This window comes from Mobula hypostoma, chromosome 22 (assembly GCF_963921235.1).
Source record: "Mobula hypostoma chromosome 22, sMobHyp1.1, whole genome shotgun sequence".
In the NCBI taxonomy this organism is placed as follows: Eukaryota; Metazoa; Chordata; class Chondrichthyes; order Myliobatiformes; family Myliobatidae; genus Mobula; species Mobula hypostoma.
In genome coordinates, this window is record NC_086118.1 from 36,625,448 (window position 1) to 36,769,626 (window position 144,179).

The window sequence follows — 144,179 nt, forward strand, 5'->3', positions numbered from 1 at the left end:
AGGAAGAGTGCTGGGGCGGTTAGCCAAATGGAGAATTTAAAGGGCAATTAAAGGTAACTGTAAAGGACAGAAAAAAAAAAGTAACCAGCAAGACAACAATTCTGCAAAATCGTAAACACAGCTGTCCCAGCACTAGGAGACTATGATCGATTGGCCTACTCGTGCTGTGATGTTTGCTGCTCTTCCCTTTGATATGATCAAGGAACTTGAGGTTGTCATGGCAGTTGGTGCCTAGAGTGAAGCAATCTATTTAATCAGGCAACAGATGGTAGATTGATAGACTGCAGCATCCAAGTTCTGCGGACAGCCTGACAGCTCTGCTATTAACTCTTACAGAAACAATGCCTTATTTAATAAACTGTCTTCCATTGCTGATATACCCAACAGTAGTTATCATTCAGATTGTGCTCAATCCAGTGTGACAATCTCGGGGAATTCTGTCACAAAGTTCGTCTTCCACTTCATTCTGCTTCTGTTGTACTCATCCCGAAATATGGATCGAGCGGTGACTTTCAGAACTCAGTAACTCTAAGGAGCAACACCTCTTGATGTCAAGTATTCGGAACAGCTTGCTCAATGCAGGTAGAGAGACTCACCACAGAAAATGGCTGGACTTCCAAGTTTGATGTTGTGATACACGTCCAGTAGAAAGCTTTGCATTTCAGCTTTCCTTGCAGTCATGCCCTCAAGCCTGTTTGGTCTGTTTCTGAGCATATCTTAACTAAATTTACCAGCCCTCAGTCCTGAGACCCACATCCATATCTTCTGGGGATGGTGATAGACCAGTGAGTGACGGGATATTTCTTTTATTCTTATGTGAAAATAATTGCTTTTGATTTAAATCCCAGTTATCTGGATCTAATTTTAAGAGTGTGTTCCCTCATGCAGAGGAAACAGTTTATCCACATTGAATCCTCTGTCACCTTAAGTACCTCTTGATTAGAGAGGTAAGGAAAGGCCACTTTCCCTTCAATAATTATTTATCCAAGTGGCAGTATGGGCTATTTTAATGATAAACACTTAGAGATGCAAGAATTAAACGAAATCTGTAAATTAATTTCAGATAGGAAAATTTATTGTATTTTCCTTGAAAAATTAAGGAAACTCTTTTTATTTAGTAACAAAGAAAGCTGGGTTAAACAAGAAAGATTTAGCACAAGGAAATCTTTTGCTGGAGTTAGATAGATAGATACTTTATTGATCCCAAAGAAAATGACTGTGTCACCGTAGCATTACAAGTGCACAGATAATACAAATATTAGAAGAGGAGTAGAAAGAATAAAAAATAAGTTACCAGAATTGTAGCTGAGTAAAATATACAGTATATTGTATAATAAACATTCCAGAAATGGTTACATTTCAGACTTCCTTTCTACTTAGCTGGTATTAAGAATGACATTGGCAGGATAGTGCTGATAACATCCAGATTCCAAAATGAGGAAAGCTTATTTAACAATGATGATATTTAAATCATCCTGTAACAAACAAGGGATTTAAGAGACAAAACAGAGCAATGCAAGATGACATTAAGTTCCCAGGAAGAGAATTGGTAATTGAAATCTCAGACGAAACAAACAGTTAGTGACATAGCACTGGCTTATGAGGCAAGAGCTGCAGATTTATTAGTGTCAACGTGCCCCACATAGGGGGAGGAATGCCTCTAAGTATCTGGCTGCTTGCATAGCAACAACAATAATACGTAGGAAGTGAATTGCATCCATATTGTTCTGGTGTTAAGTGGGTGAATAGTGAAGAAGAAATGTGTTTAACAAACTAGATCTATCATCTACAATTATGTTAATACACAAAAATTGAGAGGCACCAGGAAGCAGCAAAGCAGAACATTTAAAATTAAGCAAATAATGAATGGAAAAGAATATTGGATTCAAAAGGACACGATTTATGGAGTTTGGAGTATGGAAAGATCACTATGTCCAATGGACCATACATAGTATGCACCATTGTGGATTTATCCTTATTAATTTATTGTCATGGGAGAAGTAGATAAAGAAGCATAAACTGTGAAATTGCAACCTGAACACAGAAGGGAATGAACCTCCACAGCATCAATATACTTTCAACTTTGCTTACGTGAGATCATTTTGCATTCTAGACACTTTTGTCTGTGCATGAGCAGACTGACATCATTTCAAAATTTGCAGTCTTATCTTGCCAGGTGGATTCAAAACATTTCACATCATGAATTGTTTTTGGAAAGCAAAAATGTGGCACTATACCATGCTATCAATTTCCATAGTCAATTATTTGAGTAGAAATATTAAACTTACACTTTCCACTACCAAATGCTGCCTGGCTTGCAGAGTATTTAGTCATACAGCAAAGTCACAGGTTACTTGGCTCATCTATTGTAGTCCATATCAGGTTGTTATTCTGTCTAGTCCCATTGACCCACACCTGGATCAGAAGCCTCCAAACGCTTCCCATCCAGGCGCTTACCCAAAATTCTCTTCAATGTTTCAACCAAACTCACAACCACCACTTCTGCTGGCAGCTTGTTCCACAATTTCTCCTCCATCTTACTGAAGTTTCCCCTCAGGTTCCTCTCAACTATTTCACCTTTTACTAATGACCTCTCATTCTAATCTCATCCAACCTCAGTGGAAAAAACCTGCTTGCATTTACTCTCTCTTTTACCGTCATAATTCTGGATACCTCTATCAAACCTCCCCTCATTCTCTTATGCTCCAGGGAATAATATCCTAACTTATTCAATCTTTCCTTATAACTCAAGTCCTCAAATCTCAACAATGTCCCTGAAAAATTTCAGTCTTTCAATCTTTCCTGTATCTAGGTAACCAGAACTACACACAATACTTCAAATTAGGTGTCACCAATATTATAGAAAAACATAGAAACTTCCCCTTTCTTGCCTTAAATCTATGCCTTCTTGTCTCTGACATTTCCATTATAAGGGGAAAAGGCACTTTGATTACCTATCCTGTCTATGAAACATAGAAACCCTACAGCACAATACAGGCCCTTCGGCCCACAAAGCAGTGCCGAACATGTCCTTACCTTAGAATTACCTAGGGTTATCCATAGCCCTCTATTTTTCTGAGTTCCATGTATCTGTCCAAAACACAAAATACTCAGCAGATGCTGGGGTCAAAGCAATGCTCACAACACGCTGGAGGAACTCAGCAGGTCAGGCAGCATTCGTGGAAATGATCAGTCAATGTTTCAGGCCGGAATCCTTCGTCAGGACTGAAGAGGGAAGGGGCAGAGGCCCTATAAAGAAGGTGGGGGAGGGTGGGAAGGAGAAGGCTGGTAGGTTCCAGGTGAAAAAATTGTAAGGGGAAAGATAAAGGGGTGGGGGAGGGAAAGCAGGGAGGGGATAGGCAGGAAAGATGAAGAAGGAATAGGGGAAAACACAATGGGTCATAGAAGGAGGCGGAACAATGAGGGAGGTGGTAGGCAGCTGGGGGAGGGGTGTTGCTATGGGCACTTGCATGGGCCCTAGCTATGCCTGCCTCTTCGTTGGTTATGTGGAACAGTCTGTGCTCCAAACCTATACTGGTACTGCTCCCCAACTTTTCCTTCGCAAAAAAAGGTCTATCTCAGACAGTTCTCTCCACTTCATCAGGGCGAAGGGTCTCGGCCCAAAATGTCGACTGTACCTCTTCCTAGAGATGCTGCCTGACCTGCTGCGTTCACCAGCAACTTTTATGTGTTTTGCTTGAAATTCCACCATCTGTAGATTTCCTCATGTTTGAGTTTTTAACTTCATTTGTGAGTGTGTTGGGGTCATCAACTGCATCTGGTGCTCCCGGTGTGGCCTCCTCTGCATCAGTGAAACCTGACGCAGATTGGGGAACTGCTTCGTCGAGCACCTCTGCTCTGTCCGCCACAACAGACAGGATCTCCCAGTAACCACCTACTTCAACTCTGCTTCACATTCCCATTCAGATATGTCTATACATGGCCTCCTCTACTGCCATGATGAGGCTAAACTCAGGTTGGAGGAGCAACACCTCATATACCATCTAGGTAGTCTCCAGCCCCTTGGTATGAACATTGAATTCTCTAACTTCTGGTAATTCCCTCCCCCTCCCTTCCCCTATCCCAGTTTCACTCTGCCCCCTCCCCCAGCTGTCTACTACAATCCACACAACTATCCACGATATCTTATACAACTTCAACATAGCATCCCAACTCCTGTACTCAGTACTTTGATTTATGAAGGTCAATAGGCCAAAAGTTCTCTTTATGACCTTACCTACTTGTGACGCCATCTTCAAGGAATGATGGATGTACAATCCCAGAGGGATCTACTGTACTTCTAAGTGCCCTACCATTTCATTGTGTAAGTCCTACCTTGGTTTGTCCTCCTAAATTACAACACCTCATATTTGTCTGTATTCCACCTGACATGTTTCAGGCCATTTTTCCAGCTGGACCAGATCCCACTGCAAGATTTGATGTTTCCAGTCAAGGTGGCACCCGTGAAATATGATTCCTTGGGTGACCTCTCCAGATAGACAATCTCTTCAATTATTTCACTTTTTCTACACCTTCTGCTTGTTCACTTGATTGTGTTTCGGAAACTGTTGGAGCAGTTTGGAGTTCGATCGAATGATTTACCACACTGCTGTCCCCGAAGAGGACTGAGAGTTGCCTCACAGAGAAGGCCAACAATTGACTCCATTTCAAAGCATCAAGGAAAATTGAAGCATCAAGATGAATGTGAAGGAGGTCAGCGGTTGCTATCCATGGAGGTCATGGGTCAACGGGTTGGTAGGTGGGTCAGCTGAGTTTGGAAGGCTGCAGATTGGCGGTGTGACAACGCAGTGGTTGTTCTTTAAGGAAGGACTGAGTTCGATTCTGACTGGAGGATGTTTTTGAAATTCTAAGATTTATGTGATTATTGAACTGTAGTTTATACTGTTCTCCTTCAGATTTCTGTGTTTTCTTTCCTGTTGCCAATTGGCGGGTTGGGGTTCTGGGTGGACGATATGTTAGTTTTTTGTGCGAGGGAAGGTTTGGGGATTTTGGGTCTGATGCTCTTGTTGGTTTTTCTGTGTGGGCGATCTGTTAGTTTTTGTGTGTGAGAGAGGGGGTTGGGAGTTTGATGCTGTCACTGCTCTTGTCTACAAGGGAGGGGTTTGGTGGGTTTGATGTTATTGTCGCTGCTTTTTTGTGAGGGGAATTTGGGAGTTTGATGTTATTGTTGCTGTTTTTTTGTAAAGGAGGGGCTTGAGGATTTGGGGTTTGTGGCTCCAACCACCATTTTCCATGTGGGCGATCTGTTAGCTTTTGTGCCTGGGAGGGGGTAGAGGTTTAGGGTCTGTGAGTTTTGTTTCTTTTTCCTTTTTGTGTGGGGATGGGGTTGATGTCTTTTCATTAAACGTATCCCGTGTTTATTTCTGAATTTCATGGCGATCTGGAGAAGACGAATATCAGAGTTGTATTGTACATGCATGCTTTGACAATAAAATGAAGCTTTGAAACTTTGATAGCCTTTCTCATTGTCCACTACACCCCCAATCCAGGTGTTATCCACAAATTTGCTGATCTATTTTCCAGATTATTAATCCTAATCATTAATATAGATGACAGACAACAACAGATCCTTACAGCATGAATCCCTACAGCTCGCCACTTGAAATCAGGCCTCCAGTCAGAGAGGCAACCAATCAATACTGCTCTTTGGCTTCTCCCACAAAACCAATGTCTAATCCATTTTACTGCTTCATCCTCAATACCAAGCGACTGATCCTTCTGGATTAACCTCCTTGCTAACATCCATGTAGACAGCATCCACTGTCTTGCCTTCATCAGCTTTCCTGGTATCCATTTCAATACTTTGGTGATTTTTGATACTTTGGAGATACTTTGAAAGATTGGTTAGACATGACCTATCATCCACAAAGCCATGCTGACTATCCCAAATCAGGCCCTGTCTATCCAGATAATTACATGTCCTGTCCCTTAGAACACCTTCCAATAATTTACCCACTACTGATATCAGGCCCACAGGCCTATAATTGCTTGTCTTAAAGTCAGAATCAGAATCAGAATCATGGCATATGTCATGAAATTTGTTTCTTAAACAAAAGACCATCATTGTCTATTTATGCATGTTGCTTTGAATTTCCAGCATCTGTAGAACTTCTTGCATTTACATTAGCTACCCTCCAGTTCTCCGGTATCTCACTCTTGGCAAAGGACATTTTAAATACCCCTGCCAGGATTGCTAACACTTCCTGTCTTTATTTCTCAGACCATTGCCGATGAGAATGAGGGAGGGGTTTCATTGGTTATGGAAGAAATGCCATAGCTGGGATCTAAAATAATGACTCATTGTTTAGCTGGAGGAAAATTCTTTTCATACAACACTAGCTGCTCTCTTGAGGGAAGAATGGAGGAATCAAAAGTGTTCAAGGTAAGGCAGATCTGGTGACAACATCAGAAAAGTGAAGCCTCTAAACTTCCAACGGAACTTCATGAGATGATGACGCACTTTAAAATGATCATTCCTCATCTGGATAAATTGCTCTTGTTGGATCTCAACACCTCGCATTGTAAGTGAATTCCGGACTTCTTGACAGAAAGGCTACAGTCAATCCATGTTGGTGAAAATTATCTCTAGGTCTATCACACTGCGCACTGACACTAGTGAGCGCTGCGTGCTCAGCCCACTGTTGTTCACGCTGCTGACGTGTGACTGCACCGCTATATCCAGTTCAATCCGAGTCACCGAGCTTGAGGATGAGATGGTGAGATGTGTACAGAGAAGTAGAGTGGGTGGTAGAACGGTGCAAGCACACCGACTTGAGTTTCAATGCGGAGGCTGCTCCTCACTGCACTTACATGGCTCCTCTGTGGAGAGAGGAGCACTATGTTTCTGGGAGTGCGCATAATGGATGATCTCACCTAGTCCCTCAACACCAGGACTAGAAAGCACAGCAGCATCTCCACTTCCTGAGGAAACTGATGTGCGTGAGGCTCCGTCCAACCCCACCCCCTCATTTGAATCATTTTTTTACAGAAGCACTATTGAGTGTCCTGAGCAGCTGCATCACCATCTGGTACAGGAATTGCAAGGCATCTGACTACCAGTCCCCACAAAGGATTGCAAGGACTGCTGAAAAGATCATCAAGGTCTTTCTTCCACCTATTAAAAGTCAAAGATACAAAGGTTCATTTTATTGTTAGTGTATGCATGTACGATACAATTCTGATATTTGTCTACTCCAGATAGCCACGAAGTACAGAAAGACCATGGGTGTTGATGAAAAAAAAGACATCAGCTCTGCCCCCCCCACACGACGCACGAGAAAGAAAAGAAACCAAACTCACAGATCCCAAAACTCTCCCTCCCCCACAGCAAAAAAATCAGCCACACAATCACCGATCCCCTACACATAACAATCCTAGATTCCCGTCACCCTCACTTGCAGAAAGGAACAGCAACAGTACGCTAAACCCCCAACTCCCCCACTCTTACACACAAAAATTTACAGATCACCCTCCCGCCACAAGAAAGAAAACCTTGAAAAACTGAAGGAAACCAATATAAAGTACAATGCAACAATCAGATCAATCTCAGAATACAGGAAATATCTTTTCATCTGTGTACGAGGAGAGCAGCCAAACGAACTCAGCCCTTCCATAAAGTGTGACCACCGACCCCTGCTCCGGGGCCAAACGCACTGATCTGGCTGCTGACCATTTCTGTTGGGAGTCATCTCTGACCCCCTCCACGTTCACCTCGGTGATTCAATCTTGCTCGCAGCTTTGAGATGGAATCGCTCATGACCCTGCGCCTCATCTCTGGTCTTTTCCATGAGTCAGCTTGTGTTCCCGGACCTTTTCGTCCCGCCTGTCTCTGATCCGCATGGAGCAGCTCTCCGGACACAGCACAGAGCTGGATCCTTCGATCAAGATTCAAACTGTATGTCACAGGCTCTAGCAATTTCTGTAACAGAAAGAAGATGTAAAGAACAAGCAAACGGCATAGAAAAAGTGAAATAATTGGATAGATTTGCTAACTGGCGGATGTCACCCCAGAATCATTCTTTGTTGGTGCCATCTTGACCAGAAGATATTTGTCAGAAGTGCTGTGTATGCAGGGCCCTTTGCATTGTCAAAATGATCCATCCCATCCATTCAACAATCTCTTTGACCCCTCCCCCCACCATCAGGCAGGAGGAAGAAGTAGCATTAGGACAAGAACTGTTAGGATGGGAATCAGCTTCTTCCCTCTGGCTGTAAGGCTATTGAATTCCCTGTCACTACTGAGTTCTCACCACATATGAAGTGGCAGTAATGTTATACTGTTTACATTTTAACTTGAAAATTTGTTGCTTTATTTGAGATAATATTGCTTTATGTGTTATGTGTGTGAGTTATATTTTCAGTGTTGTACGTTTTGCTCCAGAGGAATGTTGTTTCATTTGGCAGTGTACATGTGCAGGGTTGAATGACAATAAACTGAACTTGAACTTTAGTATTGGCATGGGGTTTTTACTTCTATTTTATCAGATTTAAATAGGATTGTTCATCAAAATGACGTTATTGACTCTCTGATACCAAAACATTTCTAATGTTTATACTTTTAAATAAATAGCAGGATTACATTCCATCAATGTGGTTCCATTGAAGTTGATGAATTTCAGGAAAAAAAATCACATTTACAACACATGCATGCTTTAGTTCAAGTGATAAGCAAGCAATCTGAAAGCTGTTAAGGCAATTAATGTTAATTTCCAATTCAAACATCTTTATTCTTGAATGAATTAATATATTCTTCCATTTACAATAAACTTCTGGTTGAATATGTGTTTATTGTTCATCATCAGGTTAAAGGATACATTCCGATTTCAAGCTAGTCTTTAATGTATTATGCCAGGATGCTGCTTTTATATGTAATAGTTGGGTATCTGCATAGTTTGTTACCCTATTATTTAAGAGATGCAGTCATACAAATGGTGAGCTTACGATCCTGGAAATTACACAATTAATCTTTCTGAATAAGTCTTGTGCTTTTTTTTCAATATTTCATAGAAGGGCTAGAAGATAACCTTCAGACAAGACATGTGGATTCTGCTGTAGTGCTTTTCAATTAAAGAGATCTTCAAAACGCAAAGCAAGTATTTTTTTAAACACTTGAAGATAATGTCTGAACTCTTCAGCATTGAGTTGAGTGATCACAAATTGCTCAGGGAAAATAGATTCAGTCTTCCAATATAAAAGGATTGCCACTGAAAAGTTCATGCGAATGAAGAAAGTAAGCATGCTGCAAAAAAGCAGAATCATTTCTGTCGAAAGATATTGAGCCCGAGGCACTAAGAATGAACTGGTGAGCACCTTTGCTGGCCAGATGAATTGATCTAAATGTCGCTTTTGAAGAAGCTAACGGTTTCATAATTGTATGGCAAACACCATGTAAAACTCTGCTCAGGCAGTCCCTTGGCTTTGGAAATGAATCAGATCAGCAGGCTCTAATATGACAGACCTGTGCAGACTCTACCATAACTGGAGCAGGATATTCCAAATGGAAGAGCGGTATGAGTAGTTTTGAATTTGATTTGTCCCTTCTGTCGTTGATGATGGGCTTTAGTCACTCCTGATGAGTGGATTTGAGGTTCTTAATACCATCCCACATACTGCTAATTCATATTGAGCTGTACCTGTTCTGGAATCCCCATGACTTCTCACTGAGAAACTCCTACTGCGGGCGAGGCACTCTTTAATGGAGGATTTGAGAACGCCACGGTAGCGTGGTGGTGGTTAGCGTGATGCTATTACAGCTCGGGGTATCAGAATTCGGAGTTCAATTCCGGCATCCTCTGTAAAGGGTTTGTACATCCTCCCCGTGAATGCCTGGGTTTGCTCCCAAAGTTCAATGGCATACCAGTTAGTAGGTTTTAATTGGTCTTTGTGAATTGCCTGTTGATATGGCTAGGGTTAAGTAGTTGGGTTGCTGGACAGAGCGACTTGTTGGATCAGAAGGGCCTGTTCTGTGCTATATCGCTAAATAGATATAAATAAATAAATTCTTCCCTGAGTAAATTTCCACATATAAATTTCCTAAATAAATTTTTCTATATTCATTTGGTAACTACTTATCATGACAGACTCAGAACGTCGTGCGTGTTTTAGGAGCCTGGAGTCTGTCCCAAGAGATGACTGAGAGTAATTAGGGCCTGGAAGAGAGCACTGACCTTGTTTCTCTTATCTTGCAAATCCTCTTGGCAGGATTTGAGGGAAATTCCTGCAGTTCACAAGAAACACTGGTGCCAGGTAGTCTATGTGATTTGTGCCAGTTTTGAGGACTTGATCTTCAAACATTCTTTCTCAGATGACCAAGCATTTTGAAGGTGTTGTGAATTTCATTGCCAGTATTTCGCTCTGTTAAATGCTTTCTAAACATATGTTTAATTAGTGATAGTATAGATGAAGTAATTCATGTTTTCCAGGGTATGGTAGTGGATCTTTATCTTTGGGAGGGTGGAATTGTATCTCAGTTTGTGGATATTAAATGTCTCATTAAAAACAGTGAATGAGTTGATGATAACTTATATTTCACCATTTGATCATTAGCATATCTAAGTGTTATCTGGTGAAATTACTTCTGTAGTACAGGGGATGTGGATTAGACAGGTTCCCATTTATCCTGCAGAATATTTCTACATTGCAATGACTTTTTTTGACAATCTGTAGCATTGCACGGCGAAAGACTGAGAAAGATGTTGAAGGAATGAAGCAGCCTTGCTTGACACCAGTTTGCACTCAGTTTGGGTTTATTGTGGTCCTGATGGTTAAGATTGCATGAAATCATGACACAGATGCAAATCAAGACAGCCAAATGTTGGAAAGATTCTCCAAGGTCCTCTTGACTGATTGCAACAAATGTTTTAGTGAGGTTATAGAACTGCAAGTTTGGTAACTGATGTTACCTAGAGCTGTCATGAGTGAAGGTCAGTCTACTGTGTCTCTAAGATGGAGATATCCACACTGTGCTTCAGGGAACAGTTCCTTAGGTCCCAAGTTGAAAACATCTAAGGCTGACAATGGCAATGACTTTACCTCCTTTCTTGAGGATGAATATGATACTGTAATCAGTTCTCCGTGTGCGCTTTTATTCTAGTCTTGGGAGATAAGGTCATGAATTGAGTTGGAGACTTCTGTAGGAATACAGTCTGCTTTCAAGGTCTTGTTAGTTTTTATTAATTATTTACATACAGCTTTTTTGTCTTCTTGTTGATGAAGGGAGACAGTGAAGATGTACTACATATAGTCTGGAAAGGTGTCAAAGATACTCACTTCAAGTACGGAGACACAGTTTCTTCAGCAAGTGCTAACTGCCTCCCTGTTCATGATAAGTTCAGCTCTGTTCCTAGTGTATCTTTGTGCATTTGGGCCATTGACGGTCTTGACAGAGCTGAAGAATCTGCAAATATCATTAACGTCAATGACTTGCAGGACCTTCTGCACTCTTTCCAGTCACTACCTATCATTAGGTTTTCTGTTGAACTTCTAATGGATTTCAGCCTTTATGTGTTGGTGAAGCTGTGTCTTTTTCCTTGAGTCTTGGTGAACTGTCAAAGATTAAATATTAACTTTATTTGTCATGTGTACGTGAAAACATTGAAACCTACAGTGAAATGCCAATGCAGTCTGAGGATGCGCTGTGGGCAGCCTGCAGGTGCCACAGTACCTCCAGTACCAACATAACATGCTTGCAATCTACTAATCCATATCTTTGGAGTGGTGGAGGAAACCAGAGCACCCAGAGGAAACCTACATGGTCGGGGGAGAATGTATAGACTCCTTACAGATGGAGTTAGGGAATGAGCCTAGAATGCTGGCTCTGTAAAGCATTATGCTAACTGCTATAATACTGTGCCACCGGGAGACAAATAGAGGAGGATAGTTTTGACGCATTGACCGCTGAGTAATGGGCCTAGCAAGCTCCTGCTACACCATGGTCCTCTTCCACCGCACCACTATGCACAAGTTCAAAAAAAAAACACCTTGATTTGTGATTAATATACTGCTGGACCTCCTGGTTAATTAAACTACATGAACATAATTCGCATAAAGGACTAAACCAGCAAAACATATTGCCACCTAATTGTCAGATTCTTTTAAGATGAGTAATTGTCTACATCTTCAAGTTTGGAGCTCTCAGGGATATTTTGATTGTGGTCACACAGATTCATGGAATGTCTGCTACAGCTTGCACACAAATCTACTTTGCGTGAGAATAAAGAGATATTTGCAGTGAAACAGACAAGTGAGCATCCAAAAAAGAATTACATTTGTCCTTTGATTTCAAAGCAGATCTACTATTAGATCCAAAACATTCTCTGTTTACTTTTGCCAAGAAATGAACACTTAAGACACAGATGCCTGTTTTTGGTCCATTAACGAAAGGCGTTGTTAACCCTTTGATAGAGTCATAGAGAAGTAAAGCACAGAAATAAGCTCTTTGGCCCATCTAGTCCATGCCGAAACCATTTAAACTGCCTACTCCCACCAACCTGCACCAGGAGCATAGCCCTCCATTCCCCTACTATCCACGTACTTATCCAACTTTCCCTTAAACATGGAAATCGAGCTCACATGCACCACATGTGCTGGCCGCTCATTCCACACTCTCATGACCTTCTGAGTGAAGAAGTTCCCCTCCTATTCTCCTTAAACTTCTCATCGTTCCTCCTTAATCCATGACCTCTTGTTACAGTCCCACCCAACCTCAACGAATGCAATTGATTACAAAATTGCAGCTATTGGGAAATGTTGGAATAGGCTGGGATTGTTCTATGTAGCAGAAAAGGCTAAAGAGAGACTTAATGTCTCTAAAACTTTGAGGGTTCCCATCAGTATGTAACACCCTGGGAAAGGTTTCACTGCTAATGTAATGGTCTTTCTGTAGAAGCAGTGTTTGGGTTGTGGTTAGAGATAATAGGTGCTTTGGAATGTGAGCCATCCAATGATGGGAGTGTGTTTCCGTGCTGTGTGCCTGATGCCGAGGTGATCTGGGTCCTTTGTTCAGTGAGAAATGGAGGGAGAAGACACCAGAAAGGAGAGGTCGTAGACACCAGAAAGGAGTGGAGCCAGGAGTCGACGAAGACCAGGGAAATCGATGGAGGATCAGCGAAAGGGAAACCGTGAGCTCCAACTTGTGCACCTTAGACTGTTTCATTAAAATGGGCCCCTTTATTTTTGTTTTTCTTTACTAACCCTTCAGTCAAATTAAGAATTATAAAGCTAAATCGTTTAATTGCATATAGTGTACTCACTGTTATTTCGTGGTACTGATTTGTAACAGGGTAACAGCATCCACACAAACAGGAGGTTTCGCACCTCAATTTCACACGTTTGGTGGGGCCAGAGATTGTCTTCCCTAGAAGCCGACAGACCTGAAGGTTACAAGTAAAAATAGGAAAGGCCTACTTTCCTAAGCAGAGAGAGCAAGAATTTGGGAATGTAGATTAAAAGCAACTGGTAGAAAGATGGAAAGGAAAATGAGGGAAATGCTATTTTACCTCTGAAATAGAGTTTAATGTCTCAGCATGTTTAAACAATAAGGGAGGTGCACAAGGCATGAAGGACCATGGATCACAAGCTTAGAGTGGAATTTGGTTGTGTAGCTCTTTGACAGCCAGAACAGAATCAATGGATTTTCTCTGTTCTGTGTTTTATTTGATTTTATGATTGGCTCAATTTCACCGATCCAGATTTTCATGCTTTATGTTCATCAGAATCACACATTGATTTTCAGAACCCAGAAGGCTCTCTAAAGATGTAAGTATATCACCTGGACAGACCAGAATGTGTGCTACTCACTGAATTGTTCTGGAGGCTTTCAACAGTAAAGCCTCCAACAGCACCTTTTCAACCTTAAAGCCTTTCAACAGCACTTGAATATCCCTGACATTGAGCTACAATTTAAATTGATTAAGAAATGCAGTACTTAAACCTGTTTTAAATGCTGTTAATGTTAAAAGCTCCCAAAGCACTTCAAAAACATTTGTATCAAATACAAGTAACCAAAATATATAGTAACTTACATCAGAGTTGCTGGTGAACGCAGCAGGCCAGGCAGCATGTCTAGGAAGAGGTATAGTCGTTCAGCAGCAACTTTGATGTACGTTGCTTGAATTTCCAACCTCTGCAGATTTCCTCATGTTTGCGTATATAGTAACTTATCCTATTTTCTTCTTCTTCCCTCTCAGCCAGTGGACAGGCTCCTAGCAAGCCAGAGGGGATATCACTTTGCTGAGGAATCTCGTTGGATCCAGGTCTTCCAATGGTCTTGATGTAGAGTCCAATAGTGGGTAGAAGCTGGAATTCATTTGGGAAATCTCCTTCATGCAGAAGTCCTGAGCTTGTTGGCACCTACAAGGGTGTGAGTGCAGATATTATCATGAGTAACTGCAGACAAAACCCAGCAAAAAGCAATCTTTAATCAACTTACCAAACTATTCAATCATGCATGTTGCGGGAGGGGAAGGGGATGAACAGATGATGCAACTTCCATTAAATTCCCATGCCATCAATATAAACTCATTTAGACCTTGAATATAGTTTGCAATGCAAAATAATCTGTGCCAGTTCCTGCACTACACTACTTCCATCCACCAGATCTTCTCGTTTTCCTCCAATATCAAGTCATAGAGTCATGGAGAAATAGAGCACACACACAGGCCTTCAACTCAATGGGTTCATGCCAGCCATGGTGCCTTCACAGCTAGTCCCAATTTCCTGCATTTGGCCCACGTTCCTCTAGGCTGTGTCCCTTCAAGTGCTTCTTAAATAATACTGTCGTATTGTTCCTTGACTCAACTACTTCCCCGGCAACTCAGTTCACATTATCACCATCCTGTGTGAAAAGGTTGCCTCATAGGTTTCTTTTAACTCTTTCCCCTCCCAACCGAAATCTATGCCCCTACTTTGGACTTTCCTACCCCAGGAAAAGTTTGTTAGCTTCTCATAAAGTTAAACATTTCTGTGAAGTCTCCTTTCGTTCTCCAGTGTTCCAAGGAATCAGGACCTAGCCCGGCCATCTTCTCCCTATACCTCAGGCCCTCTAGTCTTGGCAACATCCTTGTTAATCTGTTATGCATGCTTTCCAGTTTAACGGCATCATTCCTACAGCAGGGTTGGAGCCTCACCAATGAATTATACAACTGCAACATCATGTCACAGCTCCTATAGTCAGTGATGAAGGGCAGCATGCTTAATGCACTTTTCAGCACCCTGTCTACCTGTGATGCTGCTTTCACAGGTACTCTTAGCTACCTCTGCTCTATTACATTCCCCAGTTCCCTGCCTTTCATAGTATACTACTATGTTGCTTTGACTTTCTAAAGTGCATCACACTCATCTGTATTGATATCTATTTACCACTTCATGGCGTACTTCCCTAACTGATCTCTTGTGGTCTACAACAACCTTCATTATCAACTACACCTCCTTATTTCATGCAGTCCATGGGCTTACTGCCCAATGCTTATGCATTCACATCCAAATCATTTATACTGTATAAGTAACAAATAATAACCTTCCCAACACTGAACACTGCAGTCTACTGCTAGTCACCAGCCTCCATTCCGAGGACAACCTTCATCCACCACTCTTTGCTTCCTACCTCTGAGCTAATTTTGAATCCACATAACTAGCTCTCCCTGGATTCCATGAGATCTAAGTTCCTAGGCCAGACTAATTAAAGGTCTTGTTAAAATCCAAATAAACTGCATTTCTATCTATCTACCTTTGGGTTATTTCTTCAAAAACCCCTGCTGATTTCTAAAGGGACCCACACGCTCCCCCACCATTCTTTTACTTTTTCTATAGCTGTAGAACTTCTAGAGATTTTGCTTAACCTTACCATTCCAGGTCCTTCATATACCCTCGTTTTGTCCTCCTGATTTCTCTCCTAAAACTAGTCTTAACATTTTAATAGTCAACAAATGATTCACTTGCACTCCTAAGCCCAATGTATGCTTCCTTCTTTTTCTTGACCAGGACCTTAATATCCCTAATCCCTCAACTTCTCAGGTTTACTCTTCACCTTAACAGGCACATGCTGCCCCTGGACTCTTGCTATCACACTCTTAAAAGCCTCCCACTTGCTGTTCATTCCTTTCCCTTCAAACAGGCTCACACAATTGACCTCGGCTGATTTTGGTTAATTCCCCCTGCTCCAGATTAGGACCCTATCCTGTGGACCTGACCTATTCTTTTCCATCACCATCTTAAAGCTAATAGAATTATAGTCACTAGAGCCAATGTGCTCCCTGACTGCCAGCTCCATTAATTGCCCTACCTTGTTCTCTAAGAGGAAGTCCGGTAGTGCACCATCCCAAATAGGGTCCTCCATATATTGATCCAAGAAACTTTTTATAAATTCCACCCCACTCAACAACACTATAGAATCAGTGGTCCCCAACCACTGGGCCACGAGGACGCGGTATGATTTGGCGATATGAAATGATATGAGTCAGCTGCACCTTTCCTCATTCCCTGTCACGCACTGTTGAATTTGAACACCTAGATAGAGCAGTCAATACCAGGGAAATTAAAATCACCCACTAATACAACCCTGTTATTCTTAAAACTGTGAGCAATTTCTGTGCACATTTGCTTCTCAAGTTGCCATGAACTAATACAGCCCCACTAGAGTGAACACCCTCCTTCTTATTTTAATGTGCTACTTGTATGACTGCATTGGAAAAACTCTCAAGAACGTCTTCTCTAAATACTGCTGTTATGTCCTCCCTTATCAAAAAAGCAACACCCCTCCTCTCTCATGTGTACCTCTTTCATGCCTGTAGCACCTGTATCCTGGAATACTGAGCAGCCAGACCTACCCTACCCAGCCTTTATAGCAACATCCCAGTCCTCAGATCCAATCCGGATTTTGCCCGCTTTACTTGTTAAACTTTGTGTATTGAAATCCTTTCCTTGGCAATCCTGATTGCTCTTGTTGGGTTTTGCTACATCCCATGGCTTGCTCCTGCTCTAAGTCCCACACCCCTGCCAATCTCAGACATCCCACCCTGCAAAAACTCATTTCAGGGAGGTAGCACCATCAATTTGCGGGAGACTTCCAGGAGAGGTGGGTAGTTTGCAATAGAGTAGCTCCTTAGCAGCCAGCCAGCTAGTTTAAATAACGTTAGCTATGCTAATGAACGAATGGCACCTGTTAAACTCACCTCAATGTGTCTTCTACATTTTAACCCACCATGGGCAATAGAAAAGTCACTGTTGCAAACAGCGCAGTGAGCAAGACTGTCATTATTTTTGACCCCTATTAGGCAGGGGTACACTTTAGGGTAGTCTGGGGTGACGTACGTTTTATATTTTCTTTTTTTGGAACACTCTCCCATGGCGCTCGCTCGCGCTCACTCTCTCTCTCTCTCTCGTGGTCGCTCTCGTGCTCTTGCTTGCTTTCTCTCTCTCTCTCGCTTGCTTGCGCTCTCTCTTTCTCTCTCGCTTGTGCGCTCTCTCTCGCTTGCTTGTTCTTGCTCTCTCTCATGGTCGCTCTAGCGCTTTCTCTTTTGCTTTCTCTCTCGCTCTCTCGCTCGCACACTCCCGCACTCTCTCTTTCCCTCTTGCTTTCTCTCGCTCACTCTCTCTCAAAAAAATCAATTTCCGTGATATTGTATATAATTTGCGGGCATCAGGGAGCTGCTATTAATATGCGGGAGACTCCCGGAACTTCTGGGAGAGGTGGGATGTCTGCAATCTAGGTAAAACCCTCCCATATAGCATTAGCACATTTTTCTGCAATGATACTGGTTCCGAAAGACACCAGTAACTAAATATTATATGTGAGCTTGATAAAGAATCTACTTTTTGAATTTGGAAGAACCTTTGCTGATCTCATTGAGATACAAAGGCTTTACCAACAGACAAAAGAAAATGGAAGCATGCTTTAGTTTTAGGACTTGGTCATGGAAAATAGTTCTTTATCCAGAGGAGTCCCCTACGCTCGTTGTTGTGGATGTTCTGTTATAGAGTAAGTTCAAAGCTCAAATCAATAGATTTCAGATCTACAAGGGAATTGAAAGCCAGGCATCGGAATTGACTGGAGATGGAAGATTAGTCATGGTCTGATTGAATGGCAGAACAAATTTTTTGAGCCATATCATTTACTCAGGTTCATATTTCTTACTTTATTTTCTTGTAAAAAACTTCAAACATTTATAACTTTAATTTTATAACATCTGCCAATGGTGTTTAATTGATCAAAAATATAAATAAAAATAGAGAAGAATTTCAGGATGTATATTGTATACATTTCTCTGACATTAAATGTACCTTTGAAACCTTTGAACTCAATTAGTTGCTTTTTACAGAACCCAAAGCAGGTTGGATCATGTTTGCTAAAGAGACTTACCCAGTTTCTGGAAAGAGTTAACCTGGATAAGGTACATTAGTGGATTTATGCTCAACTGTTACTTATGGCGCTCTGATATTATGTTGATGAGGCTCATTTTTAAAATATTTTTTATGAATGCCATATTTAAATTTTATAAGTTACGGAATGCTGGTGATCAAAGAATTAATTGCTATAAACCACTATTAACACAGACATTACTTCCACTTCGTTTTATGATCATTTAAAAACATCTTCAGAACTTAATTATTTCCAAGTCAGTTTACATCTTTGCATGTAGTAAGTTTTTATCACAAGAACGGGAGATCTGCTTGCAAAAAAAAATCATTTTTGAGGCAATTATCATTTTTTCAATGTTCTTCTGTGCTCAGTAACTGAAGTAAAGATCATTTTCAAGTCCCACATGTTTTCCAAACATTTATTACACAACTTTTCTTGTTGGCAAGTATTCACTCCAACCCATTTGGTAAAACATTGTTCTTCCGAGAAAAAACAACAATGGAAGGTTTGAGAACTCTTATAGTTAGTACATTGGACTTGCACTTTAAACAACTTTTGTCAAAGTTAACAGATGCATTCCCGATTAATTGTCAGCTAGCTCTAAAATTGATCAAAAAAGCTGCCAAATAAAATATGGGTAACGTAAAAAAAGTGACATCTACAAATTATCCTGACATTTATCAAATTTAAATTAACAGCACAGATGACAGCATGCATTAATTATAACTGAGGAATAAAGTAGAAGCCAAAAATTGAGATGATGTTAAGAGTTCAGGGAACATCTTGCTATCATTTCTTGGAATTTGATAGCAACACTTCATACTATAGTGAAAATAATGAACCAGTTTATCAAAGGGATTCTATTTATGAAAAATTATCTTTGTTCCTATGTAACTTCAACTGTATTTTGATCAATTTAGCATTAAATTTTCCTTGATAACAAATAGCACTTGGCCATGTTGCTAAACTGTTGTTCGGTTCTGGCATAATTGTACAAAACAGTTGGGTGTGTTTGTGTGAGAAGAGATACACTAATAAGCAGCAAGTTGATGTCAAGTCTAAATGGGATGAACTATAAAAAAAAGATTAAAGGACCTTTCAGAAGCCAGTTCAAGGGAGCTATAAAAGATGAAGTTAACCAAATAAACTAAACGCAATGCAAGGTAAGACACAAAGGAAGAAGCAAGAGATGGCAATGGAAAAGAGTGATGAGTAAATTGAAAATGAATAACAGGAAAACTTTCTTCATTCAAATATCATTTTATAAAAGCAATGACATCGTGCCTTTGAAAATAGTTCAAAGGCACAATACTGGTGCTATTTGCTTGACAATCCTTTACTTTTGTGCATCAAAAGCTTTCTTTTCTGAATTTAGCTGGGAGTTACCTGTGATGAGGGACACCTTTCAAGATGACAGCAGAGCTGTTTACTTCCAGGCCAAAAAAATAATTGATTTAAAAGATTTTTATTTTAAGGTTTCATATTTTTCATATATTATAGAATCAGAAATCAGAAAACTTTCTCAGATGTAAATGTAAAACTGGATGTTTGTAGTGTTTGTGCTGACGTAGTTTAATTTAGATTTGGAATGATTGTTTACCTTGAAGTGAAAATCGATTTCTTCATCCTTTAACCATTCTTGAAATGGATGTGCATGAGACTAAATACCCATTATTCTGAAATTTATGGACAAAATATTAATGTAATAAACCACAATATGGCATTATTTCTGAACAAGTAAATTGGACAAATAACTTTTACCTTGCACCATGAATTTCCTGTACAATGCTAATTTCCAGATAAGCCAAAGTAGGTAAAAGTATGCCCAACATATTGGAGGGTCTATAAATACCTTAGATGTAATCAGTCATATTGTTGAAGGAGGAGTCAATCTTTATTTCTCTAACAAGTTACTTCAGTACAGATGGAGAGCCATTCACTTCACTAATGCAGTGCTAAACAGCTGGATTATTTTACATTCTGGAAGCCAGTTTTAATGTATTGGGAATTGTAAGTAATCATGGTGCTGGAACTAGTACAAGTACCGTAACCTCTGTTGTACAGTAAAAAAAATGGTTGGCCAATTCTGGTGTCCAACAATTTTCATTTAATGAAAAAAAATCACTTAATTTGTCATGAGATTTAAACCCAATGTGCTTTCAATTTCTTTTCAAGATGGTGACCAGCCACACCAAAGCACTGTGGGTAATGAAGTGGAGTGAGAGTGGGGAATTGTGCCTTTCTACGTAAGGAGGCCTTCCATTGGGATTCCATTCCAGTCAATACGATCTTTGCTGATATGCAATTTTTTTAATGAAAATAAGTGTTGATATTCTAATGACAAATGAACTGACAAGGGAAATTTAAAAAAAACAGTGATTTGGGTTGACTTTTTCTTTGCTCCAGTTTTCCTCCAGACTTAAAGGACAGACTCTCTATTGGGACAGTACTGAATGAAAATATTTTTGTTCACCTACATAAGTGATCTTGTGTGATCAAGATAATTTACCACACTGAATTTAATATAAAAATCCAGTTGTGTCATCTCCTCATGTATATTGATACAAATAGACAATTTCTAATGGAGGAATGCTTGGTCAATTGTTGCATCCTGCTAACTTTGTTCAGGAGTCAGTTAGGGCAATTCAGTGTAAGCTGGGATATTTCTGCATTCGATGGATACACTGGTTGCTGCAGTAACCAGGTAAGACCATGAGAATAATTAAGAACTCATAACGTAATCTAGGAAACAATATATTTTTAACAATGCAACGTCAGCTCACAGGTTCCAACATTTCACCCATTAAATCCATGCCAGCTCACGATGCAATCCATCGCACCACTACTTTTCCCTGGAATCTACATTCCTTATCCTGATCAACTCTCACAGATTCAACCACCCTCTTAAGTAGGGGCTTTTTACAATTGCCAATTAACCAGTCCGGCTGCACATTTTTGAAACGTGAAGGGGAACAAGATCACCAGGAGGAAGCTCTCATAGTTACAGTGAGAACAGATAAATGGGCAGCTCCAGAGAACCAAATTCAGGCCTGATCTCTGGTGCTGCTGCATGGAGTTTGGATACTACGTCTCCGATCACTTGGGTTTTCCCCAGGTAGCCTGGTTTTCGCTTGCAACCTAAAAGCAGGCAGGTTGGTAGATTAATTCGCTACCATAAATTGACTCTAACATGTAGAGAAGTGGCAGAATTGAGGTAGAGGCAAAATTAAATAAAAGGGTTTATGCTAATGGATTTTTGATGCTTAATGTAAATTTAATTTATTAATGGTCTTGCCACCATGCTGTTTATGAGTCAAATTCGCACTGAGTGATTCTGCATTAGGTATATCAATGAAGATACTTTGTCCCTGAATGCTTTGGTGCAGCTTGTAATCATAATTGTTTTTTTTCCTAAGTTTTCTTGTAGTCCTTTATTATTTGACCTTTTTGTATTTGCTCTATGTGTATCTCTTTTATAGTGATTTCATTTTTCATACAGTGTGTTTCATCAACATTAGCTTGCTCTTGTCCTTTTTTAAGGAGATGTATTTTTCCAAAGCACTACTGAGCATGTTTCATAAGTTCCCCCCATTGTTTGCTCTCTCCCCTTTCAGTTTAACATTTCCATTTCCAAGTGTTATTTTATTAATGCTCTGTTACGTTGATATTAACGTTTGTACTTTCAATGGTTCAATTTAATATCAGAGAGTGTATGCAGTATACAACCTGAAATTCTTACTCTTCACAGACATCCACGAAACAAAAAGAGACAAAGGACAGAAAACATTAGAACCCTGAAGCCCCCCTGCCACACACAGGTAGCAGCAAAAATATCAACCTCCCACCACTCACCATCAAAACAATAGCAAAGCCCCAGAGACCATGATCTGGAGTCCATCAAAAAATTTACTGTCCATCCCAACACTTCAACATCTCAGATGGGCTCTTTCCCTCACTAGCAAGGGAGAGACAGATATCACTCCTGCAGCAGCAAGAGGGGAGACCAATACTTTGCTGTTACAATGTTATAATTTGCTGCATCGCTTGTCTGAATCCCCCGACTCAAGAACTGACAGACTCTCGCTCACCATTGAGAGAGAGAGAGAGAGAGAGAAATCACTCAAGTGCAGGAGCCTTCTTTTGATAGGAGCGCATGCCGCCTGCCTGCTTTCAATCTCCTGCGATGCTTCAGTCAGCAACATCGGTGAAGAATCATGTCGCTCATGAAGAAACGTAGTTTGAACTGCAGTTGTAGATCACAGACTCTAACAGGACCCCAGCCACCTTGAAAAGAAAAAAGAGGTATGCGAAGAAGAGAATAAACTGTTTCACAGACGAACTTGAAGTAGTCTCTCGGGTCTGCAAAAATCTCTGGCACCATCTTTAGCTTCTTCCACTCCAGCCTTATGCCTTTCACGATTGTTTCAAACATTATGCTACAGATACTATTACCTAGGTGCTCTTCCTTCTTCTCCAAGCAGCCTGACATGGTTACCATCCCTAATCTAGGACTGATTCCACTTCTCTTGCATTTCTTTCATACTGGTTGTTCTAATAACAATTTTCTCCACCTCATGACTATTTTTGATTTTTTGCAATTTTATTTCCAAAGGTCTGATTCCGTTCTTCATTCCTTTCTTCCTTCCACTACATGACAAACATTTATCCCCCTAAGTGCCCTTTATTCCTCACGTTGGTTCTCGGGGATTCTATTTCAATCTTTAAGTTATATTGTATCTTCTTTTGTTATTCTATTATTTTAGTCACCTGAACCCATTTCTTCCTTTCCAATTTCTTTTGTGCTGTATCTTGCAGCACTTAACAATTATTCTTTTCTTCTTTGGTAGCCATGTTTCTGATTACTGCTTTACATCTAGCTACTTGCCTCTAATAAAACTCTTTTATTTTACATTTTGTGCGCATTACTGTAGAACATTTTAAATGTTTACATTATTAGTTCCCCTTATTTTGATTTAATATTTACTCTGCTCTTATCTACAAAAGCTCTCCCGGATTCTGCTTCTTCCTTTCTTAGTCTGATATTTATCTCTTAACCTATTTTTCATCTGCAAATTTCAAAAATTTTTGAAGGATTATATTTTCTATTTAACAAGCCTTATCCTGAACCCATACATATTTCTAAAACTGAATTTGTTACTGCAGTTAAATTATAATTTGTCTCATTGAAATGCAATCAAAACATAATAACATATAGCTGGAAAAATCATTCTGGGAAGGATTAGAATGTATTTCATTTAAAATTTGTAAAAGTGGAATTTGGCTTCTTTAACAATCTTTCACTTCCACCCCAAAATCGGTCTCATTGTTTTTAACAATTTTGACTCGTAACAGTGACATTAAATCAAATATTTGATCAATAGCTGGTCATTTTGATGATGAATTAAAATTTGTGAAAGATACTATTGATCTTTTGCAAAAGGCCAAAACATTGACGTGCTGCATTTTCCTTATAAATACCACAGGACGACAAGCCACACAGTAAGATAAACAAACACATTTTCTCATATTACCAGAGGGGATCTTGTTCTTTTTTGGTCTGGTAAAGGGAAAGGAAGGCTGATCAATTTAGATTGAAGTGACAGAGGCTGATGACAGATCTATGCAGCAAATTGTCTTCCAAATACTAGTTGAAGCCCAATGCATTACCGAATGTCTTGTTTTTTTCCATCTGTGGGTGAAATTTATGCAATAGTAAATAAAACTTTATATATTTAGGTCAAGATAAGGTAGTAAAATATTGTTTTTTTACATTTATTATTCACACTAAATTTATAGGTATCAAAAGTTGCAGACGTATACTGTATTTGAACACAGGGATCAGTTGAGATAAAGTTGTAACTTCATATGAGGTTGTTCAGATTGAGCTTATCATGTCCTGTCTCAGGAACCACTGCACTGGGCAAGTCCACATCTGACGCAGAGTGTGTTTAAATGCCTTCTGCACAGAGTATAAAACAGGTGCGTTCCAGTCAGAAAGGAGGATGGCAGGTGAAGGGAGCCTTGGGTGTTGAGTGAAGTGATGAATTCAGTTAAGAAGGAAAAGGGTTAGGAACTTAAAATCAAACAGAGCTCTTGAGGATTATAAAGAAGCTAGAAAAGCACCCAAGAAGGGAATTAGTAGAGCCAGGAAGGACCATGACAGTCCCTTGCAACCAGGATTTAAGAGAATCCTCAGCCATTTTATACATACCAAGTACAAGAGATAATGACAGTGGGTAGGAGCATTCAAGGAAAAAGATAGGAACGTGTATTTGGAGGCGGAGGATATTGGTGTGACTGAGTACTTTGCATCAGTATTTACTTTAAATTGGAGAAGTCCCCAGGTTACTGACAGAGGCAAGAGATGTGATTGTTGAGGTCTTGACCAATATTTTTGTGTATTCTCTAGCCGCAGACAAGGTCCTGGAGTAGCTAATATTGTCCATTATTCAAAAAAGGAAATGCGCATAATCCTGGAAACTACAGACTAGTGAGACTCATGTCAGTGATAAAGAAGTTACAACATAAGAACATAAGAAATAGGAGCAGGAGTAGGCCATCCGGCCCATCAAACCTGCCCCGCCATTCAATAAGATCATGGCTGATCTGTCTGTAAACTCAGCTTCATGTACCCGCCTTTTCCCCACAAACACTCACAACACGCTGGAGGAACTCAGCAGGTCAGGCAGCATCCGTGGAAAAAAATCGGTCGACGTTTCGAGCCGGAACCCTTCGTCAGGAAACCCCATAAACCCTTACTGGAGAGGGTTCTTAAGCATCATTTGAATCCTTAAGAATCTGAAAGATTGAGCAAGCAAATCTCAAGGTTGTATACCTTATGCATTCTTTGGTAATAAATGTACTTGAATTGAGTTCTTGAGGATAAGATTTATGAACATTCAGACTTGGTGTGCGGCTGATTGTGTCTTAACAACTTGATCCCATTTTTCGAGGAGGTGACAAAAGTGAGTGATGAAGATAGAACTATGGTTGTTGTCAAATGCCTTACTAAAATCCACATGGATAACATCCCTTATGGGAGGTTTATTGGAAAGATTAAGATGCAAAGGATCCACAGTGAAATCCTTGAAATACTTGGATTGCCCATAGAATACAGAGGATAGTGGTTGGTGGGACTTCTTTTGGCTGGAGGTCTGTGACTAGTGGTGTTCCACAGGGATCTGTACTGGAACCTCTGCTGTTTGTGATATATATACTGTGAGTGACCTGGATGATAATGGAGATGGGTACATTAGTAAATTTACAGATGGTATGATGGTTGTTGGGGTTGTGGATAGGTAGAATACTACCAAAGGATACAACAGGGTATAGATAAGTTGGGATAGCTTTAGGTATAGATGGAGAAGTAGCGGGCCGGCTGGTGGCACAACGACATCAGCGCCAGACCCGGGAGCGGAGGTTCCTGGGTTTGAAACTAGTCGGGTCCAATCCCGAGTACGCTTTCCATCCGTGCCAGGTTGAGTGTTGAGATCGCAACTCGACCTCGTAAAATAAAAGGCAAAATATTGCAAAAATGTCTGTGTGAGGAGTGGCGAGCCACACTGTCCCTCTCTCTCTCAGCACCTTGTAAAAGCCATGAAAAAGTCATCAACACAGATGCACGCACAGACGTGCAGACGCACACGCACAGATGCGCACGTACGCACACTCGCAGACTCACACGCATGCAGGCACACGTCAAAAAAAAAATGGAGAAGTAGCAGATGGATTTTAACCTGGACAAATGTGAAATGCTGCACTTTGGGAGGTGAATTGCAAAGGAGCAGGATACTCTTAATGGCAAAACACTTAACAGTGATGATGTGCAGATGAATTTAGAGGTCTGTCTCTATAGTTCCCTGGATACGGCTGCACGGGTTAATGTGGTGGTTAGGAAGGCATGTAGCATGCTTGCCTTTATTAATTGAGGCACTAAGTTCAAGATTTGGGAAGTTATGTTGCAACTTTATAGGCTGCATCTGGAGTTGTGTTCATTTCTGCATGCCCCATTACGGGAAGGACATTGTGGCTTTGGAGAGGGTGCAGAAGAAGTTTACCAGGAAGCTGCAAGGATTAGAGGCACGTGTTATAAGGACAGGTTGAAGAAACTTGAGTTTTTTTTTCTTCTGGAATGATGGAGGTTTATAAAATCTTGGGAGGCATAAATTGAATAGACAGCCAGTATTGTTTTCCTGGGATGGAACTGTCTAATGCCAGAGTTCATGCATTTTAAAATGGGAGGGAGTAACTTCAAAGGAGATGTGCAGGGCAAGTTTTTTACGCAGAGTGGTGGGTGCCTGGAATGCTTTGGCTGACATGGCAGTAGAGACAAATTCAACAGAGGCATTCATGGATAGGCACATGAAAGTTCAAGAAATGGGATGATAAGGATTTTGTGTAGGCAGAAAGGGTCAGTTTAGTTAGGCGTTTGATTTAATTAGCTTAGCACAATATCATGGGCCAATAGACCTGTTTCTGTGCTTCAGTCCTGATGAAGGGTCTCAGCCCGAAATGTCAACTGTGCTTCTTCCTATGGATGCTGTCTGGCCTGCTGCATTCCACCAGCATTTTGTGTGTGTTGTCTGTGCTATACTGTTTGTTCTGTGTTCCGTGATCAAAGGTAGCTCTCAGCTTTTATACACAATAGGTCCCTGGGTCCTTATCCACCCTATAAAGTAACATTCAACATTACTTTCCTTCTACGGTTGAGCTCCCTGAATGCCATGAAAGTGGTTTTAATTTCAATCTTCTTTAATTATTGCCATAACTGATGTTGGGCTTTTTACAACCAAGTTTAAGATATGATAGTGCATGTTTGTAATGACTTGGGCTCACATTTCACAATTTTGCCAATTAGCCCTTTCAGCTGTCACCCTTCATGTTGTTCATAAAGCTGTTAAAATGCCCCCCTAATATCAAGGCTAAATCATGAACTTGGGAGATGCACATGGAAACCCTTCATGAAAAGCATCCTGAAAACAAAATGGTACAGAAATTTAATGAGGGGAAAAGTTATAGCAGGGAGGAATGGTTAATTGCAGTTTAAATCAGAAATTTGCCAAACAGAATCATTCAAATGCAAACAAATGTTAAGTACTCAACACAATTTCAGCATTTTTTTTGAGAGTTAAATCTTTATTGATTCTACTGGAATGATACTGTTTCTAACAGCCAGAAGAAGTTACATTATTTTCTTAGCAGCTGATCAGGCCCATTTGAATAGTCTCTTGTTGGCAACAGGAATTAACATCGATGATGTAGGTAAAATTGCAAATTCAAGATTGAAAAGATTGTAAATTTACAACTAAGCTTTAGGCTTTTATTACTTTTTGAAACTATTTTATTCCTTTTTTATATCAGAATCTTACTTTATTTTCTCCTCAGCACATTGTCCTTCGTGGAATTTCCTTGACTGATATTTTGTTGCTGTGTTTCTTAGATTAGAATAGTAACTACAACTCAGAAGTGTTTCATTAACTGCAGGTTACATGGAAGGTGCTATAGAAATGCAAGCCTCTCTTTTTTTGCTTGGAGATAATAAATTTCAACTTTATACTGGTGACAAGACATGCTGACAGGTATTTAATGAACCTGACTATAATTCGTGACCACTGCGTGAGTTATGACTTTTCTCAAGTGAAACACTGTCAGTGATGTGAGTTTCTTTGTTCAATTGGCGAATCCTATTTGATTTCGCGTGCGTTCCAGAATTTACTTCACAGATGGAACTGCTAAGTGATAATTCATTGGAGTGAATTATTGTTTTTAATTACTCAGCAGTGAATTACCACATCTATGGGTGGTGAAATTGTCATTCTCAGCCGCAGAATGCGTTTGGAAACAGCTTAATGTAAATCCTGATAAGTTAGATGTTGTAATAAAATAGCTTGTTTTCAGGCATGCATAAATGATAAGAAAACATGAAAAAAAACAAAAGTCACAAAAGAATTTTTCCTTAAAGACATGCCATGGATTTGCTTTACTGCTTTTCTTAGTGTTTATACCATTACTATGCCGATGATGTCCTCATTGCCATTTTTCATTTGCATTTCCCATTGGCAGATTGTAAACCATTTCTGCAGGGAGATAGCTGTTCATTGCTGCAGTGGTTACATCTGTTCCAGCCCCTTACCAGTTATTTCCAAGCTTCTACTGGCCCTGTTTATTTGTCCTTGTACTCTATTCCTGCAGCATGTAATACAGCCCAGCAGAATTTGTAAGTTAGCCCAATCGCAGAGTCTCACTATTCATACCTGGCAAATATGCTCAGTCAGGCTTGATTAATATACAGAAAGAGACAGGGTGGAAAGGCAGAAAGAAAAGACCAAGACAGACAGAGAGAAAAGACCAAGAGAGACACAGTGAGGAAAGACTGAGAGAGAGAGAGACAGTGAGGAGAGAGATACACACACAGAGACACAGAGAGACAGACAGAGAGAGAGAGATAGAGAGAGAGAAAAGACTGTGTGTGTGTGTGTGTGTGTGTGTGTGTGTGTGAGAGAGAGAGAGAGAGAGAAGACAGAAAGAGAGAGAGAGAAGACTGAGAAAGAGAGAGAGAGGAGACTGAGAGAGACAGAGAGGAAAGGCAGAGAGAGACAGAGCAGAAAGACTGGGAGAGACGGAGAGGAAAGACTGAGAGAGTCAGAGAGGAAGGCAGACAGAGACGCAAAGGAAAGACTGAGAGAGACGGAGAGGGAGTGACAGAGGAAAAACAGAAAGACAGGGAGAGAGATGCAAGGAACAAGACACAGACTGAGACAGAAACAAGACTGTGTATTTTTGTCTACATGCATACATTTCATTGTGTTAAAATGCCTGACCTTTACAGGAATGTTTTGGCTTAATCCCTGGAAACGCAACCTTAAAGCTCTGTTCAGTTTTGTTTTGCGGTGATATTATTGGGTTCTGGGATGAAGAGAGTGTAATCAGAATAAATAAAAATATATATAATTTACACAGAAATAGCCCTTCAGCCCAAGTGTTCTATGCTCACATCTACGGCTTCTGCTGGCAGCTCGTTATCTTTTTCACAATCCTCTGAGTCAGGAAGCTTCTCAGTTTCCCATGAATGTTTCACATTTCACTCTATGAGCTCCAGTTCTAGTTTCATCTGACCTGAGGGGAAAATGCCTGCATGCATTCACCCCCTCATAATTTTGTATACCTTTATATGATCTCCCCTCATTCTTCTGTGCTCTAGCGATTAAAGTACTAGTCTATTCAACCTTTCCCTATTACTCGGGTCATCAAGTCTCAGCAACATCCTTGTAATTTTTTCTTCATTATTTCATGCTTATTGATATCTTTCCAGTAGGTAGGTACTGCACACAATGCTCCAAATTCGGCCTCCTTAATGTCTTGTAAAACTTCAACATAACCCGTCGTAGCTATCCCTCGAGGTTGAGGATGATGGTCTTTGTTCTGAAGTGGCCCACAGAGCGAAGACGCCTGTGCGTGTATTTGTTTAACGTGTACTTGATGTTGCACTCCAAGAAGCAGACGATACTTCACAAATCAACCAACTGATTCTAATGGCATGGAAACCACGACCATTGGAGCTGATGGATTTGCTGCAGCCTTCATCCGCCTTCACAGCCGTTGAATTTGAAGTAACTTCGTCCGCCTGTTCCACTGTTGAGGTCTTGGTTGGATTGTTCTTTGTCCGGGACCTCACCCTCGACCTTACTGCCATGGGTGACCCTACCAGGAGAATAGCTCCAGACGGCATTGCTCTCAGGATCACAGGACCACACAAGCCTCTCCACCGCGACAAGGTGACAATCCACAGAGAAGTTCAACATAACATCACAATTCCTGTACTCAAAGCCCTGACTTGTGAAGGCTTATGTGCGAAGACCTCTCTTTATGCCCTTATCTACCTGTGATCCCACTTTCAGGGAATTATGGATCTGTATTCCTACATACCTTTGTTCTAGCACACAGTGCCCTACCATTCACTGTGTAAGCTTCTCTCTTGTTTGTCCTCCCAAAGTGCAACACCTCACACTTGTGTGCATTAAATTCCAAATGCCATTTTTTTCAATCCATTTTCCTAGCTGGTTAAGGTCATGCTGCAAGCTTTGATAGCCATCCTTGCCCCAAGTCTTGGTGTCATCACCAAACTTGCTAATCCAGTTTATCACGTTATCATCTAAGCCTCTTCAGAATCAGAATCAGGTTTATTATCACTGGCAAGTGACATGAAATTTGTTAACTTAGCAGCAGCAGTTCAATGCAATACATAATGTAGCAGAGAGAGAAATAAACAAGTAAATCAATCACATATATTGAATAGATTTTAAAAACACGTGCAAAAACAGAAATACTGTATGTTAAAAAAAGGAAGGTAGTGTTCAAAGATTCAATGTCCATTTAGGAATCGGATGGCGGAGGGGAAGAAGCTGTCCCTGAATCACTGAGTGTGTGCCTTCAGGCTTCTGTACCTCCTACCTGATGGTAACAGTGAGAAAAGGGCATGCTGTGGGTGCTGGAGGTCCTTAATAATGGACACTGCCTTTCTGAGACACCGTTCCCTGAAGGTGTCCTGGGTATTTTGTAGGCTAATGCCCTAGATGGATTTGACTAGATTCACAACCTTCTGCAGCTTCTTTTGGTCCTGTGCAGTAGCCCCTCCATACCAGACAGTGATGCAGCCTCTCAGAATGCTTTCCATGGTACAACTATAGAAGTTTTTGAAAGTATTTGTTGACATGCCAAATCTCTTCAAACTCCTAATAAAGTATAGCTGCTGTCTTGCCTTCTTTATGACTACATCGATATGTTGGGACCAGGTTAGATCATCAGAGATCTTGACACCCAGGAACTTGAAGCTGCTCACACTCTTCACTTCTGATCACAACCTATCTCATCTAATTCTTCACAGTTTATCCTTCCATACCTATAACACTCGTGTGTTTATCTGGAATGCAATTGCATGTACCTGTACCCTTTCCATTGAAGATTCAGTGCAAAACTGTTGATGGGATTTTATGCAGAGAAGCATCACAATTCCATGTGCTACTAAATTTTAGTTTGGATTTCCCCATCCTCTCTGGATTGAAATATCTTTGCTGCACCTGAGTTATAGGGAAAGTCTGGACAGGAATTTATTCCTTGGAGCATAGGAGAATGAGGGGGGTGTACAAAATTATGAGGGGTATAGACAGAATAAATGCAAGCAGGCTTGTTCAACTGAGGTTAGGTGAGAATAGAAGTAGAGGTCATAGGTTAAGGGTGAAAGGTGAAATATTTAAGGGAAACCTGAGACGGAACTTCTTCACTCAAAGGACAGTAAGAGTGTGGAATGAGCTGCCAGTGGAAGTGACAGATCCAGGTTAAATTTCAAAATTTAAACAAAATCTCAGTAAGTACATCGATGGGAGGGGATTAGAGGGCTATGGTTCAGCTGTGGGTCTATGGGGCTAGGCTGAATAATAGATCAGCATGAACTAGATGTACTTTATGAGTCTATGATTCCATGGAAGTTTCTCTATTAGTTTGAATTAGGTGAATGTTTATTCAATAGCACATATTTCAGGAAACTGACCTTAAAGAGCAGACTGTCTGGGAAAGCAGCTGCTGTCTCCTCCTCTCTTTCAAACAAAACAGCTATCTTTGTCAGGAATGATGAACAACCTGATAGATTTACTTGGTTTCAATCTCCACAGATGCTGTCCAAATTACTGAACGATTTTATCATTTCCCGTTTTTTTGTTTCAGATTTACAACATCTGCTTATTTTTTTCTTTTGGAGTCCTCTCAGGTCTTTGAGAACAAATACTGTATATGTGACCGGATGTGGCACATTGGTGACCAGGAGTAGTTGCTTTGTATGCTGGATTAAGAAGATGCATGTCTGGTGGGAGGGGTGGCAGTGAACAGGCAGAAAAGATTCCATGAAATGATTCAAATTTGAGAGATTTCAACCATATGATTGGAATGAAGAAGCTGAGATTAAAATAATAATTAAATAATATTATGGTTAATATGCTGTGTGCGCTATACGTTTTGTGGGTGCACCAAGGAAGCAGGAACACTGTTTCATTTCACACAGATGACTGTAAACAGTAAACTTTCTCGATGTAGTGAAGAAGTTAGAGAGGAATTTTACTGGAGGAGGGCAATCATGATAGGTTTAGTCAGGTTAAGCAGAGAGAAACTGGATAACTGCTGATGTAGTGATGGACAAAAAGATTCACCGAAGATCTAAAAAAGAAGTTTCTATTTGCAGAAAGTAAGCACTTACTGCTTCCATGAATGACGGGCGTAGAATCAATTAGGACTTTGAAATGAGCCTACTGAAGGGTCTCAGCCCAAAACGTCGACTGTACTTTTTTCCATGGATGCTCCCTGGCCTGCTGAATCTTCCAGCATTTTGTGTGTGTTTCTTGGACTTTGAATTGGGCATTGGGTTGACATTGAAGGAATAATAATTTAGAAAGACCGCAAGGAGGGTTCAGGGAATGGAATGCATGTGAGTGCACCGTGAGGCTGATATAGACATATGCAGGCTCCATTCCATGTCGATTCCAGTTCAGAAACAGTGATGTTGCTTCCACCTGCCCTGTGGTTACATGAAACTAATTATCGTGGGAGAGAACTGAGAGCCAGGTTCACAACCGATTCACACAAAAAAGGAATCATGTAACAAAACAAGCAAGAGTACAATCTGCTGGATTGTAAAGCAGCAGAACAAATGCCTTGTCTCCAGTGTTGTTTGGCTCAGAGCAGACAAGCAACAAGCAGAATGAAAGTAGACAGTGTACGTTGGGATATAAATCATAAAGTAACAGTTCGGTGTGGTACAGCATAACAAGGGAAAATCAATAGAAGTTGCCATTTGTTGAATATCCTCATGTACAGCTGAGTGAGAAGCTGTCACTGCTCAGAGAGGTAATCTGGAAAAATTCCCTTGCTCTTTCACTGGTAAATATACGCACGGAGAGGGTCTACTGTTCTGGAAAGTTTTGCCTTTTGTTATAAAATGTAACTTGTCACTTTAATGGTGTTAAGCTATCCATCCCGTGATAGTTTCATGAAGTACACACATAGACACACACAAACACATGCTGTTGTGTTTTTAATATTTCAGTATTATTGTAAATATATTGTTTAATTAAGAATTACTTGTTTGTATACATAATTCATTATGGGTTATATGTAAAAATATGTGAATGGCATACGTTATTATGCCACCACATCATAAGTGTGCGCCTCACTAAAGTAAAAAAGAAACTACGAGTAAACACATTGTTCCTAGCTCCTGTTCTTCTTTTGATTAGTTTTATATTTTGGAGTTACAAAACATAACAGTGGTGGTGAGTAAGTTAAACAATCTTGAGATAATTATCTATCCGTTAAAGCACAGCGAGACGTTCTGGTTTAAAACAAAAGTGCAGCACACTTTCTTCGCAAGAGGGAGAGCAACAGTTGAGCTAAAAAAATTGCAGAAAACATCCTCAAACTGAAGCACAACTCTAATCTGTCGCTGAGACCAGTACAACTTGATTGTAGATCTATCAACCATTTGCATGCCACAACCCCTGTTATAGAGTCAACTGAAAGTGAATTAAGAACGTTTCTGGGTAAAGCAGTGTTCAAGGATAACATTCGAAAACTCAATCATATCAAGGGTAAAATAGTGTTAATTGAAAATGCCATACTCAAGTTTTAAAAACCCCATCTGCTTCTTTATACCACCTGGGATAAAGTAGGCATAGAGCTAGATCACGTGGAGGAAGAAAGAGTTCTTTCCAAGGTTGTGTGGGCAACACCAGTGGTCCCGATAGCTAGGAAGGACGGGTCTGTCAGGACCTGTGGTGATTTTAAGGTTACCATCAATCCAGTACTGAAAGCAGGTCAATACTCTCTGCCCAGGATAAAGGCTATCTTTACAAACCTTTCTTGAGAGAATCCCATCAGCAAAGTGGATTTTCTGAGGTCTACCTACAGATGAAGATGGAAGGAGAGTCCAAAGTGTCTCTCACAATAAACACTCATAAGGGGCTTTATCGCTATAACAGGTTTATTTTTGGAGTAGTATTGCACCTGCACTCTAGGAGAAAGCTATGCTGCAGTACTGCAAGGCCGCCCAGGCACTCAGCGTTACCTGGATGACATGATTGTTACAACGAGGTTGACAAGCAACACCTCCAAAATCTCAAGACCGTGTTAAAAAGATAGGATCATTAGAAAGTTTTGACGAGTACAGGCCATTCAGCACAACATAGCGTGCCAAATTCCTTTTCACATGGTGTGTTGAAATAACTATCAACTTTAGATTTGGAAGCCTCTAAGGTACTACTCTCAACTACAAAACTATGTGGTTTGTTCCATGTGTCCACAACTCACTGTGTAAAGAAATGCTTCTTGATGTTAGTCTGAAATCTCCCTTTAACCAATCTCCACCTATGGCCCCGTGTCCTTGTTGATGGATTAATTTTGAAGCAGCATCTGGCATCCACCTTACTTGTACCCTTAATGATTTTGAACACTTCTATCAGGTCTCATTTTATTCTACGTTTACTTAGGCTGAAAAAAATTTAATTCTTTCAATCTTTCTTCTTAGCTCAAACCCTGCAGACCGGAAATGAGTCTAGTCACCTACCTCTGAATTCTCTCCAGTGCCTTCACATCCCTCACAAAATATGGAGACCAAAATTGTACACAGTATTCAAGGTGTGGCCCACAAAGTGCATTAGAAGTTTAAAGATTTGAACTCCACTTAATGCATTATATAACTCAACATTCTATTAGTCATCCTAATCGCTTCTACGCATTGTCCAGCTGTTGATAGTGATGAGTTTACCAGGACGCCCAGATCGTTTTCATACAGTGTACTTTCTAACTCAAGAGCCCCTATTGTATTTTTATATATATATATATAAAACATTTACTTTCATTAAATTTCATCTGCCATTTATCTGCCACATCTGGATTTTGTTTAGATCTAACTGTATTGATCCTGTTGCCTGAATGTTATTAGCTCGTGCCCCTCTCACTTTGCGTCATCTGCAAATTTTACTAGTTTATTTGTTATACGCATATCCAAATCATTAATGTAAATTGAAATCAGCAGCGGTCCCAAAACCAATCCCGGTGGAATCCCACTTTTAACATTTTCTAGGTGTGAAAATGATCCTCTCACCATAACCCATTGTTTTCTGTTTTTGAGCCAACTCTGCATCCATTCGCACTACCTTACCTTGAACCCTCCCCCGAGTAATTTGATTATTAACCCTTGTGGGGGTACCTTGTCAAAAGCCTTCTGAAAGTCCAAATAAATGATATCAACAGGTCTATTGTTATCATAAATTTTATTTGCCTCTTTATAGAACTCCAGCATATTAGTAAACCATGATTTCCCCTTTCTGACCATATGCTGACTTTCTGCTAACATGCCTGTTCTTATCATCTCCTTTTCCATCTCATTCTTTATTATTACTGCCATTATCTTACCTGTGATACACGTTAGGCTTACTGGACTATGGTTACCAGAGACAGCATGGTCACCATTCTTATATACTCGGTCCATGTTAGCCCAGTTCCAGTCCTAATCTTCAATGACTTTTGAAAAACACATGTTAGCGGTTTGTATATATAATCACAGACTTCTTTAAGTACCCTTGGATATATGTTGTCTGGCCCTGGAGATTTATTAACTTTCAGCCTTTTCAGCTGAAGCAGGACCATGCTTTCTCAGATCTCTAAGTCACTTCAAACAACCTTTTTTTTTCCCTTACACTTACTAGCATATTGCTAACATCTTCGCAGGTGAATGCTTCATCAATTTATGAGTTAAGTAAATCCACTATGTCCTTCTCTGCACAATTTAACAGCCCACTTTTATTCTTAATACACTTAACTTCCTCCTTGACTTTGCTTTTACTACTAAGGATTGTTGAAATCTCTTGGGGTCAACCTTAGCATTATCAACAATATCCTTCTCAACCTGCCTTTCGGCAATCCAAATTTCCTCTTGACAATAGCTCTCATGTTTTCATATGCCCTACGGTTAACATCATTACTATTTTATAATTTTTATGTCTTTATTCATCCACGTAGTTGATCTATTGTTTTTATTGTTTCTCCTAACCTTGGGTATGAATATTTCCTGCAGTGAGCGTATTGCCTCTGTAAATTGACCCCATTGTTCCTCAACTGACTTAACATCAAGCAGTTCCTTCCAGTTTACCTCCTGAAGTCTTTGCTGCATCTGCACATCTTTGCCTTTCTGAAATTCAATTTAATAGCTTTGGTTTTTACTGATGTACTCTCCCAAAAAACTTCAAGACTAACAATGTTATGATCACTTGTTCTTAAAGGCTCAACAGCTTATGTACTTGAAATTTTACCTTGATTGTTACAGAATATCAAATCTGGACAGGCTTCCCCTCTTGTTGCTACATTAAAATACAGGGTCAAAAGCAATCATTCATTAACTCAATGAATTCACTTACCTGTAATCCATTAGTCACTGGGTTCTCCCACTCAATATTTGGGAAATTAAAGTCTTCCATAACTATAACTTCCTCCTCAGAACTTGGTTTTTTGATATTCTGATAGAGTTGTTTATTAAAATCACTATCAGCATTGTGGGGGGGGGGGGTCTATAACATTAAGCCAATGTTATTCTTTATACTTATAGCTTTCAAATCTGACCTAGATATCTTCATTAAATCTCCATTCATCTCCTATCATAAGTAGCCTCATGTTTAATTTCTCTCTTATGTATATTCCAACTCCTCCACCTTTATGATTTTGCCTATCTTTCCTAAGTAACGCATTTCCTTTAATACTAATAGTTTAATAGTTCCTCCAGTATTTTGTGTCTGTTCCTTTAATACTATAGTCAGCACCATCCTTTGAGGTCATCTGGGTTTCAGTTACTGTTATTATATCATACTTATTGTGACGGGATCCTAAAGTACCCCTATGAACTGTGTTTTTGAAAAGAGAGAGAGAGAGTTATTTACCACCGACATTCTGTTTTGAAAGAGAGAGAGAGAGAGAGAGAGACGAAGACTAACTGTTGGACTGTCACTTTAAGGAATGAGAAAGAACTGGTTAACTTTTGGATTGCTGCTGAAGTGGATATAGCACCAAGCAGCTTGTAAGTTGCTATGGTGACCGAGGGCATTATTAAATGGAGTATTGATGTTATGATTTTTGGCAGGTTGTTGATACTTCTTCAAGGACTTTTGCCTGCTTGTGCATTTCTTCACAGAGAGAGGAAGGAGGGATTATTTGAATGACGGTTGATGCTCAGCATGGGAAGATAAACTGGGAGGTCAGATAATAGAACTGAGACACATGTTTGGACACTGAATGAGCATTGTTGTGCCCGCAGAAAAAGTGGGTTTTGGAGGATCGTTCAGGTGGATTGATCAGTTGCTCTTGCAGTGGAAAGAGGAAAAGGGTTGACTGGTGGGGAGTTGTCCATGTGTCCATCCTCACTTGGGGGATAGCTCCACCACAGAAAACTGCTCCCCTTTGTTAAAGTCACAGTCGGTGACTTTTAAAGGATTTTGAAGGACAACGAGAAGATCGATGGCGTCAGCTCAACCTCAAATCTCTCCCTCTCTCTCTCTCCATCACTACTCTACTAAATACCACGAACTGAACTGAACTGAATTTACTCATCATCATAAGACTGTATCTTTTTACCCCTAGACTTAAAGAAGTTTGGTTTTTCATACATATATTTCCACACTTACTGATTTACTTACTTATATATATAATCATTGCTAACCCATTTGATTTATCTACATTTATATTACTGTATTGTGTAGTTACTAATAAATATTATCAGTTTATAGCAATACTGGACTCCAAAGTGTTTTCCATCTCTGCTGGTTTTTATTCCTGTCATGGGGTTCGTGACAAAATTGAGGCCTGCGTCTGCGATATGAACAGATTGGTCAGGAGGTTGTTTGAATTGATTGGGGAAAATCCCTTTTGATTTGGTTGTGTGGAAATACAGCAGAAATGGATGTTAGTGTTGAGGAGTTTATGTTGGAACCAACCCCGGAAGCGCTGGATGATACTACGTGGGTTGTGCTGTTGGGAATTGCTCAAAAGTTAAAACTAAAGGTGACCTCTATAATGAGGAGAGCTCAAGAGCAGCTCAAATAGCCCAGCATTATATAGATAAGGGAATTGATGAGGAGGCGTTAGAAATGTTCATGGAAGTTAAACCTATTGAGGATGAGCTTCAGCTTCTGTTGGAAAAATTAAAGATGGAGCAATTGAAATTAAAACAGTTCAAGAGAAAGGCTAGAGAGGCAGAAAAACAGAGACAGTTTGAAAGGGAGAAATGGCAACGTGAGGATCATGTGGCAAAAAGACAGCGACAGTTTAAAAGGGGGGTGTGGCAGCAAAGAGGTTTAGTGTCGGACCCTAATGATTTTTACAGCTCGGATGGGCTTGTTTTGTGTGATGAATTTAAAAGTTGTGTTCCTGATGAGGTAAGGGCATGCCTAGATGCAGAGGATGCCCCTACCCTGCAGGGGTCTGATAAGAAAGCAGACGAAGAAGTTTTAACCCATGAGATTGAGTTTACTCCAGATGAGAGTTTGCCAGAGAATAGCTGGGAGGTTCGGGGTGACCTTGAATTTGAAACTGGGACAAGTGATGGCAGCCCAGAAGAGGCAGCTGTTCTGATTGAATGTGTTCAGGTTGTTGAAGTACCTATGAGTTCACAGGATTCTGAACCTTGTGTTGAGGCTCAGTTGAAGTTGGAGGTGTCTGACTTGGTTGAAAAGGAATGCAGTTTTTGTGTGTCAGATGACCTTGGTTCAGTGAATAAGGGGTTAACTTTGGTACCAGTGGAATGTGAGGATTCTCAGTCACTTGCATTATACAGTGGTTTAAAAGTTGGTGAAGAGGTGGAAGCTGGTGAGGTCAGTGTTGCTGAAGGTAATGGGAAAAGTGCTATTCCTGGACTTTTGGATAAAGTGCTAGAAAAGGTTGGATTGGTTGCGCGACTTTTGACCCTGCTTGCAGGACAAAGGCCTGCTGAGAAAGGATGTGCTACTCTGTGGAATTTTGTTTGACATTTCGAAGTAAGCACCTACAATGTCATGCTGTTATTCAGTGTAATGTTATGGAATTAGGTCGGAGGAATTTGATGAATGGATTGTTTGGTCTCTTCCATAATGTATACATGATTCTCATAAGCCTGATGATGGTGCTGAGTTTAGTAAACAATGGAGGCATGTTGACACCTCTCCAAGGTGAGGTTGATATGGCTGTTCAGCTGATGAGCAAAGCTGCTGTTGAGGCCTATGATAGCAAAACCAAAGGTTTAAAGTATGATAGTGTGACACAAACTTTTCTACCTTCTGGATTTCAGCAGGACTTAGAGGGTAGTACAGTTGATAAGAGTAAGGTGTATGAGAAAGGTTTGTCTTTATTGAGGAAGGAATTTATAGAGGAACAGAAGTGAGATTCTGGAATGGTGGCTTTAAGGGAGATAGCTCTCACAGGAGAGGAGGTTCAGAGAGAGTCAGTGGGACATTACCTTAAACATGAGGTTTCGATGAGGAAGTGGAGACTAGCCACTGTGCCTGCAAGTCACGTGGTGGTTCTGAAAGTTTACAGGGCTGAAATTTTAAACATAGCTTACAGTATGTTTTTAGTGGACCTCATGGAGTGAGAAAGACAGTGAATAGGATTATGAAGGAATTTTACTGGCCTAGTTTAAGAAAGGATGTTGTGAATTTTTATAGGACTGGCCATTCCTGTCAAGTTGAGGGGAAATCTTATCAGATTATTCAGGTAACACTACCTAAACCGATATCTGCTTTTAGTGAACTTTTCCCTTGGGTCATGGTGGATTGTGTAGGCCCATTGTGAAAGATGGCAGCTGGTTATCAGTATGTGTTGGAACAGCTCAACTCAACTCTTAAGACCAAGATTAAAGCATATGGTATGAGAAATGGGAAAATTGGATTGGGGGGGTTCTCCTCCTATTATTTATTGTTGGAGATTAGATTCAGAAGGCAGTGGAGGTTAGTTTGTTGGAATCTGTATTCAGTTACAGGCCAAAAGGACCTTTGACCCTACTTAGAGAACTATGGTCTGATTTAGAAATATGTGTCAGTGTGCTTAATTATGTTTTCAAACTGTGGAAAAGATCTAGTAAGCTTTGGGTCCTTGTAAAGGTAAGTTTACAAAATGGTCAAATCAAAATAAGACATTTGTTTGCTAGAATTGCAGCTGGGAGAATTGTTATGGAACAACATGGAGTCATGGAATCTGATAATGGAGTGGAATAGCTCTCTTGGGGTGCACACTGTCTCCCTAAGGGAGATCTGGAGCACATCCTCAAATTCTCTACAACATCACAGGGCAGCTACCGCCTCCTCAAATTCGGCCACCTTACTTCTGAGGTGTTGGGTTAACTGACATTTTTTGCATATGAGCTCTTCAGGGGAGCAATTTTGCATGAATCTGCATGCAAGGCAAGACTGACGTTGCATTATTATACTTTTAGTAGTGAAGAACTATTGAAGAACTACTGAAGATTAAGTGATTGTATTATTTAAATTCTTAAAAATAAACTACTGTTTGATATCAATGGATCTGGGGGTGAGAGGGTGAACAGCTTTAAGTTCCTCAGCATACACACCATGAAGGATCTCATGTGGTCTGTACACACCGGCTGTGTGGTGAAAAAAGCATAACAGCGCCTCTTTCACTTCAGACGGTTGAAGAAGTTTGGTATGAGCCCCCAGATCCTAGGAACTTTCTACAGGAGCACAATTGAGAGCATCCTGACTGGTTGCATCACTGCCTGGTATGGAAACTGTATTTCCCTCAATCGCCGGACTCTACGGAGAGTGGCGCGGACAACCCAGCGCATCTGTAGATGTCAACTTCCCACTATTCAGGACACTTACAGAGACAGGTGATAAAAAAAGGGCCCAAAGGATCATTGGGGCCTCAAGTCACCCCAGCCACAAGCTGTTCCAGCTCTACCATCTGGGAAATAGTACCACAGCATAAAAGCCAGGACCAATAGGCTTGGGAACATCTTCTTTCACCAGGCCATCAGACTGCTTAACTCAAGCTGACACAACTGGATTTCTATGTTATATTGACTATCCTGTTGTACACACTATTTATTGTAAGTTACTATAACTTGTACATTGTACAATTAGACAGAGATGTAACGTAACGATTTTTACTCCTCGTGTATATGAAGGATGTAAGTAATCAAGTCAATTCAATTCAATGGCCCACTCTCCTCCCCTATCAGATTACTTCTTCTCCAGCATTTCCTACCCACCTAGATTCTTCCACCAGGCCATCAGACTGATTAATTCACACTGATGCAATTGTATTTCTATGCTATATTGACTGACCTGGTGTACATACTATTTATTAAAAACTACTATAATTTGCACATTGCACATTCAGACAGAGACGTAACGTAAAGATTTTTACTCCTCGTGTATCTGGAAGGATGTAACAAATAAAGTTATTTCAATTCAATTCAATTTATACCAATAAACTCTTCTCGGGCTTCCAGCGGGAACAGGTATCAATTATAACCAATATCTCAGTGACAAACTTTGCCATCTTCATCCTGCTGAAATAAAAATAGATCAGGAAGAAATGGCAAAGGACAAATCAGTATGAGATCATTTTCAAAAGATAAGGAGAATGGTGACATCAGGCACTACACTGACACATTATAATCCACATTGTCCAGTGAAGTTTGCCTGTAACACCTCACCTTATGGTGTAGGTACAGTCATGTCACATGTTACGAGTGATGGAAGGGAATGCCCCATAATCTTTGCATCATGTTCCCTTATTGCTGCAGGGAAAATTTACACACAGATTGAAAGAGAGGCCTCGAGTCTGGTTTGGTGTGTAAAAACATTTCAACCAGTACTCGCATGACAGGGAGTTTACCCTCATTACTGATCATCAATCACTAGTGTCCATTTCAATCCGCACAAAGGTGTTCCACCAACTGCACCAGCATAGATGTAGAATTGGGCTCTGCTTATTGGAGTACACAACTGCAAGATCAAATTCAAGAGGACAACTAACCATGGAAGCGCTGATCGATTGTACCATTTACCCTTGGAAAAGGAAATACCTGAAAAAAGTTACAAAAGAGGACACTCCTCTTGACGCATTCTCCCCGAAGCATATTGAAAGTCACCTTATTATGGCTGAGATTATCTGAAAGGAAAGCAGAAAAGACCCCACAGTCTCTCAGGACTACATGCTGCCTCAAAATGGCAGGAATGTGCCGTAGAAATTCCAGTTCCTCTATCATTACCAGCCCCGGGGCAAATTTGCCCTTGACAGATGTTGCCTTATGAGAAGATTGAGAGTTGTTGTACCATCCAATCTGAGAGCTAACATGTTGGAGGAGCTACATGCCAGTTATAAAGGCATGGCCAGAATGAAAGTGTTGGCTCGAAGCTTTATGTGGTGGCTTGGGATAGATTGGCAGATTGAACGGCTTGCTATGCACTATTCAGGATGCCAACACATCCAGAAGATATCAAAAGCAATGTCTCTCAAACCTTGGGAATGGCCTGCATTTCCCTGGCTGAGGATTCATGTGGATTTTGCCAGATCATTCAATAGGCATAAATTTCTTGGTGTTAATGGATGCGGCTATAATGAGGCCAGAAGTGTTCCCAAAAGCGTCCACTATAGGCTAGCGTACCGTTGATGTGTTGAGAAGCTTCTTTGTGATGAGAGTCCTAGACAAGGAATGGTCAGGACCCAAAGGATCAAGAGACGGTATTAAACTGGATCTGAGCACAAAACAAACACTAGACAAAATCACTGATATACTTACGATTGAGCACCAAACCTCAGTTCAGGTGTTCCTTAAATACTCAATTCTGAGTGCTCAAAACATGATTACCAATTAGTGGGACCATCCTGAACTGGTCAACGGACCGTGCCAGCCATCCGTACTCCAGGGAGTTAGAACGTCTAAATCCCGGAAGATGGCACAGTTTGGGAGTGTCTCGTAACAGGAAACCCTCTCCTATGGCCACACCTGACGGCCCTGGCTGTTCGGAGAGGCAGTGATGGGAGTTGTGGATGAGAGCCGGATCCAAGATGTCTCTTTCAGGCACCCAGGACCTCTCCTCGGGTCCAAAACCTTCCCAGACCATGAGGTATTGCTGAACACCCTGAAGAGTACATGAGTTCAGAAGTCTTCTCACTGTGAAGACCTGCTCCCTCTCCATAAACCTGGATGGCGGTGGGGCTAATGCTGGTGGAGCTAGGGGGCTGGTGCAGACGAGTTTTAAATTAGCGATGTGGAAGATGGGATTGATCTTTAGGGCTTTGGTGTAAGCCACCAAGTTCACTTTCCTCAGGACTTCGAAGGGTCCAATGAACTTGGGCACCAACATTTTAGATTCCACCTGGAGAGGCAAATCATGAGTGGACAGCCAGACCTGTTGCCAGGCTGTAAAGTGGGTCCCTGTCTTCTCCTTCGGTTCACCTTGGTCCCTGCCTTCCGGGTAGCGGCCAGAAAAATCTAGCTTGACCTAATCCAGTTTTGCCTTCAGTGTTGGATGAGATCTTCAGTTGCAGGGACCCCAAACTCGGCCTCCTGTTCTGGAAAGAGAGGCAGAGGATAACCAAACTGGCACTCAAACGGTGACATCCTGTGCGCCGACTGCTGTAAGGTGCTGTGGGTGACCTATGCCACATCAATTGGTTGCACCACTCATCAGGTCTTTTAGAGGCCAGGCATCTAAGGGTTCGTTCCAAATCTTGATTGGTCCACTCCGTCTGGCTGTTGGACTATGGGTGGAAACAGTGGAAAGACTTACAGAACACCCTCCAGAAGTGTTGTGTGAATTGTGGACCATGATCTGAGACAATATCCACAGGGAATCCATGAATCCTGAAGACCTGGTCCAGGACAATTGTGGCCATCTCAAATGCAGATGGCAGCTCCTCCAAGGAAATGAACTTGCAGGCTTTTGAAACTGATCAACAATTATCATGATGACTGTCTTACCCTTGGATGGTGGAAGACCCATGACAAAGTCAATGGAGACGTGTGCCCATGGTCTTTCTGGAACAGGTAGGGGGTGAAGGACCTCTTGAGGTTGGATACGGGGCTCCTCGTTTCAAGTGCACACCTTGCATGCCTGCAAGTACTCTTTCATCATTTTGGGCCTCCAGTACCTCCTCTTGATAAACTTGAGGGTCCTGGCAGTCCCTGGGAGAGCTGTCATTCTCAATGAATGACCCCATTGGAGTACCTGGGACTGTACGGAATTTGGGACGAACAGCCAAGCCGGAGGACCATTCTTAGGAATTTTCCCTTGCACTTGGGCGTTGTGATCAAGAGAATTGAGTCTCTAACAAATTGGCACCACCACCTTGGCTTGGGGAAAAATGGTGGTAAGCTGCTTCTCTCGTTTGTGTTTGTCAAACTGACAGGACAGGGCATCAGACTTCTGGTTTTTTGACCCCAGTCAGTAGGTCAGGATGAAATTAAAGCAGTTAAAGAACAAAGACCATCTGGCCTGCCTGTTATTTTAGTCTCTTGTATCCTGAATATAAGCCAGGTTCTTGTGGTTCTGTCCAAAGGATACAAGGGTTCTTGGCTGCGTCTAGCCAGTGACTCCAGTCCTCCAAAGCCAACTTAATCTAAAGATGCTCCCAATTCCCAATGTCATAGTTCCTCTCTGCTGGGGATAGCTGCCGGGTAAGAATGCATACAGGTGAAATTTATTGTCCATAAGTGGTTACTGGGACAAGATGACACCCACTCCGATGTCTGAAGCATCTACCTCCATAATGAAGGGAAGGTCCAGTTTAGGAGAAGCTCAGATGGGAGATGTTGTGAATTGCTGTTTAAGCTCTGCAAAAGCAACCTCTGCTTCAATTGTCCAGACAAAAGAGCACATGGATTTCTTAGTTAGTGCCATCAGTGACACTGCCACCGAGCCGTAGTTCCTGATCAGCTTCCGCTAGAAGTTTGCAAACCCCAGGAATCATTGGATTTGTTTGATACTGGATGGTGGTGGCTAGTCTCTGACTGCTTGCGTCTTGGTAGGGTCCATCTTCAGATTGCCATTGGAGATGATGAAACTCAAAAATGAAACAGTCCTCACATGAAACTCGGACTTCTCCAACTTGACATAAAGTCCATGATCTAGAAGTCTCTTTAAAATATCCCAGATGTGAGCAATGTTCTCCTCAATGGACTTCGACAAGGTTAGGATATCATCCAAGTGGATAAAGGTGAACTAATGGAGAGTATCCCAGAGCATGTCATTCATAACGGCTTTGAAAATGGGTGGAGCTTTTGCAAGGCCGAAGGGCATAACCAGGTAGTTGTAGTGCCCCACTGGTGTATCGAATGCGGTCTTCTATTCATTGTCATCTCTTATACAGACCAGATTGTACGCACTCCGCAGATCTAGTTTTGTGAATACTCTCGCTCCTTGGAGCATCTCAAAGGCCATGTTCATGACTGGGATGGGGTAGCGATTATTGGCTGTTAGGCAGTTTAATCCCCTACTACTGATGCACGGAGACAGGCTCCCATCTTTCTTTTGTACGACGAAGACGCCCGCGCTGGCAGGTGAGGTGAAGGGCCAAATGAAGCCAGAGGCTAGAACTTCCTTTACAAACTCTTCTATTGTGCTTCTCTCTGGGCCTGAGACCATGTACAATCGACCCTATGGGAGACAAGTATCAGGCAGCAGGTCTGTAGCACAGTCACAGCGTCGGTGCAGTGGAAAATTTGAGGGGTTTCCCTTGCTAAAGACCTCTTCCAAGTACTTGTAGACGGAAGGGATTTCGACCAGTTTGGGTGTTGTTATCTCCTCTGGACCTTTCTTTGAGGATGACTGCGGAGGCTTCTTACGTAGCAGGGGCAATCAAAATAGGTACTCAGAAAGATTAAGGACACTCTCCTACACAGTGGAGATTATGTCTAATGTCATCTGGAGATGGCATTAGTTCGGGCGAGCAGAGTCAATTGTTGGAGAAGAAAGGTGACCAGAGCTGTCAGAACCACTTCCTGAAGTCCCAGAGTCAACTCTTACAACCTCCATAAAGGAGGCCCCAGAACCTGAAATCATTTCACAGCCATAAGTTTCACATGCCAAGCAGAAAGAACCCCCTTGTCAGGAAAGATGTTATCCCTCAAGAGTAAGAAATCCTCCACAGCAAATAAATTCTCTGTCCTGATTGGGACAGTTTAAAATTTACTCTGCTGTAGATGACTATATAGTAGTTGTATTATACAGTGTATTGTTTATGTATATAAGTTGAGATGCATTCTGTACTGAGGTGGAGTTTATTGCTAAACATGGAGGAGCATTGTGTATTTGATATTTCAGTAGTATTTGAGTAATATTGTCAATATATTGTTCAATTAAGCATTCTTTGTTGTTTATATAATTCGTCATGGGTTATATGTAAAAGTATGTGAATGGCATACATCATTACACCATCACATCATAAGTCCATGCCTCACTAAAGCAAAAACAAAACTAAAGTACAGTCGGCCCTCCTTATCCATGGGTTCTGCATGCATGGATTCAACCAACCGTGGATCGGGAAAACCCGGAAGTGCTCTCTCCAGCACTCGTTGCTTGAGCATTTTTTCTTGTCATTATTCCCTAAACAATACAGTATAACAACTACTTTACATAGCATTTATACTGTATTAGGTATTATAAGTAATCTAGAGATGATTTAAAATATACAGAAGGATGTGCGTAGGTTATATGCGAATACTACACCATTTTATATAATGGACTTGAGCATCCACATTTTTTGGTATCTGCGGGGGGTCCTGGAACCAATTCCCCGCTGTTAAGGAGGGCCAACTGTAGACACATTATTCCTGGTTCCATGTTTTTCTTTTGATTAGATTTAAATTTTGGAATTACAAAGCATTACACATACCAAACATACAAACTCATAAAGAAATGTTTTTGTAATTTCAAGTGTACCTTAACATAGGGAATCTTAACAACATTGATTGCTATGCATTTTTTGTAAAGCTGTGCTAAACGTGCAAGTTTTTGTGTACTATCTTACCAGAGGTATGTTAAACAGTATTTCCAACAGGAGCTAGTGTTTCAAGTTTGGGGCCAGTTGTGGAAGGTATGACTTTGAACATTAGTGGAAGATAGACATGGATACCATTCATCTCCGATGTTGTCATAGATACCACCATAAAGATGGCCTCACTCTGATGGTGAAGGTATCAGGACAGGAGCGGATGGTTTACTTGCAGCGAAGGATTGGACATATTAATGTGAAAGCAGACTTTCATGCTGCTTTTAAGGGTTAAAGATCAAAGGTTAGCTTCATTTGTTACATGTACATCAAGAGCATCAAAACATAGTGAAATGCATCACTTGTGTCAACGACCAACACAGACTGAGGATGTGCTAGGGGCACCTTGCAAGTGTTGCTGTGTTTCTGGCACCAAAATAGCATGCCAACACCTGATGTTGGTCTCACACCTGAGGCCCACAATGCTTTTGCTGTGCATATACTTGAGTATTGCTGAATGAGTTTATTACTTTCTTTCTTAAAGAAAAGGGAAAGCATTGCCACAGTTACTAACTGCGAGTTTCGTAGGAATTCATTTGATATACAGTGTTGTTGTACCAGACACTCTTGTTAGGTGAAAACTCTTGGCCTTCAGGAATGGATGTTCAAATGCATCTTTACTTTTCTTACCTGCTTTAGAAAGGAGCAAAATTGAATAGTCTACAGTCATTTCACATGCAAAATAAAAACCATAATACAACCAGGCAGTTGTTTCTTGATGCTCAACTGCTGTATAAAAACTTTGTGATATGTATAGTGAAAGAATTTTAATCCACAGATATTTATTCTAGGCACCATTTAATCCTTCTCATCACCTGGTACTCAATTACAGACTTCTCTTTTTTGATCTTTATCTGGTTTTATGCCCAATTATAAAATGATACAATTCCAAATGTTTCCAGTAATGCAAGTTTATCCACCTGATATTCTATTTTTCCACTCTTAACCACGTTTCTCCCTTTGCAGATATTTCCTTTGTTGGTGAAGCTTCTAACCTTCCCCATATAGATGTGTTTCCAGTGAGGATAGCATTTTCATTTTGCATTAAGCCTATAATCTATAATTTGATCTCCAATGGTATTCAAATGATCACAATGAAATTTATGTACACCAGTATGCCCAGAAAATGGTGAAGAATAGTAATTTCTTTCATTACATGCTTGAAAAGAAAATCTTGCAAATACACAACTACTGCTTATGTAATAATTGATTCATCTGATTACATAATAATTTGAGCAGGTCAAACTAATTGTTTTTTTTCCAGTCAATTATTTTAATCCGTTCCTTGTAATAACTCTGTAAATAACAGGCATTTACCTACCTCTCCACTATTGGTATATAAATCCAATATATATACTGTAGATGCATAATTTGGATGTCACATTTACTTTAAGCGTAGTTCCTGACTTTGCTAAACCAATTTTGAATTTTTAGATTTCATAGTTGTTCAGTTCAATAATTTTATCACATAATTACATAATTCAAATATAGTATTTTCTGGTTATTATATATCATGAAAAAATTGGGATATGGTTTGTAAAGAAATCTTCAAACATATCTAAAACTAGTATCAGCTATTAAACATTTTTTAAAGCATCATTATCTCCAAAGCCGTTTTGATTCCTTTCTGCCTCCATACTTAATTATACACTCTTAAATCTCTAATTTTCCAATTCTTGAGAAAGATCATTGACCTAATGACCTGTTGCTCTCAGTTTACTAACCTCTCCACATACTGTGGTGAGCTTCTCCAGTGTTCTCAGTCTGTATTTCAGATTTCCTACTGCCACAACATTTTGTTTTTGATTACCTATCATGGGATAACCATTTGGGATGCATATGCCCAGTGTCTTGCTCAAGCCTCTGGCTTGTCTTCTCTGTTCTGTGAGGCTGGGCAGTCCCCAAGTAGCATAAGTACCCTGGAGATGAAATCTAAGGCCTCACTCACAACCTTTTGACAGCTGGGATGATCATAGGCAGAAACAGTTGAAAAGTGCCCAACTAGTACTAAAAATTAAAATAAAGAGTTAAAAAACTAGATGCAAAGGTTCAAAGATTCAATGTGCATTGAATATCAAAGTACAGATAAATTATATAACCTTGGGATGTGTTTGCTAACAGGCAGCCATAAGCTAAGCAAACTGAAAGAACCCAATTAAAAAAAAAATTAAAGACCAACACCCCATGTACAGAGAAAGAGAAAAAAAACACAAATTACGCAGACAATAGAAGCAAGCAGCATCATTCTGAACCAAATTGAGTCCTTTGATCTGAATCCTCAGAGCAGCCCAGAGTAGGCCTCAAAGCCTTAGTCTCAGTTCATCATATCAGTGGGGCAAATTGCTGCAGAGCTTACAGACACGAAACATAGCAGCCGGGGCAGTCTCACAGCCTCAGTGGGAAATTGGCCCAACCTTGCCTTTCCAGTCCATCTGGGCTATCGTTTAAATTGTTGATATATTAGGTCCCAGGCCTGCCGCTACTACATTAATTTTAAATATTCAACTGAACATAATGATTAACTTAGTACTGATGTTTTTTTTTAAAATTAAGACAGGAATACAATCAACCAACTTTCTTCCTTTTTTAGTGAAGATTAGCAACTTCCTTGTACTTTTCCCAGAGTACCTCTATAGGCAGAGATCAAAGACCACAGCAGCAGCGGTGCGGTCCAAAAAGGTATGGTCAATGGAGGCAGAAAAGTACTTACAGGATTGCTTTGAGAAATCAGACTGGATAATATTCAGGGATTGATTTTCGAGTCTGAATGAATACACCACAGTTGTCTCCAACTTCATTAAGGCCTGAGTGCCTTAGAGAACATACCAGACATACCCAAACCAATAGCGGTGGATGAACCAGGAGATTCATAGTCTTCTGAGGGCTAGATCCATTGTATTCAAGACCGGTAATCCAGAACTATATAAGAAGTCCAAGTATGTCCTACAGAAGCCACTTTAAGAGCAAAATCACAGTTCTGATTGAGGTTATAGATGGAACCAGATGCACATCAGCTCTGACAGAGTTTGTAGACCATTGCTTCCTACAGTGTAAAACCTAACATCATGAATGGCTGTGATGCTTTCCAGACGAGCTTAATACCTTTTATGCACACATTGAAAGGGAGAACAAGACTATACCTGTGTGAATCTCTGTAGCATCTGGCGATCCTGTCTCGGAAGTAACAGCAGAACATCTTTCAAGAGGGAGAACACACGCAAGGCGTTAGGCCCTGATGGTGTACCTAGTAGGGCTCGGAAAACCTGTGCTAACCAATTGGTGAGAGTGTTGAAGGATATCTTCAATCTTTCACCGCCGGAGTCAGTAGTTGCCACCTGCTTCAGAAAGGTGAGAATTAAGAAGAGCAGGGTGAGCAGCCTCAAGACTATCACATAGTGGCACTCTCATCTACTGTGATATTCATTGCTGGAATCAACTCCTGCATAAGCAAGGACCAGAACCAGTTGCAACTTGCCTATCACCACAATAGGTCTACAACAGATGCAATCTCGCTGGCTCTCTACTAAGCCTTGGATCACATGGACAGTAGTAATACTTATGTAAGGCTGCTGTTGACTACAGCTCAGCATTCAACACAATCACACCCTCAGTTCTAATCAACACGCTCCAAAACCTGGGCCTCTGTGCCTCTCTCTGTAACTGGATCCTTGACTTTCTCACTGGGAGACCACAGCCTGAGCAGATTGGAAATAACAGCTCCTCCTCACTGACAATCAACACTGGCACACCTTAAGGACGAATGCTTAGCTCACTGCTCTGTTCTCTCTATACCACACCATTGTGTGGCTTGGCACAGCTCAAAACCCATCTTTAAATTTGCCAATGACAGAGCTATTGTTGGTAAAATTTCAGATTCTGTGATGAGGAGGTGTACATGAATGAGAAGGATCAGCTAATTGAGTGGTATCACAGCAACAACCTTGTACTCAACGTCAATAAGACCAAGGAGTTGATTGTAAACTTCAGGAAATGGAGGTCGAGGGATCAGCAGTGGAGAGAGTGAGCATTTTCAAGTTCCTAAGTTTCAACTTCTATGAGTATCTGTCCTGGGCCCAACATATTAATGCAATTACAAGGAAGGCATGACAGCAGCTATAGTTCATTAGGAGTTTGGGGAATTTGGTATGTCACCAATGACACCTATAAATTTCTAAAGATGTATGATGAAGAGCATTCTAACTGGTTGCGTCACCGTCTGAAGTGGGGCGGGGGGAGGTGTCTACTGCACAGGATCAGAAAAAACCGTAACAAGTAATAAACTCAGCCAGCTCCATCATAGCCTCCCCAGCATCAAAGGCACCTTTAAAAGGCGATTCCTCAAAAAGTGGTATCCATCATTAAGCACTCCCATCACCCAAGACATGCCCTCTTCTCAATGCTGCCATGAAGGAGCAGGTACAGGAGCCTGAAGACTCACAGTCAGCGTTTCAGAAACAGCTTCTTCCCCTCCACCATCAGATTTCTGAATGGACAATGAACCCATGAACACTACCTCAGTATTTTTTCCTCTCTTTTTGCACTACTTAGTCAATTTAATTATAATATATATTAAATTAATCTAATTAGTTTGGTATATATATACTTGCTTTAATTTATAGTTTTTATTATTATGCATTGCAATGTACTGCTGCCACAAACGACGACATATGTCAGTGACATGAAATCTGATTCTGATTTGCCTGTTTTGGCTGAAGTAGAACTGAAGGGTCCTATATGAAAGGGTCCTACATAAAAGACCCCTCACACCCTCTCCATGAACTGTTTGTTCTTCTGCCATTAGGCAAACATTACAGGAGCATCAAAACTAAACCACAAGGCTACTAAACAGCTTCCTCCCACAGGCAGTCAGACTGCTAAATAGCTGCTCTACTTGACTCTGCTTTGGACACTTTTAACTTGCACTAGACACTTATAACTTGATTTTAACTGACATGTGGCTGTTGTGTTTTACTATTTATTGTTACGTTTATTATTTAGTGTTGTGTTTGTTATGTTATGATTGCACTGCTCCTGAGAAACGCTGTCTCATTCTGTCCTGCAGAGCTGATGTACAGTTAGAATGACAATGAAGTTTTTTGAATCTTGAATCTTGAAGAGCATTTGGATCCTCATTTCTATAAGTTGGTAGACTCAATGGCAAGTCCAGGAGTGGAACAGGAGGTCAAATACAGCCCTGGCCTGAAATAATACCTACAAATACTCTGGACCAATCTCTAAAAATATACAAATGACAACTTCAGCTTCAAGCTCTGGATAAATTTGTTCTTTCTGCTTGAACTATTGTGGCATAATTCGCCTATGAATATCTCACTGCAAGGACACTTGAAGCTTAAAATAATTATAAAGAAAGGCTTGTAGATAACAAACAAGAAGATAATGTTCACCTCTATTGTGAGGAGTTCAGACTATAAAGGTTAATGAAATAGTGGTTTGATAAATTCACACTTGAAATAGTGAGAGGCTATTTTACCTGGCAGGAGAGACTGTCTTCGATTTGGGCTCGGCCATTTAAGACTGAGTTAATGAGTAAATTCGTCACTCAATGTCATGAGTCTTTCCCAAGGGTTCGAGGTGCTCAGTGCACATCTCTATTCAAAGCTGATTGTTATGCCCAGTTGTTCCCGAAGGCCGATTTCTTCATTACACTTTAAAACTCAGATCTGTGGCTAACATAATAATATTTTCAGACTACAAGCCATGTGTTGTAGAGAGATGATGTTCAGAAAATTGTGTGCTAAGGACTGATATGGTTACAGTAAGGGTGTTTGGTACACTTCCACTGATAACAATGAAGAAGGTCCCTATTCATTTCTCCAAAACTATAGCATTAATAGATTTTTGGTACAGACGAAACAAGGAATATGGAGACTGGGTGAGAATATAATCTTACTCAATTGCAGAATAAGTTCGAGATTAAATAGGTTAACTCCTGCCCCCAGTTTTTAGATTCTGATTATTTGCTTTAGTCATATACAAGATTTCTCCTCTGACTGCTTCTTTAGGAATTGCTCCATAATGTGCAAACTAATTTTATGTTTCAAATCTTTATTTAATTGGTAATTAGTTTGATGCATTGTTCACTGTTCATCAGTTGAATGAATGGACTAGGTTTGATGATTTTTATTCTGAAAAATAAGACACAAAGAAGTAAGAAAAGAAAAATCATTTCAGTGCGTATACACTCTAAGTGAACACACTTCAGTAAATCTAAGTTTACTGTTAGATTTGCTCTGTATAGAAAGTGGATGCTAAAATATCCACCTTTGTAAGACTTTGATATAATCATGATTTGTAACCACTTGACAAAACTCAGATCTAACCACGTCTGTTTGATTGATTGTCACATTTTAATGACCGGTTTACAATCCCGTAACACTGTTCGGTCCCTAGGTTGCTTGGCACTGGAACCTGTCAGTCAAAATTATGAAGCCTTTGAGCCAGCTGTCTGCAGGATAATTGGTAAGCTATCTCATAGTTACTGAGTGTGTCTTCCATAATTTATCTCAACCTCTGCAAAGCCAGCTGGAAGTACGTTTCTTACTGCTCCAAGAGAATTACATGGATTGATTGCCAGGACCATTAGGCTTCCGAAGAACAAGAAAAAGAAAATCAATGGCTGGTAGATGAATTGTATATTATATGTATACAGCAGAGCATATACTTCAATGGCTGAAAATTTAGATTGTTTCTTGCACAAATGGTTAAGGAAGAGAAAAAAAAAGATTTATGTTGTCTTTGCTGTTTCTTTGTAAGACATATATCCTCAAACAAAAGTCTTAAGATAACAAGCATGCATTTGAATTCCTTCAGGTTGAATAAGAATGCTCAATTTCTCTTGATGCACCATGGAAGCATGTGGTCCACATATCTTCAATATCAGGCAGGTAATCCAAACTAAACCTTACAATATAATTTATCACTGTGACTTGAGACCAGTTAATGTAGAAAATAACCAGTTTGTGGTGCTGCATGCATTTTACCACCCCTTTAATGCAAACACCACGTTTAGTTACTATGTTGGTATTTTTTATTGGAGACTATAAAAGAAAATTCAAAAACATATTTTATTAATTTTCTTCCCATCAGTCCCAAAACTTCCAAGAAAGATAAGGTGTAAAGAAACAAAAGGTAAGTAGAGAAATGGAAAATTCACAAATTAAACTCTCCCTTTAAACATCGTCCTGGAGGCTTTGCTGCAAGCAAACATGTTCTTGGAGACTACAATTATACAAATGTTTCCAAGGGTCATTAGACTCTGATTAATCTTCATAGTAAATATTGGCATAAGCAGCTTTAATATCCCTAGATTATTTCTTTATTTTTATGCCTTGAACTTGGAGTAATTTGGGCAGAGACAATTGCATCTCAATTTGTGCTTGAAAAGATCCAGCCAGCTTTGGTAAAGGTTATAATAAAGTCTTAGGCTACGTCCACACTATGCCAGATAATTTTGAAAATGCCAGTTTCAAGTAAAAACGACAGGCGTCCACACTAAGCGTTTTTCAAAATATCTCTGTCCACATTAGACGGATATTTGGGTGAATCTCCTCCTACTGGGCATGCGCAGGACACACAGAAAACAAGCGAAGAGGAAAGGGTATACTTGGTGCGCGTTCGTCCAGTTACAGAGTAAAAAAAACTTAAAAGGAATTGCTCTTGGCTCTCGTGCAGAAGGACTTAAAACTAAAAAAAACAAATACTGGAGTGTATGGAGGCAACCGACAGGGAATTCATGGACAGTATGACCCGGTTGATGACGAACATTGTAAAATTGACTAACTCTGTTGCATTAATAAAGCACCTTGTTAAATGTATAAAACATGACTGCATCAGTGTTATCTTGTATTTCCATACAATGTTACATTAGGCTGTTACACATCTATTGTCAGAGAAGTACTTGCATAAATAGGTAAACCACCTTGGTTCTTGATCCTCCAAAATATTCCGCATAGAATTTAAACTGGAGATGGCAGAGGGTGTTTTCTGTCCTTACCTTCATACAAGCAAGGACAGAAAACAGAGCAAAGTGAGTATACTTATTTATTCAGTAAGCTATGGGTCGAAGTATTTGGTGAGTACATTTCTAACTCTTCTGGCTTCAGTCTCGTTGCCGTCTGTTCTGAAATTGTTAGGTTCTGCGAAGCGCAGAATCAAATATCGCTGTAATGATTTATGCTCTAAACAATAAAGTAGTAATAATAATAAGAATAAGAATAATAAGAAGAAAACAATGAAATGTCGTGCTGCCGCCATTTGTTCTGGCACGTCATGACAGCGGTTTTAAAAAGCTCCAGTTATCCCATACACACCGCAACGGATATTAGGCGTTTTCAGATTTATTCACTCTGGAGGCCGTATCTGAAAATCTCCGTTTTCGGGGGCTAAAAACACCGTTCAGTGTGGATGGAAGGTCAAAACGAAGAGAAAAAGCTTCGTTTTCAAAATTATCCAGCGTAGTGTGGACGTAGCTTCAGAATGGGGTGGAAAATGTAAATGAAGAGAGGTTAATAGAAGAGAAGACATAAAACATTTTGAGATTGAGGGAAGTTGTGAAGACATATTGGATTTCTTACCTAAAGCAATGAATATGAAGGGAAACTGAGATAAAGACTGGAATCAAATGGTTGAGAAGAAACAGTCTGAGAACCTTAAGGATGAATGAGAGAAAGATGGGAGTTTGGAATTTATGTAAAGAAGAGTGATATGAGAGAACTAGGAAGAGATTGGATGTGTGTGGTAACAGAGGCCACAACAAAGTGCTGCCATATTTGGCAGGGAGCGGAGCCAAGGGAAGAAGCTCGACTGAGGAACAAAACATGTAGCTCACGGGATGCAGTGCAAGATAAAACTAAATGTTAAGTGCAAGCTTCCTCAGTGGCTTTGTAAAAAACAAGCAATCTGGGGCAATTCAAGCAGGATTTAGAATCTAAGGGCTTCAAAGCCATTGCAATGAATTTTCTACTATGTCCTTCAGGAAAGAATTTCAGCAAACAGTGGAAAATGCCATAAATATCAAAAAATCTTGAGTATGCTTATCAAACACCCTAGACAGGAATATCACAATGTTGTAGCCTCTTTCATTCCATGGAAATCAGTGGAATGAAGTTTAAAAGCAGAATACAAATATGCTGATGATGCTACATAGCATTTACTGCTACCAAAAGGGATGAATTCCCAAGAAGGTACGTTTTAAATTAAGAATTCTTATTCCGGCTCAGGAACATGCTCAGCTCCAAGACTCTATGCGTGCCGGTCGTTGGGACTAGACAAATTAATAGTTTAGCATGACTAGATGGGCTGAAGGGCCTGTTTTGGTGCTGTGGTGTCCTATGACTCTATGAATCTATTAAATACTACATAGAGTAGTGCTACATTTTGATCAAACTATTTGGCCAATAACTGTGAGGTCAGGACCGATGGTCCACAAACATAAGTTAAAAGCCTACCATGACAGCTGGGAAATTTATATTCAATAAATTAAATAAAAATCTAGTTAGTATCAGCATGGGTGACAATAATGAAACTGCTGGTTCGTCATAAAATTCCATCTGCTTCACCAATGCTATTTAAAGAACAAAATCTGTTGACCTTGTCCCATCTGGTCAATGGATAATGTATTTGACTCCTAACTGTGAAATGGCTGAAAATCACTGTGATATATGATAGGAATACTTTGCACCACAGATAACAGGCACATCCTACAAAGTTCTCTTCACAGCAATATCAGAGATGAGCCAAAAGCATAGATAGATCAAACAACAACCTTGAGGGATCACGCTCTCCAGACAAATTTCAGACTCCTCCTTCACCATAGCTGGGAGTAATCTGTCCCAGTAGCAGGACTGACGAAAGGGAGTGGTTCTAGGAATCACATTGGTACCAGGCCTAATGAGCAGGAAAAGATTCTGTTGATTCACAGCTCAATTTTTATTCCTTGGTCGGAGCCCGAGTCTCCGAATCTCTGTGGGTTTGCCAGGAAAATCAAAGCCCAATGTTCATGAGCCCATGTCTGCTGGAGGCTGGGATTGGATGATTGTGTATGTGTGTGAGTGGGAGGGAGGAATGGGGCTTGTTTTGTGGCTTGTTGTGCTCTGTTTTGTTGTGTCCTGTCTTGTTCTGACAAACATTGTAGGCATGTTATGTTGGGGCCAGAATGTGTGGCAACACTTTCAAGTGTGTTTTTTGCTAATGCAAATGGCCCAATTCACTGCATGTTTTGACGTACATGTGATGAATAAACTTGAACCTTGAATCATGCTGAATAAAGAACATGCTTTGTTGCGAAAACCTCCTAGTGTTGCAAAGGGCAGATGCATCTACAGAAGGTAGAATGATATCGATGCAAAGCGACAGGTTTATCCCTCTGATTGGATAACTCCCAAACTGGCAGATGCATCTTCCAGGATTTCTCCATTTCAGCCAGCGATGCTTCCACTATTGATATTTCCTGCTCCGTGCGTTTGCGATTTTCATTGTTTCTTCCAACTTGAAAGAGAAAGAAGAGTAGGAGATCACTATGGGATCTTCAGCTGATGTGATGAGTCTTCATGGGATCTATAGTCAATTGTGCAGATCGCAATCTCCACTTTGCAATCACACTACATGCCTGACGTGAAAGGTACTAAATTTTGGCATGTCTGTAAGACTGTTCTGCAGAAAATCACAAAGAATTCTTCAAAATAACTTCCCAGAACTGGGACCTTCATTGTGTAGAAGTAAAATAATAGAAATATGTGAGAACACTACTGGTGGGAAGTAATATATTTACTTTAGCCAAATGTTTTGCTGATACCAAAAGACCTGTGCTAGTAATTTGTGAGGCACGCACATGGAGACTGCAAAGGTATATATATGAAGTGAGTGAGAAAAATTTTGCACATGGGGTGTGAGAAAATGTGAGGTTAACCACTTTGAAAGGAAGAAAGGAAAAAGCAAATGACTACGTGGAGTGAGATGTTCTGATGCAAAGGGCTGGTGGGTTGGGAGTTGTGTGGGGCAGTGGTTCGGGGGAAGGTCATACAACATCATAAGGCACTGGTAAGTCTACATCTGGAATCTGCGTACAGTTTTGGCTTCCATATTTAAGGATGAATATACTTGCATTGCAGGCTTTGCTGAGAAAGATCACTGGACTTGAGTTTGACATGTTGGGATTAAAGATTGCTGGGATTTTACCTTTTGAGGCTCAGAAGAACAAGTGGCGATGCTATTGAGACAAAAGATTCTGAAGGGAATGGCAGGGTGGTAACTGATAGACTATTTCCCGTTATGGAATTATCTAAAACTAGAGGGCATAACTTCAGAATAAAAAGCTGGTCATTCAAGACAAAGACAAGAAAGAATTTCTTCCCTCAGAGGGTTAAAAATCGTTGGAAGTCTCTACCTCAAAGAGTATATTCTAGCATATTATTATATTCAAGGTTGAGGATATGGGGATATCAATAAAATACTCAGGAAACAGACCAGAAAAAGGGTGCTGGGGCACTCTATTATCTTAGTAAATGGAAGTGCAGTTTGAGGGATTTATTGGCATAATCTTGCTTGAGGTTCTTCTGTCTTTTTGCTCAATTGTTAGTTCTCTTGCTCATCGCACGCCCATCCTGATTTGGAAATAAGTCACTTTTCGTCATTGTTGTTGAGCTCCTTAATCAGCTACACTTGTGAACATCATCCCCACAATGACTTTTTCAGTTCAAATAAATGGCTTACATCCACCAGTTTAAAGTAATTTAGGGATGGGCAATTAATTCATCTTGCAACAATTCCTATGCCTGAACAATGACAATAAAACATTTGTGCTATCAATTCAACTTACTTGCAAGGCAGAGTAAAGTAAAATCCAGCCACTGTTAATTTGCCAGACAATGTTTCCAAAATGATTGCATTTAAAAATTATTCATGGAAAATCAAACACTTTTCCATCTAATCAATGAATGATACACAATTCTGTCTGGAACATGACTTTACAAGCTACACATGAGAAGACTAATCCATATTTCTAAAAGTTAATGACTGGAAAAAAAGACTGTCAGAGATCCCTAATTGTATATCTGTCACTGATTTCTCAAAATATTGCTTCATGGATGCTCTGATTCGTATTGAATTGTTCATTTTAGATTTATTATCTGTCAACCGACTGATATGTTCTGACAGTCAAGATTTTAACAAGTAAGCCATGTCTCAATTTAACCTGTGTATATCTTGATTTTTAGAGTTTTGAGTTGGACTTCTGTTGATTTTCAGACTACCGCAGAGACGTGTGTTAACTGAGTGGAATTTTCCCTTCTCATCAATGTTGCAACACCTCACTTTTGAAAGTTCAACTCATTGAATAAATCATTTCTTTGTGTTTTTTTTCCTCTGAAACCTACTCCCTGGGTAGCTTTCATCCAAACACACTTCCTACCAATCACCCACATCCCCTTCCCCGCCTAGTGTTAAAATACATATGAATACGTTTTGAAGAACAAAACTCATTATAGTCTGTGCACAGAGTTTTTAGCATTTTGTTCAGTGCTATGTTGTGCACGCATTATGCTCCTGAATTCCCTCCACTCTTCCCTCTCTACAAACCTACTCAGTTTGAAAATCTGACCTTTTGATTGCCTTATAATCCTACAAAAACCCTTAACATTCTATGCAGAATCATGGAGCATTTTGCTGCAATAACTTCCTTTTGTTGTTCTTTGTTAATCATGGTGAATATGAAATACTTCCATTATTATATACACATTGTTAGGTACAGGAGTGGATCGCTATACTGTGGTCTTCTATGCTGTAGTCCACCCACTACAACGTAGTTCAACATGTTGTGCATTCAAAGTTCTAAGTAAATTTATTATCAAATTATGTATACATTATACAACCTTGAAATTTGCCTCCTTACTCGCAGCCACAAAACAAAGTAACCCAAAAGAATCTTTTTTTTTAAAAAAAAGACAATCAAACACCCAATATGCAGAGAGACAAAAACAAATCATGCAATCAATGATGATGATGGCTGGTTCTTCACTTGCAAGGATTAGGAGGGAATTCCATCGCTGTCGGACTTTTCTTCCCGCCTGTGCTGTGTAGGTTTATAGTGAGGACCAGTGCATACGGACTGTTTCCACTCTTTTGGCCGGGGGACGTTCCACAATGGCACAGCGAGCTGCGGTGGCTGTGGTGAATGCAAGGCTGTAGGTTGAGTATTAGAGTTTTCCTTCTTCTAGACAGACTGCCTGGCAAGAATACCAAGTTCCATCTACCTGGGTTGGAAATCGGAGCTGTCCTTCTCTTAGGCTGGCTGGCAACCAACGCTGATGATCCCTGCCTGCCCGCCCAGTTATACCGCTGGACTTTCAGTTGTGCCATGACATAGCAAACTCAGTAAGAACAGGGACACCACGTGAAGACATTGCTATGGGTGCAGTAGTGTAGGAGAGGTCATATGCGAGTGACCTCCTGCGTGGTAAGCCAAACAACTGTCCTACAGTGATCACTACACCTTGAAAGGAGAGGTTTCACCTTCCTTAAATGAGCAGTATGTCCACAGCTCAGGACTCACCGTCCCCCATACAAACAATAAACGCAAGCAAATATGTTCTGAACTGTAGTCCACAAGGGATGTCCATTCACAGGCCCTCAGTTCAGTGCAGTGCCCAGTAAATGTCGTGCAGTAGTGAGCTGAACCAGCCTGTCCTTCACCTTGGGCCTCGACACTCTGACCTTTTCAATTTTGACCTGCATTTAAATCATCGTCCGAACATTGGGTTCGGTCGCTTCAGTACGCACTTGGGCCAGAGCCCTGTTGCCTCAATTTGGCATGTACCCGACCTTTCTGATTTGGCCCGGTGCATAAATCGTTGTCCAAACACCAGGTCCTGTTACTTCGATACGGTCTGGAGCCTGAACCCCGCTGCCTTGATTTGGCCTGTACTTGACAATTCCAGATGATGCTCCTCTGCATGCCATTGTTGTAACATGTGGTTGAGTTACTGTCACCTTCCTGCCAGCTTGAACCAGTCTGGCCGTTCTCTTCTGACCTCTCTCATTAACAAAGCATTTTCACCCACAGAACTGCTGCTCACTGGACGTTTTGTAGTTTGTTACACCATCTCCTGCAAATTCTAGAGACTGTTGTGCGTGAAAATCCCAGCAGATAAGCAGTTTCCGAGATGCTCAAACGGTCAAAGTCACCTTTTCTTCCCCATCCTGATGTTTGTTCTAAGCAACTGAACCTCTTGACTATGCCTCCGTGCTTTTATGCATTGAGTTGCTGCCACGCGATTGGCTGATTAGATATTTGCATTAACAAGCAAGAGTACAGGTGTACCTAATAAAGTGGCCAGTGAGTGCATTTGTACACTTTTTTTTGTTTAGAATGGTCATTATAGTTTTGTTAGTTTACCTTTCGGCTCTCTTTCTGTGGAGAATTTGCCTCTCTGCAAGAAGGCACTCTAATGATAATGCCACCAACAAGCACTGTCATAATGAGACTAACAGATCAAGAACGAGAACACAAAGACTGTACAATGTAAGAAAGGCTGTGCTGCTTTCAGTATATTGTTTAAGCATTCTAATGAGATACAAAGATGATCATTCAGGAGTGGTTACATATTTGCATAAGATTAGTATGGTATCCCACAGAGGCAGGATTGGTTCAAAAATAGACAGATTCCATTTAAGTATATCAGATTCGTACTTCACTTGCAATCAGTAATTTACAGTACTATAAATGTCTTTGTCTACTCTGAGAGAAATTTTCTGCAACAAAAGCCAAGTACGAGAATTTAAGAGCATGGATGTGATGCTGGGGCTTTAAAAAGTATTGGTCAGACTGCATTTGGAGTAATGTCAGCAGTTTTGGGCTCCTTATCTGAGAAAAGATATACTGGCATTGGAGACAGTCCAGAGGAGGTTCACGACAATGATTCTGGGAATGAAAAGTTTAATGTAATGAGGAACGTTTGATGGCTCTGGGCTTGTATTCGCCGAAGTTTAGATGAATGAGGGAGATCTCATTGAAACTTATCAAATATTGAAAGGCCCAGACATAGTGGATGTGGAGAGGATGTATCCTATAGTGGATGTCTGGAGTTCACATGAACCACCCAGCTTGGGTCCTCTGTTGCTTGCTTGGAGTAACAGCTTGTCTATAGGTGTGGTGATGTGCACATGGAACCGTCTAGGTCTTGGTGGACTGGTTTAAAGCGATCTATAGAGTACATCAGGTTTACCCACCTTATACACAATAAAAGTCTTATTGGTAATAAAGGACGGTTAATTTTTGTCCACTGACACACAACAGAGGCTGCACCCTAGTATCGCCCATCCTTTATAAGGCTGTGCCACACAACCTTTAAAGTGACCAGTTTCTGTGAAACCTTCCCACCCAGATATGATAGGGCATAAATGGAGTTAAAAACAGGATGCCTCCAGTTTGCAGCCGCTATGGGCTGAGGGCAACCGGTTGAGACATCATACAGGAGAAAACAACCTGCTGGCCTGCAAGCCTGGATCTCTGGGTCAATAGCTTGGTTGGTTGTCATGCTGGCATAGTCAGCCCTGTGAAAGGCAATGTGCTGTATGTCAATCGTGAATTCCGAAATGTAGGTCATGTAGCGTTGCTACCATGCAGATCAAGGGTCAGTTGCTTTGACTACTGCATGCACGAGGGGTTTGTGGTCACTGAACGCTGCAAAAAACCGACCCTCCAGTAAAAAATGAAAATGGCAGGTGACCAGATAGAGGACAAAAAGCTTGCGGTCAGGTGTGCTGTACTTCTTTTTGGCAGGGCGGAGCTACTGGCTGAAGAAGACAAGCGGCTGCCACATGCCTCTGACCAACTGCTTGTGCGCAGCATAATCTGAGCCATCAGTAGTGCTGGCTGCGGGAGCAGATGCACCAGTAAGCTCATGTTCAAAAGAGCTCGTTTGGTGTGGTCAAATGTTCTGGTCAGTGTGCTGACCACTCAACATGTGACTAGGACCCATGCCTTTCAGGGTACTATACAAGGGAAGCATAAATTCATCAGTTCAAGGATACGAACTCATCGTACTAAAATCTCAGCTGTGCTTTGATAGTGCAGGGCAGTGAAAAGTTTATAATAGCGGCAATTTTTGATGGCAGGGGTTTCACACCTTCTGCAGGGATGTGGAGATGGTGACCGAGAAAGTCAATAGTACATGACCAGAACTGGCATTTAGCAGGGTTAGTAATCAGCCCATGTTGGCTTAAGTGCTTGAAAAGTGTGCGGAGGTGTGATAAATATTCATTTTTGGATGCACTGGTGACAAGTACATCATCCAGGTAAACAAAAAGTAAATCTAAATCTTTAAGCACAGAGTCCATTAGTCACTGGAAAGTCTGTGCTGCATTTTTCAACCCAAGTGACATGCACAGAAACTCTAAAAGACCAAACGGGGCTACAACAGCAGTTTTGGGAATGTCATCAGCACACACAGGCACCTAGTATTAGCCTCAGACCAAGTTGACTTCAGAAAAATTATCTTTCTGGCTAATCATGCCGAAAGGTCTTGAATATGTGGGAACGAATAACGATTGAGTTAAGTTGGTGATAATGAATTGGACGGCAACCACCATCGGGCTTAGGAACCTGATGTGGAAGGGTGAAGCACAAAGGCTATTTATCCTGAGTACAATGCCAAGCATTTCCATGTTAGCGAACTCAGCTTTCATGCTGGCCAGGTTTTCTGAGTTCAGTCTATGTGTACGGACATGGACCGGTGAATTAGTTGTGGAAATGTGCTGTTTGATCTAATGCTTTGTGCCTGTAATGGAAAATGTGGGCTTGGTGAGATCTAGCAGGCTAATGAACTCACACCTGGTAGTGCAATTGCTATGCAGAGTTGTGGTGAGGAACTTACTGGTAGTGCAGGGTAACAACCCAAAGCTCTTTGCGTCCTCGAGCCAATAGATCTAAAGATCTACTAACAGTGAAAAAGGATCTGGTGTTTTCCTGACATATCTGACAAATAAGCTCTTCTTGGGCTTGCAGCCAGGTACAGTTATCGATTGTAACTGACGCTTCGATGACAAACTGCCATCTTCTTCAGGGATGATGCCTGGGTATGTCTAGACAAGCGGTATTTCCCTAAAGAAGATGGTCGAGTTTGTCATCAAAATGTCGGTTATAATCGATACCTGTGCCTAGCTGGAAGCCTGAGAAGAGTTTATTCATCTACCAACAGTCTTTAAACACACAGGAAATCTGCACCGAGCAGAGGTCTAGCAACATTAGCCAAGACAAGGTCGCATGTGTAGTGTTGTCATGCATTGTGTCCAGATCCTACTGCCGTCGGCAGCCTCCAGTGAGGGCCGGTTGCTCCCTGCCTTGTAATCAATGGGTGATGCTGGCAGCACACTCACTTGTTACACAGGAGGCATCACCCTGAAAGGGTGTCTGTAATGAACAATAGACAACCATGCTGTTCACAAACCTGCAATGTCCTGATGTGCTGACACTGTCGAGGCTGCATGGCGGTTAGCATTTCTTGGTGTTCATGCCGAAGTGTGCATGGTTAAAACATAGATGTGGGATTGTCTGGTTCACAGCCACAGTATGAGTCTGCAGGAGTCCCTCCTGACAGGGCTTATTGAGACACGAGAAAGGTAAAGGATCAATGCACCTCTGCCTGGCTGAGTGTAGACTATCGGCCACTTTAGCAAACTCCCTATAGTCCATCATGGTTTTGTTAGTGAGGGCTATGTGCACTTGATCAGGCATTTGTTGCATTATGTGTTCTTTAAAAATAAAACGAGGATAGTGATTGCCCAGGAGAGATAGCATGTGGTCCATTAGTTCTGAAAGCCTAGAATCACCCAGGCCGGGCAAGGAGAGCAACTATTTGGCGTGAGCAGATTCAGACAGACCAAAAGACTGTAATAGGTGAGTTCTTGGAGTGACATATTTATCACATGTAGATGGGCCTTCTAGTAGACCCATCACTCTCGCTACGGTGGAACTACTTAGTAATGCTATGATGTAGTAAAATTTGGTATTGCCTGCTGTGCTTTATCACAGCATGAACTGGGTTTCTGTCTGTGCTAACCACATGGTAGCGTATCAAAACTCCAGCAACTTCAAAGCAACTGCATTGGTCCGGATAACTCCAGAATTGTCCAGCATTGGAGCAGCAATGTAGGATTTTGTGAATAAAGCGTACAAAAATCACTTTATGTGCTTAACAGAAGCTGCATCACTTTACCGCCATTACAACCAATGGAGAAAACAGTCTCCTTGCATTGACTTCATTATGTCAGATACCGGCTCTTAAAGTGAACACAACAACTCAGTGACAGTGTTTGTGAATTATGTAAAACAATTTCTATTACGAACAAATTGTGTCTGTCACATATTATCCTACAGGCTTAAGGTCTTACACTCAGTAAAATGTTTTATTCTACTGTGTTCTTTCATAAAAGCATAAGAAATAGGATCAGTAAACCATTCAGCCCTGTTCTGTCTGACACTTGGTAACATCTCCTACATCAACATTTCCTCAATTCTTTCTCTGTATTTTCTTTAGTGTTCAGAAATCTACATACTAAACTCAGTCTTGAATATATTCAGCAAATACACACGACCAACGCTTTGTGAAAGAGTCTATTGAAGACTTATAATTCCCAAAAAATAAACTTGCCATATCCCAAGTCATAAACAACTGGCCTCTACTGAGTCACAATGCCTTTTGATTTAGGTTGTCTTGTTAGAGGAAATATTGTTCCCATGATGTTGCAGTCATGGCTAACACCTGAAAGCTGTGCACAAAAATACTTGGAAGACTGTTGAATCAGTTGCTGGCATTTTGGCATTTTGACCTTTAGGACCAGGACAAGTGTTTGCTATCCTTCTGGATGGCACCATTTTACAAAGGCATCTACATTGCATTCTTAATTGTTATAGCAGGCAACTTCATATTGACTTTGTTGATACCCTATACTTTCTAGATAGGTTTATCTGTCTATTCTTGGCCTCTCTTATGAAGACGTTCAATCCCTCTTTGGAACGTGAATACAAGTCCCCAGTACAGAATTCATCATGTTATTATTACGTATTCACAAAATGCTGGAGGAACTCAGCCGGCCAAGTAGTTCCTCTAGCTTTTTGTGTGCGTTGATCCAGACTTTCAGCAACTACATTCTCTCTTGTATTGGTGGTTACACATTGCAAGGATTCTATACAGCAGTCCCTTCGATCTTTGCGAACTTCAGTAATGAGCATCTTTCAGCATTCTTTTCACTTGCACATATATTTCAAGCTCATTTGGATACTTTTGAAAACTTCCAATGTGAGTTCAGTTCGTATCTTTTGTGCAGACTCCATAGCTGACTCGATGTATTAATAATGAATCCAACTGCACTCATTCCACCAGGTGAACTGGACCTGGAGCTCAGGGATACTTGTTATTAATGAGCACCCCTGCAGCTAGTGAGCATACATTACATCTGTCACTTAGGTAAGGTGATCTTAGGGAGATAATCTTCTGATATGTCACGCACTGCAGGCTACAACCATTCATTTTGTGCTCCAGCTGCTTACTCCATTTCCTGGACTCATCGCCTTGGCTCACATTGAACATCTGCCGCTTGACAAACCAGTTCACAAAATCTTTGTAATTTGACCTCTTTGATCACTGTATTTGCATTTGCTTTCCTCTGTTTTGTATTGTTTGGTGAATTTAGACAGCTTGGCTTCTGTCCTAACCATCAGGTCAGTTAAGCACAATGTAAACAATAATAGGCCTCACCCCAGCTACTGACCTTGAGGTAATTACCTTGCTTCTTGTTTGATACATATACAATTACCCACTGCTTATCCAGTTCAGAAGAGTTTGATTTATTCTGAGTTTGTTTAAAATAGATCCTACAGATATTATTATTCCTTTATTTTCAATCCTCTTCTATACCCCCAAATGTCTCATTTTGGGCTCTTGATCAATGGCTCCTTACAGGTAGACCCAAACCTTTGGAATTCTCTCCTTAAACTACTAAGCTTTCTCCTTCTCTAAGATGTTTTTAAAAATCTCTCTTCAACCAGTTTTTCATTTAATTACCCTAATATCACCTTACAGAAGCAACAGATTGTCAATGATAGAACAGGCACAAAATGGAGGAACCTAGCAGCATCTATGGAAATGAAAAATCAGTCGATGTTTCGGGCCGAGACTCTTCTTCAGGACTGGAAAGGAAGGGGGAAGATGCCAGAATAAGAAGATTGTGGGAGGGGGAAGGGAAGGAGTACAAGCTAGAAAATGATGGGTGAATCCTGGTGGGTGGGAGAGGGGGAATAAAGTAAGAAGCTGCAAGGTGATAGGTGGAAAAGGTAACGGGCTGGAGAAGAAGGAATCTGATAGGAGAGGAGAGTGGACCATGGGAGAAAGGGAAGGAGGAGGCACCAGCAGGAGGCGACAGGCCAGTGAGGAAAAGAGGTATTGAGGTCAGAGTGGAGAAATGAAGAAGAGGGAAGGGAGATGGGGAAAAGTATTGGAAGTTGAAGAAATCTGTGTTTAATGCCATCAGATTGGAGGCTATCTAGATGGAATATAAGGTGTTGTTCCTCCATCCTGAGAGGGGCCTCATTGTGGCAGAAGTGGAGGCCATGGACTGGAATGTTGGAATAGGAATGGGGATTGGAATTGAAACGGTTGATTTGTCACCATTTCTTTGTCCATTTTCTCTCTGACTTCTTTGTCCTTAGCCTCTTACACTGCTCCATTGAAACTCATTGGATCAAGGAAAACCATCTTATCTGGAAGTCTGGTTGATCGCCAAACTTGGCAAAATGTTTGCAGACGTTTTTGCTCCAATCGAGAAGCCATCATCTGTGCGCAGTTGAGGGTGTTGTCTCCTCAGAAAGCTGGCTTATATACTCCACCAGGGTCCGAATGGATATTGATTAGATGTCGTGATCTCGTTGGTTCAAAACACTGAACAGTTCAGCAGTAGAAGATTCTGATTAGCTAGCTTCGAGGGATGTCAGTTGGAAGCGTTTGCTTCACTGTGCAGATCACAAGATAACTGGTGATTCATTGATTGTTGACGTTGTTGTTTCCCTTTTCTCTGTAAGGGTTCATAAACCGGATTTCTGTCGATGTGACTTTTGATGGATCCTTCTGCAGAGAACCACACTTTGAGAAATTTTCATTCTTTTCCTGTTCTTGCTTGAGTCAAGACTCTGGCTGTTGTCCAGTTGAAATGGTGTCCTCCTTCAGCTTCATGAGCTGATTCTAGCAAGAGTGGTCATGCCTTCTGCTCACTAGCTGATGTTTGTGCAGCCTGATCAATAGTTTTCTTCCTGTTTGACCAACATAGTACTTGTCGCCGTGTCTACACTAGGTTTTGTAGATAATATTTGTTCTATCAGTCACAGTTCGTTGCGCTTTGAGTTTTGATAGGCTCCCCCTTAAAGTTGCATTCGGTTTGTGAGCAACTGTGATTTTGTTTTGCTGAAGCAGTCTTGCTGTCATTTCTGAGACATTTGTATGTACGGCAATACAGTTAGTTTATTTGTTGTTTGTGTGGTTTGTACATATGGGTTTCTGATCTTGAGGTACCTTCGGATGAAGCTTCTTGGATATCAGTTCTGTTGAAAGGTCTTGAAGAGGTGTTTCTCTTCCAGTTTTGTGTCTGTAGTCAAAAAGGAAGGAAACAATTGTCCAGGCTACACGAGCATCAGCTAGCAAGCAGAAAGCATGACCCACTCTCGTTAGTATCAGCTCATGAAAACAAAGGACACCATTTCAACTGGACAGCTGCCAAAAGTTTTGACTCAAGCAAGAACAAGAAGAAAAGAACAAGAATTTCTCGAAGCATGGTTCTCTACAGAAGGATTTATCAACAAACACATCGACATAGATCCAGTATATGAACCCTTACGGAGAAAAAGGAAACAACGAAGCCAACAATTAATGAATCGCTAGTTATCTCAAGATCTGCACAGCGAAGCAAACACTTTTAATGGACCTCCCACAAAGCCAGCCATTCAGAGTCTTCTACTGCTAAACTGTTCACAGTGTTTTGAACCAATCACAACATCTAGTCAATATCCATTCGGCCCCCAGATAATAGCTCCAGTGTGAACTTCTGGCAGCCCCGATCTCCCTCTCCTACAGAGAGCAATGAGTCCCATGTATTTGACACCAGGACATATCATCTTTATACCAACAAAGTTAACTTATTAACTATGCATGAATTAGAATATGATGCACCTTACAATGTAGTTAATCATATTACAAAATAAACAAAAGTATCTATCTTAAATACAGTATACAAATGACATGTACACATTTACACATCCCCATTACCAAAGAAACGTAATATTTCACCATGTACGGCAGGAAAGGCACCGTAAAGCCAACCAGACCACATCAGCTCAGTTTGGGATCCATTATCAGAATATACCTGTTCAGAAGAAAACATAATTATCCAAATGGATCAAAGGAATTTCAATTCTGATCAAAAAAGGTTAAATAGTATTGGCCCACTGATCACAAGGAACAAAAAAAAAGTAGTAAATTCTTCAAGGCCTCTCACCTGGCAAAAATGTGGCAAATGATTTCCTGCCCTATTTTAAGACCGGAAGACTGGTTCCTGTTTGCAACAAGAGCAAGGACTATTAGTTAGAAGTTGAACTTCGTACAAACCACACCAACTCTTTGGAAAGATCATACTGATATGCTAGGAAGCTGAGGTCAGCAATGAGCCTTTTCCTTCGAGCACATGGAAAATGAGTATCAGTCACAGTTCCATGAAACCAGTGTAGTGCACCAGATCACTCTGTCCTATTCCTAACATAACAATTGTACTCCTCTGTTTTCACTTTACCAGCCCTTCACCCACAATCTATCCTTTCCTGGCCAAGACACTGACCAACCGGTCCAGAGTGGGTGTTTTTTAGCGCTTTTGCCCACACAATGTCCACCGGCCTTGTACTAGGGAGGCCTGGCAGCTAACATGGACAATGAATTCCATTGGAATTTTCAGTCAGCCATCAACCTAGGAAGCCCTACCTGGCAATCACAAAGCTTCACAATAACTAACGTTGTGATGGAAAGCACTTGGTAGGCAGACTCCTTTCACAAACGCAAACATTGCCTTGTCAGTCTGCTGTTGTTGTGCTGAGTGCACGCACTCCAATGTCTTCCCCAGGATATTCTCATAAAGGATCCTAATCTGAGCTGATGCGGTCCAGTTGGCTTTATGGTGCCTTTCCCGCCATACACGGTGGAATATTCCACTTCTTTAGTAATGGGGATGTGTAAATGTGTACTTGCTGTTTGTATACTATATTTAATGTATATACTTCTGTTTATTTTGTAATATGATTGTAACTACATTGGGGGGGTGCATCATACGTGTAGTCAATAAGTTAACTTTGTCGGTATAAAGCAGGTATGTCCTAGTTCCGAAAAAATAGGAGAGGGAGATGGGGGCTGCTAGGAATTCACACTGGAGCTATCATTGAGCTTTGAATTTTCTGGTCAATATCTTTTCATAAATATTGGCAGTTTTCTTTTCACTATTTTCACTCATTTTTGTAAGTTTGATTTTTGACGTATCTAATAAACACCCTTGCATTGAAGTGTTAAGCGATTCCAGATTTTTTTTTGGTCATAACTCATATATCTAACAAACGTCCAGGTTATTATTCAACCCTAGAGTATCTATCTATTCCCTTTATGGGCACAGAGGCAAGCATCTTCTAATGTGATCCTTTCTGAAAATTTCTACCATCCAGTTCTATATTTAGGGGATTCAGTGGTGAACAATAATAACTTACTTGAAGAACTACAACGTAGAGTGCATAGTTTTCCAAATTTCTTTGTTATGCAGTCCTTTCAAAACCACACTGTTATATTGCCAATAATATTTGATTCATAGTAAACTTTGTTGTACTAGGTTCAAATCATTGCATTATTCCCTTTCTAAATATTTGTTTGATTTCATAATGTAGTAAATGCTCAAATCCAGCAATGATTTAGACACACTCCCACTCATCAGCAAGATCCTCCCATCAGAGATTATCATGGATTCCCTCTTGTTCCTTCCTTCAGGTTACAGCTTTCCCGCTTCACCATCCACTACGACTACTTTTCTCTTCGGAGCGTAGAAGGATGAGAGGGGACTTGATAGAGGTCTACAAGATTATGAGCGGCATAGATAGGGTGGGTAGCCAGTACCTGTTTCCCAGGACATGAATAGCAAACACCAGAGGGCAAATGTACAAATTTAAGGGAGGGAAGTTTAGGGGAGACATCAGGGGTAAGTTTTTTTTTTACACAGAGGGTTGTGGGTGCCTGGAATGATTTGCAAGGGATGGTGGTGGAGGCTAAAACATTAGGGATATTTAAGAGTCTCTTGGACAGGCACATGGATGAAAGAAAAATAGAGGGTTACGGGGTAGTGTGAGTTTAGTACTTTTTTTTAGGAATATATGGGTCGACACAACTTCGAGGGCCGAAGGGCCTGTACTGTGCTGTAGGTGTCTAGTGTCTGGTGTCTAGTGACATGGCAGTAACAGGTCAGTTGGTTTACTCTCAACTTTGCATCAGAAAATTATGGATTCAAGCCCCACCCGCTTGACACAAAAAGTCCAACATGACACTCTGGTGCAGTAATAAGACTGTGCAGCATTACGTAAGGTACTATCTTCAGGATAAGGTTTAAAGGAAGACCATAGAATTGATTAGTCTAAAGAGCAACCAGTTTATCCCCAATTATATTTCCAATATTTATCCTTCAAAGTAAGGGTGTTATAAACAGAACACTTAGTCATTATTTCATAGTTATGGGAGCATATTGTGTGCAAGTGAGCTGGAGTTTTTATTCTGACAATGTGTCAATGTCAGAATTTCAGGTTCCAGTTCAAGCTTATTGTCATTCAACCGTGTGCATGTACACTGCCAAATGACACAACGTTTCCCCAGACCAAAGTGCACAACACAGCACAGTACATATAACTCACACACAATGCATAAGGTAATATTACCACATGTAAAGCAGCAAATAATAAGGTGCTTTTACAACACGTCAATAGGTAAACAGTATAACACTACTCAAAATACTGGAGGAACTCAGCAGGCCAGGTAGCATCTAGGAGAAGAGTATGTAACAATTACAGCACGGAAACAGGCCATCTCGGCCCTTCTAGTCCGTGCCGTAGTCAACATTTTGGGCCGAAACGGCAACTGAACACCTTTCCCAGACGCTGCCTGGCCTGCTGAGTTCCTCCAGCATTTTGTGTATGTTGCTCGGATTTCCAGCATCTGCAGATTTTCTCTTGAGTATAACACTACTGGCGCCTCGTACTGATGAAACCTGGATGGTAGCAGGGAGTTCAGTGCTGGGGAAGAAGCTGTTTCCCATCCCAACAGTTCTTGTCCTAATCTTAAGGTACCTCTTGCCTGTTAATAGAGGGTCAAAGAGATAGTTGGATGGATAGGAGGGATCATTGACATAGATCATCATATGCTCCTGATAAATATTCAGATGGATGGAAGAGAGTCCCTGATGATCCTCTCAGCAAAGCATTTTAGAAGCATTGCATTTGATGTAAAGTGCTTTAGCTGTTCTGAAAAGGGAAACAGCAAGTGTTCGTTTTAATTCAGCTTACTAGTTTATCATTAATTTTCCAAGCCTTTAGCTGCTATCAAGGCTGCCTGGAATCCAAAATAAATTCTAACCTCCAGCCTTTACTAATTCTTTTTTCTGCTCTTCAAAGGTCGCTGCTGGACTTGAGAGTCATGAGGCATAACCTATTGCTTCAAAAACTATGCTCACTTCTCATGGCCAATGCACTCTTGAGATGATAATGGATGGTATGCCATAAAATGCACTTGAACATTTTCTCTACTACATAGATTTCCACTTTAGTTAACAGAAAAAAGTACAAGAGGAGTAAAAAAACCTGTCAGGTTGATTGATGCTACCTGCAAATATTTATTTAAATCTTCCACAGCAGCTTTAAAAATATCGTCAAAGCACCGTGAATTTCCTAGTGCATGACTTCTGATTTATTTGTGAGATGTCATTTAAATATTTTACAATATTCGAGACTTATTAATGTATCATGCTAATTAGCTGTAGTGATATGTTAGGTGTTCAAGAGGTCGGAACATTCATCCAATTAAAAAGAATGTAACATCCAACTATTTAAGAATTCTGCCTGTTTTTCTGTGTTAACTCCTTGTATTTTAATAATATACATTATTTTCGCACGATTAGAATTTTGCAAACACGTGGCAAGCATTGCCTCAGAGAATGAACTTTTGGCCAATTTTAGAAAGTTCCTTGGAGATAGGGCAAATGCAGATGAACTATTCAACTTAAGAGACACAAAAATCTGCAGGTACTGAAAATTCTCCATCACCTTCTCTGATCATTTGTTCCTGATCTTTATAACCTTCTGTGTGTAAGAACTTGCCCCCTCGACACCCTGCAAATTTCTCTCCTCTCACTTAAACCTGTGCCCTCTATTCTAGATTCCCCAACATTGATCATCTGGGCCCCTATAATTTAAAAAACCCTCTGTATCAGTGGTTCCCAACCTTTATTATGCCAAGGACCCCTAGCATTAACTGTGGACCCCAGGTTGGAACCCCTACTATATGCTTACTCCTCAACCCCGTATATTTCAGTAATAATTTGCTCAGCCTATCCAATCTATTCCAGGCAATATCGTGGATGTGTTAGCAATAGAGAATGCAGAAGTGATTTACACTCTCTTTAATGCTACCACATCCTACCTATAGTGTAGCAACGAGAACTGTGCACAACGGTCTAAGTACAGTCTAACTGCAGAGCGAGGGTTGGGGTGGTTTCCCATGTCTCCACCTCCCAGCTCCATATTCAAGAGATTGTGCTCTCTAAAGATTCTGTCACTTTCAATGGGCTTCCATCAGCATTTCCCTTTCTGCATCCTGAAGAGGCTTTTACATACGTGACTCTCCGATGAGTTCTTCTTTCTACAGCCACCACTCTCTTTCACAAGGTACTTTTCCATGCAGCTGTTGGAGATGCAACATCTGTCCTTTAGTTTCTTCCCTTTTCACTCTCTGTCAACAAGATGAAGCAGTATCTCACTTGCATTTTTCCCCCGATTTTTATCTGGTGCTCACAATATGGGCTCCTTTCGATCGGAGGAACCAAATACAGATCCTGATGATCACATTGTGGAACTCTCCCATTTAGTGTTCAAGGGCAATTCGGAGCTTCCAGCAGCCTGTCACTTTAGTTCGCCATCCACCTTCATAGTGACCAGTCTGATTTGGCTTCCGATGTTACTCTGACAATATCCAATGTAAGCTTGAGCAACACACTTCATCCTCCTTCTGGGCACATTGCAGCCTTCAGGACTTTCTTTTTCCAATATTTTTATTATTAATTTTACATATAAGAGTACAGAGTACAAGAAAAAAAAATATCAATACATTATACTAAATCACATACAAAGACTCCTTACCCTATATTCATACAGATTAATTAATTAGTAACATTGAAATATATATTATATAATATAGTATATTATATAAAAAAATTAACCCACTACCAAGACCGAAGCTGATTAGTAAAGAAAAAAAGGAAAAAAATTATTAGTCATCATCTGTGTTTTAACAGCAAATCAAAGGTTTTGAAAATAATTCAGAAAAGGTCCCCACAATGTTTGAAAGTCTTGGCTAGATTCAGAGATTGAACATCGAACCTTCTCTAAATTTAAACATGACATCACATCATGTAACCATTGAGCGTGAATAGGAGGGGCCACAGCTTTGCATTTAAGCAAGAGCGTCCTTCTGGCCATAAGAGACATAAAAGCCAAAATGTGCAAATCAGATGGCTCCAAAATAATATCCTTTCCTCCAACAATAGCAAATAGAGTGGTCAAAGGATTAGGCTTAAAGTTTACTTTGAAAAGTACCGAGAAAGTTTGAAATACTTCTTTCCAATATTTTCCAAGACTCGGACATGTCCAAAACATATGAATGAGTGAAGCTTCTCCATTATTACATTTATCACAATAAGGAGATGTATCTAAATAAAAATGAGACAACTTATCCTTGGTCATATAGGCCCTATGGACCACTTTAAATTGTAGGAGAGAGTGGCGGGCACATAACGATGAAGTGTTAACCAATTTAAAAATTTGATTCCAAGTTTCCTCAGAAATTGAAGTCTGTAAATCTTGTTCTCAAAGATTTTTAATTTTATCTAAAGGAACACTTCTCATTCCCAACAGCATATTATAAGATTAGATACAGATCCATTTTAAAAAGGTTTCAAATTAAAAAGCCTTCAGGACTTAATCTGAATTTAAGAATTTCAAGTAAATTCACATTTTCTCTCACTCCCTCCATTCTCTCTCCACAGATATGGCTGTATATTTCATCTTCAATGTCTTTCATTTTATTCTCTCCCCTTTCTAACTGCTGCTTTAAAACAATTATTACACTCACCTGTATATTATCACAGAAATTCCCCGTTTTTACTATCTCCCAATCTCTGCAGTTTAAACTGAGTTTGCTTTCTCACTTTTGAGTTGTGATGAAGTACCTTACACCAAAACACTGATTTTGTTTCTTTCTCCTTAGATGTCTCTTCACCTGCAGAATGATTTGTATGCAATTTGTTTTTGTTATGAGACATAAAGCTCTGTTTAAAATGAGAAATTAATATGTGCTAAATAAGAACAGGTAATTGCACTCCAGTGGTTACTTGTGCACAGTACCTATTCAGAAAATGAGGTAAACTTTTCAATGTTCAAGTTTACACACATAGAACAAATCTTTACCACAATAAACAAGTGGTTGGATAGATTTTGCATAGAAGACGAGTTAAAGGTTACGGGGAAAAGGTGGAGATGAATCCATGGCCAGATCAGCCATGATTTTATTGAATGGTGGAGCAGGCTCGATGGGCCAGATGGCCTTCTCCTGCTCCTAATTCTTATGTAAAGAAGAGATTCCTACATATGAAAATAAAAAAATGAATACTACAGGTACTAGCAATCTAAAGCAAACGCAGAAAGTGCTGGAAATACTCAGCAGGACAGGCTATATTTGGTGGAAGAGAAAGAGAATGTCAGAATCAGAATCAGGTTTGGTATCAGTGGCACACTTCATGAAATTTGTTGACTTCGCAGCAGCGGTACAATGCAATACATAATATTGGAGAAATAAAACTGTGGATTACAGATGTATATATAAATCAAATCAAATAAGAAATAAAAATTAAAAAATGTAGTGAGGTGGTGTTCATGGGTTCAATGTCCATTTAGGAATCGGATGACTGAGGGAAGGAAGCTGTTCCTGAATTGCTGAGTGTGTGCCTTCAGGCTCCTGTACCTCCTACCTCCTTCCTGACGGTAACAATGAGAAGAGGGGATGTCCTGGGTGATGGGGATCCTTAATGATGGATGCCACCTTTTTGAGGCATGGCTCCTTGAAGATGTCCTGGATACTACGGAGCCCAGGGCCCATGATGGAGATGATGAAGTTTACAATGTGAAACATTATCACTGTTTCTCCTTCTACAGGTATGGCCTGAACTGCTGAGTATTTCCAAAATGTTCTGTTTCCCACATATTCCCTCTACACAGTTAAGGGTAGTCTAATGTCACATGGACAAAAGGGATATTATTATAATGTCAACTCAAAATAAAGGGCCAATTTTAACTTCCCTAGTTTAGGGGGAGAAATTACAATTACAATGCAGCTAGTCAATAAGCATTGAGCCCACGATCTTTCCACTTGGCTAACTTGTTCTTTTGAGCAGATGAGAAGGATATCACACTGGAAGTGTGTGCCCTCTTTTTTAAACTGTGCTTACTTGGCATCACAGATACCATTAGAGTTTAATCTGCAATATACATCAGAAACTTGAGTAGGTGGGAAGCCATGGAGCCTGTTTAATAACCTAGAACAGCCTCTATAGGGTAGGTGTTGAATATATTTCCTATGTGCCAGAAGTGAGCTTGTGCATCTCACAAAGGAAGTCTTTAGCCTCGCTTGCCCTGACCTCCTGTCCTTGTGTCTGCCAATCATGTCCCACAGTGCTAATTGAAATGAATGGAATAGTATTATTTCTTTGTTAAGGAGAAGATATTTCTGTTTGGTCTTTGAAGGGTAAATATGACAAAGTGTCATTTTAAGGCAGAATGCATGAAATACGTCCTCATTCATCAGTCTATTACTGATGATAATAATATCACAGCACTTGCAACAATTACAGCTTCAGTGCAGCAGGATGCCTTATTTCAGAGTTGTAATGATAGGCTATCATACAGATGAAGCACTTTATCTGATGTTAACATGTATTGACTCTCATTACTGATTAAGGTCAAGATTGAAAGTACAAAGCTGGAGTGGAAACTTTAAGTATTTTTAAATGTTGCAGATCTTATGGAGGTCAATAATCTTTTCAGTGCATTCCAGAAAGAAAACAAATTTTCTATATCACAGACATTTCTACAATTACAAGCCAATGCTCCCCACTGTGGAAATAATTCAAAGAATATTAGTTACTATGCTGACATTTACTTTAATGCCTTTAGTTAGAATATTATTTGCTGCAAAATGCTATTATTCAGAAAGGACAAGCAAGTTAGTGACGCCTCCAACTGTCGCCACAGGAGAAAGCAAAGTCAAATTTACCCCAAATGACTTGAGCACAAAATCCACATAATCTCTACAGTGTCATTACGGAGAAGGAACTTCCCCATAGGAAGTGTCATCCTTTGAATAAGACATTAAACCAAAGCCGAAATTGCTTCCTCAGCTGGACACAAAGGACTCTACCCTGCCACCAGTAGACAAGCCGATAAGTTCTCCTGCTGTCCTGCCCAATGTTTATCTCTCAACCAACAGCTAATGTTGATGGTCTGGCCATTTATTTAACTGCTGTTACTTTACAACATGCTGTGTACAGTTTCCTCTCTTCGTTTTCCACACTACAACATTCCTTTTCTTTAAAGAGCTCACTGTGACTGAGACTGTTGAACGGGCTGCATCAATTCAAATCTCCTTGTGCAGAAAATTGAAAAAAAAATATCAACAGATGTGATTTGTATACACATTGCATGGCAATTAGCTGCATGGGAGTATGAAACAGCAGATGAGCTGTGGTAGAGAGTATATCCTGTAATTCAATTAACATTGACATAAAACAAGCACTGTACAAATCGAATCAAGGAATACAGGTACAGCAGAGGACATATAAACTGGGTGAAAAATCAGTTGAAAAGTACAACACTGTCACACAAAGGTGAATATATTACATATCTAAAGTTGTAGTGGTTTATTTTCAAATCAGCACACTTAAACCATCTATATTGCAACTTTAGCCTGGCAGATTGAATGCTGACAGTGTTACATTGCTACAATGCAGGCATACCACATGATCCCCCGTTCAATGGGATCACATTATAGAGAGACAAGAATGACTATGATTAACATGATACCACGATGAGGATCTTAAATATGGAGAACTGAAAGGCAGCAGAAGAATCTGCTCCATTTGATGGGGCAAAGTAAGAGAAAATATAGGAAAGACCAAAGATTCAAAGTCAAAGTATATTTATTATCGAAGTAATTACACAGTATACAGCCCTGAGATTCATCTTCATAGTCAGCCATGAAACCAGGAAAATCCTGGAACCAGCTCAGAGAAAAACATTAACTCCCACCCTCATGTGGGAAAAAAACCTAAATCATGCAAACGGCGATAAATGATCAAGAAACACAGAATATAAGACATAAAATCGAAAAGAGTACAGGCATATTCAGTTCAGCTCAGCTCAGTTCAATTTAGCGCTGTGCCATTCGCTCCCCGATCGATAAATGCCCAAACTATCTGCAAAAGCCATCTAATTTCAGACACAAGAAAAGCTGCAGATGCTGGAAATCCAAAGCAAAACACACAAAATATTGGAGGAACTCAGCGGTTCAGACAGCATCCATAGAAATGAACGAACAGTCAATGTTCCTGGCCGAGACCCTTCTTTAGGACTGGAAAGGAAGGGAGAAGACACTAGAATAAAAGGAGGAGAAGAAAGATCATAGAAGGTGATAGGTGAAGCCAGGTGTGTAGGAAATGCTGGAGAAGAAGGAATCAGATAGAAGAGGAGAGTGGCCCATTGAATTGAATTGATTACTTACATCCCTCACATAGATGAGTAAAAATCCTTACATTATGCCTCTGTCTAAATGTGCAATATGCAATTTATAGTAATTTATAATAAAGATTATGTACAACAGGATAGTCAATATAACATAGAAATACAGTTGTGTCAGCATGAATTAAGCAGTCTGATGGCCCGGTGGAAGAAGCTGTCCCGGAGCCTGTTGGTCCTGGCTTTTATGCTGTGGTACCATTTCCCGGATGGTAGCAGCTGGAACACTTTGTGGTTGGGATGTCTTGGGTCCTTTTTACACACCTGTCTTTGTAAATGTGCTGAATAGTGGGAAGTTCACATCTACAGATGCGCTGGGCTGCCTGGAAAGGGAAGGAGAAGGAGATCCAGTGGGAGGGTGAAAGGCAGGTGAGGAGAGGAAAGAGGGGAAAGAGGAGAATAGAAGAAGCAGGAAGGAGGAGGGAAAAATTTGAGAAAAGAATGAGAAATTGATAGTCATGCTATTAGGTTGTAGGCTAGCCAGTTGGGAGATAAAGTCCTGAGGGAGGCCATGGACCAACATGTCAGAACGGGAATGGGAATTGGAATTAAAATGATAGGCCACCAGGAGTTTCCGCTTTTGACAGATAGAGAGGAGGCACTCGATGAAGCTGTCCCCCAATTTACGAAGGGTCTCACCAGTGCAGAGGAGGCTGCATTGGGAGTACCAGATACAACAGACAGCTCCATCAGATACGCAGGTGAAGTGTTACCTCGCAAACACAAGGAAATCTGCAGATGCTGGAAATTCAAGCAGCACACATCAAAGTTGCTGGTGAACGCAGCAGACCAGGCAGCATCTCTAGGAAGAAGTATAGTCGACGTTTCGGGCCGAGACCCTTCGTCAGGACTAACTGAAAGAAGAGCTAGTAAGAGATTTGAAAGTGGGAGGGTGAGGGGGAGATCCAAAATGATCGGAGGAGAACGTTCCAAGAAAGGATATATGGCTGTGATAGCGAGTCTGAGTCAAAATGTGGTTGAAAAGTTGAAGAGACAAAGATATTACAGATGGGGAGCAGTGAGAGATGGTTTCACTGAACTCCCGTCGAAGAGAAGATTTAAACTTCTTCAGCGTAGGCATCATGGGAAGAGGCTTCACAGTAGTGAATTTAAAAACGCAAACACGAGGAAATCTGCAGATGCTGGAAATTCAAGCAACACATATCAAAGTTGCTGGTGAACGCAGCAGGCCAGTCCCCCATCCCTCCCCACCGATCTCCCTCCTGGCACTTATCCTTGTAAGCAGAACAAGTGCTACACCTGCCCTTACACTTCCTCCCTCACCACCATTCAGGGCCCCAGACAGTCCTTCCAGGTGAGGCGACACTTCACCTGTGAGTCGGCTGGGGTGATATACTGCGTTTGGTGCTCCCGATGTGGTCTCCTATATATTGGCGAGACCCAATGCAGACTGGGAGATTGTTTCGCTGAACACCTACGCTCTATCCACCAGAGAAAGCAGGATCTCCCAGTGGCCACACATTTTAATTCCATGTCCCATTCCCATTCTGATATGTCTATCCACGGCCTCCTCTACTGTAAAGATGAAGCCACACTCAGGTGGGAGGAACAACACCTTATATTCCGTCTGGGTAGCCTCCAACCTGATGGCATGAACATTAACTTCTCAAACTTCCGCTAATGCCCCACCTCCCCCTCGTACCCCATCCGTCATTTATTTATATACACACATTCTTTTTCTCTCTCTCCTTTTTCTCCCTCTGTCCCTCTCATTATACCCCTCGCCCATCCTCTGGGTTTTTCCCCCTCTCCCCCTTTTCTTTTTCCCTAGGCCTCCTGTCCCATGATCCTCTTGTATCCCTTTTGCCAATCACCTGTCCAGCTCTTGGCTTCATCCCTCCCCCTCCTGTCTTCTCCTATCATTTCGGATCTCCCGCTCCCCCTCCCACTTTCAAATCTCTTACTAGCTCTTCTTTCAGTTAGTCCTGATGAAGGGTCTCGGCCCGAAACGTCGATTGTACCTCTTCCTAGAGACGCTGCCTGGCCTGCTGCGTTCACCAGCAACTTTGATGAAGTGTTACCTCACCTGGAAGGACTGATGGGGACCCTGAATGGAGGTGAGGGAGGAAGTGAATGGGCAGGTGTCGCACTGCAGTTGCTTGCAGATATAAGCACCGGGAGAGAGAGATTAATGGGGAGTGGGCGGAATGAATAGACAAGTGAATCACAAAGTGAGTGATCCCTCCGGAAAGTGGGGAGTGAGAGGTAGGTAAAGATGTATTTAGTGGTAGATTCTCTTCGGAGATGGTGGAAGCCGCAGAGAATGATGTGTTGGACGTGCAGTCTCATGGATGGTAGGTAAAGACAAAAGGAACCCTATCAATGTTAAGGTGGCCGGAAGTTGGGGTGAGCACAGATCTCCAGGAACTGAAGGAGATGCGGGTGGAGGCAGCGTCAATGGTGACTGAAGGAAACCCCCATTCTTTGAAGAAGGTGGACATCTTGATGTCCTGAAAAGGAAAGCCTCAACCTGGGAACAAGTGTGGCAGAGAAGAAGGAACTGTGAAAAGTAAATAGCATTTTTACATGAATCATGGTGGGAGGAGGTATAGTCAAGTTTCCCATGGAAATCAGTAGGTTTATAAAAGATGCTGGTCAACAGTTTCTCCCCAGAGATGGAGGCAGAGAGATTGAGAAAAGGGAGAGAGGTGTCAGAAGTGGACCAAGTGAACTTAAGGCAGGGTGAAAGTTGGAGACAAAGTTGATGAAATTAATGAGGTCAGCGTGGGTGTGTGAAGCAGCACCAATGCAGTCACGAATGAAGTAGAGGAAGAGTTGGGGAGCATTACTGGAGAAGAATTGCAACATGGACAGTTCTATGTAGCCAATGAAAAGCCAGACATAGCTAGGACCCATCCGGGTGCCCATGGCTACCCCTCAAGTCCGGAAGAAGTGGGGAGCCAAAGGAGAAATTGTTGAGGATGAAGTCGAGATTTACCAGATGGAGGAGGATGATGTTGGAGGGGAACAGGTTGGTTCTCCTCTTTGGAAAGGAGCAGAGAGTTTTATGGCTTTCTTGAAGGACTGGATGTCCATGGTGAAAGTGAGGCAGTCTGGGCCAGGGAATTGAAATCTAATTTCAAAGTTATGCTTTGCAAGATTTGGATTGAATACTAGACAGCTTGTGTACAGCAAAAGGTTTTGTTTTAGGACAGGACATAGATGACAGTTTTGGACAAACTTACATCAAGGAGAACACTGGCCATGTCTGTAGGTGACCCAATTAAAACCTATCAAATGGTCAGAAGCCTTGATAGAGTGGATGTGGAGAGGATATTTCCTATTGCGGGAGAGTCTAGGTCCTGAGGACACAGCCTCAGAAAAGAGGGACTTCCCTTTAGAATGAAGATGAAGAGGAATTTCCTTAGCCAGAGTGGTGAAGTGGTGAATTTGTGGAATTCTTTGCCACAGGCAGCTGTGCGGGCCAAGCCTTTATGTATATTTAAGGCAGAGATTGATAGATACTTGGTTGGTTAGGGGATGAAGGGATACTGGGGAGGTGGGGTGGTGTGGAAGGCGGGAGATTGGGGCTGAGAGGAAAATTGGATCAGCCATGGTGAAATGTTGGAGCAGACTCGATGGACCAAATGGACTGAATCTGCTCCTATATCTGATGATCTTATGGTCTTATTAGAGAAGTTTAAAAGTACCTCTGAAACATTGAACAGCATCCATACCCAGGGAAACTTGTCCATGAAGTTAGGTTTTAGAAGGGTCACAATTAATGTCTGTGGAATCCCAGCAGTCAATTCAGAAATCAAGAAATCCTGCTCTTCTGAGAGCAGCCCTTAAGAGTGAATAAAGAACCAATGTTTGTGTCTTTCTTTACTTCTGCCGTATGTGATTGAGAGGAATACAAACAGAAGAAAATGTGACAAAGAAAATTGCCCCATTAGTTGTTCCATTGTTTCAAAGATGTATTTAAACTGTAGCTGTCAGAACTGGAACAGACTGGAAGCTATAACTGTCTCCCATTGCAGAAGCTTGGCACAGCATCTTAAGAACTTCAGGTGGAGCATTTCTAAAGGCGCTCCCCCAGGGTCAGAACTCCTTCTCCATCAGTAAGTCTCAAATCAATGATTAACTTGAATGGGTCCTCATTGTAAGTTATTGTATGAGGAAAGAATGTGTGTTGACTAAAGCTTCTCTAACTGATAAGGTTTAAGGTGCTGGTACAGCAACATGCTTAAATAATCATAACAATGTCAATCCATTGATCGAGTTGGCTGTAATTCAATATTGAACACAATTTTACACAGAATCAACAGCTGAATCTTGACATCAGCTGTGTATAATTGACCTTCATAATCATTATAAGCTATTGAAAGTACTTTGACAGTGGAAAAACTTGGTTAATCTGACCACCATTAAGTCTGTCAGGGTATAAAGTTGAGATAGAGAGAGGCAATTCTTCTTATTTATGGGAAATAGTTGGTTTGATGTAACTGCAAAGGCATAGAAACTGCAGATGAATGGATATAAATTCAACGTAAACCTGCAAACACGAGGTATTAGGAAGCATTTGAGAAGAGTTCATTTTTAAATTGATGAGATTGGAAGTAAACATATTGAAAAACAGATTAAGATAATAAATCCAAATGCCTTGATTCTTTGTTGAAGAAGACTTTTTCATGTACACACGCATATATTCAAGTAAAACAATTCCAGGAGTAATGGAGCTCAGGTAAAAATGGCAGCAGGCAAAGAGATTCGAGTAGGCTAAAATATAAAAGCACAGATGTACTGCTGAGGCTTTAAGGTAATTTTCAGATCACACTTGGAGTATCATGATCAGTTTTGGGCCCCTTATCTAAGAAAGGGTCTCGGCTGGTGGTGTAGTGGCATCAGCACTGGACTTCAAGGCATCGGCAAGGCAGATGGTCCTGAGTTCAAACCCAGCCAGACTCCAACCTGGGCAGCAGCAGTATCTGCACAGAAGGCCTAACAATCTACTTCCATATTTTGCCATGAAATCCCTGTGGACCCTATGGTTCATGAGGTCATGAAGAGTCGGACTCCACTAAATGAGCGAACAACAACAAACAAATCTAAGAAAGGACGCACTGGCATTGGAGAGCGTCTCGAGAAGGTTCATGAGAATGATTCCAGGAATGAAAGGGTTAATATATGAGGAGCATGTAATAGCTCTGGGCCTGTACTCGCTGGAGGTAAGAAGAATGAGGGGGATTGCACTGAAACCTATCGATTATTGAAAGGGCTGGATAGAGCGGATGTGGAGAGGATATTTCCAATAGTGGGTGAGTCTAGAACCAGTAGGCACAACCTCAGGTTACAAAAGTGTCCCTTTAGAACAGAGATGGGGAGAAATTTCTTTAGCCAGAGGGTAGTGAATCTGTAGCATTCATTGCCACAGGCAGCTCTGGATTTTTATATTTAAACCAGAGGTTTATAGGTCCTTGGTTTGTAAGGGTATCAAGGGTTACGGGGAGAAGGCAGGAGGATGGGATAGAGAGGAATAATAAATCAGCCATGATTGAATAGTGGAGCAGACACAGTAGCCTAGTTCTGCTTTTATGTCTTATGGTCTCATGGGGATGGAGATGTAACTAGCATAACTTTGTGACAGAAATTAAGCAGAGTCAAAACACCTATTATTCATCCTGTGATTGAAAAGAGAGATTATGTCACAAATGGTCACTTCAGAACTTTGACCTGAATGTTTTAAACGTGCTTAAACATAAACATAATTTTCAAAAATAGTAAAGAATAGAAAATATTACTAAAAAATTGCAAGGAATGGAACACGATATTAAGAGCACATAATTAATGGGAATAGTATTAAAGACAGGGTGGCATTGAGATGAAAGATATGAAGTGGGAGAGAAATAATGTTAAAAAATGAGAATGACTTAAATAAAATCTAGTGAAACTGTGATACGTCCCTTGTGGTTGTGGGGGTGGAGGCAAGCTGAAGGATTGGTAATGGTTGAGCTCTTTGAAATGATTACTAAAACTTCTAGTACTTGAATATTTAAAAGGCATCAGGACCAGCTGGAGTGCTTCTAAGAATACTTAAGAAAATGAACATAGAAATAAAGATGCTGTGCTAAAGATATTTTGCTGCTCATTAATAAAGGGTATGAGGAAACAGCTCAATAGATGATCCACAGAATTATAGACCTTGCATCTAGGCAAAGATAACAAAATGAGAGACAAATCAGAAACCAATTCAAGTGGATTTAACTGCAGTAGATGTAAAATTCCAGCACATGCAAATATTTATGACAAGGATTGTAATAGGCCAGATTTTACTGTGGGAACTCACTGGGTGGTGCTAGGATCATAACACACATTAACCCAAGATCATTTGACTCTCTGCATTTGTATTGCAATTTTAACATATTTTCAGAGGCAGATTAGTGCCACCCAGTGTGCGTATTGGATCAGTATACACCCACAGGGCACAATTTTGCTGGCAGCCAGCACCAGTTCCCTCTCCTCTCACAGGGAAAGTGCTCCATAGCAAAACTAGTGGTGAAAGCCATTCCACATTTTTGGCCTCTTGCTACACTACGGCAAAACACACGAGGGAGTGGATGCCTCAGTTTTCCTGAAGGCCTTGGTGTGATAAGGTGGAGAATAGAAAGAGAGGTGTTCTGCCCACAATAAGGCAGGAAGCACTGCAGGCAGATAACACAGGAAGCTGATAGACATTGTCAGTACCAGGAGTGCAGCCTCATGTAAGTTTAATGGTCTCATATGTGGCCAAGGTCAGTGTTTACATAGCAAATCTATCCTCCCAGAAAATGTACTGCAACCCTCACACAGAGCTGCAAAGAAAATATTGCACTCTCTGTCAATTAGAATTGAAGGCTAACATTCATGTCTCCCACATTGCCATTGAATCTGAGATTTACAAAGACAGCTCACAGCTTGCAAGCACAATCAGGCTGAGGGAGTCCAACTCCAGCCAGCAGAAGTTTGTCCAGGGTCTGGTCATGATCCTTTTGGCCTGAAGGTATCCAGCTCAAGATTAAGGCCCGCAGACCCAGCCAAAGTGAAATATGGCCGAAGTTGCAGACAAGCAGAAACTTGTCAATGTCATTTGTATACAGGCTCACGTTCCTACCATTATGCATTGAAAGTGCCTGAGTGTCACAGCACTTCATCAGTCTATCGTTAGATTACTATGATCGCTAAGACACTGATTTGGGGAGCGTGACAGGCCCCATGGAGAACAGACGGGTTTAAGCAAATCTCCACAATCAACCTTCGTCATAATTAATAACCAGTAAAGCAGTTAATTCATTACGATGACTTTAAATAGCTCAGTATGTGTGATAGCAGTGGATTGTTCGGGTGGGAGTGGTTCTTCTAAAATGCAAAGGGCCCTGTTTGTGCATAAAGCACAGCTAAGCTGCATCCTTACTGTCTAATTTAGCAATACTGACTCCAGTCGACCTTTTACAATGATTAAGGCTCAGTTTGCCATCTTTGCATATGTCCAGAATATGCGACACATGCTGCTCAACAATTTCCTGGATGGCGTGAGTCCTGTTAAAAATACGCATTTGTAATTTGCACATGAAATTGGAAGCAAGTTGCTGCCTGTAATATTAAAGCAACAGGCAGTACTGAGTCCAATTTTGTGGTTGCTGCTCATTGCATGTAAATGTTCCAGCAACTTTAGACAGGGTGTGGTTGTGTGTTTAATTACAAATTTCCTAAAGTTGCTGTTCAAACCACTTCCCCATTCACTCCATGATTTCTTGTATTGTATAATGTATTGAAAGAGATGGCATTGCTATATCCGGTTTAAAATGATGCTATTGAATGTGTGTGACAGCTCACTAGTAGTTCAAAAGGCAAGAAATCCAACCAAAACCATTACTAATAACTCCTTTTCTGAAGTAAACTGTAGTAAATTATAAGATCATAAGATATAGGAGCAGAATTAGACCATTTGGCCATTCGAGTCTTCTCTGCTGTTTCATCATGGCTGATCCAATGTTCCTCTCAGCCCCAGTCTCCTGCCTTCTCACTGTGTCCTTTCATGCCCAGACCAATCAAGAATCTATTAACCTCTGCCTTAAAGAAACATGAAGATTTGGACTTCTGAGCTGCCTGTAGCAAAGAATTCCTACAGATTCAGCACTCTCTGGCTAAAGAAATCCCTTCTCATCTGGTTCTAAAAGAGCATCCCTCTATTCTGAGGCTGTGTCCTCTGGTCTTAGACTCTCCCGCTATAGAAAACATCCTTGCCACATCCACTCTATCAAGGGCTTTCACAATTCCCCATTCCCATTTCCCTCTTTCACCTTATCTCCTTACCTGCCTATCATCTCCCTCTGGTGCTCCTCCACCTTTTCTTTCTTCCTTAACCTTCTGACCTCTCCTATCAGATTCCCCCTTCTACAGCCCTGTATATTTTTCCCCAATCAACTTTCCAGCAGCTCTTTACTTCACCCCACCCCTCGGTTTCACCTATCATTGTATGGTTCTTCCTCCCCTCCCTCCACTTTCTTCCTCTGATTTTTTTTTCCAGTCCTGATGAAGGTTCTCTGTCTGAAACAGCAACTGTACTCTTTTCCATAGATGCTGCCTGGCCTGCTGAGTTCCTCCAGCATTTTATGCATTGCTTTCACTGTTTGATAGGTTTCAGGTTTGAGGCTCTTGGCCTGTATTCACTGGAATTCAGATAAATGAGAGGTGATCTCATTTATCTGAATTCCAGTGAATACAGGCCAAGAGTCTCAAACACCTTTCATTATCACCATAAACAATGAAGAGGCGAGTGAAGTTGAAATTAATTCGAGGGGTGAACTGTGCAGGTATGTTGCAAAATCAACACAGATGGAGTGAGCCATACAGAGAGGAGGAGTCGATGCAGAGGAGTTCCGATGCCCATACAACTGGCCTGAGTGTGAGTTTGGATCGCTCTGGGAGCCAAGCCGATTTAGAGAAATTGAGAGTGGCTTCAAGCTGGATGGTGAAATCTGAGCCCAGCGGTGTGTCCTAGGCCCAGAGCCTTTCAATGCAGCAGTGACCGGGTTCTAGTGAGAGGTACAATACACTGTTTGGACAATTTAAACATTGGCCCAGATACGATACAATGTTTGGACAATTTGAATGCTGGCCCTGATATACGGGAAAACAGGACGTCGATTTTGCCCACTGTCCCGCGACGTTCACTCTTCTCCATGGCATGGAGACTATGAAAACTGACACTAGCCCATACCCACTAATATGATGGACTGATACAGAGGCTTTGGGCCTACTCTGGGCTGGTCTGGGGAATGGATCTAAGGACTCATTTTGGTTCGGAATGTTGCACACCTCTATTGTTTACATGATTTGTGTTTCTTATTCCCCTTTCTTAGTGCGTTGGGTGTTGGTATTTATTTATTTTTTAAAAATTTGGTTCTTTTGGGTTACTTGCTTTGTGGCTGCCTGTAAGCAAATAAATCTCAAGATTGTATGATTTATACATCCTTTGAAACTTTGCTCAATAGATATGAGCCAACTTTGTCATAGATATTTAGAATAAATAATTACAAGTAAAACTATCCTTTTTGCAATGTGATGTGTTATTGACACACAAGGTATTGAAAATTATCCACGTTGTATGTAGTCTCAATCCTTTTATTTTTCTATTGAAGTTGAGGGAGGGGTACTTAAATTATTAAGTTTACAATTGATTTCACTGCCTCCTTTCACTCTCTCTTAATCCACTCTTTCATTCCTATTTTTATTTCTCTTTCATATATAATTTGATTTTGATCTCTTAGATCCCCTTCCCAAGTCTTCTTGTGTTTATTCCCCAATCCTTGAATCTCTGTGCTGGGGCAATGCCTATTGATTGGCACAATCTCTTAGGACCTGTCTCCCTAACTGATCTGGATTCAGCCTGCGTATCCAGCAATTTCATGCGAATGTATTTTGATCCCAATGGTGCAAGCAAGGATAATGATTAGCACACACCTCGGATAAACAGTGATAGCTAATACAGATCTACAAATCTTTGATATACAGCTGATCCTATGGAGATTAATGTTGTCTACTTGGAATGGGGAGCTTTGTAGTATTAGATTTTCAATGGTTAGTGAAACATATGCACCTTGGCTGGTGAGCAGTCATTTTATATCTGAACTCCCACCTTAATCCTAGTGACCTAATTATGGGAAGCTCCTTGTGACCTAGTCAACAGTTATCCTTAAATTCTCCCAAGCTACCAAAGCATATTATTGATTTTTATTTAATTCGGTTTATCAGGTGCTGCAAATTATCTACCGAATCTCCGATGATTCAATGGGCTGTGACGTACTGTGGACAATCTCATATGGATTCAGTTTTCTTTTCCATAAGGTGGTAGGCCTTTCCATATGTATTTGTCCCGAATGAGTGAATTCACTCTGTTTCTTTCAATAGACAAGGGAGATGTGAATCCCAGGAGAAATCAGACCTCTGTAATCAGATTTATGAATGCTTAGACACTAGCCAGCCAAGGTCAGTATGTAAAAAAAATCAAACTCTTAGCTGTTGAGATGAGGATGCTTAAAATTTTATCATATCTAAATGGTGTTTATCACAGCTTCATGTGGCAATATAAGCTATGAAAGGGGTGGACTCTGTATATCTTGTAACTGTGTCTTGTTCTGAAGAGTAGATGTTTTTTTCTTCTTTACTTGCTTCTGTCTTACTCCCTGTTGTATTCAGTTCCTTGCAGCTACACCATAAACAGCAGCATAGATTTACTTTCCTCCTGAGCATTTTACCACGGAGTAGTCAACTTCAATAACTTCCATTCAAACTTTAAAACCTGCTCTTCTCCCCCAGATCACATCAAAATTCAGTGCTGCTTCAAAGTTGTCTATAATTGGCATATGAATTTCCGTTTAGTTTTGAAGTAAAATCGAATTTTGACATTTGTCAGAGGCCTGTTCAGTGGTTTAATGGGTGGGGCTTTTTCTTTCCCAGCACACATGACAGAAATAATGTGCACAACACCCTGTAGCCGTGCAGAGCCTATCAATCAGGAGGTGGACTTACCATACAGCAAGCCCAGCTCTCTGAGTATGAACTGGGTAACTATTTTTTCCCACATTCACTTCAATAGCAGGCTCAGGCTAGGAACTACACCATCAAAATCCAGCCCTATAGTTATCCTTAGAAGCCTGCAGACATGTTTTAATGGCTTTGTTCAATATGTATTTACTGAAGTGCAGGCTTCGAACACGTTGTTCTTTGCTGAGATTCATGTGGATGCCCCAGGAAGGGATAGCTTCCTGCTGTGAGCTCCTACTGCCCTACACTTGCTCTCTACTTCTCTCTTCCAGCATCTTGCCCAGCTCTGTGAACATTCTTCACATCACACAGTAATCAAAAACAAAGGCCTGATATACTGTATGGAAACAACCTGAAAATGGGAATGGACCTTCCTGCCATGGTAAATGATCATCGAACGGGGACAGTTTTTAACAATTAGAACATCATCTTTTGCCTACATTTTATTGATAGGCATCATACAGAGATCATAATTCTTAACCTTGAGAAAAGGTGACAGACAGGGGGATCGATACCAAATTAGTACCTTATAGAAGTCAAAATTAATCAAAAATGCTGAGAGGACAAATTATCAGTGCTGTGTTTATCTGTATGAGCTTGAATCCCAAAGGACAGAAACTAAAACAATTACAAACAACAGGAATTCTGCAGATGCTGGAAATTCAAGCAACATACATCAAAGTTGCTGGTGAACGCAGCAGGCCAGGCAGCATCTATAGGAAGAGGCGCAGTCGACGTTTCGGGCCGAGACCCTTCGTCAGGACTAACTGAAGGAAGAGTGAGTAAGAGATTTGAAAGTGGGAGGGGGAAGGGGAGATCCAAAATGATAGGAGAAGACGGGAGGGGGATGGATGGAGCCAGGAGCTGGACAGGTGATTGGCAAAAGGGATATGAGAGGATCATGGGACAGGGGGTCCGGGAAGAAAGACCGGGGGGCGGGGGGGAAACCACAGGATGGGCAAGGGGTATATTCTTTCTCTCACTCTCCCCCTTCTCCCTCTGTCCCTCCAAACACACCCCCCGCCCATCCCCTGGGCCCCCCCGTCCCTCCCCCCGGACCCCCCGCCCCACGATCCCCCCGCACCCCCCCCGCCAACCACCTGTCCAGCTCCCGGCTCCATCCCTCCCCCTCCCGCCCCCCCCCCACCACCCTGGATCTCCCCCTCCCCCTCCCACCCCCAAATCTCCCACTCACTCCTCCCCCAGCCAGTCCCGACGAAGGGCCCCGGCCCGAAACGCCGACTGCACCTCCCCCCAGAGACGCCGCCCGGCCTGCTGCACCCACCAGCAACCTCGATGCGTGTTGCTTGTTACGAGATAGTTGTATCTGACGAGCAATTAAATTTTCTGGAGCTTTAATCAAGTGTCAGTGAGGAGAGGTTTGATATGGCAAATGCGGATTTTAACTAAGTATTTGAGAAAGTCTCATGCGATTGATTCAAGTAGATACAAGAGAAACAACTATATGAAATATTTTGCTTGGTCAACTCCTGGAGAAGAGGTGTCCATATTATAGCACAGGAGAGGGTGCAGAGGAGATTCACCAGGACATCATCCGAGCTGGAGTGTTTCAGATCTGAGAAGGAACTGCATAGACTTGTTTTGTTTCCCTGGTGTAGAGGTGGCTGAATGAAGACCTGATAGAGATCGACAATATAATAAGGGGCATAGATTGGGTGGATGTGAGAAACTATTCCCCAGTACAGAGACATCTAAAATCAGTGGACATGGTTTAAGGCGAGGTGTAATAGATTTAGAGGGGATCTGTGGATTTATTTCACCAAAAGTATGTTTGCAATTAGGAATATATTTCCTGTGATGGTGGGAGAGGTGGGTACTCTCACAGCACTTGGATGCATTGAAGAAGCACTTGAATCACAATGGCTGGTCGGATGGCTACAGGGCAACTGCTGGTGAAAGGAATGAGGTTAATTGTACTTGATAGTTGTCATGGAGATGGTGGCCAATAGTTTTTTTGTTGTACAATCTGTTAACTTTAACGTAAAGTTATAGATTGGTTCCGGGAGTGAAAAAAGGAAAAGATCAATAGGGGCTGTTGCAACTGGAAGGATGTTTGATACATGACAACACCTCAATTTTCTTAGAATTTTGCAGAGATTCCGCATGTCATCTAAGACTTTGATAAACATTCATGGATGCAGAGAGGAGAGTATCCTGACTGGTTTCATCATGGCCTGGTATGGAAGCACCAATCCCCAGGAATGAAAAAATCTACAGAAAGTGCTGGAGACACCCAGTCCATTCAAGACAAATCATCCCAAAAATTGAGCTCATTTACAAGGAATTCTACCACAAGAACCCTGCATCCATTATCAAGGACCCTCACTATCCAGCTCATACACACATCTTGCTTTATCATCGAGCAAGAGATGCAATAGCCTTAGGCACCACACCACCAAGTCAACAAGTTATTACCCTGCAACCTTCTGTCTCCTAAACTAGCATGGATATTGTATCTCACCTCAATTCTGAACTCATTCCACAACCTACAGACCTTGAAAATGTATGTGCACAAGTGTGACTCTACAATTCATGTTCTCAATATTTTTGCACAATTTCTCTTCTTTCGCATTATTGTTCTTCATCAGACTTTATTCATGCTATTGTATTTTGTATTTACTGTAAATGCCTGCAAGAAATAAATATCACGGTAGCAACAGCTGATGTATACATACTTTGAGAATTAATTTTCTTTGACATTGACAATGAAGATGTTTGCTGATGATTCTAATGCTGACAGTCTGGTAGGCAGTATAGAACAATGATTGGTTAAGATGTCTGTGGATTGGGCAGGTAGGAACAACAGTGGAATTCAATCTTAAGAGAGTGTGATGATGCATTTGTAGGGAGCAAACGGGACAAGAGTCTACATGGGGAATGGTAGGATAGTAAGCAGTGGAACACGGGTATCCAAGACATCTGGAGACCAGGTTCTGCAGAGTGTCAAAAACCAAGGGGATGGATACAAGTAGTTGCTCACACGATTGTTCGACTGGAGTCAGGCAGAAGTCAAGATGGTGCTAAACGGCGACTGCTTTGTTTGCATCTTTGGAAGCAGCTCTATTTCTATCTTTGATATCTCTTATTTTCCTTTTCCAGTTGTGGGGGATGCTTTTGAAGACCCTGACCTGGAGTTACACTCTGACCTCGGTTCTTTGTGGGAATGGGGCCCACTCTCAGGGCCTCATGACCAGCCGCTTTTTGATATCTCAAGGACGCGGCCTGGGAGACAAGTGCACCTTAGGGTTCTGTGTGTTTGTGCTCTGGGGATATGCTGATTCTTGGCCAGTGGCCCTGACTGAAGCATTCCAGGAGAACATGGAAAATCAGGAGCAGCAGGTCAGCTGCCAGGGGTTGTGTGTCCAGAGAGATGCACCTTTTTGGTGCCGACACTCTGGGAGCAGAGCTTGGAAACAGCGACGTAACAGACTTCAGCATCATAAATCAGTGAATTGTTTGTTATATCTCCCCTCTCACTGTGAAACAAGGACATCTCTTTTTCCCTTATTAAGGGAGAGAGAGCCTAGGGTATGTTGATTGAGTAGTTTTTGGGGTACTGCAGATCTATGTCTTTAAAACAATTGTTTAAACTAAACTAAACTAAAACAATTAAACTAAAACAATTGTTTTTTTTTGCCCTATTTAATGCAGATTTTACCCCGATTCTTTTTGGTTCTTGGGTAAAATACTAAATAAGCATCTTCTTCCAAGACAGTGAAGTTCAAAGTAAATTTATTATCAAAGTACATATATAGAATAACACAAAAAAATTAAAAAAACACAGAAGAATTAATGAAGGATCACACACAACAGGACAGACAAACAACAGATCTGCAAAAAACTGCAACAAACTGTGCAAATTCAAAAAGAAAGAGAGAAAGTAAAAACAATAATGAAAATAATAATAATTAAAAGAGGAAATTGAAAGACTTTGGAATATGATCAGGGTATACATTGTCACAGTAGTAATATCTACAACTGGTATCATCCCAAAGTCACTACATAATAATATTAAGCAATGAAGGCAACACAGTAATATCTATATAAATCTTCAGAAAGCCACAATACTAAACACAACTTGAATTATATGAAAGTTCCTAGCAATTGACAATTGAGTGTGCTTGGTCATGCCCATACTAGCTAGTTACTAGCTTGAGCTGAGAAAAAAAGTATTGTGTGCAGTTTTGGTCCCCTAATCTGAGGAAAGACATCCTTGCCATAGAGGGAGCACAAAGAAGGTTCACCAGATTGATTCCTGGGATGGCAGGACTTTCATATGAAGAAAGACTGGATGAACTGGGCTTGTACTCGTTGGAATTTAGAAGATTGAGGGGGGATCTGATTGAAACGTATAAAATCCTAAAGGGATTGGACAGGCTAGATGCAGGAAGATTGTTCCCGATGTTGGGGAAGTCCAGAACGAGGGGTCACAGTTTGAGGATAAAGGGGAAGCCTTTTAGGACTGAGATGAGGAAAAACTTCTTCACACAGAGAGTGGTGAATCTGTGGAATTCTCTGCCACAGGAAACAGTTGAGGCCAGTTCATTGGCTATATTTAAGAGGGAGTTAGATATGGCCCTTGTGGCTACGGGGGTCAGGGGGTATGGAGGGAAGGCTGGGGCGGGGTTCTGAGTTGGATGATCAGCCATGATCATAATAAATGGCGGTGCAGGCTCGAAGGGCTGAATGGCCTACTCCTGCACCTACTTTCTATGTTTCTATGTTTCTATAATAACAATAAATAATAAGCTATAAACATCACAAACATGAGATGAAGATTTCTTGAAAGTGAGTCCGTAGATTCTAGGAACAGCTCCGTGAGGGGAAGAGTAAAGTTGAGTGACATTATCCCCTCTGGTTCATGAGCCTGATGGTTGAGGGGTAATAACTGTTCCTGAACGTGGTAGTATGTGTCCTGATGGCAGCAATGAGAAGAGAACATGGTCTGGATGATGGATGTTGCTTTCCTGCAACAGCGCTCTGTGTAGATGTGTTCAGTAGTAACAGTAATGGACGGGGCTGTATCCACTATTTTTTAACGCAAACACGAGGAAATCTGCAGATGCTGGTAACACAGCAGGCCAGGCAGCATCCATAGGAAGAGGTACAGTCGACGTTTCGGGCTGAGAGCCTTCATCAGGACTAACTGAAAGAAGAGATAGTAAGAGATTTGAAAGTGGAAGGGGGAGGGGGAGATCCAAAATGATAGGAGAAGACAGGAGGGGGAGGGATAGAGCCAAGAGCTGAAAAGTTGAACGGCAAAGGGGATATGAGGCTGGAGAAGGGAGAGGATCATGGGACAGGAGGCCTAGGGAGAAAGAAAGGGGGAGGGGGGAAGCCCAGAGGATGGGCAAGGAGTTATAGTGAGAGGGACAGAGGGAGAAAAAAGAGAGGGAAAAAGGGAAGAGAAAATAAACAAACAAACAAACAAACAAACAAACAAACAAATAAATAAATAAATAAGGCATGGGGTACGAAGGGAAGGTGGGGCATTAACAGAAGTTAGAGAAGTCAATGTTCATGCCACCAGGTTGGAGGCTACCCAGACGGAATATAAGATGTTGTTCCTCCAACCTGAGTGTGGCTTCATCTTGACAGTAGGGGAGGGCGTAGATAGACATATCAGAATGGGAATGGGACATGGAATTAAAATGTGTGGCCACTGGGAGATCCTGCTTTCTCTGGTGGACAGAGCGTAGGTGTTCAGCGGAAACAGTCTCCCAGCCTGCGTCAGGTCTCGCCAATATATAGAAGGCCTCATCGGGAGCACTGGATGCAGTATATCACCCCAGCCGACTCACAGTTGAAGTGTCGCCTCACCTGGAATGACTGTCTGGGGCCCTGAATGGTGGTGAGGGAGGAAGTGTAAGGACATGTGTAGCACTTGTTCCGCTTACAAGTGCCAGGAGGGAGATCAGTGGGGAGGGATGGGGGGGGGGACAAATGGACAAGAGAGTCGTGTAGGGAGCAATCCCTGCGGAAAGCAGAAAGGGTGGGGAGGGAAAGAAGTGCTTAGTGGTGGGATCCTGTTGGAGGTGGCGGAAGTTATGGAGAATTACATGTTGGACCCAGAGGCTGGTGGGGTGGTAGGTGAGGACAAGGGGAACCCTATTCCTAGTGGGGTGGCGGGAGGATGGGGTGAGAGCAGATGTGCGTGAAATGGGAGAGATGTGTTTGAGAGCAGAGTTGATGGTGGAGGAAGGGAAGACCCTTTCTCTAAAAAAGGAGGACATCTCCTTCGTCCTGGAATGAAAAGCCTCATCCTGAGAGCAGATTTGGTGGAGACGGAGGAATTGTGAGAAGGGGATGGCATTTTTGCAAGAGACAAGGTGGGAAGAGGAATAGTCCAGGTAGCTGTGAGAGTCTGTAGGCTTATAGTAGACATCAGTAGATAAACTGTCTCCAGAGATAGAGACAGAAAGATCAAGAAAGGGGAGGGAGGTGTCAGAAATGGACCAGGTAAAGTTGAGGGAAAGGCGAAAGGTGGAGGCAAAGTTAATTAAGTCAACGAGCTCAGCATGCATGCAGGAAGCAGTGCCAATGCAGTCGTCGATGTAGCGAAGGAAAAATGGGGGACAGATACCAGTATAGGCTTGGAACATGGATTGCTCCACAAAGCCAACAAAAAAGCAGGCATAGCTGGGACCCAGACGGGTGCCCATAGCTACACCTTTAGATTGGAGGAAGTGGGAGGAGCCAAAGGAGAAATTATTAAGAGTAAGGACTAATTCCGTGAGATGGAGGAGAGTGGTGGTAGAGGGGATCTGGTTAGATCTAGAATCCAAAAAGAAGCAGAGAGCTTTGAGACCTTCCTGATGGGGGATGGAGGTATATAGGGACTGGACATGCATGCTGAAAATAAAGCGGTGGGGGCCAGGGAACATAAAATCGTTGAAAATATTCAGAGCGTGAGAAGTGTCATGAACATAGGTGGGAAGGGATTGAACAGGCTGGGGGGATAAAGCAGTGTCGAGGTATGCAGAAATGAGTTTGGTGGTGCAGGAGCACGCTGAGACAATGGGTCTGCCTGGACAGGCAGGTTTGTGGATCTTTGGTAGGGGGTAGAAACGGGAAGTGCGGGGTGTGGGAACTATGAGGTTGGTAGCAGTGGATGGGAGGTCCCCTGAGCTGATAAAGTTGGTGATCCTGTGGGAGACAGTGGCCTGGTGCTCCTTAGTGGGGTCATGATCGAGGGGTAAATAAGAAGAGGTATCCTCGAGTTGTCTCTGTGCCTCGGCAAGGTAAAGATCAGTACGCTGGGGTGATATACTGCGTTCGGTGCTCCCGATGCGGCCTTCTATATATTGGCAAAACCCGACGCAGTCTGAGAGACCATTTCGCTGAACACCTATGCTCTGTCCGCCAGAGAAAGCAGGATCTCCCAGTGGCCACGCATTCTAATTCCCATTCCCATTCTGATATGTCTATCCACGGCCTCCTCTCCTGTCAAGATGGAGCCACACTCAGGCTAGAGGAACAACACCTTATATTCCGTCCGGGTAGCCTCCAACCTGATGGCATGAACATTGACTTCTCTAACTTCCGTTAATGCCCGACCTCCCCTTCATACCCCATGCCTTCCTTCTTTCCTTATTTATTTATTTATTTTTCCTTTTTTTTTCCTCTCTTTTTTCTCCCTGTGTCCCTCTCACTATAACTTCTTGCCCATCCTTTGGGCTTCACCCCCTCCCCCTTTCTTTCTCCCTAGGCCTCCCATCCCATGATCCTCACCTTTCTCCAGCCTTGTATCCCTTTCACCAATCAACTTTCCAGCTCTTGGCTCCAACCCTCCCCCTCCTGTCTTCTCCTATCATTTCAGATCTCCCCCTCCCCCTCCCACTTTCTAATCTCTTACTATCTCTTCTTCCAGTTTGTCCTGACGAAGGGTCTCGGCCTGAAACGTCAACTATACCTTTTCCTATGGATTCTGCCTAGCCTGCTACATTCACCAGTATTTTTTGTGTGTGTCCACTATTTTTTGTGGGCTTTTCCATTCAAGGGCATTAGTGTTTCCATACCGGGCTGTGCTACAACCAGTTAATAAACTCTCCACCGCACATCTATAGAAGTTTGTCAAAATTGTAGATGTCATGCCGCATCTTGGTAGACTTCTAAGAAAGTAGAGGCACTGACAGGCTTTCTTCATAATGGCAGTTACATACTGGACCCAGGACAGGTCTTCTGAAATGATAGCACTGAGGAACTTAAAGTTACTGCCCCTTTCCAACTCCGATCCTCTGATAGGCAGCACTGGCTCATGGACCTCTGGTTTACATCTCCTTGGTCTTTCTGTCATTGAGTAAGAGGTTGTTGTTGTAGCACTACTCAGCCAGATTTTTAGTCTCCTCCTGTATGCTGATTCTCACCGCCGTTGCTTCAGCCGACAACAGTGGTATCATCAGGAAACTTAATTATGAGCTATGGCATTGGAGCTGTACTTAGCCTTGCTGTCGTAAGTATAAAGCGAGTAGATCAGGGAGCTAAGTACATAGTTTGGAGTGCACTTGTGCTCATGGAGATTGTGAAGAAGATGTTGCCAATCCAAACTGACTGGGGTCTGCAAGTGAGGAAATCGAGAATCCAGTTGCATAAGAAAGTATTGAGGCCTAAGTCTTGATTAGTTTTGAGGGGATGATATTATCGAATATCGGGCTGTAGTCAGTGAAGAACATCCTGATGTGTGCATCTTTGCTACATACACAAAATGCTAGAGCAACTCAGCAGGTCATGCAGTATATATGGAACACTGTCGATGTTTCGGGCTGAGGCCCTTCAGCAGGACTGGAGTGAAAAAGATGAAGAGTAGAGTTAAAAGGTGGGGAAGGGGAGGGAGGAACACAAGGTGTGTCTTTGCTGTCCCCAGATGTTCTAGGATTAAGTGTGAAGAGTTAATGAAATGGAATCCGCTATTGACCTGTTGTGACTGTGGGAAAAATTGGAGGGGATCCAAGTTGTCGGAGTTGATATGTTCCAACACTAACTTCTCAAGGTGCTTCATCAAAGTGGATGTAAGTGTTACTGGACAATAGTCACTGAGGCAGGTTGCCATGTTCATCTTAGGCACTGGTGTAATCGAAGCCCGTTTGAAGCAGGTGGGCACCTCAGGCTGATGAAGGTGAACCAGAGATATTGGTGAACACGCCAGACAGTTGATCAGCACAGGTCTTTAGAACTTGACCAGGTATCCTTTCTGGGCCAGATTCTTTCCATGGGTTTTCCCTCCTGAAGGATGTTCTCACATTGGCCTCAGAGACTGAAATCACAGGGTAATTGAGACCTGTGGGAGTTTGTGAAGGTACCTCCATGTTTCGATGGTCCAAGTGAGCATAAAAGGCACTGAACTCATCTGGGGGTGAAGTTATTGTCAAATTTGCACTTAGTTTTATCTTGTAGGAGTTGATAGCATTCAAGCCCTACCACAGTCGGGCTGCGTAAAAATTTTCTCCTCCAGCCTATTAGACTTCTTAACACCCTTCTGCCACCAGCAATTGTGAAGACCCTATCTGAATGCCCTACCCACTCCACCCAACCACCCCCCCCCCACACTCCCCAACTCACAGACACTGACTCATCCTGCACTCATCACTTCTCATCTTGCTTATTGTAATAGTGTCGGTAAGACTACACTGTCTTACATAAATGTGCCCTTGAACTTGAACTTCACAGTCAGTGTGCTCAGTAAGGAGATGCATAATACTATGTCTGGCTTTCTCAGCGAAAATCCTCTCAATCTCAGAAAGCAAAATTCCAGGCCCGTCACATTATAGGACAATATGACACAAACAGTTAATGTGATTTTCTAAAATTCCTCTCTACTCTTCCAAAACAGTTATTAACTCTTTCTGAGCATCAAATTGACAATGTCAAAGCAAGAATTTTGGGCATTTATGCTTTGAAATAAACTTCTAATATCTCAAAATAACATTTGCTGCAGGGAGTGGATGAGGCAATTATAAAGCTAAAATGTGATGGTTTAGTTTTAGAAATGATAATATCATATCCATTCGTCCCAGAAGGAAAATTCACACAGAAGACAACAATAGTGCTTTGGGGAATATAGTGTTGATTGCAATGTTTTGAACATCTACAATATTCTCTTACACAGCACTGTGCTGTTTTAATTCATCAGCTAAATCCCATAATTGTGATTTTAATGCTTTGCCACTTTGCTAATTTAGAGATTTTTTATTTCACATACACTCACCCAGAAATCTTGAAGGGTTGTGCGATTTTAATCACCCAAGCATTCACTTGTGACTGAGCCTCCAAGATGGCAGCCAAGAAATTTGCACGCATTACAAAGCAGATCTGTGCTATTTTCTGGATTGTTAAAATAAATATGGGCCCATGGTTCATGCCCGAAATGTATGTCGGTGCTGTGAAAATTTACGCATGGGTCCCAGTCCTTGCTCGTAACTCAATATAACTTGGCCCTAAGGCATCCAGGAAGAAGGAGAGCACAAGAAAATAGAGGGATTAGGCCACAGCCCCTCAAGCCTGCTTCTCCATTTAATACAATCCATGTTGGACTCAACTCTTCTTCTGTGCCAATTCCCCATAATCCATAACTCCTTGATCTTTCAAAAACTTATCTGTCTCTGTCTTAAATATAAAGTTCAAAATACATTTATCATAAAAGTTTGCATATGTCACTGTATGCTACCCTGAGATTCATTTACTCACAGGCATTCACAGTAGAACAAAGAACAACAATAGAATCGATGAAAACCTACACACAAAAACTAACAAGCAGGAATGTGCAAAAGAAGCTGAATGGTGCAAGTACAAGAAAAAGCAAATAACAATAATAATTTAACCCTTACATGCAGTTCATATTCTATACCTTCACAGTACGGTCCGGGTCAATTTTGACCCAGCCCAAGAATCCCCTCATAACAAGTGTCTAAACAAAATTTTGAACTACAGATCCATTTAGAATGTATAAATAGCCTATCTGACATTAATAAATTTGTGATTAATCCTTAATTAATGTTTCAGAGATGTAAAATCCATTTCAATAGATATGGGTCAAATTTGACCCAGAACAGCCTCAATGTACAAAAATTTGTAGCACCTGTACAAAAGTATAAAATTTTTTAGTATTTTCATTTTTGTGCATTTTGGGTCACTTTAGGAAAAGTCATCAAATTTCGGCTGAAAAAAATGGCATTTAGCAGTTTTTACTGCTGTCAAGTGTCAAAACGGGTCAAGTTTGACCCGAACAGTGTGTAAGGGTTAAACATAAATAAATAAATAATGCTAAGAACCTGCGATGTGGAGTCCTTGAAAGTGAGTCCACAGGTTGTGCTCAGCGATCAGCTCAGTGTTTAGGTGAGTGAAGACTATACTGTACATAATGATCTGGCCTCCCCACTCGAAGGGGCAGTGAATTCCAGAGATTCACTTCCCTCTGATAGAAGATATTTCTACACACCTCAGTTTATTTCTATACACCCTTATTATGTAGGTACATGCTCATTTCTGACTCTCACTAGCAGTGGAGTTACTTATATTAGGGGAAAAACATACCCAGACGCCACCAAAAAGAATCACTAGTAAGAAATAGTTCCCTAACTGAGGAGCTGGGTGAATATCCCAATCCCGCTACTGGACAGACCTGCACAACTCTAATCCCAGTCTTGACCAACATATGATTACCAACACCTCTCTTCCTTACTTACGAGTACTCTTCCATCTGGCCAGCTATTGCTACCTTCCTGATTATTCTGTCCCAAACACCTTAACCTTCTACTCAATCCCCCCAATTCCCAACTCAGTCAATCCACTCCCTCTGCCCCTTAAAGACTTCTCAGTGGTCACTGATGAGCCATTGTGGTTCAAACTGTGTGAGATCTCCTCCTGGCTATGGTCATGTGTCTCCTTGGTTTAAATAAAGTTGGCCCAAGGGTCAGTATATACATCACGGGCCAAGTGTTCAGGTTCAGGAATTGCATTCAGTTTGTCTTGATTAGCTGCTCCAAAGAAATATGTCGCTAAGAATCCCAAAGGAAACAATTTATCCTGTTGGTTTGTTTCACCGCCTGGATTGTATGGAATTCTCACATTTCTGTCTCCTGTCCTAGCATCACATGTTTTTCTCTCATCTTATTATTGCTCTCCTGGCTGCTAGGTCTCTTTATAGACACGTACTTCCTCTTGCTGTGTCATCTGTTTATTTTCTTGCTCCAGTCATTGTGTCTCTTACTTTTCTGGTCTGTCTTCTTTCCCGGATCCCTGTTTCACATCTACTAATTTTGTTTGCTTCACTTGTTGCCTTCTTCTTTTGACCTCCAGATTTGTTGTCCCAGATCCCTCCAGCCACACACGAAATGCCCCTCATTTCTCAAGGCTGCATCCCAATGGTGTGCATACTTCGACCTTGTGCTGATAGCCACTTCCCCCACCACCGGTTACCTACCAGACTCGACTTCATTCCTCCCCTTTCACTTCTAGAGTACTGGGCAAAAGTCTGAGGGACATATTTACAGCTGAGGTGCCTAACACTTTTGCACATTACTGTACTTGTCAATGTGGAGCCGAGAGCAAGTCTGTCAGTCTGGTAGGAGCAACGGATATTGGGAAAGGTGAGGGTGGCGCGCCACGGGGAGGGGTGTGGGACAGGCGGCAGAGAAGGAGTGACAGGGGTGAGCGGGAGGCATGGGTGCAGACATCCCCAGCCATGAGACACCAGACAAGGTCATTTGATTCCAAACAACTGGTTTATTGATCTTTACAGAATGTCCCTCCCCTCTCCCTTCCCCTTTTCCCAACCATGATTTCCTTGTCACTGCCCCCTTCCCATTCTCAATCCACAATAGAGACCCATATCAGAGACAGGTTCATTATCACTCACATATGTCATGAAATTTGTTTTTATTTTGTGGCAGCAGTACGTAAAATTACTACAGCGCTGTGCAGAAGTATTAGGCACCCTAGCTATATATATATGTGCCTATACTTACATATGTGTATATAATGTATGCTGAGAATCTTCCCTCTCCACTCTCAATCTTGATGTAGGGTCTTGACTTGAAACATCACACATCCCTTTGCATCACCAGATGTGCTTGAACCACTGAGATCTTCCAGCAAATTAGTTTTTATCTCTATTGCTTGTTATTCTGTTTATAAATCTGCTCTTCTCCTGTCTTCTCTAATTTCTTTCCTACACTGTCAAGATAAAGATCAAGGACAGGAGCCACAGACAGTGCTTCATCTGACACCAGACTCGAAGGTTACCTGCTCCTGCAGGAGAAATTTTCCCTGCAAATATTGACTCTGCTAACTTAATTTTAATATCCTAAGCCTTGAAAGTTTAAATGAAACCAACAATTCTGTGTCAGTGTTTGCCAAGAGCTCTAGATTAATTTGCTTTGTTTAAAGGTTAAGCTTTTTTAAATGTAAGTTTGCTTACATTGCTTATCGTAAGGAGAAAAATTGAAATAAGACTGCAAAGACTATTTTCCCAACCTATTCCTGTCAGATCTTGCAGGTAAGATACTATTCCACAGTAAATGGTCTAAATTTACATCGAGGTACATGTGTGCTCTTAACTTTACTCTGCAACACTGACTTAGTTTATCTCAAAAGAGGAACTTTATACTTCACTGACTTTTTTTAACCTTCAACTTCCAACATAAAAAGGTTTCATTTGCTTTTTAGGTTGCATGGGTGGTAAAGTTCAGTGAATAGGGAGTAGGGGAGTCATTTGGGAGTCTTGGATTAAGAAGCTTGGGTGAGAATGGAGAGACTTAAGGCTCCATAGGTACTGAGCTTCAGTTCTCAAGATGACGGAGACAATGGATCATGCAACCACATGTTGAAAACTTGTTAGATAATCCCCTCACGGCAATGCAAAACCAATGCATGATCAGGGCCGGCGGGGTATCACACCTGTGCTGGGTAAGGAATGGGAGGGCTTGTTTGGGGTTCAGGAGAGGTAGGTTAGATAACGTCAATAGGTGAGTGACAGACAATGTCAAGGTCTGAGGGCTGGACAATGAATGAGCAGCAAAGGAGGATGGCGAGTTACTATCAAAGTATTGTGGAGGTGGGCAACATAAGGGTGAGTCAGGTGATAAGTGGTGGGGTCAAAGGGTCAAAGACATTGGTGTCAGAAGGGAAAGGCAAGGTGAGCTCCTGTCCTGAAACTAGGGATGGGGCAAATCAATGGAGGATTGGAGTAACTGAGAAAGGGAGAGAGAGGGATGAGGCAATGGGGACAGTGCAGGGGACGGGACAACATTTTCCAGGCAACAGCGTGAAGGAGTAGAGGAATAAAACTTTGTCTTGCAGTTTATCTCTTGAAATGACTTTTTAATTGCAATGTGCAATGTGCAATGTACACAGTTTCAGGGAAACCCATGCTTGGATAGGGATCATCAGACCAATGTGGGTCCACTATTTCCATATACAAAACATCCTTAAAATGCTCACAAAAGTGTTATTGTCTTTGGCTCTGCACAGTAGGGAGAGGTTCAGCTTTGGAAGGAAGCTCTGTGAGTTCACTGTTTAGAGGCTAGGAGGATCACTTAACATTGACAGGTGGACCAACTGCACACCCAAAAACTTTCTAAAACCAATAGTGATTCAGGGCAACTTTATAAGATTAGATTAGATTATGAAGACATGTAGTCCTCTTTTATTGTCATTTAGTAATGCATGCATTAAGAAATGATACAATATTTCCTCCGGTGTGATATCACAAAACCCAGGACAGACCAAGACTGAAAAAACTGACAAAACCACACAATTATAACATATAGTTACAACAGTGCAACAATACCACAACTTGATAAAGAAGTCCATGAGCACAGTAAAAGTTCAAAGTTTCTCAGATGTCCCACATCTCACGCAGACGGGAGAAGGAAGAAACACTCTCCCTGCCATACCGACCACAGTCCGACTCTGAGTCATCCGAAAACTTCGAGCTCTGATCAGCTCTCCGACACCGAGTACTGAGCGCCACCTCTGTCCGAACTATTCAACCTCAATCTCGGTCGCCAACATGTCATATATGTTGATTTCGGTCGCCAACATATCATATACATTGATTTTCAGTGGCAGTAAGTGGATGATTGTTTGCTGCCAACTGCAAGGGTTTAGACCAGGTGACTCAGCAACAATTAGGAACCAGAAATGAGCCTTTTGCATCTCTACCACAGTGGATACCATGACAGATAACAGGCTACAACAATGATATCAGAAGTGGCATTTGTCATATTTCATCGTGTGCTGCAAAGAGAGACGATAGAATGTTGAGATGGATTATATTGTTCATTATGGTTAGGTCTTCTGAAGGTATCTGAGATTCTGAGTTGTTTAAGATCAGTGTTTGACAAGTTGTTATATATTGCACAACATTATATTTTAAGTTATAAAGTCTTTGGAGAAATATGTATACTGCATTGAAGCTAACAGAATTCACATTTAATTCTGTCGAAAATGCAGCCCTACTAACTCCTTGAAACAAGCTGTCTTGGAGGCAATGCATTAGCATTATCTTAAAGTAGTCACTTGACTGGGTTTGTATCCAACTAGCATTATATGGCCGTTGGGTGAAAGGTAACCGAGAGGCATGATATCTTTTGTCTGACTAAGGCTTGAGAAAACTAGACACAAATAACCCTGTCTGCAAAACAGAAAGAAGTTCTACAGTGTGTCTCTGGGGATAAATATTGATTGACAGCACCTTCCCCAGGCAGAGAGAGTTACTTGCCTCAATTCTGTCTTTTATTTCCAGGCACAACACAGTGATCAGATGAAACCTTTAGGTTAATCTTTGCATTTGTCACTCAGGTGGTAATCTGGTTGAACAAATCAACCTCCCATCACACAACACACACATTGTTTATTCCATTAAAACCTAAACAGATTGAATAACTGAAGAGTAATCTGCCCCGTCAGTTGACATTGCATATCTGAGCCTTGGGTCGCTAGTCAGGTTAGAACGAGGAAGTGTTTCCAGGTTTTGCAAGTAGTGATTACTTTTGTATGTCAAGACAAAAGGCTTGACAATGGAATGATATTTGCTGAATTGGTTTCTCACTAATGTCTATTTCTAATAAAGCTGTTTGATTCAGAGAGCAGAAAAAGACTTGCTCCATTTCTAGAATACTCAGAGTTCCTATTCACATTCTGGACAAGAAGCAAAATCACATTTTACGTGCATCATGGCTCAGAGCTTGTAGTCAAGGTTTAAAGTTCAGAGGTTAAAAAGGAAATTTATTATCAAAGCACGTACATGTCACCATATACTACCCCAAGAAGGTATTCACAAGAGAACAAAGAAATAGAATCGAATCAATGAAAAATTACACACAAATAAAGATTGGCAAGCAACCACTGTGCAAAAGACAAACTGTGCAAATACAATAATAATAAGTAATACTGAGAACATGAGTTGTCAATGGCAAATCAATAGTATTTGCTGTTGATCTCAAAGAAAGCTGTCAATGAAGGCCAAGTGATTATGATGGTGAGAATGTTTCCTTTTCTGATGTTCATTGAGGCCAAGTGTCAATTCAATGGTATCTAGAGCAGGCTTTCTCAACCTTTTTACCATGGAGGAGCCCTTGAAATAATTTTGAGGTCTCGGGGAACCTTGCGTAAAAATGATTATATCTACAGCTCACAGTACGTTAGCGTGATCATTAAGTGGTAGAAAAAAAATCCAAAAAAAATTGCTGTTGCTCTTTTGAGTAGAGAATGAAGTTTTAGCCAACTTTTCTTGAAAAAAGGTAGTTAAGCTTAGCTCACATTTCTTGAAATTGATCTCCTTCTTTTCCCTTTCATAAATTTTAAAAACTCATAAGGCAAACATAGTAAGTTTCTGTTTTCAGTAAGACTCCAGACTTTCTGATATTCTTCCCTACTCTCAAGCCCAAGCTGCAGTGGAAACATTTCAGGATTTCCTTTTGCAACATGATTTTTCCAAAGATTCAGTTTCCTTTTAAATCTACGAATCTTGTCACTTGAAGTCAAAACGTTTCTCCAGGGCCTTGCAGAGACTTGTTCAACTGGTTCATAGGATGAAAAATGCCCGCTAAATAGGCTAGTTTCTGCAGCCATTCTTCATCTTCAAAGCACTCAGCAAAATTTGGCCTACTATTTTCTTGAAAGTACCCCTGCAATTCATCTTTCAGCTCAAACAACCTGCTGAGAACTCTTCCTCTGTTAATCCACCAGGTTCTTGTATGTAGCAAGAGATTGATGTGCTCTTTGTCCAGGTTTTCACAGTTTTTTAAAACTTTCTCGAGTGAACTGGACTTTATTTAATAAAGTTAACAATTTTTGTAGCATCATCCAGAACCTTTTTCATTTCATCTTCAAGAGTTTTTGACATCAGCGCCTCTCTATGAAAAAAGCTGTGTGCTGTGACAACATCAGGATTTTCTTTCTTTTAGTAAGAGAAACCAAACCTCTCATGGAACTAACCATTAAAGGGACACCATCAGTACAGGTGCCAATGCAGTTCTGCGTAGACAGACCTTTTGTTTCCAGGTATGAAGACAAAACATTAAATATATCTTGAACTTTGCTTGTTTTGGACAGCTCTTTGCAACAGAATAAGTTTTTTGGATTTCATCATCATTTACAAATCTTACAAATGCTACAACATGAGTTTTGTTGGTGAAATCTGTGACCCATCAACCTGGATAGAGAAGCTGTTGTTCTTCAGTTTATCACACAAAACCTCTTCAGCATCATGTGACATGTCATCAATATGTCAACTTATCCTACTGTTTGAGACTGAACCCTTTTCAATTTCTCGTACTGCATCTTGTCCTAACACAGGGGTTAATAAAATACAAAAAAGAATGGCATAATAAATAACTAAATGAGAAAACTACAAAAAATACAAAAACTTCACAATACAATTCACTTCAAACCTACACAATTCTCCTTTTGCAACATTTACAACAACAGCAAAGCCGCAAGCCAGCAGTTGAGATGTGGCATATAAAATTTCCTTCTTTAGGATGAAAATTTTCTCTAATTTTCCACTACACCAGCAGAGTTTGTTTGCTCCCATAAAACAGTCAGCTGTGCATAAGGGGAAGATGGAGGAGAGGCTAACATCACAGCCCCAGTTGGGCAAGTCCATTTAATGCTCTGAAAATGCTCCTCATCAGCCTGCTGTCCTCCCCTTCGTGTAATACAGCATTCACCAATTATTAGCCTACCGTTCTCTCCTCCGTGAAATACAGTGCTCACTATCAGCCTTCCGTCCTCCCCTCCACGCAATACAGCACTTGCCGATTATCAACCGCCTCCCCTATCTCGTGTCAAAAACTGAGAGTGGACTCAACCAAATAAACACGGTCCTACTGCGTGCTGCCGTACTAGGCTGAAAGACCGCTAACGAGATTGCTAATGGGGCTGCTCGATCACGGCCCACCACTACGAGCACTAGCGCTGCACGTCGCGCTTTCAAGAAAACTATGTTTTTTTTTGCAGAACCCCTAGCGACTTCTCGTGGAACAGTGGGGTTCCATGGAATCCCAGTTGAGGAACCCTGGTCTACAGTACTTTTCCATCTTGTATGAGTATTCAATCACAAGAAAATACATAGTATACAAGATGAACCCAACAGAAACAATGCATTTGGTCCAACCAGCTCACCAAACAATCATATCTGTTATCTTTGCTTAGCTGAATCTATCATTGTATCGCTCTATTCCCATCATACTTATATTTCTGTCTACACTAATCATTTCAACTGCTCCCTGCAGAAATGGGTTATACATTTTCACCACTCTTTGGGTAAAGAAACTTTTGAACTTCTTGATAATTATATGGACGATCTCCAGCTATGTATTTTCCCACAGATGGAAGTACTTCCTTCATACCAAATCAATCAAAACCTTTTCATTGTAAAGACGTCAGATATGTCACCTCACAGCATACATTTGACAAGAGAAAAGAGACACAAGATGTTCATTCTTAACTGATATGTATGTAAACCCTTGCATTTCAGCTATCTCTCTTCTGGATCTTTACTGCAGTGTTGCTGTCCCATTTCTAATAAGATAGTATTCAGATGTCACTTAATTCTCCGAGTGTGCTCTAAACAAGCATTCTTATAAGTTGAGCATAACTTCTTTACTTTTCAATTCTGTCATTCAAGGAATAAACCTTGGCATTTGGCTATTTCTTTTTGTGCTAAGCTCTGAGGCAACTTAACATAGTTGCTACTTTGTAGTATCACTTAAATAATACACAAAAGCTGGAATATGCTGTCATCATTATAGAAACTGAACCATCAAAAATAAACAAAACACTTGCATTACTTTTAAATCCTTTAAATCAGGGGTTCCCAGACTTTTTTGATGCCATGAACCAGTACCGTTAAGCAAAGGATCTGTGGACCCAGGTTTGGGAACTCCTGATTTAAATACTCATTGATTATGTAAAGAGATCAGAATTTGGTTTAATATATCACTGATATGTTGTGAGAGCTGTAGTTTTGCAGCAGCAGTACATTGTAATACATAATAATAAAAGATTATAAATTAGAATAATAGATGTAAACATTAAGTTAAATAAGTAGTGCAAAAAGAGAGCAAAAATTAAAAAAAAGTGAAGTTGTGTACATGGGTTCCTTATCCATTCAGAAATCTGATAGCAGTGGGAAGGAAGTTGTTCCAAAAACGTTGAGTCTGTACCTTTAGGCTCCTGTACCTTCTGCTTCATGGTAACAATGAGAAGAGGACACGTCCTGGGTGATGGGGGTCCTTAAGGAGGAATGTCACCTTTCAGAGGCACCACCTTTGGAAGGTGTCCTCGATGCTGGGGAGGCAAGTGCCCATGATGGAGACGGCTGAGTTTGCAACTTCCTGCAGCTTCTTCTGATGCTGTGCAGTATCCTCTCCACACCAGATGGTGGGGCAACCGGTTCGAATGCTCGCCAAGGTACATTTGTAGAAATTTGTTCGAAGGTTCAAAGGTCAAATTTAATGTCGGAGATTGTGTACAATATACATCCTGAAATACTTTTTCTTCGCAAACATCCATGTAAACAGAGAAGTGCCCCAAAGAATGAGCGACAGTTAAATGTGAGAACCCCAAAGTCCCGCCCAGCTCCCCCCCCGCACATAAGCAGCAGTGAGCAATGATCCCCCTTCCCCCCACCAGCAAATAAACGCGCATCGGTACCATCACCGAGCCCAAGCGTGTGCTAAGCAATAGCAAAGACACAAACCAAAGTTACCCCAAAGGCTAGGTATTTCATCTGACAATCAACACTCTAAAGGTTCTCTCTCTCCTGGCAAGGGAGAGGGAGGTGTCCTCCATTTTCACAGCGAGCGGGAGTCTTAACAATAACCCGCTGGTTTACGATCTTAAAACTCCATTTCATCGCTTTTTTTGAGCTCTGTGTCCAAAGATCACAAGGACCTCAGATCTTTGGGCCCACAGCAAAAGATTTTCCGGCCTCCCCGACGACACATGAGTCTCCTGCCATGACACCAACCCGCAATCTGCCGGTCTCCAGAGCCCCGAGATCTTAGACTTCCGAACACGATCGAAATTCTCAGGCCAAACCCTTGGCATGTCAAATGGCGGCCAGTCGTGGAACCCTGAGAACGGGTCCTATTCCCGCAAAGAACCGAAGCCTGTGTGTAACTCCAGGTCAGGGTCTTCAAAAGAACGCTGAAAGGGAAAATAAATAAAGATATTAAAGATGGAAATAGAGCTGTTTCCGACGATGCAAGCAAAGGAGTTGCCGTTAGGAGCCATCGTCCCTCCTAAGCTCCACAAAGTTAAGCAGCACACTTCAGGCCATAAGACATAGGAGCAGAATTAGACCATTTGGCCCATTGAGTCTGCTCCACCATTCAATAATGAATGATCACTTTTACCTTTCTTCAGCCCCACTCCCTGCCTTCTCTCCATAACCTTTGATGCTGTGATCAATAAAGAACCCATGAATCTCTGCGTTAAATATACCCAACAACCTGGCCTCTACAGCTGCATGTGGTAACGAATTCCACAAATTCACCACCCTCTGGCTGAAGAAACTTTTCCACATCTCTGTTTTAAATGGATGTCCCTCTATCCTGAGGCTGTGCCCTTTTGTCCTAGCCTCCCTCACCATGGGAAACATCCTTTTCCCATCTACTCTGTCTGGGCCTTTCAACATTCGAAAGGATTCGATGAGATCTCCACTCATTTTTCTAAATTCCAGTGAGCACAGACCCAGAACCAACAAACGTTCCTCGTATGATAACCCTTTCATTTCCAGAATCATTCTTGTGAACCACCTCTGGACCCTGTCCAATGCCAGCACATCTATTCTTATATACGGAGCCCAAAACTGTTCTCAATATTCAAGGCGAGGCCTCGCTGGTGCCTTATAAGTCCTCAGCAACAATCCTTGCTCTTGTATTCAGGATCTTTTGAAATGAATGCTATAGTTGCATTTTCCTTCCTCATCATCAACTCAACCTGCAAGTTAAGCCTTAGAGTGTTCTGCACAAGGACTCCCAAGTCCCTTTGCATCTCAGATTTTTGGATTTTCTCCCTATTTTGACCATAAGTTTAGGAAGATAGTTTGCTAAATAGCAATGATGACTTATTACTTTATTAAAAGCGGCCAAACTTGCCCAACAACAAATATTCTGGCTTATGCCCTCTTTCTTTCTAGTCCCACTACACGGTCTCAGTCCAAAACATTAACTGTTCACTTCCCTCATAGATACAGCCTGACCTAGCATTTTACTTTAGTGTGCTGCTCCTGATTTCCAGCATCTGCTGATTTCTTTGTGTCTCCTACAAAGAATTAAGGTTTTCAAAGTACTTTATAGCAGGACTAAATAAAATTCACATTAATTACATTCACATTGATAAGGATGTAGAATGGTGCAACATTTCAAAAATTACTGACAGTAATTTTGGAATCTTTGTGTTAAATTATGTAGATTGCCATTTTATCAGTTTCACAAGGTAAAGGCTCCATAAAGCCAATGTTTTAAAATTATTGCTAATGCAAGATCCAGAAACATTTCATACTTCAATTAATAACTGCAAGGCACGTCTCTAATATCAGTGACCATGAAACAAATAGGGCATGGATAAGGCAGCTGAAAGCCTAAAATGGAAGTGTAGTTGCAGTGAATACTTCCAATTTGGAGCTGCAAGCAATAGGGTTTAAAATGAGTCACAAGGTGTGAAGATTCGGAGTTAGAAATGGTTGTAAGAACAAAGTTCAAAGTTAAAGTAAGCTTATTACCCCAGTACATATATGTTACCTTGAAATTCATTTTCTTGCAGGCATCTACAGGTAGAAAAGAAATACAATACAGCCTACAAAAAACATGCATAAAAAGACTCACAAATAACTAATGAACAAATGAAGACAAATTGTACAATGAAAAATTAACACTAAGAGCATAAGACCAAAGATATAGGGGCAGAATTAGGCCATTCTGCCCGTTGAGTCTGCTTCACCGTTCCATCATGACTGATCTCAGATCCCACTCAGCCCTGTACACCTGCCCTTTTATCATATTCTTTGATGCCTTGACTGTTCAGGAAACTATCAATTTTCACATTATACCCACGGACTAGGCCTCCATCGCAGTCTGTGGCAGATGATTCTACAGATTCACTACTCCCTGGCTAAAAAAATTCCCTCCTTACCTCTGTTCTAAAAGGTCATCCCTCAAGTTTGAGGCTATGCCCCCTAATTCTGGATTTCCCCCACCATAGGAAACATCCGCTCCACATCCACCCTATCTAATCCCTTCAACATTCAGTAGGTTTAAATGAGTTCCTTGCATTGTTCTAAGTTCCGGTGAGTACAGGCCCAAAGCTTCCAAATGCTCCTCATGCGTTAACCCCTACATTCCTGGAATCATCCTTGTGAACCTCCTCTGGACTCTCTCCAATGACAACACATTCTTTCTGAGACATGGGACCCAAAACTCCAAGTGCGGCCTGACTAGTGTCTTATGAAGCCTTAGCATTTTCTCCTTGCTTTTATATTCTATTCCCCTTGAAATAAATGCCAACACTGCATTTGCCTTCTTTACCACAGACTCAATCTGTGAATTAAACTTCTGGGAGTTTTGCAAGAGGACTCCTAAGACCCTCTCTCCATTTAGATAATAGTCTGTACTATTGTTCCTTTTACCTAACTGCATTGTTGTACATTTCCCAGCACTATATTCCATGCTGGTTCAGGAGCCTAATGAATGTAGGATAAAAACTGTTTCCGAAGCTGATGCTGTGGGATCTGTGGTGGGGATCTGTGATGAACCGAGCTGTATCCACCACTTCCTGTAATCTTTTCCATTCCTGGGCATTGGTGTTTCCAGAGCAGGCTGTGGTGCAATCAGTTAAGATTGCTATGAACCCGCAGGTTTCGTTTACTGTGGACTGTCACCTTAAGAGCACCTAAGTGAGGCGGGACTATGACATCAGTCACAAGCTGACACTACTGACTGTGAGTTTAATCACAGACAGAGAAAGATAGAGAGAAAGGAGACTAGCTACTGGAACTTCAGCTGGTCACCGCAATGGATTGAAGCTCTTTTAAGCCCAAAAGTTTGGGTTAATTATCGGCACACGGTGTGCAACGGATGTAGGACTGTCACTTTGTATAATCCAAAGGAGTGGATTTTTCGGGATATCCTGTGGAGACCACTTATGTGTTAACCCTTGCCTGCGTATGTTGTGTGGTAATCATTTGAAGATGATATCCCTGTGACAAGTTACTTTTGGTGATAACTCGTATGTGGATTTGGAACAATACGACGGACAAGATCTTCGGCAAGGATACTTTCGTTTACCTGTGGAATTCAATGTAACCACCTTTTCTCTATGTTTCGCCCTGGATTACAGATATCTCTCTCCTATCCCTTATTCTGTGGATGACTGAATTTTCCTTACTTTATCATCTCAAGACTTTAAGCCTTATTCCTCCAAGCTCAACATAGTTTGGGAGCTATATTTACACACATATATACAACATAACACTGTTAACATTTGTTTATCTTGGTTAAGTTACGATATTATAAGTAGGTACTAATAAAGATAGTGGGTTCATCATTAAAACCCGACAGTGTGAAATCTCTTGCTGCTGGTTTATTTCTAAAACGTTACAGTTCATAACAAGGTACTCTCCATTGTGCATCTATTGAAGTTTGTCAAAGTATTTGGTGACATACTGTTCCACAAATCTAGTATCTAAATAGAATAACTGTAACAAGTGGATGCTGCAACTATTTGGTTTCCCCATCACTAAAGAGTCCATTGTCATTGTCATCATACCATATATCCCCATCCCAGGTATCTGGATCTCCCTTGGATAACAACATTGCTCTTATCTTCATGGGATTGGGGTATAATTCTGGTGGCGAGCCACTTCCTGATGTTTGGTTTGCACTAGCCTACATGCCATTGTAATTCCCTTCTCCTCCGCCTCCTGCGCCCTATTCTGACTATTCCTTATCACTTCAGTCATTACTGAGCACTTCTCCTTCATAGCACTCACTTCATCCCTCAACTTATCCCTTTCTCGTTCCACTTCACGGGTCCTTTCCAACTGTTGGCACAAGGCTGTGGCCAGCAGCCAATAGCCATCAGTATGAGAACCTCGTCTCGATGGAAAATTTATTTCTCACAACAATCTAGCCATCTTACTTACCAGTTTCTCGCCAGTATTATCTAGGCGATCAGCCCAACTTATGGGCGGTCCCAACTTAGCAAAGGTGTTAGCAAGTGCAGCAAACCCAACAATATTATCCGTCCACCCAGGTATGTGATATTGTTCCGGGGCAACCTCTTTGTTTTAGTGAAACATTGTCAGCAATCCACGTGTTCTGCCGACTACGCCAATCGTTCCACAAATCTAATATCTAAATAGAATAACCGTAACAAGTGGATGCTGCAACTATTTGGTTTCACTTGAACAAATGGACCCAAGCTCAATAGTTCCTGCAAAACCCACTTTATTGTTAATACAGAGAAGAAAATAGAGAGTTGCGAGAAATGCTTATTATCGTACACTAGCTACACCACTAATAGGTAGGGCTAACTTAAGCAACCCCTAGTAGTCTACACCGCTGAGTATACTTAGCAACATCTGCGTGGTCCCTGAGTAGGCGATCGACCGTGGACTGGCTAGGGTGGAGGTCCTTGGCGCCGGTTCAGCTGCTCGGACCGCAGGTGGGACCCAGGCGAGTGGTCTGCCCAGGAAAGAACTTGCCCACCTTTATAGCACTATCGCCACCTCCCAGTCCAGCTGGAAGGGGCCAAGCATCCAATCTGACACCTACACGACCCCAACTTGGGCCAATTCCAAGTCCTGGTCACATATTAGGCCAACATACATCCTTCATACCTGCAGGTCCCACAATTGGGTGGCCTTCAACAGCCGGCCTCTGCCTCCCCAGGGACAATGCGTCCTATTAAGCTTACAATTAAACAATGTGAAAAACATTTTCAGAGACAAGGTAATTGCTTTTACGCAAATCAGCATTTTTAGCTTGCTTTCATGCTGGTCCCAGGGCAGATCCTCTGATATGTTAATGCCATGGGATTTAAAGCTACTGACCCTCTCCAGCTCTGATTCTCTGATGTGGACCGGCTTATGGACCTCCAGCTTCTTCCTCCTGGAGCCAATAATCAGCTTGTTAGTTTTGCTGACGTTAAGTGAGAATTGTTGTTGTGGCACTATGCAGAAGAGAAAAAGAATGGAATCATTTTATATCAATTCAAAATCTCTTAAACCAGACTACAGCATAAGGAGGAGAAGCATCACATGACTGAAGGAAGGGAAAAGGGAATGGGTGACACATGGACAAGGTAGGAGAGAAAGTAGCAGCAGTTTTGTGACAGACGGATAACTTGTATCTTCAAAAGCATGGGTGAATTATGTGCATTGCCTGCAACAAATTGGAGCCTAATTTTATTCCAAAATCTAATAGCAGGAAAGACAGAGATGAATCATATAGACTCTTGTGTAGTCAATGCGAAAAATTAAAATTTGAATCCACATGCACAGAATTTAAATTTGTTATAGAATGGAACATTATGTAAGGTGAATGTGTGAACCATTCTAATCTTACATCAGAAGCTAACTGGCAGAATAACATGCATAGAGTCTAATCATACACACAATAAATGAGAGACACTTTGCATAGAGGCTCTGGTTAGGAAACCTTGGTAGGCAGGATATATTATTGATATCATTAAAACATTTTGCATTAAAGAGCCTTGATATGCAGCGAGATCTGAATTCCCTAAGCTGTTGTAATTACATTTTTCTCTCCATCTCCTAGTGTTTTGCTCGACTTTTGTTTCAGAATCTCTGATGCAGAATTTTCCATCATCTGACAATGATATTGGTTTTATGCTGAGTGCTTTCTCAATGCAGATCTCTGCAAGGCTTTAGCTGTGCTTTCTAAAGTGTGAATTAATTGGATTTTGTATCCATTGCTCCTCCGAATCTAATCTGGAACAAAAGGACTTGCCAGCTTTATCTGGGATTTGTTTTGACGTTGGAGCAGAGGGAAATTTCATTATCTTGGTCATTGTGCAACAGTGGTTTAAGAAGCACTGATTTATAGCTATGCTGTAGCTAGCTGTGAAATAAAAATAAATCTGGTTTCTGCGATTTCTTATACAGTGATTTTTTTTGCCTTGATCCTTGATAGCTCAATGGTCTGTAGATAGCCAGACAACATAGATCAGTGAAATCAAAGACTCAATCCATATTTTGTAATATTCTAACCAATCACATGTGTTACAGTAATATTTGAGTAATATTGCAAATATATTATTTGATTAAGCATTCTTTGTTCACTTACATAATGCATTATGGGTTATATGTAAAAAGTACGTGAATAGCATATGTCATTACACCGCCACGTCATATGCGAGCACCTCTCTAAAGAAAAACTAAGTTAACCTGGGCTCCTGTGTTTTTCTTTTGGTTATTTTCTGGAGTTGCAAAACAACAATGATGATGAGGTAGTTTTAAAATGAACCAGAGATGATGATCTATCTGTTAATTGGAAGGGGGGAGAGAGAGAGAGACGTTCAAGTTAAAAAAAGTGCTGTACTTTTTTTGTCGGAAGTGAAGAGAGATGTTTGACTTTTAAAAAAGGCAGAAAATGGACAACATTCACAGTGTCACAAACAATGAGTAACAGTTGATAAAAATAATGAATTTTAAAAAAACAGAAATGGTTGGCTACCATGGAAAGATAGATGCTTTGGATTACACAACAGATAACTGGATGATGCATACTGAAAAAAATTGAGCAGTATTTTGAGGCAATTGAAGTAACCAATGAAAAGTGAGTGGCAGTGTTACTGAGTAAAATAGGTGGAAAAACATGAGGTTTGACTGCTCCAACCAAACTAGCCAAAATGAGCTTTGCAGACACATTTAGAACTGAAACCATTGTTGATCGCAGAATGCTTCAGGTTTCATAAGCACAATCAAAAGGAAGGGGAGTCTATTTCAGCTTACATGGCTGAATTGAAGAAATTGTCCGAGCACTGTCAGTTCAGTGAGATGGACAGCGATGTATTGAGAGATTTTTCAGTTTGTGGAATCTTACAAGAAAGCATTCAAAAACAGCTCCTAACTGAAGCACAACTCACATTTATAAGTTCAATTGAAATCGCTGTATTGATGGAAATAGCAGACAGAGATGCAATTCAGTTGCAGTCAGAAATGAAAGCGAGCGTGAACAAAATTGCAATGTCTAAACAGAAAGCTGCCTGTCTGAACAAATTCTCTTACCATTGTGGGGGCTCACCTACACCAGACCAATGTTGATATATGGGTGAAACTTAGAGAGAATGCAATAAAGTAGGATACATACAAAGAGACCGTTGGGCAGACAAAAATAAATGGACTGCACAGCGAAGAAAATGATAAAAAGTAAAGTTGCATTTTCAAAAACAGCATGAATCTGCATACTGCTGAAGAAAAATCTGCAATAATGACTGACACAGGACTGGGTAGACTTATGATTTACAAAGTGAAAACTAACAAGAGGTAAGCAATATGGCTTACACTAGAAGTGAACGGCAGATTAACTTGAATGGATTTGAACTCTGGCTTGGCTGTTTCTGTCATTCTACAGAATGAGTTTGAACGGTATTTCAAAGATACTGTACTGAAGTCTGCAGATATCCAATTAAGAACTTATAATGGAGAAAAGATCATTCCCGTCAGAATGACATTTGTAAAAGTGAAATACAACAACCGATAAGCCACCTTGGTCTTGTATGTGCTAAAATCAGGTGGGCCAGCATTGTAGGGCCATGATTATCTGAGGCAACTGCAAAATGATTCGAGATACATCTGCCATTTGCATGCAACATCCCTGCCAAAGGGTCAGCTGAAAGTGAATTAAGGAAGATACTGGATGGTGCCACAGCAGTGTTCAAGGACGGCATTGGAAAACTCAAACATACCAAGAGTGAAATAGCGCCAAATGAAAATGACACACCCAAGTTTTATAAAGCTCGTCCGGTTCTTTATACAATCCATGATAAAGTAACCAGTGAGTTAGACGCATGGAGGCTGAAGGAGTTCTTTCCAAGGCTGAGTGGAGCCCATGGGCAATGTCAGTGGTTCCACTAGGCAAGAAGAATGGGTCTGTCAGGATTTGTGCTGATTTTAAGGTCACCATCAACCCAGTATTGAAAATAGATCAATACCCTCAGCCCAGGATAGAAAACATCTTTGCAAACCTTTCTAGAGGGAAACAAAGTGGACTTAGTTGAGGCCTACCTACAGATGGAGAGGGAAGAAGAGTCCAAAGTGCTTCTCACTATAAATACATGTAAAGGGTTTTGTTGCTATAATAGGCTTATTTTTAGAATACCATCTAACCTGCACTCTGGCAGAAAGCTATGGACCAGGTAATGCAAGGCTGTCCAGGCACTCAGTGTTACCTGCATGATGTCCTTGTTGCTGGCGAGCTGACAAGGAACATTTCGAAAACCCCAAGCACTGTTAAGAAGGTTAGAAGATTATGGGCTCAGGGCATGACACAACTAGTGTGAATTCTTTAAACAAAGCATCACTTACTGTGGTCACACCATTGACACATAAATATTACACAAGTATGCTGAGAAAATTCAAACAATGGTGGATGTCCCAAATTCAAAAGACATGTCATAGCTACAGTCCTTTTTATGATTTGTCAATTACTAGAACAGGTCCTTGCCAAATCTGGCTACTGTGTTCCACCCCTTGAATCATTACTTCAGATCAGGAAGAAATGGCAATGGACAAAGCAGTATGAAGTCGCTTTCCAAAAGGCAAGGGAAATGATGTTGTCAGACACTGTACTCATACATTACGATCCACTTTGTCCAGTGAATTTGGCCTGTGACACCTTGCCTTATGGTATAGGAGCAGTCATGGCACACATTATGAGTGATGGAGGTGAATGTCTATAGCTTTTGCATCAAGTTCCCTTCCTGCAGCAGGGAAAAATTACATAGATATTGACAGAGAGGCCTTGAGTCTGGGTTGGGGTGTAAAAAACTTTCAACCAGTACCTATATGGGCGAGTGATTACCCTCATTACTTATCATCAACCACTAGTGACCATTTGCAATCCACAGGAGGGTGTTCCAATAATAGCAGCATTGTTATCTGATTAAGCATTCTTTGTTTGTTTACATAATTCATTATGGATTATATGTAAGAGTATGTGAATGGCATACATCATTACACCATCACGGCATATGTGAGTGCCTAACTAAAGAAAAATTGGACAAGTTATCCCAGGTTCCTGTATTTTTTTCAATTAGTTTCTGGAGTTAGAAAACAAAACCGTTACATCAGGAAGGAGGCCACAGTTGACCTCGGCACCTCTGACTTACGAGAAGTAAAATGCCCAAGTTTGACTGCTTCTGAATTTTCTCCATGGTCTGAGAGAAGATGTCTTCCTGAAATCGCTGTATGTTCAGATGTTGACCTGCTGGCACCCTGCTATGTTCACTGGTCCATTATTTCTTTTACTTTTCAGTTTGCCCACATGACAATCAAATAGTTAGAAAAGAATGCATGCGAACCCAAGGAGAAATCTGCTTTTATTCTGTTTCAACAGCAGATGTTAATTCATTTGTCTCAACACTTACTTTAAAGGCAGCTATGTCCATGATGTACAATAGATCTCCACGTTCCTGCACTTATATTAAACAACACAATAATGCACTTTAATGTTTTCTTATTTCAAAAATTTGAAGATTCAAAGTACATTTATATTCAAAGTTTATATGCAATATTCAGCTCTAAGATTTGTCTTCCTCACAGACAGCCACAAAACAAAGAAAAACTGTTCAAAGAGAGAAATAAACAGCAGTCCCCCTCCCCCATGTGCAAAAAAAAAACAAATTGCACAAACAGCAACAAAAAAAGTCAAGTGAAAGCACAGAATATAGAACACAAAATCAAAAGGCATATTTCAGTTCATTTCAGTGTTCAGTATTTGTAGGCCACCACAATTCAAAATCACAACGAAAGTACGAGCGACCAGAAAAACAAGAAACACATCATACGTGAAGCAGAGTCCACAATTCACTAACTTCACCAATTAAATCTTGCTCCAGCACCGTCTACCAGCAGCATTGAGAGAAAGAGAGAGATTATTCGAGCGAGAGGGAGAGAGAGAGACCGCCACATGCAGACACCTTCCTCCGGCAGCACTGGTAGATGGCACTGATCACTTGCTTGCCCTCCGCACATGCCTCGACGATTTTAATCTTCCTTGGTGCTTTAATCAGCGAGAAATGGAATCCATCATGAGTTCGGACCCTATCTCTCAGCTTGCTGGTCTTCATACCACAAACTTTGTTCGCAGACTTGCGGAACCCTCTCTGAGACACCAAAGCACCAGAACCCCAATCGGCCTGAAAACACAATGCCAGAATGTAAATAACATGTTCCAACAGTAGCAGAACCACATCTGAAATAAAAAGAAAACATAAAACAACTGAAAGGGGTTGCTTTGTGACCCATCTTGAAGACGTCGTCATTAGTAGCGTTGTTCCCTGGCTCCACTTTCTTCTGAAAGAAGAAGATATCTTTTTAAAAAGTTGCCCACAACTCATACCTCTATGTATGAGAGACACCTAAAATGCTTGCAGATTGGTGTGCCCACTCAATCTGATCAACCTGGTGAAAGAAATAGAGGCACAGTCTATTTCCATTAAGGAGAGAGCATCAGCAATCTTTAACCTCAAGAAGCATTTTGTTCACGTAGAACAAGTTGGAACTATGAATTCTAGCACTTGGAACATCTAGACTGAAAAGTTCGTAAATTCCTCACTGGCATGAATTTTTTTTATCTTTTCCCTCCAGTACTAAGTAGAAATTGGACTCTTTTTTTGCATCTTTTTGTGATTCAAGGTTATAGTTTTGTTTTCAGACAACATTGCAAACATGGAAGTTGTGAGGCCTCGATAGTGTGGGTGCGGAGAGAAGGTTTTCTATGGTGGGGGAGTCTAAGACCGGAGGACACAGCCTCAAAATAGAAGGGCGTCCTTTTAGAATGGAGATGAGGAGGAGTCTCTTTAGCCAGTGAGCGATGCAACTCATTGCCTCAGGCAGCCATGGAGGCCGAGTAATATTTAAGGCAGAGGTTGATAGATTCATGAAGGGATATAGGGAGAAGGCAGCAGGAGGCTTAGAGGGGAAGGGGAATGGATCAGCCATGATGAAATGGCAGAGCAGAGTTGATGTGCCAAATGGTCTAAATCTGCTCATATATCTTACAGTCCTTATGTTTTGCCGCTATATAAAACTTCAGTTTTACAGTATTTGCAGCATTGTGTGCAGTTCTGGTTACCCCATTAGAGGAAGGACGTGAAGGTTTTGGATAGCGTGCAGAAAGTTTACCATTATGCCGCCTGGATTGGAGGGCATCAACTTTAAGGAAATATTGGACAAACTTGGCTTATTTTCTCTGGAGCATTGGAGACTGAAGGGTGACCTGAGAGAAGTCAGTAAAATTATGAGATAGATGAGGTAGACAGTCAGAATCTTTTCCTCAGGGTGGAAGTGTCAAATACCGGAAGAGATGCATTTGAGGTGAATTGAAGGGAGACATATAGGGCATGGGTTTTTTTAAAAACGCTCAGTGTGGTAGGTGCCAACAACAAGCTTTCAGGGGTAGTGGTGGGGGCAGGTACAATAGGGGTGCTTGAGTGACATTCAGGTGGGCACGAATATACAGGGAATGGAGTAATGTGGATCACTTACAAGTGGAAGAGATTCAATTTCACTTAGCATAATCTTGGCGCAGACATTGTGGGCCAACTGGCCTTTTCCTCCGCTGTGTTGTTCTAATTTCACAAATCCCCCACATATCAGACGGTGATGCAGCCAATTAGAATGTTCTCCACCTCACTGACAATCAACTCTGGTGCACCTCAGGGATGTGTGCTTAGCCCACTGCTCTACTGTCTCTACACCCACCACTCTGTGGCTAGGCGCAGCCCAAATGGCATCCATAAATTTGCTGATGGTGCAACTATTGTTGTCGGAATTTCAGACGATAACGAGAGGGCGTACAGGAGTGAGGTAGATCAGCTAGTTGAGTGGTGTTGCACCAACAACCGTGCACCCAACGTCATTAAGACCAGAGAAAGGATTGTGGACTTCAGAAAGGGTAAGACGAGGGAACATTCTCCAGTCCTCGGAGAGGGAACAGAAGTGGAAAGATTGAGCAGTTTCAAGTTCCTGAGTGTCAATGTTTCTGAAGATCTATCCTACGACCAACATATCAATGCAGTTACAAAGAAAGCATGGCAGCGGCTATATTTCATGAGGAGTTTGAGGATCTTTGGTTTGTCACCAAACTGCCACGAATTTCTACAAATGTTCCACGGAGAGCATTCTAACTGGCTGCATCACCATCTGGTATGGTGAGGGGGGCGGGGGAGGAGAAGTGGGCTACTGCACAGGTTCAAAGAGTTGTGAAATTAGTCCATCATGGGCACAGCCCTCCATAATATCGAGGACAATGCCTCAAAACAGCAACATCCATTATTAAGAATCCTCATCACCCAGGACATGCCCTCTTCTCATTGCAACCATTATGGGGAAGGTACAGGAGCCTGAAGGTACACACCCAATGAATCAGGAACTGCTTCTTCCCCTCTGGCATCCGATTTCTGAATGGACATCGAACCATTGAAAACTATGTCACTACTTTTGTATTTCTATTTTTGCACTATTAATTTAATTTAGTTATATATATATATACTGTAATTCATGTTTTCTTTGTATTATTATATATTGCATTGTACTGTTGCTGCAAAGAATATGCAACAACAAATGAAGAAAGCCCTTAACTCCGAGTGGAGTCATCGGGACGCCGTCATTGACGGTATTTTTTTAGCAGGCTTTCTTATTTTTATGAGGCCAAGTTGCTAGCTTGACGCTCAACCCAGCACGGATGGAAAGCGTGCAAGGGAGCCAGCTGGATTCGAACTCAGGAGCCTTCGCTCAGAAGTCCGGCGCTGATGCCACTAGGCCACCAGCCGGCACAACAATATATGCCAGTGATATTAAACCTGATTCTGATTCTACAAGAAGATGAGTTAAGAGTGAAGGGGGAAAAGTTTAAAGGGAACATTGGTGGGGCGGTTTCTTCACACAGAGAGTGGTGGGAGTGTGGAATGAGCTGCCAGATGAAGTGGTAAATGTGGGCTCACTTTTAACATTTAAGAAAAACTTGGACTGGTACATGGATGAGAAGGGATATGGTCCGGGTGCAGGTCAGTGGGACTAGGCAGAGAAATGGTTCGGCACAGCCAAGAAGGGCCAAAAGGCCTGTTTCTGCGCTCTAGTGTTCTGTGGTTCTATGGTTCTATTATATCCAGAGCCTAATACTTGTTAAGAAAATGCTGACTTCTCTACAGCCACAAACACAAGGAAATCTGCAGATGCTGGAAATTCAAGCAACACACACAAAAAAATGCTGGTGAATGCAGCAGGCCAGGCAGTATCTATAGGAAGAAGTACTGTCAACGTTTCAGACCGAGACCCTTCGTCAGGACTAACTGAAAGAAGAGAAAGGAAGAGATTTGAAAGTGGGAGGGGGATGGTAAGATCCGAAATGATAGGAGAATACAGGAGGGGGAGGGATGGAGCTAAGAGCTGGAAAGTTGATTGGCAAAAGGGATATGAGGCTGGAGAAAGGAAAGGATCATGGGACGGGAAGCCTAGGGAGAAAGAAAGGGAGAGGGAATCTAGGCCGCTCAGCCCATAGAATTTAAGGACACAGTTACTCTGATCTTCCTGGACTCCAGACTGTTCCAAATGCAGTAATGGCTAATCTACACTTTATTGTTTGTTCAGCACCAAACCAGCAGAAGGATCACTGATGTTTCCTACTTAGTGAGAGGACTCCCTGAGCAGGGAGACTCCATGAGACTGCATACCCTCAGGTACCAGGGTTTTCTAAAGTGAGATGTTTTGCTCAAGGTGTCGTAAGGAACCTTGGTCTAAAATGGTGTGTGCGTCTGTACATGCTTGAGTCTGCAGTTATGAAATTCTTTCAGCACTGCAAGCAGTTCATTACAGAAGGTCGACTTCAGCTGACATCTGCTGCCACCACCTCCGACACAGATCTCGGGTGGCTTGGTCTCTCTGCTCCGCATTATCCATATTGATACTGTAGCCAGTGTAACAGGAGCACGTTCCTTCCCTGAGACTGCCTACCTTGCATTTAGTAGTTTTGAACTTTCAGTAGCAACAGGGGTGAATAATAGTTCCCTTTAAGGCATCCAGGCCTGACATTAGTTAACACAGTGGCATTAAATTTTAAGGATCTGCATGACCAGCCACATAAGGCATCCTGTGCTTACCTACACATTTTTTGGAAAGGTTGCAAGCCAGTCCAGGGGCCTTGTCTGTATCGATGAGAATAGGTACAGGATAACCACACAATATAAGATTAATGCTCCTATTATGAGCGATACAATTTCTAGACATAGAAACATGAATAATATATGATGCACGTGAACAATGTGTTTTAAAGAATGATGGATTGAAGAAGTACACTGAAGCAACATATCAAGACAGATTCAAAACAAAAAGGCGGGATAAGAAACGTAAAATATTGAGGATGAATTTAATGATCCTGTGAAATTTTCTAGCTTGTATAAAACTGAAGGTGACTTGAGAGAGATAGGAAAGAGTAAACGCAAGAGAGAACTACCTTGAAAAATATGAAAGGAAACTCTGCTGGTTTTCAGTCAAAGAACTCTCAAACTCTCGGGAACAATGTTCAGAGATGATTTCTTCCCAACTTGCCAACAGTTGCTACTGTAGCTCCTGAAGAGTCACAGAAGGTCCTCAAGCAAGCCATATTTCAATTTTACACACAAAAATATATGGAGAAGGCTCAGGGTGCAAAGAAAATATATAATTATTAAGATAAATAGAAAACAAACATTTATAAAGCCCTCCCTTTATCCTTCCAAATGCTAGTGTTTGAAAGAATCTTTGTACAAGATGTCAGGGCGACCAGCTATACTGTAGCTTTTAAATGTACTTATTCATTCATTGGATGTGAATGGGCTGGAGTGAAGGTGGTAATGAGCTGTGTATTGAACAGCAGTGGTCTCTGGGCTGAATGTAACTCCCTCCGTGGGGTTAGACAGTGTGCTTTGATTTTGACTGGGGCAAAAATATAAACTACTGAATGGACTTAATGGGTCAGATAGCAACTGGGGACAAAATGGAACAGCTGATATTTCAGGTTGAGTCCGTGCCTCTGACGCAGGGGAAGAGAGAAGGTGGCCAGGTATATAGGAATGCAGTGGAGGTGTGGGATAGCAGCTGGTAGGACATCCCTCACCACCACATGGTTCAACCATAACTTCTTGCCCACCCCATCCCCTTCCACTTTGCTCCACCTACCTCTTAACAACCTCTGCCAATGCCTTCCCCACACTTCTATATACTGGCTTTCTTTCCCTTTCCGTATGACCATAAAAATTAGGAGCAGAACAAAGGCATTCGGCCCATCTGGTCTACCGTGCCATTTGATCGAGGGTACTTTATTTCCCCTCTCAGCCCCTTTCCCCTGCCTTCTCCCCTTACTGACCAAACCCTACCTCAGCTTTAAATATGCTGAATATCTTGGCTTCCATAGCTGCCTGTGCCAATGAATTCCAACAATTGACCACCACCTTGCTGAAGAAATTCCTCCTCACCTCTGTTCTAAAGAGATCGCCTTCTATTCTGAGGCTGTCCTTTGTTTCTAGACTTTTGGACTCTCCCACTACTGGAAACACCCACTCAATCTAGGTCTTTCAATATTACACAGGTTTCAACAAAATCCACCTCATTCTTCTAAACTCCAGTGAGTACAGGCCCATAACCATCAAATGTTCCTCACATGCTAACTTTCATTCCCAGATTCTTTCTTCTAACCTGCTTGTGACCCTTTCCTGTGCCAGCATATCCTTTCTTAGATAACGGGTCCAAAACTGCTCACAATACTCTGATAATTGCCTTATGAATCCTCGACATTACGTCGTTGCTATTATATTCTAGTCTTCTCAAAATGAATGCTAACATTGAATTTGCCTTCCTTTTGCCAACTCAAGCTGCAAGTTAACCTTTCGGGAATCGTGCACTAGGACTCCATCAGTCCTGATGCAGAGTCCTGATCTGAAGCATTGACACATCTATTTTGCTTCCACAGATTCAGCCTGACCTGTTGCGTTCCTTTAGCAGTTAATGTTTTGCTCCAGATTCCGTCAACTGCAGCCATTTGCTTTTCCCTTCCAAGTCAAGATGGCGCATGACTGGGTGAGGACCTTGTAAATGAAAATCGTTATTTCCCCCAGTTAAATTGAGATTAATTGTTGTTTCAGATTGTTTTACATGAGAGGCATAGATAGGGTGAATGCACACTATCTTTGCCCCGGGGTTAGGAAATCAATTACAGGGCATAGGTTTAAAGTGAGGGGAAAAGATTTAAGGGGAATCGGAGTGTTAATTTCTTTTAGACAGAGAGTGGTATGCATGCAGAATGAGCTGACAGAGAAAGTGGCTGAGGCAGGTACAATAACAACTTAAAACACACTTCAACAGATACATGATAGAAAAGTTTTAAAGGGCTGAGGGCCAATCGCAGGCAAATGGGACTAGCTTGAATGGGCATTTTGGTCAGCATGGGCCAGTTTTGGCTGAAGGACCTGGTTCTGTGCTGTATGACTCTGTGACTATGCCTCTAATCCAGAAATTCTACTGGAGATCTCTGGGCCTTCTGTGCTCTTGGCACAATTTCCATATTGGGATGCAAAGGATGATGGTATTTCCCAGACAAACACAGTTTTAGAGAATTATGAGGATCATTGGAGAACTCTGAGGAACATTGGAAAATTATGAGGAACATTGGAGAATTATGAGGAATATTGAATTATGATGAACACTGGAGAATTCCAAGGAATATTGAACAATTATGATGAACATTGGAGAATTATGAGAAACATTGGAGCATTATGAGGAATATTTGGGGAATATTGCAGAATCATGATGAACATTGGAGAACTATGAGGAACATTAGAGAATTATGAGGAATATTGGAGAAAACTGAGGTATATTGGAAAATTATGATGGACATTGGAGAACTATGAGGAACATTGGAGATTTATGAAGAATATTGGAGAATTATGAACACTGGAGAATTATGAGGAACATCACAGAATTATAAGGAACATAACTCCCAGAGGGAAGATTTTTGGACATTCTGGGGACAATTTAGTTCTCTCAATACAGTGCTGGACTGGGACCCCAGTCAGTTAAGTTCCAAAGCCACCTTCCTTCCTCTGCACTGTTCCAATCATCTCTGCCTCCACTTATGGATCACAAACCCTTCCAAAGCACTGACCTTTCACAACCTCCTAGTCCCAGAATCCACTGAGGCCCCAGGTGAGGAACGCATTTTCCCTTCCCATCCAATTGGTTCCCTCCTTCTTTCTGCAGTTTCTGCATTCTTGCCATTCTCACCATAGCAGGGCACAGACCCAATGGCTTTTCATAATTTATGATCATGCCCCACTAATCTTATAGTGGCACGGAGTTTCTGTACCTTCCTCCTGTCAAGCCCAATTACAAACTGGTCTCCAATTCATCACACCTCTAACCCCACAGCACAATTTGTGTACAGATGCCTTCTTCTAAACTTGATTCAATACTTCCAGTCCACCACCACAACACCATACAGCTTCCCATCTCCAATGTTCCCTCAATCTTCCCTGCCCCTCAGAACCCTCCATCTCATAAGCCTGTCTGGACCCACCCACCAATCATCCTGATCTATTTAAGTCCTCCTCAGGTCTATTAACTGTAGGATTTTTCTGAGACGCAGAATGTTGGAAAGCCCCACTCACTTGTGTTTTGGCACACTTCGAGCTTGTAGAGGGAGCCGCCAATCAAAACAGCTCATGGTGCCCTAATGCTTCATCCACTCAACACACTAAGTGGAGTGCATTCAGATTTCTAGGGTTGCAGATTTGCTAATGTGGAGTCAAGTGGTGGTATTAAATCAAAAGAAATCTGCAGGGCTTAAAAGCCTTCGCTGGTCTACTCCATGTTTTTGAAAAAAAAATCAGCTTTGAGGAATCAAACTGCAGATTCACTGCAATGAAGGTCAAGATAATCTCAGGGAAAAACAGCTCATCTTCCCACTGGGTCTATTACTGCCTTCTAGGCTCAACATTAAGCTTAACAGTTTCGGAACTGAGTACTTTCAGGATGTGATGTTTTTGTTTCAGATTTTTTGCAGTTGTAGTATTTTCCTTTTATAGTTTTAGATATGTTCTCAGTTTTAATCCTCCCCTAGACCATTTAATTGGTTATTTATTTTAGCTATGAACTCATTCAATTATCTTTGATCAGAACTGGTCATTGACCTAAAACATTAACTTGGTTTCTCACTCCACAAATGTATTAATTAATTTCTTCTGCTTTCCTCCCTGCTACAAACCATTTCTTTTATTTTATCCTCCACTTCTCCTTACATCTGGATCCTAACATTAGTCTTATTTCCAGTTCTGTTGAAATGTTCAAAGTTCAAAATACATTCATTATCAAAGTGTGTATACATTATAGAACCTTGAGATTCGTCTCCTTACAGGCAGCCACAAAGCAAAGAAGCCCAAAGGAACCCATAAAAAAGAAGATCATCAAACATCTATTGTGCACAGAGGGGGAAAAAAACAAATCATGCAAACAATAAAAGTAAGCAAATAGCATTCAGAATGAAAGTGAGTGCACAGATAGGAAGCCTGGAGCAGACGGCACAGGCTACAGCCTCAGTTCAGAGCAGAGCTGAGTAAACATCACAGAGGAGTGAGCAAAACTGGCACGACCCTTGCCTCTGACCTGACACCCTGTCTTTTCAATCTGGCCTGGCATTTAAATTGTCCCAAACGTTCCTTGCTCTAGGACTTAGGCCCTGTCACTTAGATATGTTCTGGGCCTGGAACCCGCTACTAAGTTTCGGCCCCTATCCGAACTTTCCAAATTGGCCTGATACTTAGATCAATCAAACCTCAGGCCTTTCCTTGCTCTTGGTTTGGGTGAACGGGCTTCGTCCTGACTCTACCTCACCTCCGCTAGCCTCTTCATCATCTGCGGTGATCATTTACCAGAAATTTTACCAGAAAAGGTGTTAGTAATAAAGTATTTAGTTGAATTCTTTGTTTTGTTTGTGCTGGTAAGTGATAGCTGGGCTTTACCAGTGCCACCTTAAACCGCCAACACAACTGTCTTGGTGGAAGATTGTTTCTCAGGCTGGAGGACCATGCCTCATGGTTTGCCTCAGGGATTAGTGCTGAGCTTATGATTGTTCGTCATCTATATCAATGATTTGGATAAGAATGTACAAAACATGGTTAGTATATTTGCTGATGACACTATTTTAGGGGTATACCTGACAATTAAAAAGGTTATCAAAATTTACAGGGGAATCTTGATCCGCTAAATAAGTGGCCTGAGAAATAGAAAATGGAGTTTAATTTGGATAGATGAGACAGGTGGCATTTTGGAAAGTCAAATCCAAATGGGATATTCACAGCTGGGCCTTGGGAAGAGTTGTAGAACAGAGGGAACTTGGAATATAAGTACATGGTTCACTGAAAGTGGAGTCATGGTAAACAGAATGTGAAGAAGTTTTTTTTGACACAATAGCCTTCGTTAGTCAGGCATTGAGTATAAAAGCAGAGAAATCATATTGTGATTGTACAACTTGATGGTGAGGCAACTCTTGGAGTGTTGTGTTTGGTTAATAAAATGGAAAGAGTGCAAGATAAAGACTTACAAGGATAATGCTAGGAAGAGGTACTGTATGATAGGATAGGGCTTTACTCCTTGGAGCAGATGAGGCTGAGTGTTCATCTTAGAGAGCTGAGAGACATTGAAAGGCTGAATGCACTCATTCTTTTTGCAGGGTTTGGGAATCAAGAACTAAAGGCATAGGTTTAAAACGAGAGGGGAATGATTTAATAGGAACTTAAGGGTCAATATTTTTACACCGAGTGGTATCTAGGTGGAATCAGCTGTAGAAGAAACAGTTGAGGCATGTATGAATACAAATTTTAAAAGGCAATTAGACTAGTAGATCCCAAATGCCGGCAAATGGGACTAGCTTGGTCAGCATGGAACAATTGGGCTGATAAGTCTGTTTCAGCTCAATTTAACACTTTGACTCTGTAACACTGAAATGTTAACTTTGCTTCTTTTGATAACATACCATCTGTGCTGTTAAGTTTAATTTCAGAATTTCACAATCTCCAGTAGTTTATTTTTGTTTAGCTGTATGATACCTGTATGTCTCTCTTCTGATCATGTCTCTGATGAAAAATTGTAGACATATTACAAAATTCCATTATACAAGAGTTCACCAAATGCAAGAGGGAAAACTAGACTATACCCCCAAGAACGTAAGCAGCCTAGATATCTAGTGTAAACATCTTGGAAATATTTGCACACATAAGATTCTTGTGTTTGTTTTTGTGTGATTTTCAGGCAGACATAGAGCAGGATAGTATAATTTAGGGACAGCAGGCAAAGAATTACCTCACGTTTTTCTGGTTATAAAGCAGTGCAAAAATGGCCTTAATTGTCTGCTGTAAAAAGACCTTTTCCCTTCCAGAATAGTAGTAGCTCCGATTCAGCGGGAAAATTACTGTCCTATTTAAATGTGTCAGTAAAAAAAAAATATTTTGAAAACTGCAAGTAAGTGCTGGAATTTATATGAAAGTGTGCACAATTTCAAATTATTTCTGTAGCTTATTTTGATATACTGGTATAAATCAGATTGTGTGTGGTCTGATATACTAATAAATCTATGTTGCATTTTTCCAGAAAAGACAATGCAACAGGGAAATAAAAAAAAACATACACTATCTAAAATACTCTACTTCCTTATTTCTACCAGTGGAAGACAAGAAACTGTTGCAGGAATATTCTCACAGAGCAAAACTCAGCAGAAAATGAAAACCTCAAGAGGTACTTTGGTTTATCTGCAGTAGTTAACAATTACAGCCTACCTGATATAAAATCAAAGCCACATTCCTTCAAAATCCCATTACTGTGAATGCAATTATGTGAGGAATTGCAAACCTCTGTGATATACCATGTACAATAATTTTACGGTAAATAAAACAAATATTAACTCAACATTTATAGGCTGTACACAGAATGCAAATTCAAGGCTGTCATTTCCAAGTTCTCAATATAGCCTTGAAAATTGGCTTTGGAAAATAATCTCCAAGCACGCAGAGTAATTTTAGTGTCCTTTTGTAACACCTAACAGATGGCAATGTGGCAAACCCAACGTGAAACATGCCAGCCTGCTGACTGATTGAATAACTTGGAGGATAATTTAATATTGGGAGAATATGGACAGGACATGTGCAGGGAATATTTCCAAATATTAACCAATACAAATTAATGATTTTGGACCTTTCTCAAAGGCATCAACTTCAGTTCAGTTCATATGTTTGATACACTCCAGTGTTCACCTCCTGTGATTTCACAGTTACTATCAGATTTTAAGACGCAAAATGAAGATAACAGCTATAGCCCAATGGACCAGCTCATTAGCATTCAGGAGGATGGAGAAATGTCAAGCACTCAGAACGCAAGAAATCAGAGTGTGGGGAGATCACCTGGCCTTTCAGGCTTGACCTATTATTCATCAAGATCATGGCTAATCTTATATCTCAACTCTAGTTTTCCGTACTTTCTCCATGCCCTTTGAATTCATTAATATCCAAAAATCCAGTGATTTGTTTTGAATGAAGTCAGCTTCTGAGCATGTACAACCCCAAAGAATTTTAACCCTCTTGTTCTTCCTCATCTCATCCCTAAAAAAGCCAACCCTTTATTCTGCTCATAGTCCTTTCTTTTGTATTTTTTTCCATTCCAATTTAATCTCACATGTACTAAAAGATAACTGGTAAAATCTTACTTTAAAGAAAGAGAAAGCTTTTGCAAGTGATTATGCACTGAAGGCATCTTGCTGTTACCCTAATTTAAGTTGGATAATGATTATCAGTATTCTGGTATTCAATAAATTCAAGAATATACTTAAGGTGTGGATCAGAGCACATGTGGATAAGCAATAAAGAGATATGTCACATGTAAGTTGAGACACACAGTAAAGTCCATCCTCTGGGTCACCTCAGTGAGGATAATACTGGGCAGCCCACAAGTGGTGCCACGTTTCTGGCTCCAATGTAGCATGCCCTCAATTTAGTAATGCTAACCCGTGAGAGGAAACTAGAGCACCCAGAGGAAACCCACAGTCATGGGGAGAATGTACTAACTCCTTAGATTGAATCCTGATCTTACAGAAGGTGCTGCAATAGTGTTATATTAACCTCTAAGCTACTATGTCACCCCACAGAATACGCAATTCTCTCAGCGAGTGTGAAAGGAAGAGAAGTACATTGTTTAATATCATATTCATAAGCCTCTAACTGGGTTATATTGAACAGCAGAAGCAAGGATTGGCAATAAATTCCTTCCATCTAATACACTAAGAATGAGTAAAATTGGTTTTTGCCTACTGGAGTTCAAGAGAATGAGAGATGATCTTACTGAGACATACAAAACTGTAAGGGGGATTGGCAAGGTTGATGGCTGGGGAGTCTGGAATGAGGGAGCAGGGTCCCAGGCTAAGATATCAGCCATATGGATTAAGATAAATTGATTTTTAAAAATTCCATTTAATGCGGCATTACTCTTTGAAATCTTCCACTCCAGTTATGGAAGCTTTGTCAATGAATCAAGGCTGAGCAATTGATTTTTGCAATTGAAGGATATCAAGAAGTATGGGGATTAGAAGAAAAAGTGGGACATAGGATTATCCAGGATATTAAAGGGTGGAGTAAACTCAAGAAGTTGTAGAAGGCTTCTGCTTTTTATGGCTTTCATGCTGTTGGCTGAGGAGCGATGCTTAAGTTTGCTGATGACACCACTGTCGCTGGCTGAATCAAAGCATATACAGTATGAGGGAGATTGAAAGTTTGGCTGAATGGTGCCACAGCAACAACTTCTGCTTCAATGTCAGCAAGACCAAGGAGCCAATTATTGACTTCAGGAGGAGAAAACTAGAAGTCCATGAGACAGTTCTCATGAGGTGGGGGGTGGGGAGGGAAGGGTCAGCAGCTTTAAATTCCTCAGTGTTATTATTTTGGAGGATCTATCCTGGGTCCAGCATGTAAGTGCCATTAAAATGAAAGCACAGCAGCACCTCTACTTACTGAGAAGTTTGCAAAGATTTGGCACAACTTCTAAAACGGACACATATCTACAGATGTTTGGTGGAGGGTATATTGACTGGTGAGGTCACGGCCGGGTATGGAAGTGCCAATGCCCTTGAATGGAAAAGCCTACAAAAAGTATTTGATAATGCCCAGTCCCTCACGGGTGAAAGTCTCCCCACCATTGTGGACATCTACATGGAGCACTGTCACAGGAAAGCAGCATCCATCATCAGGGACCCCTAGGGCCCAAGCCATGCTCTCTTCTTGCTGCTGCCATCAGGAAGAAGATACAAGACCCTCAGAACTCGCACCACCAGGTTCAGAAACAGTTATTACCCCCCAACTATCAGGCTCTTGAACCAGAGGGGATAACTTCACTCGCTTCATCCCTGAACTGAGTGATGGGCTGCACAGTAGCGCAGTGGTTGGTACAACATTTTACAGTACAGGTGACGCGGGTTAATTTCCCGCCACTACCTGTAAGGAGTTTCTACATTCTCCTCGTGACGGCATGGGGTTCTTCCATGTGCTCCGGTTTCCTCTCATAGTCCAAAGACGTACCAATTGGTAGGTTAATTGGTCATCATGACTACACTAGGATTAAATTGGGGAATTGCCGGGTGGCATGGCTCGAAATGCTGGAAAGGCTTATTCTGTGCTGTGTCTCATAAATAAATAAATAAACTGGTCCCACAACCTATGGACTCATTCTCAAGGACTCTTCATCTCATGTTCTTGATATTTATTGCTTATTTGTTTATTATTATTTCTTTTTTTTCTTTTTTTTTGTGTTCGCAGTTTATGGTCTTTTGCACATTGGTTGTTTGTTTGTTTGTTCTGGTAGATACAGTCTTTCATTGATTCTATTCTGTTTCTTTTTGCCTACAAGAAAATGAATCTCAAGTTTGTATCTGGTGACATATACGTACTTTGATAATAAATTTACTTCGAACTTTGAAATGGAGGAAACAACTCCAACCATGTGGATTGAGGACCAAGTTGCTTTTCAGTTAACACCGATAAAGCTGGTTTAGTCTGGGGGACCACTTCTAGTCTGCATGTTTCCCTCACTAGTATGGAGGACTTGACTCCACAGTGACTCTGTGAAACTGAATCTCCATTTAACTCTACCTCTTAAGGAACCAGAAACTTCCCTAAAAGCATTGGATTAAGGTTTTGATTAATTACAGTGTGTTAGCATTTACATATGTAATATAACAGATTTGGAGAATTACACTTGCAAGCTTTTCTTTTGAGAAAATACCACCAACCTCTTATCAGTGTCATTAAGGAGAGGGTCGATTAAAATGTTAATAGCCTTCTGATCCTTGAGGCCTGAAAGCACATTTCACTTGGTGGATTGTTTTTTAGTCCCTGCTCTGTGGATCTGAATCTTTGCTGCAACTGGGAGTAATGCTGTCAGCAAAAGGTCAGACATCACTAAGTAGATCTTTCCCTTCTCTGCTTTCTTGAACAGATGGCAAAATAAGAAATATTTTCAGACGCTTGAATAAAATATAAGGGACTGTTGGAAAATCCCCACGAGACATTGCATAAATTCAAATATAATTTACAATGCATGGATTGTGCTATGTTTTCAGAATGGTTTGACTTCTATATTTAAGATTATAACATTGCTTAGGTTAAAGATTTATAATGTACTTGGATATGCATATTTATACACACAAGAGGTAGTACTGGGTGACAAGAAGTGTCCACAGACAACACAGTCTTTGAGTCTAATAAGAAATCTAGGTATATGTTTGCATCTTCTATCACTAAAAACAGCGTAATGTGATAGAGCAGACTGCTGACGTGCTGAAACAAGAATGCTACTGCCTCTGATGCTGTGAAGCACAACTGAAGGTGTGGCTGGTAAAAAAAGTTGGAGGTACATATTTACACTAATAAAGAAAATGCTGAAAACACTCAGCAGGGCAGGCAGCATCTGCGGAAAGAGAAACAAAGACCCTTCATTTCCGAGGTTTGTCCCGGTACTCTTGCTGTGATGACTCTATCGACATTAGGTCCAAGAGCCAATTTGGTGCAGATATTGATGATGGAGCTGTAATGGATAGAGACGTTTCTAATGCTAGACCTGAGACATTTGAGGATACATCCATTGATTTTGATAATTGCATCACCCTTTCGTGTGAGTTACTTAATCAGTGTAATCTAACCACTAAGGCTCACAGAAAACAAGAGGTTCACAAGTGTGATCAGCTACGTTTCTTTGCCACTGCTGCTTTGACTTATAAATTGGGCTTGAATTTTTTTTTTAGCTTTTACTTCTGCTTTGTGGCCAGTAGACAATGTCAGTGAATCACATATAATGGCCAGCCCCAAGGTTCCAGTACCGCACAGCTCAATGGCCATTAGTTAAGCACATCGACTGTCCTCCAGTCTTTGTAAACATGCCTTCATTTCCCTTTTAGGTACTGAGTTCCAGACGATCACCACTCTGGATGATTTAATTCAATAACTTTATTATTTCTTGTGCCATTTGCTCAAAACACTGTCCCCGATTTATTGACATTTCTACAAAGGCCAATAAGCCCTTCTTGTTCATATGGTCTCTGTGTCTCGTAATCAGATCCACCTCCGTAACGTCTTCCCTTGGAGCCTATTATTCCAAAGAAAACAACTACAAACTTGTCTACCTTCACTTATAGCTAAAACTCTCCAGTCTTGGCAACGTCTTCATAAATTCTCTCTGTACTCGCTCTCCAGTGCAATAACATCCTTCCTGTAGCGTGGTGAGCTGCAGAGAAGGAGCTGCAATAACTTAGTTTAATTGCAAGATGCAGCTTTGCTATCTCAAGCATGCTTCCAAATATGAAGCCATACTATGGACCAATCTTACAATGTCAGAACCGAGAAGGGGAGCACTTACCAAAAGTGATGTTCCCAACCAAGTGAGGCCAAAGTTAGTGACGCACTTCAGAATCAGGTTTATTATCACCGGCATGTAACGTGAAATTTGTTAACTTAGCAGCAGCAGTTCAATGCAATACATAATATAGAAGAAAAAAAAGTAATAAATAAATAAATAAATTACGATATATGTATATTGAAAAGATTAAAAATCATGCAAAACACAGAAATACTGTATATTAAATAAAGTGAGGTAGTGTCCAAGGGTTCAATGTCCATTTAGGAATCGGATGGCAGAGGGGAAGAAGCTGTTCCTGAATCGCTGAGTGTGTGCCTTCAGGCTTCTGTACCTCCTACCTGATGGTTACAGTGAGAAAAAGGTGCTGGAGGTCCTTAATAATGGACACTGCTTTTTTGAGACATTGCTCCCTGAAGATGTCCTGGGTACTTTGTAGGCTAGTACCCAAGAAGGAGTTGACTAGATTTACAACCCTCTGCAGCTTCTTTCAGTCCTGTGCAGTAGCCCCTCCATACCAGACAGTGATGCAGCCTGCCAGAATGCTCTCTACGGTACAACTATAGAAGCTTTTGAGTGTATTTGTTGACATGCCAAATCTCTTCAAACTCCTAATAAAGTATAGCTGCAGTCTTGCCTTCTTTATAACTGCATCAATATGTTGAGATCAAATTCACAAGCTTAGGTCCACCATAAGAGCTGAAAATGATTTCCCGGATGCCCCCCCCCGCCCCACCTCCCCCCTCCCTTGTCTTTCTTCCCGGACCTCCTGTCCCATGATCCTCTCGTATCCCCTTTTGCCTATCACCTGTCCAGCTCTTGGCTCCATCCCTCCCCCTCCTCCTATCATTTTGGATCTCCCCCTCCCCCTCCCACTTTCAAATCCCTTACTCACTCTTCCTTCAGTTAGTCCTGACGAAGGGTCTCGGCCTGAAACATCGACTGCACCTCTTCCTAGAGATGCTGCCTGGCCTGCTGCATTCACCAGCAACTTTTATGTGTGTTATCTATCTTTAAGAAGCTGCTTGCATTGATGTATAATCTAAATATCAGTTAGACGATTATTGCTAATAATGTTGAATGAACTGGACCAGATAAGACAAAATGAAGCACGATCTACTTTTGTTCTAAGGGATCAGGAGGCGCATGAAGTGCTTTCTAGTCCAGTGAACTTTTTTGCTTGGGGCAAAAGTGAACTACCATCATGTCCTCCCTGCCCCACAGAGGAACCCTGCAACACATCCTCAGCATCCTGGGAGAAGGGTGCTACCACTGGCACCATGACCAGGTGCTGAAGATGGTGGCAGAAAAACATATCCTCAGCCATTAACAACAGTAAGCACCTCCACCAACACAGAAAGCCCACAGCCATTGTCAAAGCTGGAGACCAACCACAGCTTAAGCCAAGATCACCAGCAGACTTGCTCACCACAGCGTCTGACTAACAACTGAAAATTGATCTTGGCAAGCATTTAAAGTTCCCTGACTTCACCGCATTGTCATCACTGAGGGCTGGCATGGTTCTTCTGTCAGAAACCTCAAAGCAGGTGGTCATGGTAGAAACGACAGTGCCTTGGAAAGACCAGATTGAACGTAAGAAAGCCAAACACCAGAAACTGGTAGAGCAGTGCCAGGGACAGAAGTGGAGGGCACAATGTCAGCCTATAGAGGAGAGGTGTAGAGGTGTTGCGGGCTGCTTGCTTGACAGAACCCACTCTCTCCTTGGCATAATGGGGGCTGCAAAGAAAAAAGCCATCAGGAGCCTCCAGATGAATATGGATCAAAAGTTGTGTCCTGTGGACCAATGCTGCTGAGACAAAAGCCAGGGAAGGACTGGGTCACCTGAGCAAGAGTGTCTGATGTTGAAAGACCCGAAACACCTTATGATCCCCGGTTACATCACTGATGACACATCCTTCGATGTATCTCAGCAGCACTGATGTCTAACCAAAATATCAGTCAGATGATTATTGCTAATAACGCTGAGTGAGTTGAACCAGATAAGACAAAATCAAGCAGAGTCTACTTTTGTTCTGAGGGACTATGGTCGTTAAAAATTCTCATGTTTCATTTTAGAACTGATACTTAGCGATTTTTTGCTAAATGTGCGCTGTTAATCAAAAATAAGAAAAGAATAGGGACGTAGGTTACTTACAATTATACACATTATATACAAGGGACTGAAGTATGTTTTCTAACAGAAAAAGAAGAATGTAATGCTTCTTGTAACTTTTGAGAGTAATGGTGATACCATAGCAACCAACAGCTAATGGACGTATTCCTGCTTGTCTGTCTCTTACCCATGTCATCACCTCTTAATCATGCAAGGTCATTATGTACATCAGCTGACAACAACTAAAAGCAACATCAATATATTCTGTGACATAATGTGTGGCATGAAATCCTGTGATGGTATCTGTTAGTCTCGCGAGACCATGGATCTGCGCCTGGAAAGTCTTGCTTCAGTCTGTGTTGGAGCAGCGTCTGTTGTGGCTGTAGAGTCCCACACGGGAGTGACAGTCTTGGCTGCAGCAACTGCACTTGAAGGCGCTGTCCTCCAGTGTTGTCTTGGTGCTGTTTTCCCGACGAGGGCACTTTTCTTCAGCAGCGAGCCTCAGCTTCTCTTCTCCTCTTTTCAGACCTCTGCGTAGTTCCAGCCTCCAGCCAGAGTGATCGCTTGCGATGTCCTCCCACCTCTCAACATTCATGTTCAGTCTCTCTTGTCTCTCTTGGCATGAAATAAGCTGGAAATTATTAAGGTACTGGTAATGCAACTCACTTGCATTATATTCTTCAGTTCATTATTGTAGACAAGGTACTAAATTGGTTTACGTTATATTAAATGAATATGGTTTATATATAAAAAAGGCATAATTTTTATTTGTTTGTGCAATTATGAGAGTACTTTGAAGCTATCTCACTAAATTTAAACATTTTAATTATGTTCTATGTGGGATTTTGCTTCATGACATCTTACATCACATCTCATAAAATGACATTTTCCAAAATGCTCTAAGCTATTTCATAAAGCACTGAGATGACGGATGTGGACAGGTCTGGAAAAACAATCAAAAACACCGTGAAAAGCTTTGAGGAGACATTTTACAAATGGGGAGAAAGAAGCACTAAGGCAAAGATACTTGGGAGATGCAGAGAATTAGCTTGATCTCAAAATGAAATTGTCGTTATTTCTTTTTTGTTACCAAACTAGGTAGTTATAGTCCAGGAAAGTAGAACTTACCAATTGTGATCAAATAAGGGGACAGACTTAATAATGGGGAGGTTTGAGGCTGAAGTTATTGCTGATCTTGATTGAACAGTTAGCCTGGCTTAAAGTATGGACTTAGAACATAGAACATAGAATAGTACAGCACATTACAGGCCCTTCTGCCCACAATGTTGTGCTGACCCTCAAACCCTGCCTCCCATATAACCCCCCACCTTAAATGACCCTGGTCATTCTCTGCTGAACTTCTGGAGCTGACTTCAAGCAGTATTTATAATGAAGCTATAATATAAAACCACTTGAGCAGTTTAAAATCTCATTAGAATTTCCTGATTGAATAATAGACTTGTAACAGGGGAAAAAATATTGGAACTTTTCAGTTTAACTGCTAAAATGAGTATCTAATTGATGTTTTGTGATACTGCTTTGTTTTAATTTTAAACACCATTATTATCTAATAACCCGTAGATTGTCTGTGAATGTGGTCGGCCTGCTTCTGGAATCTCCTCACATACATATCATAAAACCTTCACAAGATGTCAGAACTAATATGCTATATTATTTGTCAAATAACAGAAGATCACAGATGCATGTAATCCTTCACTGGCTATGAGGTTATGTGTGCGTGAGTGGTGCAGCTACACGTGCAAGTAATATCTCAAAGTGATTTTTTAAAATTCTTTCATCGGATTTGGATGGAAAACATTTATGATAGTCTCATCATTGCACAGATACTTTAAAGCGTACAGTAAACATCTTGTGCTGTAATAAAATTCTCAATGGTTAAAACTGGCGCACAGATTGCAGTGAACTTTCAGGCAAACAGTTATGAAGTTCTAGTGAGGGTCGGCACAACATTGTGGGCAGAAGGGCCTGTAATGTGCTGTACTATTCTATGTTCTATGTTCTAAACAGTCACTCGATATACATCCAGTGTATCAGCTTTGTCAAGCACCTTCTCTCCATCTACTAAAAGTGGTAATTGATTCCGATTCCCAGTCCCATTCCAATGCGTCTGTCCATGGCCTCTTCTTGTGCCAAGATGATGCCACGATCAGGGTGGAGGAGCAACACCTTATATTCCGTCTGGATAGCCTCTAACTTGATGGCATGAATATTCATTTCTCCTTCTGGTAAAAGAAATTCCCTCCCCCTCCCCACTCTGGCCTCTTACTTCTTCTCACCTGCGTATCACCTCCACCTGGGTCCCCTCCTCCTTCCCTTTTTTCTATGGCTGACTCCTATCAGGTACCTTCCTCTCTTCCCTTTACCTTTCCTGCCCACCTGGCTTCACCTGTCACCTTCTGACTATCCGCATTCCACCGCCACCATCTTTCTATTCTGCATCTTTCCCCTTCCTTTCCAGTCCTGAAGAAGTATCTCGGCCCAAAACGTCGACTGCTCATTCATTTTCATAGACGCTGCCTGACGTGCTCAGTTCCCGCAGCATTTTGTGCGTGCGTTGCACTGGAAATACATGTCTAATTCTTGGAAAGGCTTTAAAAGCTTTTGGATCCTTTACCCTTCTTCTATCTCTTTCAAGGCTTGTGGGCAAATAATGACATTGAAAGTCATGTTATTACCCAGAGAGGTAACCATGGGAACCATTTGAACACTGAAAGATGCCCATTCTCCTTTTAAGTCTTCAAACATTAGACACCCCCAAATTATCTTGTTTATTATGAAGACTTTCCATATTACTCGGAGACATGCAGCCAGCTGAGATCTGATAAATGTACGTTAAGTTATCAGTAGGTATCGGCTGCACATCCAGCCTTACCTGGTTTGTTTAAGTTCTCAAAATGAGTTTTTACTTAATATTTCTGGATTATTATCTACGTGCGCCAAGAGCACTGCCTCAACGGTGCTTGCATTGGATCCTGGGCATTTCCTGGAAAGACCGCGTGCCAAACAAGGACATCTTGGACCAGGCCAGCATGCCAAGCGTGTATGTCCTTCTCACACAGTGATGACTGCGTTGGCTTAGCCAGGTCCGGCGCATGCAGGGTGTCCGCATCCCCAAGGACATCCTGTACGGAGAACTCGCCGCAGGATCCCGGCCCACTGCTGCATTACAGGGACGTAGGGACGTTTGTAAATGTGACCTGAAGTCTGCTGTTATCAGGGTGGACACTTGGGAAGAGACAGCTGCAAATTGCTTCACCTGGCGACAGGCTGTATGTACAGGCGTTGCCAAAGCAGAGGAAAAACGAGCTCGACTGTGGTCGGACAGAAGAGAGAGAAGGAAAGCTGTGGCAGTGATGACCCAGCCACAGCCATCGGCCTTCGTGTGCAGCAGCTGTGCTAAGGACTGCCGCTCCAGAGTCGGCTTATTCAGCCACAGCCGAACCTGTTCCACACCCAGCTGAGTCCTAAACCGGGCGCGTCCATTGTCTACTTAGACAGATGGAGCCATTAATTAAATTAATTAATTAACCCAGTAATTTAACTAATGAATTCAGTAGCCAATAATCTGGATATAACCATCAAATGTGAAGAGACAGTATGCTTTTAAGGACAAGATCCTTAACAGTGTTGATGAGCAGAGGGATCTTTAGGTGCTGGTTCATAGGTCCCTGAAAGTGAATGCACAGGCTGATAGGGTGGTTAAGAAGGCACAGGACATGCTTGCCTTTATTAGTCGAGGCATTGAGTTCAAAAATCAGGAAGTTATGTTGCAACTTTATAAAACTCTTAAGTTAGGCCACATCTGGAATATTGCACACAGTTCTGGTCGCCCCATTGTAAGAAGGATGTCAAGGCTTTGGAGAGAGTACAGAAGAGGTTTAGCCAGATTAGAAGACAAGTACAACAATTAGAGTTTGGAAAACGTGGGTTGTTTTCTCTGGAGCAGTAGAGGCTGAGGAGAGATCTAACAGAGGTTTAAGAAGCATAGACAGAGTAGACAGACAGTCTTTTTCCCAGGTTTAGTACCAGAGAGCAGCGAAAGGAGGGTAATTTCAATAGAGATGTGAGGGGCAAGTTTTTTTACGCAGTGCTGGTGCCTGGAATGCACTGCCTGGGGTGAGGTAGAGGCAGCTACATTAGGAATTTTTAAGAGATGTTTAGATAGGCACATGATTGTGAGGAAAATGGAAGGATATGGGCATTGTGTAGGCAGAAGAGGTTAGTTTATTTAGCTATTGGATTACTAATTTCATTGGTTCAGCACAATATTGTGGGCCGTAGGGCCTGTTCCTATTCCGTACTGTTCTTCGTTCCGTATGTTCTAACAGAAAAAATGAGATTATCATAGACGGGCGTTTATTCCACTGTAGAAGACCACCAGTGAATAAAATCTGGGAAATTTATTACAGTTCTGCACTTGTTGGTGACCTCTGACAACAAAAAAACAGAATTAAGTTCATAATTCCTCAGATTTGAATAGGTTCTGAAAATGAAAACATGAGAAGATCTGCTTTTCTTAATAATTTTCAGGCAACACTTGTATATGACCTACCTCCTGAAATATACCAGAGTAAATGCTCACTCAGGCAGCATCTATGGAAAGGAATAAAGAGTTGAAATTTTGGACCAAGACTTCAAAAACTTTTAGTTCCCTGGCCTCTGTCAC